Raw genomic sequence first — 144,179 nt, 5'->3', positions numbered from 1 at the left:
TTCAGCCAATTTTATGCGGCATTTGTACGCCAATTTTAAAAAATGCACACACTCAAATAAAAAATAGTTACATAAGAAGCTAATTTTTTAATCTTCGGTTCCAATTGTTTCTCCTGAATAATAAACGGCGCTCAACTGCTTCTATTATTCCTAAAGTTATTTTATAACTATTTTATACATGTTTGACAAATAGAGCCCTTGAGTAATAAAAAAATGGATTAAGGGTTAAGGAAAGTCATATTACATTGAATGAACCTGAAACAGAGCTTGAATTAGGAGAAAGCACAGAAAATACAGTTGACGATTTTAAAATGAATTATCCGCTTTCAAGAAAACGTAAGTGAATTGATGCGCCATCAACAACGACAAGTCAAATAAGACTTTCTATGCCTCATACAGCTTTAGCAGCAGTTCTAACTGGCGCTTCAAATAGAGCAGTGGCTAAAATTGCTACAGCAGTTCTCGGTGATTTCAACTTAGTTTCTCCTAAACAAAACAAAAATATATAGTCGATAAAAACAAAGAAGAAGGGAAGTCGATAAAAAGAGGAGCGAGCTAAGAAAAAGAGATTTAAGAGCAGATAAAGGAGCTGCTATAAAGAGTTTGTATTTTGACAGCCGCAAAGATGACACCCTTCAAATGACGTCTGGCCATCAAAAATTAGTATCTGAAGCTCATTTAGCACTGACAGAAGAACCAGGTAGCAAGTACATCGGTCATTTATCACTAACAGTTGGTGAAAGTGCAAAAGAAATTTCGCAAGGTATTATAGACTTTGCAAAAAAGTATAATATGAGCTTGCTTAACTTATGTGTTATTGGATGTGACGGAACAAATGTAAATACGGGATGGAAAGGTGGAGTAATTCGTTTACTTGAGACATATCTCAAAAGACCTTTACAGTGGAACATATGTCTGCTGCATACTAATGAGTTGCCACTGAGGCACCTTATTCTGGAATTAGACGGTTGCACAAAGGGACCACATTCATATTCTGGAGCTATGAGACAACTTCTTAGAGATTGAAAAAAATTCGGTGGACAAATTTGATAAAATTGACTGCAATCTTCTGGTTTTGGACATGGAAGATATGAAAAATTTAAGTACTGAACAACAATATTTGTATAGAACTGTCTTGCCGTAAAAGATGGTAGTTGTCCTTCTAGCGTGGCTGACAGTAGCCCAGGCAAACTCAGTCATTCGCGATGGCTGACAACTGCAAACCGTTTGTTACGCTTGTATATAGGCACTCCAACTCCAGCAGAAAATCTTACAATGCTTGTAAAGTATGTAATGTTAGTTTATGCTCCAATGTGGTTTGAAATAAAAATGAAACCGAACTGCCAGTATGGTGCCCAACATTTTTGGAACAGCCTACAGAGTTCACTTTCGAGAAATTTCCCTGTCACACGCAAGCTGTGGAACGCTGTGTGAAACTAATAACCGAAGCTGCAATAAAAGTTCGTGGTGAAACTGCTACGAGATGGATACATTCGTGCCAAACTTCAAACTAGGAAAGAACTTCCATCATTTGATAAAAAGGATGGATATTATTATTCCAAAAAATAATATTCATTATGCATGAGGTATTTTAAATCAAATTTGAAGATTTCTTTTTCAAAATTTTATTATCTTTATATGTAATTCTAGAAAATGTATGATACTATTGCGTGATAATAACTACTATGATTAATAGTGCTATTTAATTAATTAGTCTATGATTTAATTTTGAAAAATTATTTTCACATTGGTTTTTAAAGAAATTCAATATTTTTTCATTTTTCTCCAATTTTTGATGTCGGAAAGGAGCGGTTAAATGGTCATTAAAATCAATGAAACATTTTATGGGCTCGAACTGGCTCATTATATAAAATTTTCGGTGCATTCCAGCAAAATATTTGGAATTTAGTTTTTAAAAAAAATTTCGACAAAAATTCATTTTTCTCTTTTTTTTCGGTTTTTCAGTGTCAAATAGCGCCGGCTAGATATTTTTTAATATCCAAGAAATTTTTTGTGAGTGCTAACTAGCTCACTACGCAACTTTTGCGCGCTATCCAAAAATTGATTTCGAAAAAAAATTTTTTTCGGCTTATTTCGGCCCACCCTAATAGACATTAATAAACTTGACTAAGATTTGAAACTCAGTTGGTGATTTTACAGTTAAAGCTTACAATCTCAATATTCTAATAGCTATTTTCAAACAGTGAGGCATATTTAGCGCACCCAGATCGCGGTTAGTAAGATAAGAAGAACGTCCGCCTTATTTTACGGCACGTGATATTAGTAATAAATATTGTTGGTCTTTGCAAGTTGACCGGATGATATTGAGTAATCTAATGGCTTAAAACCAACTATGGGACGCTTTTTAGAGTCGCACAGCCTTTCTCTAATTTTACTGGAGTAAGATTTGGAGCCTGACTGACGTTGAACCATCAACAAACTGGAAGAGATGCCGCAATGAGAGTTCGTTTAAGATGTTAAAGGAAAACAGCCCACTCGAGGGGTCACCGAAGTTTTTGCTGCAATTGGAGAATGATTCCAGCTTTTAGTCTAGCGAATTGAAAACATTTTGAAGTATGCATCAAGCACAACAGACAACATCTAACAAATATTTAAACCACGTGACTTCCTTATTATTTTTCCCGTATAAACAACGAAATAAAGTCTATTTGAGTCAAGACAAACCCGTTATTTCAACTTTTCCGGGGGGGGGGGGGGGGTAAAGGGCGTGAACTCAATGAAACTTTATCAAAAACTACCAAACCACGTCCACTTATATGTAAAAACGTTAGTTTTTTAAAGTCAGGAGGGCAATTGACCCCCTTCACCCTAACCCCTTAAAGGAAGGTCCTGGTTCAAAGGGTGGTCTTATGCCGTTGATGTGATTAAAAATTTGAAGTATTGCAGGGTATTAGATATTTAGCTAGGTACTTTGTAATGTGTCACTTGTATTCAAGGAATTTTATGTAAAATTCTCAACGAATTTTTGAGAAAAAGACGCTTCTGAAGTTCCTGTGAAACCTACACGGAAAATTAGCATATTTGGAAAGAGTAGATATAAACGTATAAAATGAATTTCTTCACCAAACAGTCGAATTACAAGCTTTGAAAAATTGGAAACACTCATAGTTGAATTGACACTATAATCTGGGAGAACCAGTAAAAGTGTCAGTCCTTTCAGTTCAAGATTCCACTGCAAATTTCTGAATCCATCTGTTTTCTAAACAAAAAAAAAAAAGACAAAATTATGATCAGAGGAATCTGTTTTTTCCGGGTGTTCGATCAAAATAAGGTTAGAAGTAGGTGGAATTCGCGCCTTTACTTGGATTTTAAGTGCGTTTTTTAGTTTTCGCTTAATTTGGTAAAAGCTATTTACTTGAGATTAAAGTTATTAATAAATTAAAGAGCACAAAATTACCTGTAAGAAGGTTTTATTTTTAATTTTTATTGTTACTGCAATAGGTGCGGAGTTATTTAATTCCTAAGTTCGTAAATGTTGATCCTAAAACGAGAACTGATTTGAGGCATTTCGGAGTCCCGAAAATAAAACGGGGGGGGGGGGGGGATACCACTTTTTTTTTTTAAATTCATTTTTTCATCAGAATGGTCATTACTTTTTCTAAACTTTTTTTTCCTCGATAGTTATCCAATTTTTTTACTCAATATTTCTCGTCTTATGTCTTTGTACCCAAACTTGGAAAAGAGGAGCGTATTTATTTCAATTTATCAAGTTTATGAATAAATAAGTTGAACTAAGATAGCTATGTGGAAGTGAATGAGCACAAATAAGGCACATGTGCATAGTCGGGAAGAAGTATGACAAAAATTCAAACTATGATGCTGTTTATTTACAACGGGTAACTAAAGTTTTTTCCATACTTAAACAGCTCATATTATGTTGAAATTTTCAGAAAAGAAGTGTCCTATAAAGCTGAAGCATTAAATTTTAACTCAAGTTACCTCAAAAGATAACTATTCATTTGTCCTGTAACACAATTTATTTCTTACTGGTGAATTAATGACAGATGAGAGATAAACAAGCACTTAATGCAAATTTCGTCAAAATGTCCCAAGTTAGAGTACTGCCTCAAGTATAGGCATTTAACTGAACAATTTTATTGCAAAATAGGCGAAAGGGTTTTAACGTACCCCCATTATTAACGATAAATAAGTGAATAAATAAATAATACCTTTAGTGTGAATTCTAGTTCGTTCTAAAGTTATTGTGCATCTACATCCTTGCTTTTAATATAGCTTATCTTGAAGAGTTTTCTATAACTTATGAATTTTTCTCCTCGTTGCAACTAAATAAAATTACACTTTAAAAAAATCAGTGATAAAAGAAGTTCCGAATAGTCTGGAAGCACTAAACCTTCAGAAAAAAATCATTTCTTGTAAGAAAGTCGTGCATGAGTTTGTCACATTGCGCAGCAGAAGATTGTTATAAGAAAATAAAGTCTTAGACTATATCGCACACCTAGTACAACACTGCCACATCTGCAAAAACTACTTTTCGAGAAAAATCAATTTAAATGTAATTCGCTTTAGCTTAAATTCTTATAGTAACACACTGACACATCTCAAAAATAAGGTTACAATTTTTTTTTCGTTTGTGGCTGTATTGCATTTTAATAGAACTAAAAAAATTGCACCATGACATGTATATAACTCAAAATCGATAATTTTTGACTTGTAGCGGTGTTGTATTAGGTGTGCGATATGTTCGGTATATACATTTCGTTTAATAGTTGCTTCATCGAGTAAAGCAGAACTTAGCATTAAATGTTATAAAAATATGTTCATTTATTCTATTTTTGATAAAATGTCCATAGTTCATAGACAAAATCGGTAAAACAAATGAACATTTTTTCATATCACTGAAATTAATAATTTGACACGCATGGTCACTGTTAGTTTCTTTGAAAATATGCTCAAAGTCGACGAAAAGACTTTAAGCCTCTTCTCTTAGAAATACTGGACCGCTATCTGTCTTTTACCAATCAATTTTCCAGTTTGTTGCTCTTCTTTGACATCCGCACCACTTTGTTGTTTGAGGATTTTGTGGTCTGATGGATAGTGGATTGTCATTTATCAGATTCCTGTAAACTATACCTTATTCTATTAAGGTAACATAAGATAAACTACTTTTGATGAAAAATTTTTTCGGTTAACTGCACGTCAGTTCACAGAAATAATCTGCAATGACTATTTTCCGGAATAAAAAACGATATTTGTGAAGCGTATTTTTGCAGACCAAAACAAAAAAAAAATATGTCTACAACTAGAGGCGGATTTGAAGACATTCTCACAGGGTGTCATTTTCTACGGGACCGTTAAACTTCAAATTCTTGTATCTAATGGCAATTATAATAGCGTCAAAATATCAAAAACTGCTTATTTAAATAGGCAATAGTGTATAACATTAAATAATACAATACATTCGCGCTTCATACTAGACATATGGAGAAATGATGGGGGAAGTGCAATGGTTGTGAAGGAAAAGAATAATATAACGGTATGAATTTCTATTGGCAAAGCTAGTTCCGTGCTGTAGTCATTGACTATGCAGATAGCTTTACTAATGCTTCAAGTTTTTTTTTTTTTTTTTTCGGGCAGTAGGGTGGACCGGGGCGCGTTTACGCATGGAGCTCGTTTACGCAGTGCCCTTTTTACTTCCTTTTACAAAAAAGGAAGTATTGTATTCGCGAAAAAAAATTTCACTCAAAAATCGACTTTAATTTCCATTTTGCTCACCCCCGAATGAATGTTGAGTTTTTTTCCAACCCGACGACACGTAGATATATGCCTAGGAACGTGCATTTTGACTATCCCCGAGTGAATAACAACGAGTTTTCTCGTGACGTCTGTATGTACGTATGTATGTGCGTATGTATGTCGCATAACTCAAGAACGGAATGTCCTAGAAAGTTGAAATTTTGTACGTAGACTCCTAGTGTTGTCTATTTGTGCACCTTCCTTTTTGGTTGCATTCGGACACTCCAAAAGGGGTCTTTTCCCCTTTATGGGGGGAAATCATTGTTAATTTCGATGTAAACTCACGTGGTGTTATAATTTGGCAGACACTTGGCGATATATTGCCAGTCTTTTGGTCCCCTAGTTTTGTCGCCAACTTGGTGACAAATTTGGCGATTTTTTTAAATTTTTTTTTTTAAATCTCGTTTCAATTTGGCCACTGTAGGTGATATTTATAGAGTAAAGTATTGAATCATATTAAAACTGCCAATAATGAGAAAATGACATTAAATTGGAGTAAAAGGAAGTCATGTGATGCACACATCAGCTCGTTTGAGAATTACATTTGTATGGACAGAAAAGTTATTAAATTTTCCTGCACGTTAAAAATGAATCCAAACTTGGCGACGGGACAATTTTATGCCTTGACGTCGGAGCACCTTTACGCACGCTCTTACGGTGTCTTACTTCCAAACGTGTCTGACGCTTTTTTCGTTTCGAACTGTGTCAAACCTTTTTAGTATTTTCCGACTATTTAGTTTTGAAAATCACCATTTATTTTTCTACCTTTTTTTCCCTGCGTTTACATTTTGATGTCAGGTTTTATGATAAATAGGACAAAGCAAGCACTAAAGTAAAAAACCTATCGCTACCCGACAAAAAAACTAACACAATTTTAAAAAAAAGTAAAAAAACAGCATTGGAGAAAATCAAGATTTTACGGAGTAGGTAGTTTTTAGCGATTTAGTCTCAAATATTACTATACGCTCAAACAATACTGGTTAGTGTTTGTTGTCTAGATTAATAACGCGCGCTTAAAATTTAACTTCTAAATTATGAGGTTTTAATAATGTGTTGCTTTTGATTATATCGGTTTTATGCCACCACGCACCAGTTATGTAAGCTAACTTTGTGCAAGTTTTGTGGAAAGAAAGAGCATTAAATTTAGATTTTAAATCAATAGCTGTTACTTTTTTTTTCTCTCCAAATTTTGAGCTGCGTCACTTTTCTTGCCCGGAGGGGGGGGGGGGGGTGATATATACTACAGTCATGGAAATTAAAACGAAACTCTTTTATTCGGTTATTATATTCAAATAAATCAATTTACATGGATATTAAACACATTTTTTTTAATATTTATGTGTTTTATTTCCATTTCCAGTTCTCTTCCTCAAAATTAAATGAAAAGAAAAACATTTTTTATTAAATGGTTTCAGATCATAACTTTTTTTTATCAAATATTAATTTCATAATTTATTGAAATAAAGTTACCTTTTGAGATCATTAAAAACGTAATTATTTTTTGGTCGCTATACGCTTTGATATAAACAACAATTTTTGCTCAAGGTGTTTTAGGAATCATATACAAAAAAAAATATAATTGTTTTGTGAAGCAACGGCTAAATTAAAATTAAACAAATTTTTGTATTCAAAGTTAATTTACGATTTGATTACGAACATGTGATACATGAGGGAAGAGGACGGTCATTGAAAATATTGAAGTTCATGCTCGTTTTATTACGAAGACTAACCCATAAAATCATCAATTTTCGTGCTGAAATTCAGGTTTAAAAATAAGGCTTTAAACGAGTGATATAAACCCACAAAAGAAAAAAAAAACGGTGAAGCAAAATCAGTCTTTGTGAAAAAAAAAAGGTAAGGAAATCAAAGATGAATTTTACTGGAGGAAACTTTGAGGAAAAACAACTCCATCAAGAGTAAATCCTGATATATTGTTTTCACAGTTGTTAAGAGTGTTTCACAGTTTAAAAAAAGCCTAGAAATTTTAAGAATTGAAAGCATCGCACAGCCATTGTCATACTGTCAATGAAATCAAATTAGAAATTGAAGAACTAACAGAAAAAAACTGAAAGTGACTATAAGCAAGCAGATTTGATCACTCCAATTAAACGTTCTAACAGTTTACTCTATGCGTTATGTAATCATTTAGCAGTGGAACTAGGCACACATGGAAAATGTTATAACTCATATGTTTTAAATATGAGTTGAAATAATTTTTCAACTTTTACTCAACTAAACAACTTCAACTCAACTAAACATAAGACAGTAAACAATGAGACAGCCTTAACAATGTTTTGTACACAAAGGAGGCGACGACTAAAGTCATATCCTTAAAGTTACAGGTAAAAAATTAAGTTCTATGAAAGGCCTAAAAAGGTATGGAAACACATATCTATAGTCTTAGAATATGCTATAAAACATCTTCTGTGACTGAGCTGTTCTTTTCATTCCAACCAATTTCTCCAGACTGATCAATTTTCACCACTCCGGCTAGTTTACGTTCCGCATCTACATAGTAAATAGTTTTCAGTGCTGCCAACTTCAAATTCGGATTTATCGATTGGAACTGTTTTCTACTGTTGGATGGGGAGAAGAATTTTGTTGTTTGTCGAGCAAGAAACTCAAGAACTCGATTTGTTTTTACAACAAGAAGTTCTGTCCAGAACTAAACGAGCCTACTTTCTCATGTATCCCACCACAATCTAGTATCTTATATTCTGTAAATTAGCCAAGACAGTAAATAATGTTAAACTTTTTTAACATTTTAAGCGGATTTCTAGAAGCAAAATATGGCTCGCTAATCTGATGAAATACATTCGTAAAAAATAAAGCAACGAACACATAATGTAATAGCATAATTTAAACAAAGCAGCTGATATAATTTTTCCAATTAAAAATATATTTTAGACACTTTCAAAAACAGTAAAAAAATAATAAGCTACTTAAAATAAATGTAATATATTTTTTAAAAAAAACATCGTTTGTTAGGCTCTTTCTCTGTGTAAAAATAAAGCGCCTCGAATTTTATTTTTCACCCGTTGCCAAAAAAATACTTAAAAATAAATGAATATGAAACGTCCACTTTTAGAAATGTGTGACCTTTTGAGCATTTCTAGAGAAAATTCATCAAGAGAACTAAAGGAAAACGAAAACAGAAGTCATCAAACTTAAGTTCGAAATAATTTACTTGAATGCAATCAAAAGCATTATTTCCAAAAATTCGTTTTTAATGCACTCATTTAAATGAAATTTTACTCTGCATGATATAAACTAGTATCATACAATTTTCTTCAAAATTGTATACAACAATTTTGAAGAAAAGAAACCAAACTTTAAAAGCTTCCGGATTTTTTTTTAAATTTCCTTTATACATATACTGACCAATTATAATACAATAGCTTGGAACTTTATCTTGTACTATCATAATCTGTTTTACAAAATAACTTAGAGTTAAGCTAGTCGTAAAACGATCCTTTTTTCGTAAAGCTAGGTAGATCAGTGGATGTATGAGAGCAACTCGCGACCCACATTTTTAGCAACGCCGAATGAATCAATTCTTACGAGCTCTGAGTAGTTCACAGAAAATAACGTAGCTGTGGAATACATGTCAAAACCTAAACATTAATTGATTAATTTTAGAAAATTTTACTGAAATAAAAATTGATTAGTTCGAATACTTTTATACGTGTTTCATCTTTGATAGGACGGTATTTTGTTTATGACAAACAATTTCCCCAATTAAGGATGTTTTTGGATTTCTATAAATCCTGCAGCGTACTAAATCTTGAGATAAAAGGCCGAAGCAGTTTTCTGCAATTAGTGCTTTTTCATTTTGCTATTTCTTATTTTACTACATTGTAACTGAAAGCGGCAATGCATGTTTCTTGGAAACATTAACAGTGAAGGCAACAGCTTTAAAATCCTTTTCGTATACCCGTAAAAGAGTAAATATTTAAAAAATATATGCTATTTAAAATGTTCTTATTTGTGTACACATTAAACAAAAACGGTAAGAAGGTCTTGGTAATTACAACTTTAAATTTTATTGGGCAAAATATTTGTACAAATTCATACATTTTTGTTCCAGCTCGTTTTCAAATTAAATGATTTCAAAAATTTCTTCAGTATCCATTTTTATTAAGTTTTAACTCCAGTAACATTACAGCATAATAGTTTTAACTTGCAGGGGTGCCCACAGGGAGGGATTATGGCGTGAGTGGCGCCATTAAGATTTGGGGGGGGAGGGAGGTCCCTATTTTTTTATTTAGTTATTCAAGTTTTTTTATTGATTTATTTTCAATTTAAACTATTTATTTTATTTTACTTTTATTTATTTATTTGATTATTTTGATTGTATATGTGTATATGTTATTGGTCTAGCACAGAACTTTTCTAACAAAATTGTAATGATAATTAAAAATAAATAAATAAATAAATAAATGATGTTTTTTTAAAAAATGAATAAAATAAAAAAGAGGATAAAAATAAAAAAGGTCAAAAGGGTTGAGATTTTTTTTGGAGGGGGGATTTGTGCCGTTGAATTTGGGGGGGGGGGCACCTCTGTTAATCTGTGTACATCAGTTAAAAAGGTACAACTTTTTTCTCTTATTCTTATTTATTAATAATAATTCTCAACTATTGTTTCAAATCTTAACACTAACTCCCTTGAGCAGAATTATATTTTTTTCGAAATAAGGTTTCTTTCTCTCCTTTCAAGTTTATCTTAGGTGAACTTCTGCTGCAATCTAATGTCCTGTATTAACATTAACTAACATATTTTGCAAGGATATTTAGCTGATTGTCTTAGCGAATTTTAGCTTAGGTATTTATTCTTAAAATGTCAGCAAAATAATTATTTAATTTAAACTAATTTATAGCGAATTTTAATTAGTTCGTAGTAAAGTAAAAGTGAAACTGAGAATACATCTTAAATTTAGTTCATAGTTAGAAATGATTTCGTTACATTTTTACGCTAGCAGTGTAAGTAGTTCCCTCTACAAAATGGTTAAAAAAGCTCAGTACTTCATTTGTGAAATTGAATGCAATAATGATCTTTTTAAAAATACTTGACATCGTTAAAATGATGGCTTATTATGTTATAAAGAAGATCTAGCTCTTTCGAGCCGAACTCTAAAAAACTGTCAAGAAGACCATTAATTCTGATAATTGCTCCCTTTTTTCTATAAGAGCTCAAGACAGACTCTTTTACTTACGCCGTTTCGTCTTTATCTTAAGAAAAAAAGGCACTTTCCCACGGAGCAATTTTGCACATCATTTAGTCAAGAATTATGTGCCGTAGGGGAGTTTGGAGAAAAGTGAAATAGTTAAGACAACTTACCTTTTTCAAAATAAATAATTTGGGTAATTTCCGCTGATTAATCATATTTTTTTTCTTGATTCTTCATTCATTTGTGCATAATCAAGAATCAATAGTTTGTAAAAAAGTAATTTATGAAGGAGTTTTAAATACATTGACCAATTTTGTGAACTGAGTAAAGAAATAACCAAAAATACTGACGTAGGTGATATAATTTAAATTCAAGTAGTCAAGTTTCATGATAACTATTGATTAATTCACAAATGCATTCAAGTTAATTCTTTATTAGTCGACACGACATTTATCGTAGCTTCATGCACTACTACAACTTATCTATATAACTGACAAATTTCAGAAATTCAATGAATGATCAAGATTCGCATTAGGTGCGGTTACAGTATATAAACTAGTTCACGTGTGCAGATCTAATTTACATAAATAATTCTAACACACTGGGCCCGGCTGAACAGAATGTTCAGAACACCAAGAACCCAATAACTTTCATATTAGAGCTTCAAGATGCTCAAAATCAAATTCAAATATTATTTTTAAACAATTTCAATTGTCTTTTTTTTTTTTCAAAGAATTACTTACCAAACTTCTCAGAAATATCTCAAAATACCTTCAAAAATAACTTTAAATTAAGAAATTTTTACATTTAATTTTTTTCAAATTTTATCAGAATTTATCAAACAATTCAAATTAACGAAATTGAAAAAAGTTCAAAATTTAGTTTAAACAACAATATTAGTAAACATTTTTTTTATAGCATAAACTTGTTAGTAAGAATATCAAATATTAGTAAACTTTTAACTTTATACAACAATTAAAAACAAATGTTCACAATAATTTACAATTTTAAATACATGTAACAACTCATTCACATTCTAATTTAACCAGCAACTGAACTGGCCTTTTTAATATGCCTCTTTCCGTTTTAATTTCGCAACTGCGAATTAATCCATCTCTTCCAGTAAAAGTCTTAACAACCTTTCCTAATCTCCACATGTTACGCGGTAAAAGTTCTTCTCTTATTACTACAATATCATTCACGTTTAGTTCTGTTTTCGTTTTGTGGTTTTTCGCACCGTTTACCGATTTTAATTGCAACAAATAGTCTTTGTAGAACAACTTCCAAAATCTATTTAAAAGTCTTTCACGATATTGATACATTTTACACATAATTTTCCTATTACTAGTAGGCACAAAGTCTGTATATTTCACTGGAGGCAAATTTAATGGTTTATTTCCTAAAAGAAAATGAGCAGGTGATAATACCTGGTATTCATGTTGATCATCCTCAATGTACGTCAGAGGTCTGTGGTTTATCACCGATTCTATTTCAATCAAAACAGTTTCCAACTCGTCGGCATGCAGTGAGGAGCGACCAAGTGTTTTTCTTAGCATAGTCTTGACTAATCGTACAAGTCTCTCATAGAAGCCACCCCACCATGCTCCTTTTTCTACGATGTATCTCCACTGTATACCTTTTGCAGCATAAAAATTCTTTACGTCAGGATGACTTAATACTTGCCACATCTTTTTAAGTTCTGCATCAGCTGCCTTGAATGTTCTTGCATTATCAGAATAGATAACAGAGCATAATCCTTTTCTTGACACGAATCTACGGAAAGCTTGCAAGAAAGATTCCGTAGTCAAGTTTTTAGTTAATTCCAGATGAATACCTCTAGTCACCGCACAGGTAATCAGAAGAATATAATACTTCGTATCTTCGTTTTTAACAAACAGAGGTCCAGCATAGTCCACGCCGATTACATCGAACGGATTTGATTTTTCGATTCTGGCAGATGGCAAAGGGGCTATGTCTTGCTGCATTGGTCTGGAATTAAACCGCTGGCAGATGATACATTTTCTTATAATACGTTTCACGTTCTGCCGTCCTCTAACTATCCAATATTTTTCCCGAAGGTACCCAAGAGTACCTGTAATTCCAGAATGGAAAACTTTTTCATGTGCATCTCGCACCAAGATTTCAGTAAAATGAGTTTTTGATGGAATAATAATTGGATGTTTTTCGTAAAAACTCAAAGTCGATTTTTGTAGTCGGCCTCCTACTAACAATATCCCGTCTTCACTGAGGAATGGATTCAATTCACGAATTTTAGAATTTCTACTAATTTGATGTTCTTGTTTTAAACAAGTAATTTCGTCACTAAAATGCTCATGTTGAATTTCCTTTATCAAACTTAACTCTGCAGCGAAAAGTTCTTCAGCTCTTAAGGGACCTTTTTTCTTGTCAGCTTTACACCTTACATTATAAATAAATCTTTGTATCCATGCGGTCACCCTAACAGCTCGACTTAGTTTACTATACTTTTCAAGATTCAGAAGACTGTCAGAATTCACCGCAACAGAAGGTAGAACTGTATTTTCAGCAACACATTTTTTCTTTTCTAGCTCCACATCAGAAAGCCCAGATGTCAATGGCATTTTCTCGGGCCAATTGTTTTTTGATTCGGACAACCAATCTGGTCCGGATTTCCATAATTTTGATGACTATAAATGTTCAGCAGAACACCCACGTGACAATATATCACTCGGATTGTCGGATCCACTGCAATGTCCCCATGCATTAAATTTTGTTAAAGATTGTATTTCGGATACTCTATTCTTGACAAATAATTTCCATCGCTCAGGGGCACTTCGAATCCAATGTATTACGATCTGACTATCAGTCCACAAGTAAATGTTTTCTTCTTGAATGGAAAACAAATCTTTTAGATACTTTGCGAGTTTTGATGTCGTTAATGCAGCTAACAATTCTAGTCTTGGTAGTGTGAGTTTTTGTTTAATCGGCGCAATTTTAGATTTTGCCATAACAAATGCTACAGTACAGTCCTCAACCGATCTTAAATACGCTACTGAACCGTAAGCTTTTATTGATGCATCACCAAATATATGCAATTCTTTATTCTTATTACGATTTAGTTCGCAAGGAAAATATTCGCGGCAAATTTCGAATTTCTTTAGAGTTTCTATTTCATCGCACCACTCGGACCACATTTGTTTGCATTCAATTGGAACTTCATCGTCAAGTTCTAAACCCAACTGCCAAAGATTTTGCATTATTAATTTCGCTCTCAATACAAAAGGTGAAATAAACCCCACCGGATCAAAAATAGTAGCGGTTACTTTTAATATGTTTCTTTTTGTGATTATTCTACATTTATTTAGTGTTTCAGACAACTTATCTATATTTAAAAACAATACATCTTTACTATTACACCAGTTAAGTCCTAGTACCTTTAAAGTATCATTGTGCTCTTTTTGTGCCTCAACAATTCCATTCTTATCCCAGATTTTTTCAAGCTCTTCTGAATTTGTACTAAATTGACGCAAATTCATTCCCGCTTCTTTAAGTACGTTATAAGCTTCAGTGCTTAACTTGAAGGCATGTTCTACGGAATCTGAACCGTAAAAAATGTCATCTACATAAATAAAATTATTTAACATCTTAAAAATCTCTGGATTTTCCACTGACAATTTCTTTATGTGATGTTTTATAGTACATGCGAGAATAAAACTGCTACAAGCAACTCCAAACGGAGCACGAGTCATACGATAATGTTTTATATTTAATTCATTGTCAAAATACAAAAATCGCAATGCGTCCCTATCAGTTTCTACAATCCCAATTTGATGAAAGGCTTTTTCGATATCTGCCGAAAACGCATATTTAAACTGCCTGAAACACAATATCAAATCTAAAATTGAAGGGTTTAAATTTGGGTCAGGTATCAAACATTGGTTTAAAGATACCTCATCATTAACTTTTGATGACGCATCATACACTATACGGACTTTAGTTTTTGACGCATTTTTTCTTACGACCGGAGAATGCGGCATGTAGTACATTGTATTACCATCGTGACTTTTAACGCCACATTCTTCAATTATTTTGTTCCTTAACTGATCATTTATGATATTATCATAATTTTCCCTAAGCCACTCATCATTAATTAATTTGTTAGATAAATGCATAAGACGCAGTTTAGCATTTTCAAAGTTACTAGCCAAATGTTCATGATTTGACTTCCATAACAAACCAGCTTCATATCTCCCATTTTTGAAATTCAATTCACTTTCAAACTTTTTTATGACCAATTCATCGTTTTTATCATCTTTTTCCTCCAAACCCATATGATCTAAAGCCCAAAATTTTCTCAAACTATCATTAATTGAGCTATGATCCTCGCTTTCACATTGCGTAGCACCAATTGTAAACATAGAAGCACTAGATTGATTTTCCCCGAAAGCTCCAACTAACGACCACCCAAACAATGAAGAAACTGCAAATAACCTTTTACTAATTCGTTTCTTTTGCCCTGTTTGTACTTCCCAACACGAATCAGAACCCAGCAATAATTCTATTTCAGAGGACTCGCCATTATCGGCTAATTGTAATTTTTCCGTTTTCAACATTTCTAAAATACTTCTCGAGGGTACTTTTATAAGCGCTCCAGAAATTGTATCTGTTACAAGGGCTTCAATTGTTATACAACTATTAGGTTCATGCATACTTTTTAGTTTAACTTCGACAACATCATATTCTTTCAATTTACCCTTAATGTATCCAAAAGAATATATGTACAGTTTTTCCCTTCTTATACATTTTAATTTTAATTCCTTTGCTAATTCTGATTTAATGAACGTTTTTTGTGATCCTGAATCAAGCAAAATGCGCGTGATTCGACTTAACAAGCTATTTTTATCTGAAACATGAACAGTACAAGTTTGCAGATATATACCTTTATCAGCAGTTTCAGAAATTGTCTTTGAATTCAGCGACAAATATGCAATCGCATTTTCTTTATCTTCAGAATCTGAAACAATTTTCCTACAGAACAATTTATTGTGATTTACACTGTTACAAACTTTGCAAGGTGGAATTTTTACCCTAATTTAAACGAAACGTACCCTTTTCTAAAACATTTATAACAACGCTCTTGATTCTTTAGAATCATCCTTTTTTGTTCATTTGTTTTCTCACATTTTCTAACATCATGAGTATTTTCATTACAATAATAGCAGTATGAATTAGTCGTTGTGGTTAGCGCCGAAGTTGTGGGAACACTTCTAGAGTAATTATTTTTATTCTGCGCAAACTCACTATTTGATTTCCTTTTCTTTGAATTTATAATTACATTCGAGGCTTCCAAACTTTCTACCTCTAATCTAATGAAATCCAAAAGCTCCGTGACGTTATACTGTTTTTTCGAATTACGTTTTCTATTAAATTCTAAATTCATATCATCAGGCAACAATTTTAAAATAATTGGTCCTAATAGACTCCCATACGATTCTGAAACAATCCCCAATGAGTTCAGACTTCTTATGTTTATTTCACAAGAATCGTAAAGTGTTCTTAAAGCTTTTACATTAGACGAATACTTTACAGGATCCAAATTAAGAAGATTATTCATGTGGGAAGAAATAACTAAATCTACGCGTCCAAACCTTTCTTTAATCAAACCTATACAAGCGTCATAATTCTCATCTGAAAGTGAGAACCCAGATACTGCATTTAACGCAGCTCCTCCTAATAACGATTTCAAATAAGTAAATTTTTCAATCTTTGATAATTCAGAATTATTCCCGATAGCATTTTCAAACAAATTAAAAAATTCCAAAAAATGGCTTGGATCTCCGTAATATTTAGAAATTGAAATCTTAGGCAAACGAATGTTATTTTTTACCTCATTTTTGCATGAAACAATGTGGTCACCAGTGGATTGATTTTGATTTTCTACAGCATTTGAAATAGAATCTAATTTCTTTTTAGTTCTAAATTGACATAAACTAGTTTTTTCCTCATACTCTAACACAGAACTATATTCCTTTTCTATTTCAGCTTCCTCCCCGACAAAACAATTAAATATCTGCTCATTAAGAATTTTTAACTCTGATTCTTTAGCATTGAGCAAAAATAAATTTTCCTCAATTGCATTTCTATCAAAAGTTTCACTTTGCAGACCTGATTCTATACAATTTACAAGTTTAGTTACTGCAATCCGAATTATTTTTCTAGCAGCTTTAAATTTATTAAGTTCAGCAGCTGTCTTTACTATATTACCTTCTACTGACATTTTTAATCGCTTACCTTTATGAAAAACTCGCACACACCAGTACTATCCAGACGATAGAAAATTCTGTAGGTGTAATTTTATCGAACGGACGAAAACTGCCATGATGTCCAAATCTATTCATTCCATTTTCAAATTCAACTTAATGCGATATTTCAATCTTCATTCGATACTTCAAGACAGCGTTTTTCAACAATACGCCTGCTTCCAAATTACAACTTCTACTGCTCTGAACTTCATTTATTCCATTCGCATTCGTGCCGCACTAGTTGGGCGCCAAAAATATGATATAATTTAAATTCAAGTAGTCAAGTTTCATAACTATTGATTAATTCACAAATGCATTCAAGTTAATTCTTTATTAGTCGACACGACATTTATCGTAGCTTCATGCACTACTACAACTTATCTATATAACTGACAAATTTCAGAAATTCAATGAATGATCAAGATTCGCATTAGGTGCGGTTACAGTATATAAACTAGTTCACGTGTGCAGATCTAATTTACATAAATAATTCTAACAGTAGGTCATATAATCACTGCTTTACAGGAGAGAGGGAAAATGTTTGTCTGGCGCATCAAAAGGAGGGGACGCGCGCTCTTTTGAACACTGGTAAATGGGTGAATAAACAGTAAATGGTTTTTTGTGTTCCCAAAGAAAAAAGCCATATGTTTAGTTTAATGTTCATTATTTCATAAGTTGCCGTTATGTTTGTGTTTGTAAAGATGAAGGCCAGAAGATTTCTGAAAATTTTTCCGCTTTATAGGCACCAGGGGGAAATGTTGTCTGGAGAAGACACTATTGGCAAAGTTATCTATGTTATTCTTTTAATGTTTGTTCCTTTTCCTTTTTTATCTAATAGTTCCGCTTTTCTTTCTTTTTAATTCAGAATTTTCATCCAGATCATTTTTAATTTTTTGTTAACGTAATCTTTCAGTTTGACGCTTTTTTCCCTCTCTATCTCTCCTTGTTTTCTTTTTAATGCCCGTCATGATATATGAGTTCGAATGAGCAACTAGAACAAAAAATAAATAAAGACTTATGATCGGAACATGAACATGTATTCCTAGTGGCACAAAAAACGCCAGCGGAGTGACGCCAGAGAAGTCACAAAATCACACATAACCAGCAAAAACAGCAGCACGCATTTTTTTTTTTTTCTAGAATTTAAACGTAATCTGTGATGTCTGCACACAATAAACATTGCATTGTACAAACTTACATCTAGGATCTAGGTTACGATAAAATATAAAAACATATACTTACCGTGGGAAATACTGCAATGACTGGCGCAGGCACGCTTTGTGGCAGTTATAACAAAAATTGATGTAATATTATTTGAATTTTGATCGAAACAGTTAATTTGCTTTTAACTTTAGTCTGTATTACACGGATTATTCGCGGTTAAGGAGATCCTTCAGTAGTTTAAATGTTGAATTTCAGTCTTTCAATTTCGCCAGGTGAGGATGACACTATTCTTCGTGATCAGTGACGTAAAATTTTATTTTTTTTTCATATTAATAAATATTTTTTCGATGTGTTTTGAAAAAATATGTTTTGATGTTTATTCAGACGTATGACTATAGTAAAATACATTATACCAGGTTATTTAAAAGCAAGCGTTGAACGCGTTTGTATAAAAAGGAGAAAAAGGCAAGCTAGGGGAGTATACATTTATAACTATTTCCAGCTATTAATGCTAAAATGAAATATTTATCGAGAATTGAGTAGGTGGGCCAAATCAAAGACAATATTCATTATTAATTAAGCATACGATAACAATAATATAATTCGTTTTATCTGAAAAATTTCTATGCGCCGTTGAAATTCAAATAGCGTATATTCACCCAAATAATTGAGAAGGACTTTTTTTTTCAGACTAACGTTCACATGGCTCGATGTGTAATAGGATTCTACATACATTGCACTAATAAACGGAAAATCGCATTTTTTGGACTAACGTTAGTCTGACTCTGAAATACAGAAATAAACTTTTAGAAATCCGTTTTAATCATAAAAAATGTTACTATTACAGTGCACGTATAAAATGAAATAATGATTCTAAAATTTATTCTATTAGCTTTTGCAAAAAAAAAAAAAAAACCCTGTCTTTTTATCATTAATACAAATGTATCACAGTGAACTTATCAAATTAACTATCAGAGAAAAATAATTATAAGACTCACCCTGTTTGTTGACAGTAGAATTCAAAGTGGCTAACTAAGCATAAAAGTTGTATTGATAGGGGAATATGGGGCAAACTGAAATAAGTAAAATGACTTATTTTTTTCAAAATTAACAAATAGGAAATTTGTTCTATATATTGCAGTGTATAAAGAAGAAACAATATATTTTGTATTTAAACTTGCATAGATAAAATTATTTTTTGTTTTTGGCAGTGTACCTCCAAAAGAAGGTGGAAATTTTTCACTTTTTTTTCATGGGACAAAGTGAAAAATAGTCTTTCTTTTAAACATCTTCTATTCGATAATTAAAGATATTTTTGATCTAACGAATGAGTAAATAAAAGAATGAATTAATTAACTAAAAGAAAATGAAACAATTAACGAATTTATTTATTCATTAATGTATGAGAAAAAATAAATCGGTGAATAACATAGTGAATGGATAAGAGAATTAGTGAATGAATGAATAAATAAGGGAATTACTAAACGAAAGAACATAAATGAGATAATGAATAATAAATAAACTAATACGCGCAAGTGATTTGATAACAAATTGAAAGAGGAAATGAAATGAACTATTTCACTTTGCCCCGCATGCACTTGACTAAATGTACAAAGCATTTAAAATACAAATAAGCTAAATTTTAAACAAATAAATACTGCACTAAACATTGGTAGGTCTCAATTAATACTTTAAATGTTAAATAAAATAACTTTATCATTTAATAATAACAAAAATAATTTTTGACTTTCAACAAAATATTATAATATGCAATCGTGATTGCTGAAAAAAATATTGATCTTCAGCATTTTTGCTCTCAACGGTTTATATCTATTTGTTTAGACGAATTTTGATTTAAAGCATTTGAAGGGCTCGGGGTAAAAATGTGATATGCCACATGATTTGAATTTTCCAGTATGCCAATTCCCAACTTATAAAAAATATTTACAGACTTTTTTTAAAGGTATTATACATTCTATATTGTGCAATAAAAAAAAACAGATATGCTTTTCTCCAAATGACGTAATCTATTGTCATGTTCATTTCAATTTTAGTTATGAGAAACAAAAATTTTGATCGAACAGTCACTCCTTGTGGCTTGTCACATTTTTGCTCCGAGCCCTTTATTTTAATTCGAAACAATTACCAACACAGCAAGTTTCCTTAAAACTTGTCCTTTTTTGCTATGCTTACTCTCAGTGTAGAATTTAATTTTGAAGCGGGAAACTTATGTGCTAAAGTAAACGTTTCTTGTATTTTTGTCTAGAGTTACGTTTATGCCTAAATACTTAATTATAAAATCAAGTAATATTTAGCAGAGAAGATTCATGTGTTAAATGTTTTATTGCATTAAACGAGCAATTATGATTTCTTCATTGTTATGTTTATTACTCTGATGAATATTTAAAAAAATTTGAAAGACAAAAATATCAATAATAAGTTACATAGCTTAAATGAGCACTAACAATTTTATAACTTTTCATAAATCAACCGTGTTACATTGCAATGAGTTAAATATTCATTTCTGGAATAAAACAAGCAAAAGATTTTGTTATTACTCAAATAAAAACACCGCTACGCATAGAAAGAACGGACAACTATACAACACATACATTGATTTAATTTAACTGATCAAATTTTTAAAACAGTGAACCTTGCATCTGTGAAAAATAATATCCATTTGCGTAAAAATCGCTTCATATTATTTTCAGTTGACACGATCGATGGATTTAATCATTTATTTATACTACTGTTTAGGTCTTATTCGAAATTCATAAAAAATGAGCATTCAGGCTAACAGACAGTATTCCACAGTAGTCAAACCGTATGGATAGCACCTACAAATAGTTCAGTAATTGTTGTTTCTCTGAGCAACCCACTTTATGACGTCTTAAAAAAAGCGTTTCCAAAAAGGTTCTAGTTTAACACTGTTCTAACTAGCTAATTATATAAAGCAAAAATAGTTTTTTGCTGATTATTTTGTATTTGGATTGTGTTACAGCCATTTAAAAGGGAAAATCATATTGAAAGGAACAATTCTTCAATTTCATTGCCTGTTCTTTATCGGACGAAATTAGTGCATATTTATTCATGAACTTTAAATCTGTATTTCATACGTCGTTTGATATCACTTAAGTATTATTTACATGACATTAACGACATAGCTTTCAATGATATTTAATAACATATTGCACGTCGTGTGCGTTAAAGTTCATCAATCAATTGGAGCACGTGCTTTGTACTCCAGCCATGAAGTACGCTAATTCATTCATAGTAGTTTATCTGTATTGAAATTAACGGTTGAAAAAGCTTAGGGTTTCAATAGAAACAAAACTTGTTACCTTCTACAGCGTTTAAAACTTAAACGGTTGAAATTGAAATTTTGTTGAAAGTTTGTTGAATGTTTAGTTGATGTTTTTAGTTGAATGTTTTCTTTTGGCAACAGTACAACTGTGCGTGCACTAGTACCAGATACAAAACCAAGTCTTTCTTTTTAAACTATAATGGCCAAACCATTATAGGTTCAGAGATTTCATTTAGTTTTGTAACTTTGAACTTCATTTAAATTAGCGCAATTATCAATGAAGCAAACTGTTGGTTTTGCAAATACGAAACTTATACTACCTTAAAATTTATGAGAAAGATTTATTTCGGAAGAATTTTGTTATTACTAAGTAAAACCAGGAGGACTTTTTCGTAATGCAAAAGATTTTTTCATAGTATTTTGTCGTGAAATGATAAAGGGGTTGAAAATTTCGTAGTTACTAAAAAATATCTTATAAAGAAAGCGATAATTCTGAAAGTAGTTAATAATAGCATTTGAAAACTCATGATTGTACCATGAACTGTGTCACCACCGTATTATTCTCCATTTGATTTTTCTTCCTCTTTAATAAGATACTATAGCTAGCTTTAGATGACAAGATAATTAAAACGATACTGATGAATAGAAGTTAAAACAAATAGAAAAAAAAATGGAATAGAAAAGAAAAGAACTGAAATTAATACGGAGATTTACTCTATTCACTTTAAACATGGAAAAAAATTTTTGAAAGCTTTCACCAGATTTTTTTCAATTGTTTTTTTAAAAACCTAACTGTGTGTGTGCATTTAATAAATTCATCTAATGCGACAAAATGATACACTATTTTTATACAAACGTAACAGTTTCTCTTGTGGAAATTAAATGCTGCATACAAGGGCAAGCTATTATATTTTACGTCAAGCAAGGTTAGCAATATCTTACCTCAACGTAAATTCATCCCATATTTTACTGAACAATTTAAAAGTAAACGAATTATATTTAAACGGCTTAAGTTTATTTTTTCGAGTGTTCTTTTTGAAGACTCTTGAGTGAGTCTTTGAAATACTTTTTATCTTCAAGGTTCAGTTTTTCAGAATACAAGTCAAAAGTCAGCACATTTATAGATTGTCAATCCATCAAATTAAACTATTGTATATGTTACGGCCAAAGTCCGAAATCGGCCAGTTCGCGAACTGGCCAACATTGCTGAAGGCTTACCGGCCAAAGCCCAAAATTTTCTGCATTTCGGGCTTTGACCGGCCAATTCGCGAAGTGGCTATGGACGATCGGCCAAAGTACGAAGAGGAAAATCAAAATTACATTTGCGCTCTTCAAATGAGCGAATTATCTTCAATAAATGCGTTGTGTAAAGTGTGCAAAGGCAAATTGAATTAAGGGCGATCGCCAGTCTTTTTCTGCTTGCTCCTTAGACCTAATTTTAAAGATCCTAGATCACATTGTACCAAGAAATATCGCTTCAAAAATGTTTTAATTATTTTGCAAATCCTCAATATTAAGGGCTCATTACGAAAAATATTAAGAAAAAAGAGTTTTGTTGTTAATATTATTTAAAGGAGACATTTCTTTAATGCCGCTTTTTGTCGAAAATCCCCCACAACATGTCCTTACTAATATTTTATACATGAATGTTGTTATATTTATTTTAATTTATTTTTAACCTTGTTTTTTCCTTAATTCGAATTTTTATGAATCAATATTTCAGAAGGGAAAGGAATCTAGAAAATTTAGCATATTTTATTTACTTTTTTTTAACATTTAGGAATGGTTGTTCTTATTGCCACGGTATTTTTTTTAAATTCTTTCTTTTTTTTCCCCAAACGTTTTGACGCATGTTTTACTGCATTTAATTTAGGTTAAATTGATTGTATGCAATTTAATTGATTTACTTTTCGTCTCGCTGTATTTACAATGCGAGTTTTAATTCAAAACTTTTTCTTCTTGAGGATGGAGAGTGATCATTTATATAAATTGCGTAGCTTATTTCAGCCAAATTCTTTTTTTTTTTCTACGGGGGATGGAGGAGCGAGATTTTCCTTTTATTCTAGATACAATGTGTTTTTAATTACTATCTTTTTTTCAGCGGGGAAGGCGAGAGAGCGGGATTATCGTTTAAACGCTTTCGTAAGAAAGGTTGTGTCACTAATCGATCGGAGTTCGCTTCGCTCTCAAATCGATTGGGTTACGATAAGGGTGGTTACTTGACGAGTTTGGATGAAAAAAACTACAGAATTTTTTCCATTATTTTACATTTTAAAGCAACTGTTTATGCAATTTCATGTATTTTTCATTTATCAAAATATTTTAAATTGCAGATTTTTTTATTTATTGTTATCATTTTTTTTGAGGGGGGAGGGTTAAAGAATGTACATATTTTAGTATAAGAAAATTATTATTTTGCATCAGAGATGGGAGGGGGGAGAATTTTCATTTATTCAAGTAACTTCCTTCAAATTCTTAGAACGAGCATTGTCATGCGGGTCTAGTTCGTAATTAATAAAAATACTCTAAAAATTATCGAAATGTCTATCGCACCAAAGCAACGGTGTGAATAGCCTGTGGGTACAGACTAATCACACGGACTCGGCGCAAAACACGCTCTAATTTTCCCCTCTTCGCTATCTCGTTTTTAAATTGGCAATTTTTCACAGTTGAAAGCAGGGGGGAAAAAAAACATTTGTAGCTTCTCAAATCTCAAACCTTCTGCTTCCGACAAAATATATTTCAAGGGAAAAAATCAGACATGACTATAAAATTAATTTCTAAATAGAAACAAGTCTATATTATTCGTGCAATAAGTCACTTCCAAAACTTGCGTTGCCGACGATTAAGTTGCTGTATTTGGATTTGAATATCTACTTTACAGCTAATTTTTTAGTCATGGCTGATTTTGACTTGGAGATTTTCTCTGAGATGTGGTTTTGTGGAAATTTGGGTGGTAGAGGGGTTTTAAATAGAATTCTAGGGAGGGAAGCACGCATTAAATTCCTTACTTGTCATTAGTTTTGGCTTTGGAATGAAAATTATATTTAAAATTTGTATCACAAACACTGAAAGGTTGAAAAACACGGCCTTAGGTTTAACCTAAGCTGTGACTGGTCAAGTATTATGTAACATGAAAGGGGAGACCAAAGGGCTACTTATTTTCTCTGACAAGAGGAGAGCGGTCATAGAAATTCTTAGGTAAGCATTAAATAACGAAGCAGTTGCAGTGCAACAACAAAGAACGTGGGGAAAGAGCATCTTGTGACGTACAAAATGTTATAAAATCTTATATAAGCAAAAGGGGAAGGGGGTATAACGTATGCTTACTTTTTCTCACAAGATTGGGAGGGGGTACAAAATGACCAAAGAATACTCACACAATACTTGAATGCCCCCTTATTAGCTATCGCATATAATATCAACTAAAAATAAAGAAGAGAAAATACGAGAAATTCATACTCATAGCTCAGTTGAAGAACTAAAGCCTAGGAAAACGACGTCGAAGCTTTGAATAACTATTGGCAGGACCTTCACAGGGACGTGGTAGCACCCTCCAAGCCCGACGAGATGCCAACATGTCAGCGTAGTCGCAAACTAGGGACTCGACTCAGAATCAAAGTATAGTATAAATTTAACTGCTTTTATTGGGGAAGCAGGCTTGGTGACGAAACTGACAAGGGGCACGATTTGGCTCTCGGCAGTTCTGGCGCACCCCCTTTCTAGTTTCTACCAACTGCACGCAGCGACGTCACATTGGAAGCGACAGATGTGTTGTTATGTGTCAATCTTAAATCTAATAGTCATTTCGGGCTTTTGGCCAAGGATTCCCGGCCACTTCGCGAAATGGCCAGCCAAAGTAGAAAATACAATATTAATTGCAAGTATTTCGGGCTTTGGCCAAACCTCTTGGCCAATTCGCGAATTGGCCAGCCATTTCGCGAACTGGCCGAACTTCGGGTTTGGCCGTAACATATATAATAATGCGAAAAAATGGATGATTATGCAAAGCAGAATAGCTTGCTTGAGAAACTAAAATGTCAGAACTTTAATGTGAACGATTTTTTTTTCGAGTTCGAACAATTGTGTTTGAACAGCAGCATGAGCCAGGAGTGAGTAGTATTTGCAAAAGGAAGAACCCTTTCAGCATTTTGCTTAAAGTAATGCTGTTGTTAGGGATTCCAGCTCCAGAAAGTGCTGAGTAAAAACCGCATATGAAAATAGTGTTTGTGGGCAATAGAATTTGGTGTCTTTTTTCGATTAGTTTCAAAATACTCATTTTCATATTTAGTACATTTTATGTGCATAAACTGTTGCCAAACTATTCCATAGCTTTGAGTTTGTACTGTTACATGGTATGGGCTATGTAACAATGATTTATCTCTTTATCAGATATAGAGCAGTTCACGAAATAATAAAAGCTATCTATTATCGATGGATCTAAATCCTAGAGCTTTTATCGGAAGCATAAACATTAAACCGCAGCTTTTTTTGTGTTTTTCTTCCGCTTTACTAAAACTTGCCATTTCTATCAGATTTGTTTATAAAGAATGGAACCACTTTTTAACAGTTAATCGTGTTCCATTCAAGAAGTTTGATTCATATTTAGAGATATATTTATGGATGATTTGCTTTGCATTAAGTACCTTTTACACATGTTGCGTATTGACGTCAATTTCGTTTTAATGTTTTGATACTCAGCTTTCGTGTCCCTTTCGAAAATCATTTCAACTTATGGCCAAAAAATAAAGGAAACTGTAGATCGAAATCTTATAGCTGATCGTGAAATTATGAAATGAAACTTCATTCTACTCTAGCAAATTACGTCCACCATATCGATGACAAACACCGTTATAGGTCCCTGCATTCTGTTCCTTTTTGGGACAATGATGGGTGGCTTCTTCTGCACATTATGCGTAGATATTTTTTTTCTTCGTTTTAGCTTCGTTTCTTTTCTCCCATCAGAAAACGACATATGATATTCTCTTCATTTTCACTTCTGAACTATTCAAAAAAAAAAAAAAAAAATCAAAATCGTGATTTTTTGTTTAAAGATTTTGGAAGGTGTATTGTTGCTACATAAATTTCATCCAAAACTAGGGGGAAAAGGGATGTCATTGCCGCTTTGTACCCCCTTCCCCTATAAATCAGCCCATGCCCAACAGTTGAATTTATTTCATGAAGCGCAGACAACCTGTTTAGTTACTTAAGTCGTTCACTAAACACCATTATTATAATATTTATCTTGTACAATATTATAATGAATTTGTTATTCTTGGGGCCTTCCTTAGCTCACAGGCACAAATGGACACCTTATGGGCTCTTATAGAACGTGCCCTGACTTTATTAAACTAAATAAAATGTTAGAAAGTAATAATGATGTTAATGGATTAAATTTTTGCACCGAAAACATAACGAGAGGTCATTGTTTGAAGCTATTCAAATCGCAGGCTAACCTGGAAATAAGGAAAAACTTAGGGTTGTGGGCACTTGGAACAGCTTACCGGAAGAGGTGGTAATGAGCAGGTGGGTGGATAACTTTAAGAGGGCCATTGATCTTCATTGAGGACTAATAAATTGACTAGGACCAACCTAGTTGGGTCAAGAGCCTGTTGTTGGTCGTCACATTTGTATTTGTATATAAGTTTCATTGAAGTTAATCTGAATTTTTGCCATATATACTTCACAAATTTTAAAATTCCTTAATTTAATTATTGGTAATATCTTTGTCCTAAGAAAAACAATGTGTTTTTGTTTTGTTTTTTTTAAATGTTTTTCTGTAATCATTGTCGGATTTATAATGTTTCTGAACCGCAGCAAATACTTGAGACAGGAGCCCATACCCGTCTCCCTTCAAGTTTCCTTGTTTAGTTTTAACGAAAAAATGTACAGAAAATGTGTGTGAACTTGCCACCCAGATTTGACAGTGTGAAAACTTCTATTTTTCAAAGACAAAAATAAGTATAATTATTTTCGTAGTCATTTATATTTCCCTCACGAGATGGCACCAGAAGTCAAAAAAAGTTAATCGAAGAAAAGAGATTTGTATATCTTGTATCTCACTCACTTGGGATTAGATTTTCGAGCTCGAGCATGCACCGTTCTTCAAAATTATTATACAGGGCCGTAGCTAGGGATAGGCCAGGAGCCTGAGTAAGCGCCGCCTGCCCTGTGAAGTGTTTTGCTTCCCCTAAACCAATACTGAAAAAAAAAAAAAAAAAAAAAAAACACTTCAGATGCGTGAGGTTTTTTTTTTTTTTTAAATCTCGGTAAAAGTAATTTTTAAAAAACGGAGCATTTTGATAAGCCAAATACATTTCAGTTTAATTTTAATAAAAAGAAAGAAAGAAATGAATAGATAAATAATTATGATACCTTCATAGAGGTTACCGACATATTTGCATTTCTAGTTTTGTTAATAAAAATATCATCATGAAAACCACAGCTAAGTGAAGAAAATTACGTAAGGAGAGGTCTCCAAACCTCTCCTCATACTAACATTACCAAAGATCGTCTAAAAACTGCGCATCGAAAGCTAACTTTGAAAACTTTCCAGGGGAGTATTTTTTCCTTTCGACAACATAATTTAAGATAGTCTTAAGTTTCGTTTTAAGGGTTTAAATTTCAAAAAATATCCGAGCCCCCGAATACAGTTCTTCCTAACATCAAAGTTGGATAAAATTACGCTTTTGGAGCATCAATTACAAAAAATTGTCCCCTAATTACGTTTTTAGAGCTAGAATTTTGAAAATTTTACATTGGAAAGTTGAACTATTCTCTTCCTAACATAATCAAGACTACAAATTCGTTTTAAAAGTTTTAATCTTGAAAAAATGGGGAGCCCCACTGAGCCTTTTGTCACCCCTAAAATTACCAAAGATCGGGTAAAATGCATTCTTAAAGGCTACAAGCTACGAATTTGAAAAACTTCCAGTGGGTGAACCTCGAATCTTACTACATACTAACATCACCAAAGATCGTCTAAAACTGCGTTTTAGAGCTACAATTCCGAAAAATTCCCTCTCTCTAACATAATTGGAGTTGATAACTGTCATTTTTAAAATTAAATTTTTCAACATTGACGGAGGATCATCCAACCTCTTCTTCCTACTTTAACATAACCAAAAATCATCAAAAATGCAATTTTAAGATTGCAAATTCGAAAAATTTCCGGAGGAGAAAGAGTATTTCGGAGTGAATTCTACACCCAAGATTATATTATTTGTGATGACTCTCTCTCAGAGACCAGAAGATGGTATCTACTTTCTCTCTTCCCCCTCTTTCTCTGCATTTAAGATGACTAAAAAAGTTAAGGAAAAGTTGGCCTACCCTGAACAATCATGCTGGCTACTGCCCTGATTGGAACCTTTGCTTTTAATTTTCTTTTCACAGCAACTGAGATTTAAAAGTTCATTTCTTTGCGTTACAGTAGGGGCGATGCTAACTAATTACATTATAATTCACAGACTTTTTCACAACCCCCCCCCCCTCCCCCATAACGCATCATAAAACATTTCAAGCATTTTTGGTTTAATTCAGTGGAGAAAAATGGGCAAAAAATAAATTTATGAACTGTATTTATTTTATATCGGTCTTCAGAGTGTGTTGTTTTGTGTCTTGTTATGGTAATAATTTATAAAGATATAATAAATGTTTCATTAAATGTGTCTATACGCAGCAGTGTTACTTATTTAGTTTATACAAATGAAGCAAAGTGTATTTGTGCGCATTATCAAACTCACAGTTTACGTTGAATTTTCACCAAATTTGCAGTGGAGGATGGAGGTACTTCAACGCTTATGAAGGTTGTTAGAGTGGAGGTCGAAAGCGAAACAATTTTCAAACAATTTAAGTCAATTTTACAAAAATAAAACTGCTGTTTATTAAATATTTTGCATTATTAAATACTTTGTTGCATTAAAACCCAATGTGAATTCCTGAGTATCAAAGTTTAGTTATTTTCCCTACATACAAAGTCCTGGTGGCCTATCTGCCGAACCAACTGAACGAAAATTTTAGATGCGGTTTTTAAAACATATGCGATCAAGATGGCGAAAATTTCGAACCATTCACTCAGTGTAACCACGACAGAGAGCACTATATTGTTTAAAACCATCATAATCTCGATCTTTAAATAACCATATCCTCATACCTTCAAATAGCCATACCAATTAAAAATTTTAGTTCGATTGGTTCAGCGAATAGGCCGCTAGGGCTTCGGGTATAGGGAAAGTTGCTTGACTTTGGCGCTCAGGAATTCACATTGGGTTTTTTCAATCCAATGGGATGGGGCGAGCGGAGAACCCTCCTCCTTAGGGGCTTTTCGCCAGAAAATCCATGAAACTGAATGCTTACGTCTACTAATAACAATGACTGAAGAGTTTTGGAATTCAAAAAGAAAAATCGAAAAAAGTCTAAATTTAAATTTTGAGCCATGCATTTGCTCTTTTCAACACGTTGAAGGGGAATTTTTTTTCACCTTTTTTTTTTTTTATTTAAACCTGAGTGCTGAATATCCATGTTTAACCTGATATTGAATATTCTTCGTCTCGTAGAATCGCTTTAAACTATACGAATTAAGTAAATATTTAAAATAAAGGGATCGAAATCATTTGTTTTCAAAATGCTTTTAGCAATTTGTTTTCAAGCTGCTCTTTAAAGCTTCTTTTAGTAAATCCCTTAGATTGTACTACTGGAAATTTTATACACCTTATAAACTGTTTGCCAACTCGGCAGTCATCTGTATAATACCGTAAAAATTTTTAATTTTCATTTTCTTATGAAACCTAATGTGGGTTAAAATGTAGAGATTCCTTTTCTTAGGAACAATATTAGTTGCACAGAAAGGTCTGTATTATACCCACCGAAAGAAATGCTATTTATTTTTCAAGAAAATCGAAGTTATTCAAGCATTAACATTTGAAGTTTTTATTATTTTTTTTTTCCAAAAGAAATTTCTACTGAACTCATCGAACCCATTGTGTTGTGAAGAGCAACTGTAATGGACAAGCATTGAGCATAGAGGACCGTTTAGAAAAAAACATTTTCAATATTTACGCTTCGTAATTCAACTTGCAGCTCATTTTTTCCGGACTTATGGATTTTCTAATGTCCAGAATACCCACCAGACAACTGAATGTTCATATATGCTGCAGTCAGTCAAAAGTAAACATAGACATAATGAAGAAAATGCTGTAATGTCATGTACCATCCTCTTCCATATATCCCCCAAATTATCTCTTTACTTCATATTAGGGTAGACCGACCAGTGACTGAACACTACCCAGTGAATGAACTAACTCGCAATATTTTTAAAAAAATAAGATTCCAAAAGATTTTTTTCTAAATAAATTGTTTACTGTAGCTTTCTGTATTGATATTCTAAGCTATCTCCTAAGCTGACACCTGACTGGTTACTTTGATCGCGTATTTTTTTTCCTGAAAAAAAAAAAAAAAGAATGTTCACGATTGTGAACCACTCTTTTTCTCAGCCAAAATTATTAGACTGGTTTCGTGCATGCAACTAATTTAATTTGAAATAATTGCATTTATAAATTTTAGTTATATATATATATATATATATATATATATATATATATATATATATATATATATATATATATATATATATATATATATATATAGGTAGATAGGGATATAGACAAATAGATGGAGAGGCAGGTAGATGGATAGGTAGGTAAGGATATATACAGGTTGAGATAAAGATAAATAGATAGATAGATATATAGAAAAATAGATCAGTACATAGATAGGTAAATAGATAAATAATTAGACAGATATATGTGTAGATAGATAAATATGTGGATGTATTGATAGACCGATAGATATGGATGGATATATAGATGGTTAAATTGAGATATAAATGGGTGGATAGATATAGAAAGAGAGATAGATAACTGAGTAGAGATATAGAAAGGTAAATAGAGATATAGATAGATAGATACAATTGATAGATAGATAGTAAATAGAGATATAGATAGGTAAATAGATAGATAGCTAGTTTTCAAAGAAACATCGTTTCATTGCAGATCAAAATTTATCATGTTCATTCACTGGACCAATTTGAGTTCATTTACTGGTTCGAAGTGTTCATTCACTTAACTGGATCATTGTGCCATTTTTCCTTTAAACACCTAAAAAAGCGGTACCATTTAAGTTCCCACAATTTTTTTAGATATTTACATATATTAATTAAACTGTTTCAACTATCACGATCTGAGCAGTCTGATATTGAAAATTACGAGGATTTTTCAAAAATGAAATTGTGCTTAAATGTTCATTCACTCATCGGTCTACCCTACCTGAAAAAATGATGTTTTGTCTTGCTACTTTATACTTTGAATACTTTATATACACGTATATTTATCAGTCAATGCATAAAAAACAGTGCGGCTATGTGGGTAATTGAATTATTGTAAAAAAACTCCTTCTCAGTTAGAAATTATAAATCAAAATCCAATCAAAGCACGAGATAGCTTCAATTTTTTTAAAAGTGTTTCAATAAGGTGGGTAGGCCAAATAAATTCATGTAGACCAATGTGGTCATTCCCTATTTTTATAATATAGTGTAACAAAAATTCGGTAGATAATGACTTCATCGTCATCGGAAAACCTAACTAATGATAAAGCGTCTCTAACAAGCAGTATGTTATCACTAGGCAACAGTGCACGTATAGAAAAGTGTTTTCAAGACTACCTGATCTTACTTCACACTGAGTTTTGCTTCTTCATGGTTCACTGTAGTTTACTAGTACAGTCGAAGTCGCTTATAACTAACCCTACATCTATGGGAGCATAACTCGCTTTTAACGAGCAAACCCCTCTTAACGCGAGCAACATTTTTGTAATTCATAAAATTTCAATTGACTTTCAGCTCAGCTTATTCATTTTTGGAAAAAAATCCTTTAGCGTTCCGAAGTCAACCTAAAGTTAGTGATAAGTCATAAATTCTGAGAACAACTGAATACGACCCATTTTTTTTTTAAATTTGTGTTGTAGAGAAGCATTTGAGAACCATTAATTCACTATAGTTAACTATGTATTAACACCAATGATATCACTTCCAAGGATACTAAAACCCAAATTTAAGCAAATGCAGGTGAAAAACATAAAAAAAAAAAAAAAAAAAAAAAACGATGATAACGATGAATGTGTGAGACAAATTCGATGGTTTTAGATGCTCAGAAAAACTGTTTTCAAAGTCAGTAGTGTATATGACGATGTTTCTTGTGTTATAAACATTCCTCGAAAGACAATAACACACGAACGAGACAATAAGACAGCTCAAAGCAAATGAACCAACTTCTTCAGAACTGTCCCGAAATAAAAAGCAACCAAACCAAATATGTATGAGTTTTTATTATTTCTTTTTCGCAAACCCGTTCCTTACGAGCACTTGGTTATAACGAGCAAATATGGTGGTCCCTTCGTGCTCGTTTTAAGCGAGTTCGATTGCATAACAAAAGTTGTTTATTGTTCTTGAAGGATAAGTTACTAGTTGATGAATTCAAAAAAAAAAAAAAAACCGTGTATCATCATTTTTTTCCTACGATTGGATATCCTAGAAAAGTTGGTTATATCCCTATTAGATCATGGTTGACTTTGTTACTCATCCGGTGCACTTACTGTGCGCAAGAAGGACTAAAAACATAAAATAATGAATTATCAGAGGCCTGAATGTGACGATTGATATTTCGTCGAAGTGAATATGGAATTTTGATTTTGCTTTTCACTTTATCAAATGTGGTTTAATATGTTTTTAAATTGATAATAAAGAATTTTCCAGTTTTTTTCCTTTTTGACAGTGGCTCTTTGCCCTCTTTTTTTTTTTTGTCTTCAACCCTCCGTGAGGTAATTCTTGCCCTTAGTTGGCCTTATTAGAGACCGATGTTCCTAATAAGGTCAAATCGCCTTCCACTATTAAAACTGCTGCCAAACCTAAGTGAAATTTAAATTTTCATTTTCTTTCTTTTTTTTTTTACGAATCAGCTGATAAATATACAAAAGTTGAAGCCTATTTGAATCATGAACGAGAGGAGGACACGAACTCTAAGGTGGACTTCTTTGGTGCTCTTACCTTAATTGTCCAGTTTTTCTTACTTTCCATCTTTCCTTTGTTATTTTTTGAGCACTTTGAAAAACAAAAGTGATTTAATACGTTAATATATTTAAATATTAAATCATAAAATATCTTAATTTTATCAGATTTTAGATTTAAAAAGAAAAATAGACAAATATAAGAGAGAAATTCATGTATTGGATTTTTTCTTCTCTTTTTGAAGTTTAATATCAGAAATATTCTTACAGCATGCCTTTAGATGTAAATAAATTGTTCATAAAAGTGGTAACATATTTTAGGTACATAATAATCCACAATTCAATATTCAAGAATATAAAACGTTTTCAGAACTTTCACTTTTTCAAACAATTGAAAATATATTTTTGTTTTGGTTTCAACATTTAAAACTTCTCTACAAAATTTTAATAACATGAGTAAACTTTTCAAACCTATTGGACTCTTAACTTTTTCACAGAAACAAATATGAGAAATAATTTACTTCCGTAATTTAGAAATTAATACACTTAACATACATTCATGTTATAAAATGCGGATATAATTTTATAACAAAATTTCGCATATAAAATATGCATGTTGAATCAGCATTGTAATTACTTATTCTTGCTTGAATTGTTTCTCTTCACGTAAAACACTCAATTCTTGAAAATTGCTTCAAATCTAATGTGACTGCAAATGGGAATGTCACTTTACGTCAAATTAGATGAAATCAATTAACAAATCGCTTGCTATCGGAAATTCTGAAATATTTGCAGCTTTTGCATGCAAATATTCCCATCGCATTGCTTTTTTATTGTCTTCATTATGACCATGAAAATTTCATCACAGATACGAATTATAGTTTCTAGCGTCGGAATCGCCTTAAAACTGGTTTCTCATCCACTGGTGGAGGAGGTTCGGTTCTTAATTTTCGTCTACGTGCAATTGCAGCTTCGTTTTCTGCTTCTTTGGCTTTCTTCTCCGCTTCTTCTTTAGCTTTCTTTTCCTCTTCTTCCTTAGCTTTCCTCTCTTCTTCTTCTTTTACTTTTCTCTCCTCTTTTTCCTTTGCTTTCTTCTCTTCATCTTCTTTTGCCTTCCTTTCTTCTTCTTCTTTATTTATTTGATCTTCATCTTCTTTTTCCTCACTCGAAACTTCTTCACTTTCTTCTTCACTTTCGGTGTGACTCAAACTTTTCGGAGGAGACGGTGATACGTGTTTATCGACCTCGTCTGCGGGAATGGGACTTGCAGCAGCTGTCGAAGATGATTCCATAGAATCTTGTTCTTTTAAAAGTCGGGACTGTCGTTTCTTTTCATAATCTACTGCTGCATATTCGGCTCCGCTTTTGGGTTCTCGCTCAGATCCTGAAAAATAATTTAACATGCTGAACATACATTCAAAGCTAATATTATCATTTTGCAAACTTTTAGAAAACTTTTGCAAACACCGAGAAACGTTTTTTAATGTCCAAAGAAAAATATTGTAGCACTGTCACTGACGTACTTTGACGTCAGTCTATATAATAAATCTCAACATGGTTTTCTAAACGTAGAACTATGTCAAAAAAGGTTTTTGTTTCGACACAATTTATAATTTAATTATATATAAGGATCAAAAAAAAAAAAAAATATGTATAGTTCTGAAGTATATCTTTAATGAATTTTCTTCATCACTGCATAATTTTATAAACGCTCCCGTATTTCAGAACAGGACGCGAATGTGATTATTACCTTTATTGCTTTCCTTCTCCTCATCATGAAGTTCAACATTTTCAAGACTTGCGTTTTCATTCTCTTCAGGAACGCTTCTAAATTTTCCTTTGTTGCCTGATCCCTCATGCGAGAGTACTTCCACTTCAATAACAGCCGGTTTATCTTCTTGTCTTAAACTTCCCCCGAAAGAACGTAGCTTTTTGGGACTATTAGGATCTCCCATGTCGTTAGCGAATGAGTTATCCGTAGGCAGACTGTGGGTTTTCCAATTTTTTAACTCTATATCTTCATCTTTGACAGCTGTATCACGAGACATAAATCCCATAATAGCATTTTTGAATGGATTGCTTTTAGTCCGAGGTGGAGGCCTTGGTGGAGGTGCTGGTGGATCCTGGAAGCGACTTGGAATTTTTGGCTTTTCTGCATTTCGCCTGAAAAACAAGAAGGCGTCATTTATGTTCCTAGAAACATGCACAAAATATATTCTGAGACAACTTATTATCAATCCTTTTAAGATCTCTGCCTATATTAAGCAGCAAAAAAAAAAAAAAAAAAAAACAATATTGAAGTGTTAGTACTTCAGGTGCTTCATTTGCAATATTATATTCAAAAGTACCAACACGGCAATATTGAGAAATCAACTTTAAAACGTTGAGATAAATTAGGTATTATCTTTCTACAATGAAGCTACATACTTCGCATATTACACAATGCAATCAATTTTTTGAGCTTCCTCAATGCTACTTTCTACTTTCTCAAAACCAGTTTTGAAAACTTTCAAAAGTTACTTAAATAAAAGGGTGCCTGTTTTTCAAATCTATTGAAAAACATTGAAAAACCTGCACGGGCCGGACTCGAGTATTGTGAGAGCTGAAGACAGGCTTTAGGTTCTTTTTTACTTCTAGAATATATATGAAAAGCTGAGGCTTTCACATTTTTATATTTTTGATCGGTCAAAACACTTTCCATGAGTTAAAAAAAAAAAGATTTTTTGAAGGGTGCATCAAGCAAAAAAATCCGTTGACACTAGTTAAATGAAGTATCTTAGCTTCAATTAGGCAATAAAGTGACCACTTGCATTAAAACAGTCTCCTCGTGAATGAGAACGAAGTTTTCATTTTACTTGCATCACACGCATATAAGTAGTTTTCCAGTTGCTGTTCCTTCAGATTTAATCGAGCAGCAAAGTCTGTTTGTACTTACATAAGGCATTATTCTGTCGTGTGCAGGTAAAGAGCAGTAGCTGCAATTTTTTCATTTTCAATTTTTTTTTGCATTTTTTTCATCTATTGTAAGTTATCTTTATTGTACAAGCTAGCTTATTTGGTTACCGCTGAAAAAAAGGCGCGAAAAGGCCGTCTAATTCCGACATTTCCTATTGTTAGTATTGAATCCAACACACATTTATTTAAAAATCTCGAAAACTCATTTCTGCAGATACTGCCGTTTACCTGCACACGGCAATATTTATGAGCTTATGTATGAGCTTATGTCTGTATGTGCTTATATGAGTCACACTAATCCCAATGTTCACCCAAATGCTCAGGCTCATTTGAAATTCACCCTGCAATATGTACAGACACACAGTACCATTTTCGTCTTCACTTTCACTTATCTGTTCTTTCTTTTCTGAAGAAAAAGAAACTTGCCTCGTCTGCATTGCGTGTTTTGCTCAATATTGTGCCCAATAAAACATTGTACCCTTCGCCAACCTGATTTTTAGTTCTTATTAACATACTTAATTGAGGCAGAGAGAAAAGCAAAGGGATGTAAGTTGACATTTTAAGGTTTTGAGTAAAACGCGTTTAAAGATAAGGTCCTAGGTAGGTTTTCAAAGAAAAGTTTTTCAAAATCCTGCTGTACAGCAGCACCTACCAGGGCTACTAGTACTATATCTTGCTTCAAGGCAGAGAAGAGGTTCACCTACCATTTGTACTGGTTATCTCCAAATTTTTAATTTTGCCACTTACATCCCTTTGCTTCTCACTGCATCAATTATGCTTGAAATCTAATAAATACTGAAAAAGCATGTACTTAACACTAATGCAAAATTAAAAATAACTTATTTAGTTAGTTTTCAACGTATGCGCACGGTGCAACCTGATTACTGTAGCACTGTAAACATTTTTTGGCACTGTGAAATAAGAAAACACAACTTTTACAAATACCATCCATGTTCAGATCGCTGTTTCAATAATAAAGCATCAACTCTTAGACAACTAGTTTTGATATTCTCCCAGATGAATAAATTAAAAAAAACTCAAGAACTAAATGTTAGGAATAACTATCACAACAATGTTTTGACTTTTTACGTTAATGCTTTATTTGCATTTATTCATCATTGTAGAAAAAAAATCACCTCTTATATAACAATATTAAATAGTTTTCATCAAGTATCTCACATGAAAAAAAGAGCACTTTAAAGAGTTTTTTTTTTTTAATTGAATTCCAAACCCCCATTTTCAACTTGATCACTCCAACTGATTTCCAATACCTGGAACCGCTGGTTAGCGGTTCCAGGTTTACCTGGACATTATATTTTATATAGTGCATTATTTATAGTGCATTAAACACTTACTTAAATGATTAAACTTTGTTACTATTTTAAGCACTCCTTTTGCATTAATTGGAGGTGCAGTACAATGAAGATACAAAAAGAAGAGGATACACTGATAACCTTTAAAATCTGTTCAAGTTAAATTGACGAAAGTAACTGGTTTGCAATGTTTATATTTCATTAACATTGCTTCAATCCATATATTTTCAGCTAGAAGGTGTTGTTTCATTTCTTAGATTCAATGAAACCAGTATAAAATTATTTTTTTTTAAGTAAGCACATTGAAATTTGCTTTAAATTCATTTAAAACATAATTACCTCTTTTGAGAATACAGATATAATGCTACCAGTACAACCACTATCATCACAGCTGCAACAACCATTCCGAAAATGACAGCTGAAATAAAATTGATACTATAATTAGACTAACTACATTTGAAAGTTTATAATACGTAAAATTTTCTTTTATGCATATACAAGACAAATTTATATTAATTTTTTTTCTCAGCCACGCGGAAGACCTGCTTGAGGACCTTACGTTTAATACTACCTAAGGTTACAGGCTTAAAAGCGAAGCGATGCGAAGAAAAATAGATACATATTTCGAAATTCCATTTTGTATGTAGTTACACAATTTATATGCTTAAAAGATATAATGCATTAGTTTTTGATAAAACATTAATGCTTTAAATTTTGTGCACTTTAAAATATCATTTCAAAATATCAAAATTGTTCCGATATGTGCTTTCTTGCTCTCGATATTAACTGGAGAGAAGTAGTAATTAATGTTCATGAGTATAGAAGTATCAACAGAGTCAGTTAAAAGTGACACACCTTGTCTATATAGATTTTTCATTTGGTTTATTGAAAAATATATGAATAATTTACTACATTCCTTCAAGATCAGAGGAATAGTACTAATTATTAAAAGTGGAGCTGATTATGGCGTAAACGAATTGCGGAATTGTTTTATAAAATTTATTTCAAATTAACACAAGCGGAATTTTGAGGTTGCTAAAAGGTTTTGTATGACATGTTTATAACTTCGGAGTTTCTAAAAATATCAGCAGAATTGTCAACAGATTGAATACAAGATAAATTAAACAAAAAGTCTTTATCTACAAATATCATGCTATGCACACTATACCGACAGCTTAGTTATGCCATCCAAAGACTGCAGTTTCCTCCTTGTTTTGGACTCATCAGTCTGGAATAGACGATAACCGACTTGGAGGCAGGTGTCATCTCATTGAAGCTGAGAGCACCAACAAACTGGTCGCGAAAGTAAATTTAGCACACCAGCGAGAGTCTACAGCAATGATACGGTTCAACTCGTCAATTGCAGGCAAAGCTTGGGTATCAAGCAGTAAGTTACCGACCATGTTACCATTCCTTTCCGTTAATCCAGTAATAAATTTGAGTTTTTCCTTTTGAAAAGTATATAACATAGGCACTTATGAACTACGTTACCTCTTCGCTTGTAAATCAAATTTTCAGTGCTTAATAAACATCAGTTAATAACTATGATATCAACCTGTAGCGCCAGAGTAGCTGCGTTAGAACATGCAGGCTTTCCTTTCGCTAATTAAAATGTTGGAAAATTTTTACTTTTGTACCTAGAAAAATCACTTTTTTTGCCAAACATGTAGGTAAATTTTGACAACAACAACAAACGAAAGACAAAGAAAAAAAAAGAGAAAAAAGACTTTTTTAAAGAAGTGGACATTTTGTCTTTGAAAAGCTGAAAGTATTTCTTGTGAAACGAAGAAATAATAAAAAAATAAGATCACATATGCCCCCCCCCCTTCTCCTATTTATTTGTATGAGGTATCTGTTAGTCACGCTCTTTTACTTCAAGAATTTTTTTTCCCTTACCTTAGTTTTACTTAGTGAAAACAAAGTACCTTTGACCATTAGTGTGCATGCTCCAAACAGAAAGACTAATTAAAACATTTTGTAAATAAAAAAAATAGTTGTTTTTTCAACTGGATGAAAATGATGAGAACGTAGTTCCTACCTTTTTTTCGGAAACTTTAAATTCTAAATATTTTGAAATTTGTCCCCGTTTTTCTGTTATGTTAGAGTCAAATTTGTTTGTAAAAACAGTTAAAAACGCGTGCAAACCTAAATTGTTTGAATTGAATATAACAAAAAATTGCTTGTGCAAAATTTCTTATTATTTTAGTTTCTTATTATTTTTTAGCAGTATCTTAGTATCATGTACCTTAAAAGATATTTTTAATTTATAACTTAATTAATGCAAGGGTGCTCACTCCACTAACAGCAAGGACGCAGCGTCTAAGTATCGAAAAGACCCCCCAAACGAAGAGCCCCCAAAAGTGAGAAAAATACCCCTCAACCCCCGCTAAAAATTTCAATGGCACAGTCTGCGCCATGACCCCCCCCCCCCCCACAGGTGGGCATCCCGGATTAATGAATCCAGTAGCTCAGAAAAATAAAAAAGTATCTTCTCACCTCCCTGATTAACTATTCTTGGTTCTTCTTTAACTTCATATGATGCACCAGCAGCTATAAAAATAAAGTAAAAATGCAATTATTGGTCAAAAGTTGAAAATGTATATGGCTCATCGAAATACGAAAGCTAGCTGCACAATCAGCACGACTTGAGGGCAACAATTATTATGAGTCCTTTTAGGAAGTTAATAGAACTGCTATAAAACCACTCAGGCATTTTTAAAGGATGAACATATCACAATCCCTAGATCAAGGTTTTCTATACTCATTAAGGAATATGAGTTATAAGGATCACAGTAAAGTTAAAGAAATTAATAAAATAATTTATCTTTCAGTTTTTTGCGCTCAGGATAATGAAAATACTATAAAGTCATGTAGTAATCTGAGTTACTTCAACATAAAATTGAACGCAATAATTTTATTTTTGTTTTAACACGAGGGTTGCATAAGATGGAACACTTAAAATAAAGAACAGAGCTGTCTTTGCTCTTAAGAAAATGTATCGCTTAAAAGTAGAATATAATTGAAATTGTGTTATTTTTGCTTTCAATTTGCTTTTACTTTTGCTTGTCTCCAATATTCATGCGAAGTTTCGAATGGATACTGATGTGATACATATTTAAATCGAATGTAGTGCGCGTTTCAACTAATGTAACGTAACGTTCAGACTATTGTGACACATGATTTAATCCAACATGTCACATCCTTTGAATGAAATAATGAGACATATCGTCATAATGATAATCACCACGTGTATATGTCTTTGATGAAACAAATAGCTTAGATTTCTATATTGTCAAAAATAACGAATATCGTTACAAGTAATCATTATTGGATACTAACGTTTCTGATAATATGACTAAGTAAATTTTTACTATGGGAAAAACCGCTTTACATATATACATTATACGTGATTCATTTGCCACCAATCGATAGGTTATTGCACTGGTTTCATACGAGTAAGATGATTCCAGCAATAAACAAATAGAAATTTTGAGCCATTATCATATTATGAAGAGATACTATTGATGGCTTTTCGTTTGAATCAAACAAACATTTAGCGCCATAAAAAAACAAGCTCTTTAGCCAAAAACCCACCAATAAAATGAAATTAAGCTTTGTGCACACTAAAGTTTTCATGTCTAAAGTTAATAATTTCATCATTTTTTGTTCTGTTTAAACATTTCGTTTTTAAGTACAGGACATTTCCGTAAATGGCACAAGAAATTTCAAAGGTGATAAATTAAGACGCATGTTCAGTGATTCAGAGTTTTGCACGATAGAAAACCATGAGACGAAAAATATATATTATTGTTGGTTGAATGATATCCTGTCATCAATGCCACGCTTTAGACCAATTGATCATAACAGGTGGTTCGTGGACCCCAAAGGGGTCCACATGCAATCAACAAGGGATCCGCGAATGGTAATTACGCTTCGAGTTGTATAAAAAATGTAATTTAGGAACAAAACTGAAATTTTTAATTTGAGGGAAGCAGTGGTGTATAGGTGTTAACATCAAGAAATACCTTCAAGTTGCAGCTGTAACTCTTCTAAGTAATGATAGCTGAATTGGCTTTTATGTCACCAAGAGCTTACTTACTGTAAATAGATTTTTACATTTTTGCCTATTTTATAAAAAAAATATTTTGGACTCAAATTTAAGCACAAAAGGCCGTCCTTGGAAAAGTATAAATCGCTAAGCTCTTTCCCTACTAAGTAACAACGAGTTACAAAAGCTCTGAATGATGTTGTTATAGATTGAAGTAAAGAAATATGCTGATGGTTTTCGTTACCAAAAACAATGTTTAACGTTCTCTTAACTTACATCGCAATCCATTGAAATCAATAAACAACTATATCAGACATTTGATGATGGCGTGATTAGCGAAAAGACTTTATTTTTAGGTGCATGTTCTTCACTGGTTTTGCAAGGACATCAAAGGTAGAACCATCCAATGGTAGAACCAAACTCAAAATGATCGGTTTTAGTGTAACCATTAAATCATGAAGCCAAAACTTTTAAAATGTGACATATGCAACGCTTACGTAATATGCAGTGTGCTTCTGCTTTTGTCCAGCTACCATCTTCAGTGCACGTAATATATGGATTATCTCCTTCCCTTTTGCCTCGTTTACATCTCAGCATGGCCATGCTTCCCATACTATTTGTTTTGTTCACTAGTCTGTAAATACCTCGCTGCAATTTTCCATCCGGAATGGGGCATCTTATCGCTGAAAAGAGTTCATGCAGCAAGTTAATACTTATGATAAATAATTGGTAAGAAAACATAAAATTACAAGATTTAAATTTATTTTAAGCATTGTATCTTGATGAAAAATGTGTAACATCGCCATCGGAGGTTATTCCTTGCAAATATGTTACGTTATTCTGCTGAAAATGTAAAACTAATGCTTATCTCTTATTATAGAGTGCCACTTCTGGCGATGTACGTGAAAGTGTCCAATACACACCAGAGCAGTTAATTAACTGGAAATTCTATTAAGAGTGTGGGAGGTTTGCTCGTTTTTCTTTTAAAAAAATCTAGAACAGTTAAGAGATATAATTCTACCAATAGCTGTTTGATAATGGAGTTCTAAAAATGAAAAAAAAAAAAAAAAAAAAAAAAAACAGAAAATAGAATGAATTTAAACAGTTACTACTATATATATATTTAGCCCTTCAAGCGGCCGTGACGTAAAATTCCTTCACCCAGCGATGTATTGAAGAGCGGCAGTGTCGAAAAATTTGGCCTTGAATATTCTGCTTCGAGAACGGCTGCGGCGTAAAATTCTATAGAAGAATATTCATGGCGAAATTTTTCGACACGGCCGCTCTTCGATACATCGCTGGGTGAAGGAATTTTACGTCACGGCCGCTTGAAGGGTTAAATATGCAATCATTACTTTTCAACAAAGAAAACTCCAAGATACTCTTAAAACTTTTATTCTAAAAATAAAGAAATAAAACTCCTTAAAATATTAATTATTTTGATCAAAATTGCTAAATAATATATGAAATTCTTGTAATCGCCTCTTTTTAAGTAAAAAACAGAAAGATTTGTATTTGAAAATCAGAAAAAACCGGAAGATTTTTTAAAAATAAATCAGAAGAATTTTTTACGCAGTGATGTGCTAATAGAATGAAATTATACGCAGAATGTTCGTTTTTCAGGAACAAATTTTTTTTATATCGAGGCATTTTTAGTAACACACAGATAATATTTTTTAATGATAGTTAAAAACGGGGTTTTATAGAATATATATACGTACATTTTTCTTACTAAAATATTTTGTGGAGTAAAATTTAGTTTATATTATGTTATAATCTCAATATCAGTATAAGAAATCTGCCAATTTTTCTGCTTTATAAGATCACGATTTTATTTTCTCGATTTTTAGTTGAATTCCTGATTTCCTGGAAACAGGGTCCGATTTTTACATGAATTTTCATTTGACTCATTGTGCCTAATTTGACTAATACTTTTTTACTTCACTTTTCCAGGTATCTTAAAATTCGACAAATATTTTTGCAGGCTCAAAGACAAACGGCAGATACCCGGCACGTAACATACATTAGATAGCTGATAATTTTCTGAATTTTCAAGACATTGAACAGGAATTTTATCATGAGTTGAAGAATCTAGTTGGATTTTAGATTATCGAAGTTATAAATTCCTATCTTTCGCGCATGCGCAGTGAAAAATTAATTACTTTAAATGTCGATATTTATCAAATTTTCAACATTTTAATTTCAAATATAAGTACTGTACTTCTCTTGTATGGTTTCAGGTTTTCTGAAAATCTGGTAAGCTTTGATATGAAACTCTGCGTGTTATGAGATAAAGACCTTCCAATAAATTAGTAGTTTTGAAAGAAATGTCTATATCTTCGTGTATATCAAAGATATCCTCTCGAAAGTATGTAAAATAACTGTACATAGTAAGCTAACTAATTTCTGAAATTTACAGCTTATTCTCAACTATTTACGATGAATGATGATCAAAAAACATTTCTGTTTTCCTCAATTTTTTATTGATCCCCGAAACGCAAGGGTGATATAACTTTTAATGGAAAATGACAACTAGAGCATACCTTTTATGTGACAAAAGTTACAAAGCAATTGGTCTCTTATTTCGTGAGAAATCCTTGAAAATGTGAATTTTTGAAAGTGTCCCAATATTTTGAGTACAAGTACCAACGCTACTGTAGTAGCTACATTTTTTAGTAGTTTGTAGTGTAGCGCAATACTTTAAAAAAAAGTAGAGTATCGAGTAGTTCGCTACAAAAAAAGTAGTTTGTAGCGATTTCTAAAAACTACTTTTTAATAAAGGTTCAAAAAAAAAAAAAAAAAAAAAAATAGACAATCTGATTGCAAGCCTTGCGTCAATCCGATTAGTAAGACTGAAAAATACGAACTGACATCAGGCATATTTTGATGCCATACACTCTATCTGTTTGACGCCATTCCTTTGTTTGGCATTGAAATTTTCACATTTCCCCAATATTTGCCTTGAGTAGAGTATGGCTTAGTAAGAAAAGAATAAGCGATAACTGCCAAGTAGTAACACGTTTGCGTTTTCTGTCAGCAGAAAATGTTCCGTGGATAAACATTTTAGATGTCAATGAGATTATTGTGCCAAAATGTAAATGATATGGAAGAGGATGATATTGAACTGCTTTTTTTTTGACCGGCTACCAACAATTATTACAGTGTTATAGAAATGTATGATAACGGAATTTTTTCCGTTTCAAGCAAGCTTTGCCAGCTAAGCAAAAAGCTTTCGATACCAATGTCATCCACATATGTAGTCGAATCTCAACTTACGCGAGAAATGCGTTCCAAGCCTTCTTGCGTAGGTTGAAATTTCGAGTTTTGGAAAAGGGGAACTATGCTATTTTTTTTTTAATCAATATACAAATTATTTTAGACATTTGAAAACAACCTTCAAAATGTTTTAACCTATTTCTTAATTTCCTATTACCGAATTTAAATACAGAGAACTGAAATTTTACTGTATTAAAAAAAAAAAAAGTTGTGTTACTGAATTATACGGTTAGGATGCACAAAATCAGTGGGAGAGAATGGCATAAAATGAAACAGTACGGTACGTAAAGTGTAGCAATAATGAAATGCAGCACTACAATAATACTGTACAGTAGATACAGTAATTATATTCGACGCACTTTTTAGTGGTTTAAGCATACCGAAAATTTTTAAATTTCTTTAGTTGTCAGAAACTTTCTATTTTTCCTTTTAAAACTTTAGATAAATTAGAAAATAATATGAAAATCTCAATCCCGAAAACTAAAACAATGGCATTTAGGGGTAAAGAGCCAATTAGAAGTAAAATATTGTTATTGATAATAGAATTATTGAACAGGTGAAGCACTTCAACTACCTAGGATGTGACATCACCTTTGACCACTACAATGATGTCCAAAACAAACTACATAGGTTTCAACACTTATGTGGAACGCTTACAAGAACCCTAAAGGGAAAAACGAAAAAGCAAACACAATTGAAGTTCTATAAGGTTATGGTGGTAACAACCTTACTATACGGCTCTGAAACATGGACTTTGAACAGTCAAGAAACTAGTAGAATTCAAGCAGCAGAGATGAAGTATTTGCGATCACTGAAGAACTGCACTATCCTAGACAAAATAAGGAATGAAACTATTCATAGGGAATTACAGATATTCAGCCTCAATGAAAAAATTACGGAATATCGTAACGATTGGAAAAACCATGTTCGACGTATGGCACAAGGGAGACTTCCAAGAGCAGCCTTTTATTACAGATCAAGGAGCAAACGAGACCGTGTTAGGCCCAGGAAGCGCTGGGGCGATTAAGAAGCCGGAACAGGCTATAGCCTAATCATTGAGGAAGAAGAAGAAGAAGAAAACTTCAGATAAACAACCCGCTTATGTGATATAACGTTTCACCAACTTCTTGTTTAGAATGAAAAGATGCGCAGTGGCGATTTGTAAATTAACAAAGCGATGTTTTGACTAGTACATTGCGGGGTACTTTTGCTTTCAGTGATGCTAAAGGGAAAGTTCATTTACGAAACTGATGTTTAGTACCCAATAAAGAAGGTGATACTTAAGCCTTGAGATTCCCTTCTGAAAATTTTCGTGTTACGGGGTGAGGAATTCGCGTTAGCTCCAAAATTCATTACTCGAGAAAAGCTCGCTATTTAGCCTTTTCGCATAAGTCGAATCACGTTGTAGCCCGAATCCACGGTAGTTAAAAATTGCACATTGAAGTAAAGTAAGCATTCTTAGTTATGTTTCATATTTCGGATTCTTATAATATTTGATTATAAATACTCGTAACGTTTGGGATATTTTAAAAATTTCTTTTTCTTTCTTTCTTTTTTTTTTTTTTACAGATTGAGTGTTGATATATCAATAAAATGAAACTCAATTATTAAATATTGTAAGTTTTCGAGTTTATTCGGTAAAATTGAAAAATGCTTTTATTTCATTTTATCAGTGGCGTAAGAAAAGAGATGGTATCCAGGTCCGGACCCCTCGCTTGAAACTCAAAATCAACTAACTAGTTCTTCCAAAACATAAGTTCCTTTTAAATTAATCCTGTAATGAAAATTAAAGTTTTTCTCTTTTGTTTAAAAGATGTTTTTCACCATCTAAATCAATTTTATGTACATATTGTGTGTCTATATAAAATTGTAATCAAATTATGACTGCATCTATTTACATTTCCAAATTGCCGAGTTGCACTTCTTGAATGAAATAATCACTGTCAGGAAAGGATTAAAAACTTGAAGGTTGAATTCCTTCAACTTTTCAAATCCTTTCCTGCCGCGAGTATTCGTAAGAAATGTTTGGAATGACAAATTGGCCCAGTAAAGGAATGAAACAATAAATAATTCTTAGTAGTATTCCATGTTCAAATTAGCCAATTTATTAATCTAAACTATCTTTTTAATTTTTTCGTTCAATCCTCAAACGGTGTGTATCTGTATGCCTTTTATTTACTTATTTTTAAAAAATTAGCGAATGAACGACTGCTTTTAAAAAGTAGTTTGTAGTTGCTACATTTTTAAAAAAGTAGTTGTAGTTAACTACATTCGTAATAAAGTAATTGTACTAGTAGTTTGCTATATAAAAAAGTAGTTTTTCCAAACACTGTTTTTGGTCATATAGTGTATTTCTGTGGAATGTTTTGAGTGGAACATGAAAGTGTCATATAGGAAGTCAGGTGATAAAGGTTCAATGTATGGTGATTCTTACCTTTACACTGGGGATCGTTTCCACTCCACGATCCATCCCGTAAACATTCCCGAGTAAAGGACCCTACCAATTTAAATCCTTCTTCACATCTGTATGCGACAGTTGCTCCTTCTAATGGCGTACTTCTGTTGCCCTGAATGACTTCTACGAGACCATTTTCAGGCGCAATCAAACGATTACATATAATAGCTACAAAAATAAATAATTTACAAATAAAATGGCAATAAAAATAAATAATTAAATTCAAAAATATATATATGAACGAAAGAGTATTTTAGTGTTTTTTCGAAACAGAAAACCAATTATTTCTTTTTTCATTGTAATGTAATTTTAAATTATAACATCTAAAAATTAATCAGTTTATCAAAGCAAATACCATTTTGATTTAGAAGAGTGAAACTATAAATGAGGCAAAGGAGAAGCAAATGTATGTAAGAGCCAAAATGAAAAATTTGTTGATAACCAATGCAAGTGGAAAGAGAGCCTCTCTACTTACATCATTTGCCTCTCACTGCTTCAAATGATGCCATAAAATAAAAAAATAACAGTAAATATTTGAGAAAAGGAAAAAAATTGGGGAAAGAAGAGGAATGCGAAGTGTGAGACTACTCTCACACTTCGCGTACAAATGTTGAATAAATAAGTAAATATTGAATTAATAAGTTAGAAATAATTTACATTTATTTCTGCAACAAGGCTTTTGTTAAAGAAAATTATCAAAAATATTAAATTAATTTTCTAAAGAAGATGAAAAAAAAAGGTTGAATTCAGTTTTAATTTGCAAGCATATAAAATGTATATGGAAAGTTTCCCCATCTTTTTAAGTCTTCAGAATCACAGAGCTAACCAATATCAGTATGGAATTAATTTTTATTATCAATTCATTGAAACATTTAATGCAAGAGACTATTTAAAAAACTTCTTATCGTAATTGAAAAATGCAGTTTCAAGAAAATTGTTTGACAACACTGCTTCTCACAAACGGATTACAGAATCCTTTCATTTCTAATTTTTCAAGGGGGAGGGGCAAAGGATACGTACTCAATACAAAGTTTATTGGAAGAAAACAAAAACCACGCATACTTAAATGCAAAAACATTTACTTTTTCAAAGTGAAGAGGTAATTGACTCCCTGACTCCCCTAAATGCCGTTTCTGGACTTATGTGTTAAAGACTACTTAACTAGAATTTAAGTTCACCTGCTAAGCACACTCAGACACTGAAAGGAGTCGCAAACTAAAGCAAAGCAACGAAACTGCAGTAATCGGTTGGAAATGACTGAGCTGGCGGTGTATTTCATGTAAAACACAGGTAGTCTATATTTTTCATTTCTCTTCTCTTTGAGATATGACGTCAGTCTTCAATGCATAGAAACTAAGCTAAGAAACTGAGTCACATATATTTACGCATTGACATGATTCTATTAGTTAATTTTAAAAATATGCAGCATAAGGGACAAACTTATCTACACACCTGACATTTTCTTCATTTTTTTTCTAATGGGGCAGCGTTAGAGGCTTTAGCCTTTTTGTAGACCTTGAAGAATTCCCCGATAATGTATCCAGTCTTCCATGCGCCTTCGTTAAGGCGTGAATATTAATTATACTTGTAATTTTAACACTCAGTTTAACACCAGATGGAGGTACCTGAGATCTCTTCGATACGAAACTGCACAAAGAATTAATTTTTACCTAGTTGATTCAAAGTCAAATGAATACCCAAGGAATCTTTTACATGCCATATTATTCTTCGACATGGACGCTGACGATTTTCTTGATCTTGAAAACTCACCGACTGGCCACTTGGACCACGGGTAAAAATCCGGAACCAAGGCGTACGAGGCCAACGCCTTAACACCATGCCACCCAGTCGACACTGATATTACATTCTGCATTTAATGCATTCATTACATTTTCTCAACACACAATCACAAAATTCATAGTAAACGTTAACGCATGCAAAATGTAGTCACTTTTTTTATTTGTATTTTTGCGCAAAAGAACATAGTTAAAGCTAAAACCAGGAAATAATCCACGTTCTTTATACTCAAGATTTGCTACACAACAAATACATTAAAAATTGACAGCGTTGCATCCCAACTTCGTCAAATGAAAACAATTCAATCATACGTTCACGCGCAAAATGATGTACCATATGATTGTATCTTCGTATGAATTTACTACATTTAAACATTAAAGAGATAGATTCATACATTAATTTTATTTCGTAGTTCACACTTTCAGAAATTAACATTAATATTACATCAATACTTTTCAAAATGGAAATTTTTCTGTTTCGTAAAAACAGAAGTATTTGAATAGAAAGGGGTTAAAACATTGAAACGACATTACTCTAAATTGCTTGATTCAAGGAAATAAATTCCTATAAAAATGTCAGCATACGAGCATGCTTTGGAAAACAACTAACTGCAGTTTAGTTATCTAAACTCGGGCAAATATCTTCAAGTCGCAAGTGTATTTTATTCACGGAAATTACGCGTTATAAATAATGTACTAAAAATATTTCACTCATATCTTTTGCTGAAAATTATGAGAAGGAATGGTTACTTTTGCTTTTTATTTTCCATCTGCAGTGATGTGTAACTGTACGTAAGACATATAAAAGTTCCATATGCATTTTTTACACTAATTGACAAATGCAAAAATTATAGCTAGTTGAAGCCGGAAACGGTCTGAATGTTAGCAGAAGCTTGTATTTTGTGGCTTTACCGATAAATAGAAACAACTTGCCTTTACAGGGAGCAGCCTTCGTGTTGTCTGTGATAAACTGGCATCTAAGAACACAACAGCTACCATCCAGATATGCTCCTAAATGCGAGTAGTTAAAATGCTCCTGCTTTTGAGTCGGGTATTCTAAATCACTGCTCCAAGGAGTCGTATCCACCTCAATATTTTCCCCACCTTCCCCTACGAGAATGCAAATAAATCGGATTTCTTTTACTAAACACGTAATTTCCTCATTAATTGAGCTTGAAATCATTGGCTAAAAAATTCTCTCTCTTTTCATTTCTTATTGTGAGATTTCCAAATGGAAGTTTTAACTTAATGGTTCATAGGTTTAGTTTGTGTTAGCTCACTGGAAGATGCACAGTCGACTTCCGTTATAATAACTCCGATTGAACTGACAATATGCAATAATAGTCTGTTTATTTCATCTACTAGGGAAATATAGCAATAACAATGATCCACATGGGGTGGGGGGGAGGTGGGGGGTCTATAAGACATGCGACATACAAATTTCTAGCGGTATCTTTCCATAACTAAACTTGGTATTACACGAATTCACATAGTTGTTTGAGTAAGGTCTCCGAATTAGGTTTTTTGCTATTATTTTACTTGATTTGCAATTCAAACCAATAAGGCGCGGACATATTACTGCAGTATTCGACTGACTGAAGGCAACCCTTTAATGATATTGCAATATACACTCCACCTTTTATCATATAATTCTTTTTAGTTGCAATAAATCAGTGTTCATCCGCTTAATGTATTAAAGTGCATTGTATCAGAGGTTTTTATAACGGAAGTTTACTGTAGCAGCTTAAATTTTATCTATATTCTAAATGGATTCGATGAAAAGGAGCTCTATGGTACTTACGTCTACATACTGGTGGTTCTCCTGACCATTGGCCGGAATTTTCACACATTCGGTAATCGCTTCCAACAATTTCATAGCCTCTGATGCATCCGTATTCTACACTATCTCCACTGGAATCAAAAGTAATGGAATAAATATTGCGGCTAGGTCTTCCACAGTCATAGCCAGTATCTGAAATGAAGATACAATGACTTTTTGGGTTTGAAACTCCCGCACTCATAGTTTAATATTTTTACTATATTTGTTGGTATAAAATGGATGTAAAACTTTTAAGCTATTGTATGATTATCCAAAATGAAGTAGTGATCGTAATTTATGATCGGATTATGATGATTAATTTATGATCCGTCACATTCAAGGATTTTTCGATTAGTGCATTGAAAATAGAAGCAACAAGAGCATGAAAATAAATACAGTTCAATTTTTAACACTTAATTGGTTGTACAAAAGTTCATTATTTTCTCAGTATGAACATAAATACGAGATTTAATGTTAAAGAAATTCATTTAATTGTGACAAGTTCAGCCATATCTATGGAGAAGATGCCACCAGTTATGGGGTAAGATGCAACAGCACCATAGTAAATAAAAAATAATACAAACATAACAAAATTAAATGTTAATTATCAATAACTACGAAAACAAAACGAATTAAATTATTTCGTAATTATTTTGTAAAAAATAATAACAGCACAGGTTCGAATAGTAGCCTAAACACTTCACTCACTGCAAATGATCATCATTTCAATCTTCGTGCAATCATTTGTTTCATTCGATGCACTAAATTCAGTCACACTTGGGACCTTTTTAGCATGAAAGTACCCTTTACACCCAGCACAAAAAATGATCATTACTATCCTCATCAAAACTGTCACCACTGGTATCTAGAATAATTTCTTCACTTAAGGATGACAAGTTGGCCCGTTTCTTCTTCTGCTTTGGGAAAGTTTCTTGTTGTTTGTATTGCCTTTACCAGCCTTTTTAAACTTTTCTTGGGCCTTTTCCCGCATAATTACTCTACTCTCTAATTTTAGATCTTCTGGATTTTGCTTTTAAATCGTGGATGGTTTACGTTTTCTGACCTAAGGAATAGGGCTAATTTCATACAATAGTTTGTTCCTGTTTTCTACGATTTGGTAACACCATTTGCCACCAGCATTGCCTTGGACGTAGGGCATTTTTTTTTCTGTTCAGTAAAACTAATAGATGTACCTTGCAACGCTAAAACCCTTTTTCAATGCAAAAGATTATGGTCTGACGCTTTTCAATATTTCTGACGATCGATTTTTTTTTCTAATCTGATGGTCTGTTCTAGACGCAATGAAGGCAGCATGAGGAGATGACTGCGTAAAGGATTCAAACTTGTTGAAGGTACTAGACACAGGATGCAAGGTATCCCTCTATGTTTCTCTTACGCGCTCAAGTAAGTCGCAAAAAACTCATTGGGATCTCCTACTAAAATATTTAGATCCCGGATGTACCGTTGGTATTTGGAGGAATTTAATATTTTTAATGGCATTTTGCTTCTAATGGTGCTTTGAAGTACCGTTTTATCATAAAGGGTTAACTAATCATTGACTGTGATTCGAGCGTGCTTCTCCCGGGCCAGCTATAATTGCGTATCTTACCTTTTTCAACTTGTACTTCAACTTCACACAGTTCAAATAGTCTTTCATTTAGCTGATGATCTTCGATGTGCACTTTTCCGCCTTCGATGCCTTTGCCTTCAGCACATGACAAAACAACCGTTTGCGTACCTGAAATCAAACACCGATAAAAAAATAATAATAATAAGAGCTTTAATTTAAGAATGGAAACGCTTAACTTTGTGTGCATAACTTTCATGTAAAACGCACTAGATAACTTTATAATTCAAACAGAATTTTTCATTCTAATTTTTTAAAATCAGTTACTTCAATTGTATGGTATTTTAAAAGTCATGTTTAAAAACTAGTTAGTAGTAGAGCTTCAAAGCTATTAGGATATTATTCCAAAGATCAAAAAGATTTCAAATTGATTTTATATGGAAACGAACAGAATTCTTAACTAAGCGGATAAAAATAACTATTAAAGTTTCTGGTTATAAAAAGCAATTATGTGTAACAAATAGATCATCCCAAATTTTATAGTTAGCGTCGAGATCGTCATGTCATTGCAATGACTAAAATCTTGTTTCTAATTTTTCCGAAGAGCCTAGGTGTACGTAAATTCTTAATTGCCTGAATAAAACTCCGACTATTGTCGAGGGATAAAATACGAGCATGAACAAAACCCATTGATAAGATATTTACAGGATTTAAAAAGAAAACGAAATTGCAATAGTGTCTCCAAATTTGCCAAAGCTTCAAACAAAATTTGTGACGTATGGACATTTTTAGGAAGTCAAAAGGACCTCCCGTGACCTTTCATGGGGGCGCATTTATACATTATTTTCAGCAGCAGTAATATCAACGCTGCGTGGCAAAGAAAAAAAAATGAAAAAAAAAATACTAAGAAAATGTTTTTGGCACCATTCTTGCTGATTCATATGTAAAGTGACCCCTGAATTTAAATATGACCACCGTTTTCCCCCATCTTCCCCCACTTTTTGGGGTCGCTGCCGAATATTTTTTCAGCTTAAGACAGTTTCATAGACATTATTTTGATTTGAGAAGGAAGGGAGCGTTATGTTAACCACTAACATTCTTCTAAAAGGCTAGAGGGGTGAAACATTTAAAAACATGAACATTTGTAACAAGAATGAAGACTTAGGGGGTTTCCTCCCCCTAAAGTATTTTTTAAATCGTAAAAAGCTTTCATATTTTCCCAGGTTTACTTGTCATTTTTTTTTCTTATTTTCCGGTGTAAAACCAAAGTATCGAAATTCTTAATACAACAAGAGGACTGATAAACAATGGTTGCGGCGCATCCCTAGAAATATAAATAAACATTACTGCTACATTATAAGCATACTCAATTTCATTTTTAATCTTAATTACACCTGTGAATGTAACTTTAATAAATATGAATAATTCGGGAAGTGTCTTTACGAAATATCTGCAATGTTTTTTTTTTTTTTTTTTTTTTTTTTTTTTACAACGTGAAATTGTTTCAGATATGAGGCTCATAGGAGTAAAGTCGATACTCTGGTTTTAGACCAAAAATAAGTTTAAAAAAAAATGTGAAAAAAAAAAAAAACTCAAGGAAAAAAAGAAAGCTTTGATGACATTTTAAATATTTCAGGGGGGAATACCCCCCTTTTTTGTTCAAATTTTTGAACTTTTTACCTCTCTTGCATGCCAAAAGAATGTTTAGGATTATTGTACTCCTTATTGCTCCTAATAAAAATAATGGCTGGGAAACTGTCAAAAACTGAAAAAAATAATGGGGAGACATCCCCAAAGCGTGGCGGGTTATGGGAGAAAACGTAGGTCATACTTGGAGTCAGGGGGTCATTTTACATAAAAAGCAGCAATAATGCTATCATTAGCATTTTCATTTTTGTCCCTTATTTTTTGCCACACAGTGAAGTTGTGCATTTCTATTAAGTGTTACGAACTTCTTGCGATAAAATATTTCTCAGTTATCGATAGATTAGTTGTAATTTTATTAAATTTAAATCGAGAAAAATCCTTCAACAGCTGAAGAACATACCAAATTTTCCACTAAACGATGCACACCTGTGGTACGAGGCAGTTGTTCCTTGAATTCCAATTACGTAAACTGTAAATTTCATGTTTTTATCTAAAAAGTAAAGTTAAATGTAAAATATCAAGGGGAAATATAATAATATATAATGCAAGTAAATCAAAGGTAAAATTTGTGATAAATTTAGTCTTTTATGTGGCATGGTTTCTCAGATGAAACATGGCTCTTATGAGAGGTGAACAAATGATCGTTATATAGGATTGTTGCTGGATATTTTTAATAATAAGAATACAATTTTACATTTTATTTCTCTGTATTTTTTTTCAACTGTTTCATTTTGTACATACAGGTTTCGGCATATCAACTTCTCGGATTTGGAAAAAGCGCTGTGTGAGTGGTGGTAGAGATATGATGGGAGAAGGGGTATCGATGGATAGCAGTATACGTATCATATACAGCAGTAGCAATAGCATGGCGTGGTGATAATCGTTATATGTTCTGAAGGAGTAAATTCACAATGATGTTTTTTTTTTTTTTTTCATTTCTACTCTGCAAGAATTTCGCGTTCGGTTCAGTTTGAACGGCTTGATCCTGTTCCAGATAGGAAAAATTCTTGCTTAAGATCAAAATTTAGAGCCACAGGTTCTGCCTTAAAAATAAAATTGCTTAGCTGACCCCAGCCCGTTACAACGTTGGAAAATGCGGCGCATGTCCGAGCGTCCATCCAGCGCAGCGCCAGGACACCCGAGTGTCCAAGCCAGCGTTAACACGCAGCTGCCCAGAGATTTTCTGATAGGAATGTAAGAAAAATATTGCACAATGATTTTACAACGTGAATAGCGGTGCCAGAAGTGGTATCGGAATAATGGTGGAAGTGGTATCGATTGATGATTGTGTGTGTGTGTGAGGAAGTGGTGTAGGAATAATGGTGGATCTGGTATCGATGGATAAATGTACACGTGCCATACAAAGTAGTAGCAGTGGCATAGCGCGGGGAACATCGTCATATGTTGTGGAGGAGTAATTCACAATGGAGGTTTTTTGATTACTACTCAGTTGGTTCCAATTTGGTCGGCTTGATCCTGTTCCAGAAAATGTCTTGTTGGGTATCAAAATTTAGAGTCACAGATTTTGCCCTAGAAACGAAATCACCTGGCCAACCTCAGACCGTTAAAACGATGGAAAATATGGCTCATGTCAGAGCGTTCATCCAGGAGTCTCCAAAGCGTTTAACATTTAAATACGCAGCTGTTCAGAGATTTTCTAAGAGAAATATAAGAAAAATGTTGTACAGCGTAATTTCACAATGTAAATAGTGGTGTCGGAATAATGGTGGAAGTGACTCCGATGGATAAAAAGGTATACCTGCAATAGGTTATTGCCCTCTTTTTTGTAAACTACTCACCTAACATATTTTACGAGGTATGTTTTAGTTATAAGGTCTTCATTTTTTTTCTGTGCTGTGAGAGTAAGTAGAAAAATCCTGATGCTTGTAAATCTTCAGAAAATATTTCATTGGGCTGTCGGTATATGGTCGATTTGGAGCGGTAACTTACAGCTCACAACCTAAACTTTTAATTTAACTTTACGAGTTGAGCCACACCGTGCTTACCGACTCTCGCTAGTGTGCCAAATTAGTTTAAAATGCCAGTGTGAAGGTAATCTCAGCTTCTCAACTTCAAAGGACATGTGGTTATGTCTTTCATAGCTAAAAAAAAATGCAACAGTATTTTACCATTTATTAAATTTAAGATAAAGGGGTTTAATCGGAAACCAATTTAATTTAAAGGGTTTAATCGGAAACCAATTCAAAAAACGTATAATATTTCAAGAAAAAAGTTTGTTTTAGATGTACAAATATTTTATTGTAATTCAGATATTTAAATCCCCTCTTTTATATTTATCAATACATTATTCTTAAAGTATGTTTAAAAAAGGCTTTCACTCGGCCGAAAATCAAAGAAACCACAATTTTTCCTCCACTATGAGGATTTACAAATTTACAGTTGAGAAAATAATGCTTGTTCTTAAATGTAAACCACGGTAATACCGTACATTAATTACCTATTCGAAAAAATGCATCCCATTTTTAGTTTTTGAAACAGTAGCATGTGAATCATCTTAAAGTACCTGTAAACTTGCATAGATTCCAAATTTTCAAATGCACTTTTACTTAATGTGTAGGGACGCGACATTTAGTGCAATACATGAATCATCCTATGAATGGCAGACGCTTTGTGTCTCACTAAATTCTCTATTAATCAAATTTCTTTAATGAAGTTCCCATCTTAGAGAATGAATCATTAAATCAACAAGTTCTATGGTTACACCCAAGCAAACGTACATGCCAAACCTATTTCTGGATACGCTAAAATAAAGAACGCTCCATTCTAAAACGGGTTCATCAAAAGGTTCACTGGTGCTTGAAACAGAGACACATCAGTAAAAAGTTTAATCTCGTGCACTTCAATTTAATTGGTTGTAAATGTTTAAAAACACATACATTTGCAAAAAAAAAAAAAGAAAAAATGTATTATTATAATGAGTTTCTGAACAATCAAAATCATATGTAGTCTGAAGAATCAAGAGCTTTTCAGAGGTTTTAAGGAGAGCCTTGTTTCCCTTTTACATATCATTTTATGCGCGAAATGCTACTTAAAGTTAATTAGTATATTTTCAAAAAGTTAAAATAAATTGGATCATAATAATCTTGTTTAACATCATTCTGATCACACAGAATAAACGCTGAATATTTTCTCAATTAATTTTAGAAAGAATATTTTAATTAACTGTTTTACTTTAAACTGTCTTGAAGTTTTTAAAATAAATCTCTAAATTATCTACGAGATCATTAAAACCTTCAAATGAAATGATATGTGGCATAAATACAAAAACGACTTATTCTTTAATATACAGCGTGTCCCCGTTTAACCTAAAAAAACTCTATTTTTACAAATGTAAGTCCTAGATGCATACCTCCAGTTCCAAAAATGGTCAAAGTGAGATGCGGAACTAAGATATGAAGACTTTGAAGCGAAAACAAAATTTAGTGAAAATATACTAAATCTAACTTTTTATATGGTTTCCAAGTCCTTCACATTGCAAATAGATATCTCCATTATAAAATAATACAACACAAAAAAATGAAACATTTGTGAATAAAACTGAAAGAAAATTTCGACTTCAAAATTAGTAGGGACAGTGCAGAAGATAAGATTGGAACCTATCGCCTTTTCAGAAGAATTACTTGCTGTTGAAGTAATAAAAAGCAAAACACTTATATTTTTCATTGCTATTGAAACAAAAATACAAATGGTATGGGATATTTAAAAACACATTACAAAATCTCATACAATTTGAAAGAAAACTCTATGCACACATGTAACTTCAAACCCTTGTTAGTCGCTACATTTCCCCTCATAAAATGTATATGACTGTTAATATTTCGGTGAATATTGGTGGTACTAATGTCAAATATTTTGTGTTTGAATTGTTTTTTCATGTTTGTGATTTCCTTAAATGCAATGTAGGAGAATTAGGGAAAATGTAAAAAGTTACAATTCATATTTTTTCATTATTTCTTTTTCCGCTTCAAACTTTTAATACCTTAATTTTGTACATTATGTTGAACCTTTTTGCAATTGAAAATATGCATGTAGAACTAACAGTTATGAAAACAGAGGTTTTTGCCGAGTAAACGGAGACACGTTGTATATTGCTTAATCTTGATATCTTTCTTAGATTATATGACACTTTAAACGTGCCTGATTGATTTCTCTGACCCTCTTTTTATGTATTTTTTATTAACAATACTTTTGAAATTTATCCACCAATATTTACATACCTGGAGAAGGAACAGTAACTGCAACAGACAGCACCTTGTATTCTGCACCAAGATCTATTCTCCACCATCGAGGGTTTTTTTGCTTCAAGTAGGTGCAAGTGTTTTTGTCTCTGTCTATGGCTAATTCTGCTGAATGACCAAGCACAGCTGGAGTCGATGAAGCAAAACCAAGAGTGGTCATACTGTCATCTAAAAGTGGGGGAAAATACCACTGTCAATCCACCTGGAAGGTATCATGCCGTCTCTGATGTGTTTGTAATAATAATTAGCATGAAGAGCATGTAAGGTACAGTTTAATAGCAAGCTTTTTTATGAAATACATTAAAAATATAACTTTTAAAACTTTATAAATGTACTTTTCTGTAATTTAAATACATTTTTACAATTTTAAACAAAACATATGCTAATTTTACTTTCAAAGAGAAATAATTTATATATGCAGCAATTTATTGGAAATGTAACATCAGTCACAAAATCTTTGTATCATCAGAGACGGGTATTAAATAATTTTTATACTTTCAATTTTTAAGATTTGCCAATCAAACAAAGTGTATCATCAGGTCGAAAATCTCTATTTTAAGGGGAAGAAATCTGTTCAGATTTTTCGTTATTAGTTTGAAGAGAATTTCAAATTATATACAAGTCACTTTTCTCAATGTCTCTTCTGCGTAACATCAGTCACATTTTTTTATTCTCCTTAATTCCATACAAAAGAAAAAAAAATCCTCAAGTCTGAAAACAAGTGTGGGGCAGTGATGTACCATATCATGAAATTTTTAGATCAATTTCAGAAGATACAAAATTTAATTTAAAGACAGTGCAGAATTTATAAGTTAAAAATACAGTCACATTTTAACGGCAGTCACCGTGGAATGACCCATATAGTAGTTATGGTTAACTGCGCAGACTGACTGAAAACTGACGAAAAGTAATATTTTCTACAAACTTTTTTTTTAACGAGAATTGAAATTACTTGTACGAATTGTTCAATAAAAAGGGATGCCAAAAGACCTCAAAGCATTTTTGTTCATTGAAAATTAGGATGTATCCCAAATATCAGTTCCACTGTTGCGTTGAAAACTATAAAATAAATTAGCTAGTTTTATTTCGAGAATGTAATTGAATTACGATTAATTAAGGAGATCTAATTGTTTTTTGAGAACTTACCACAAATAGGAACTTCGTCCGTCCACGAGCCATCCTTTGTACATTTGCGAATGTGAGAGCCGAGAAGTATATATCCTACTCTACAAGAGTAACTTACAATATCACCTTCATAGTATGCAGCTTCATCTGGCTTAACATATCCATAAGCAGGCGTGCCAGGAAATCCACATATAGGATCAGATCCTGAAAAAAAAATCGTACGTAAGTTATAAAGAGTACATTTTATTAAATTTATCTACTTTTCATTTTTGTATTTGGACAGTTAACTAAAACATGTGGCAACTTAATTAATACAATACCTTACGAAGCAGAAAATTGAATCATAACACCATAGTGTATTCAGAGAAATTGACAGCAGAAGTAAACAAAGATCGTGGCTATTTGGCTTCAACATTTGCCACTTTTATGAGTTACTCATTGGATTAGTGATTCTGCTCATAAACATTTGTCTGATTGGCGTTGCTTTCAGTCATCCCAGCGCCAAGTCGGCAATGGTATTGTCAAATGTCACGTTGCATTGTTACTTCCACTATCACTTTTCGCTGAATACACTATAGATCAAATGAATCAGTTTTTATCTTCTTTGAAAAGAAAATTGTTTTCTTAATAGTATTAATCAAAAGTATTGAGTCGTGATTATGTTGCTTAAGGGAGCAATACCATAACAGATGTCTTATTTACGTGGCTTATAGCTCAACAGTCACGTTGCATGTCCGTAACTACTCCATTTAAACAAAACACTTAACATGTGGGAAAACTTCTGCCTAACCTATCGGTTCTTCGGCTGTATTTTACTTAATATACAGCTAATAAGTTCTTAGAAACATTATTAAAAGTTATAGATAAGGTATGCTCTTAATTTGCAAGATTTGTAAATTTGTTATTCAGCAATTGTCTGAAATATTTTTTCACTATTTTGTGCAACAAAGTTTGAAAGTGAAATTAACTAACACATAAGGTACTATTACATTGACTAAAAGCCGGGTCATAGGCCTCCTAGTGCACCCTCTCACCAACCATTTCCCTATGTAGGGAAGAATGGATTGATGTGGGATCAGTTCTGTAGGAATGAACCTACCCACTTTTAGGTGGGTTTATTATTGGTTTTTTAATCGCACCCTTAATAGTGACAACAAGCAGGAATTTAACTTAAGCGTTGTAAAAGTTAAATTTTCCGAGGGGAAGAATACAATAAAACAACAGTTCTTATTCTTTCATTGTAAAAGTGAAGCATTTGTGCGAAGCATAAAGATAGGCACTTAATCGTATTCCTTCGCTTTATTGACCTCCAAGATTAAAACGACAGAGGTGCCTATGAAGGGGGTTCCATGGCGATGACGCAGTTTGCATCATTGAAATTTTTAGGGAGGGGAGAAATTTGAGAGGATTTTTGCAGGGCCTTAGGATTTTCGATCGCATTTTGGGGGAGCGAAATCGCCCTTTGAGGGATGGACAGCCCTGAAATGATGCGTACTCGAAAAGATCTAACGAAGTTTCTGGCCAATTTTCAACACAAATAGTAACTACCGTACACTGTAGTTTCGATGATATTTCAGTTTAATAATTATTAAAGAAAGGCATTTCAAGACTCGATCTTATTACTAGTTAGTATGTTTAATCATGTTCTAATAAGCATTAAAAATGCTAATACCTTTTTTACTTTAGCGAAAAGCACTGACATATACCATTGAAATACTTCAACCTAATCTGCCCTGCGGCAGTGTTTATATATATATATATATATATATATATATATATATATATATATATATATATATATATATATATATATATATATATATATATATATATATATATATATATATATATATATCCCCTTCCTTTCATCAACGCTTTCGTAGACTATCTTTTTGTACAAGTTATTTTGAAATTCTGAATTTATTTTTTGTTGGCTCACTTTTCCTTTTTTGATATAAAAAGCGCTTATTTTCTAAAATACATCTCTGTTGCGGCAATGATTAGCTTAACACTTAATTTTAATTTTATTTTTTCTAAAAAACTATTTTTGATTTATCCTAGATAGACGTTTCGGTCAAAGCACAAACTTAAGCTAGTCTCCGAATTGTGTGACTATGTTGCACTTTTTTCGAGAAGTACGTTTATTGTTTAAGATCCAATGCACTTAAAATGACCATGCTACTTCGGCCGACCATTTTAAGAAGAGGTAGAAAATACTTAGCTAACAGGCGGTATACTGCTACCGCTACAAGCATAACATAATAAAAATATAATGGGATTTTTACACAGCTATTTACAAATGGATAGTGGGATTCATGGATGAAATAACAGCACATTTTTCTGAAAACAATAATTCATTCCAAAAATAATCATGGAATTAATTTAAATATATTTTTTACATGACTGTCTTGAGAAATTATTTCTAACAGTTGATATTTTTTATTCATCAAACATTAGAAATATAAAACTAACAATATGTATTTGAGATTCTAATAAATAAGTAATTTCAGTGCATGAATTTAATGAACATATTTAATGTTAATTTGGTTCAAGTTAATTAGAAGTTTCATATGGCCTATTTGTATTCGTTCTAATTTTTATATTTTTAATATTGTGATAAAATTGATTTTTTTTCCTGAAAATTTCCTTTAAAGGATATGATTTGCTTTTATTTTCTACACTCGGAATTTAACGAATAATTTTCTTTAAAAAAATCACATGTTTTTTCTCCAGTAATAAAAAGTATATTAAAGAACACTTTCAGATTCCATTTTAAAATTTTTAATAGTTTACCACTTTTGAAATGAAGTTCAATTTCAAAAAAAAAAAAAGAATAGTGGCATCATGTTACAAAAAATCTTCACGCATCTCATCCCAATGTTCAAAATTTTCAATGTTACTTTACAGAAGTTGAACAAACAGTTTTCAAAATATTTATTTCTCAAAATAAATAAACAACAAACTTAAGTATATATTTTATTTATTTACTTATTATTTATTCAAAGTATTGCACATACAGAAAAAATCCAATTACATTGGCAAAAATTATATGAAAATAGCAATTAAAACAAACTATACATTTAAAATATTGAAACATACAGACTTAAAATTGTAAAGTCACATATTAAAAATATCTAAATCACGACAATGAATGTTAAAAAGTTTGTTAAATGTAAAAAGACAAAAATTATTAACATAGTTAAGCCTGGTTAAAAAATTTCTAAAACAAGAACTATTCCTAGGAGTCCTATTTTTGACAGCAAGTTGAATCGAATTTACAATATCAGAGCAGTCGATTATATTATTTAGTACCTTATAGAATAAAAGAAGACACAAAAGTTCACGGCGTGATTTAAGATTAAGAACATTATAAATATTACAAAAATAAGAGTAAAAATAAGTCAAAAATCGTGGTTATCAGTTCTGTAACACAAGTAATAAACAAAGTAGTATGATAGCTAAGAAGTTTTTTTTTTATGTATGACTAATTTACAGTGCTGGCTTTTTTTTAAATTTCGTTCAAGAGATTTCTTAATAAAAAAAAAAAGACCTGAGCTCAGGAATTGCAATGAATTGTTGTTTAGGAACTGTCCCAGGTGACTCAACGCTGCATAAACAAAATCTGGAAAACGGCCAGTTCTTAACAGGCGTTTGAATTTGTTTTTAAAAAGCATAGAAAATGCAATACATTTTAGGAAACAGAGCGACTTGAAGTAAAAAACTGCTAACAATGGTTTAAAAAAAACTGCTTGACTATCTGAAGCTTGTTTTGTTTGTTTGTTTTTCCTCTATTTTATATGTTTTTGCACAACTAAAATAAATGATGATTTTACATGCGGGAATGTATTTTGAAATGATTACATTCACATAAAAATGGGCATCAAAACCGTTCGAAAATTCATTCTTAATCTAATAGAAAACCAGAAAAAAAAAAACTTCCATGTTCTGACGATTTTTTTTACATATTTAATTTTTTTAGATAGAAGGGATTTGAGCAACTCCAATGATTGTATTGCAAAAGAGCGAGGAATAGTCCTAACACGTAAATGAAAAAGGCAACTAAAATTAAATCCAAAATTGACTCTTCCTAAATAAATACGCAGCTAAAAATTAAGAAGCATTCAGTAAAATAAACAATCTATGCATTTTTCGGTCGATGAAATTGATTCGATAAAATCGACATGATTATTTTACAGAAACAAACCAAAAATTGACAAAAGGCTTGCCACATTGATCAATATTCTCTATTATGTGCCTCTAATAAGATGAGGCCTGCCCTTGACAATGTTTTCTTCTTGTTGGGGGTAATAACAGGGGTAATTGGAGCTGAGTTGAGCTCTACTTTCGTAGTAGTTTTACAAAAGTATTTCAACTCGAATTGGAGTCAGCAACACGTCCCTTTTTCACTGAACTCCGAAAAGAGTAAAAATATTGTCAAGGTCGTGTCTCAACTTATCAGAGTCACACTATAGAACGAAGAGAATTAAGCGAACATGAAATGAACCAGTGAAAAGGACAAAACTCTGACTGGTTTCGTAAAAAAAGAAAAAAAAATCATTAACCTTATTATAATGTTAAAAGAAAAAAATCAGTTAAAAAAGTCCTATAGAGCAATATAAAACTTATATACATATATTATTGAATTTATATATTATATAATATTAAACCGCGCTTTTTTTATGCAGCTGTATAAAAAATCCCACAGTGCATATAAAAATAAATCATGCTGTACTATTTAATGATAAATATAAAACACTTATACTGCGATTTAATGTAGTTTATTTTTTAAAAATAGTTTTAAGCGTTTAGCAGAGTTGATGTTTTATTTTCGCCGCTACTGCAAGAAAATCTAATTTGCAGTATGGCGTATAAACTTCACAAAACATACGTATGAGATGAAAATGATGCTCCCAATTTCCCTGTACGCATATTTTCTCAATGATGTGTTTTAATTTATTCATTTATTTAATATTTTTTTGTTGGTACTTCATCAAACTTCATAAGGAGTGTGTTAGAGCGCGATTGCTTCAAATGGGTCGTCTAGTTTTCCATATTTTAAAAGCAATTGTAACATTCACCATACGTAATTAAATTATTTAAAATAGAGGAAAGGAGGGCACGTGTGAACATTAGGGTGGATCGAAAAAAACGAAATTTTGAATCTTAATTTGGAATACCTGCCAAAAGCTGTGCATGTGTAAGTACAACACACATGTAAAATATTACCAAGTTTGAACAACTCTTTGAGGGTCCTACCAAGGCTTGAATTTCCTCAAAAATAGGAAAAAAAGTCAATTTTCAAAAATTTTTATGAAAATACTAGTGTTTAAAATTTTTGTTACAATACGGTTAAAATGCTTCCTTTGAACACTCTTTTCATGTTTCTTCCCAATTATTTACAGTCTTTGCACCATTAAGTTCGCACATAAGCCGTTAAGTTTCCCAAAATTAACCAAAAACTGACTTTTTTAAAGCTTTTTTGCACATTGCAATATTTCTTCTTTTAAAGTCCAGTTTTCGTTTTTACAACGCCTGAACAGAATGCAGTTTTAAACGGAAGTGAAGTTAAACTTTATTACATTAACAGCCCAGCATCCACTAAAAAGTAATGGCTGCATTTCGAGTTCCATTCTACCTTTTCCATCTGCCGAGCCACATGTATTAAGCATGAATGTATTATTCATTTTACATTAGAAGTAAACTATCAAGATGATTTAGTTGTATTAACTAAAAAAACATAGAGAGAAGTGCATTGGTTACAAAGAATGTATATTTACTCACACACATTCGCTCTGACACATAATCATCAAAATTTCATAAAATGAGGGACTTGAAAAGTATCAGTTAGTTAAAGTCACGTAAAATAGTTCGTCACATCCATTCAAGAAACCTCTTTGAAATCATTTTTTGATTCAAATGACTACTTCGAGGTTTGAATTTTGCTGAAATAAAGTCATCTCTTGCCGATTGACTAATCACAAACAAAGAAGCTTCTGTCATCATATTAGCACAGCGTTCCACCACCTGCATGCGACAGGGGAACTAAACGAACGCAAAATCGGCGTTGGTGTTTTCAATCTCTTGTTGAATATTTTAATTAGATATGCCAGCTAAAATAGGAGAGGGGTGGCAGTTATTGCACATTCTTGCCGGTTGAGAACATCATAGTAGTTTGATGCATTAAAGTTAATCTTTGAATTACAGAATTCTCTCATTTCTTAATGAACATAAGCCTTAAAAATCTTCGCAAAGTGCTGATGCTTCGCTGATGTACTTTTGTTCATCAGTGATCACTGTTAAGAGAATTTTTTCCGGGTGGCAAAAATAGGCATTTCGTTGAATGACAGGACCAATAATTTTTTCAAATTTTCACTTACGTAATGAGACGCTGTAACAATACTGTTGAGGAACAGCAAAGTTTTGTTTCAATTCCAGAAGAAGAAAAATTTGCAACGGCTATACTCCCGTCAACAGAGCCATCAACATCTTTTGGTGTTGATGTCTCTTCAAAAGTGGAACAAATAAGGCTTTCTCTGCCAACGCTATCAAGAGTGTGCTATCGTGTGTCAGTACGGTATTTCTGATAGATGTGCGATGTACTGCAGCAATTGCTTCAGAAACATTACAGGATTTCGGTACTGTGTCAAATAATTATCACACTAAAGTCGTTGATAGGAATAAAATTCGAAGACAGCGACAGAAATGCCCCAGGTATCACAGACGAAGTAAGTGCTTCTCTTCAAAATGTGCAAACTAGAAGTGAAAGGACTTGAAAAGTAAATTTTTCGATAGCCGAAAAGACAAAACTATGACAAAAAGAAATGGTTGGAGACAGATACCATAGAAGAACCATAAGCGAGGAGTCCATGGTTGAAAAATCCAATTCTCTTTGTTTGGGTCATGGTGACGCCGACTTCTGGAACGGGAAAACATGTCGCGACAGCAATGTGATTTTTGAGCTGAAAATTCGTTTAAGCCTTAAGGATCTTTTAGTTTTTGGCTGTGATGGCACGGCCGCGAATACCAGAAAAAAAGAAAGGTGCAATTGCGGCCATAGATAATAAAATTGAACATCCTGTCCCATGGTTAATCTGCGAACTGCATGCGAGCAGCCTTTGCGTCACCTGTTCACATTACTTGATTTGAAACTGCTGGTCCATGTGAATTTTCGCAGGACCAATAAGTAAATTGCTAGACAGGTGCGACAATTTACCATTGGTCCAGTTTGAAGCAATTACGCTCCTTGTCGTAGGTGCTGGGCACTTAATGTAATGAACTATAATATTATTTTTATTTAAAACTGCATTCTGCACAGTCATTGCAAAAAAAATTGGACTTTAAAAGAAAAAATATTGCAATGTGCAAAAAAGCTTGAAAAAAGTCAGTTTTTGGAAATTTCACGACATTTTACGAACTTGTGTGTGAACCTAATACTGCAAGGAATGTAAATAATTTTGAAGATACATGAAAAGCGTGTTAAAAGGAAACATTTTAATGGTATTAGAACAAAAATTTTGAACCTTATTATTTTCATAAAAATTTTGGAAAATTGACCTTTTTTCCTATTTTTGGAGACATTCAAGCCTTGGTAGGACCCTCAAGGAGTTATTCAAACTTGATAATATTTTACATGTGTATTGTTCTTACATATGCACAGCTTTTGGTAGGTATTCCAAATTAAGTTTCGAAAATTCATTTTTTTCGATCCACCCTAGTGAACATGCTATGTTTTACTAGGAAAATGTCAAGCAAACAATCTTCTCAGGTAATGGCAGTAGCCCTCCTACTTTTTGGCCAAACTTTATAAGCGATGAGTCAGTTTATGTTTCGGCGGTGACAACTTCTTTGTTTTATTAACTACTGTATGTAATTTTATCGCTGTCTTCTTCACGTGAAAACATATTTTAAAGTAGTTAATAAGCTAAACATAATTATTGCAAACCCTTATACGAATATTCAAGTACATTTATGACAATGCTTAAATTTTTTAATAAAATTAAGAATTCTTAATTTTTGAAAATTAGTCCGAAGGCAGATGACGGAGCACTTGTGAACATAACATGTAGGTTGTAAGGGCACATGTGAACAGTTTCCATATCCTCTCCGTAATATAAATATTAGTGTGGGGTTATTATAAATGTCAAGAAGGGTTTCAAGATTAATAATTAATATTTTGCTACAATCAGTTTGTAATTTTATTGTTAATTATTATTACATTATTATCACTTATTTGTTATGTTTTTTTTATTTTTAATTTTTTAATTCTTTCGTTACTAAATAGTTGGCCAACAGCTTAGTGCTATATAAAATTTACACACAAGGGAAAATATATATATATAATATTTTCCTTTAACTTAAAACGGAAGTTTAAAATAATTTTGAAATTCGTGATCATATTATATATGAAGCATAAACGCACTATGTGATAAGAATAAACTTTACATAATAAACTATTTTTTTTGTATTATTTAGTCTAATAAGTTTTTTCTCGTCGATCCAGACGTTAGAACATGCTACGAAGCTTTAAAGTTTGACAGTGAGCAGTGTTATACAGTTCGAAAAAAATTTTTTTCTAATTGACAGTTACTGTACAATTGAAACTGGCATAGTATAGATAACAAACCATTCAATATAAATGGTATACCTGTGTGTACAAAACCTCACACATAAAACCGAAATGGAAATTTAAATTCTGGGAAGAGAACTGCCCAAAATCTGCCTCTAGTAGACCCATTTCTGCTTCCACCCATGCTTATCTTGCTTGGAATAATGAAGAACTTCGTAAAAGCTGTGAACCAAAACAATTTTCCTATACCTTAACAGGGAAATTTTCAAGATATATTGAAGCTAAGGTTAAGGAGATAATTTTTAGCGGCTTTTCAAATCCGCGCAACTATGAAAAATCACTTTTTTTGAAAAAAAAATTGCTAGGGGAGAAAAAAAAGACCCAAGAAGCCTTTAAGGGGGTATTAGAAGCATTTCTAAGCAGCAGAGAAGACGAGAACTATAAACAGTTGGTCAAACAAGCCCTACGGAAGTTCTGTGACCATTGATGAATGATGTATCTCTGAAACTCTATTTTGTTCACTTCTTCCACGGTATTTTGTTTAAAAACTAAAGCTATGAGCAGTGAACCTGAGGAAAGGTTTCACCAAAATATCTTTACAATGGGACGCAAGTATCAGGGTCATTGAGTTGAGTTAATGCTCATCAAATGCTGCTGAACTATTACAAGAGATGGTCCTTCTTTGACGTACAAAAAGCAATCAAAAGTAAGGCGTTTACAGCAATAAGCCAAAAGCACATACAGCTTTCCGAAAAATAAGCAATGTATACTAAAACAGGACCTATTTAATAACATTTATTGCACATGTTTTGTTTTTTTCCTTTTTAACATTACCTTGAAATTAATGTGTGGTTGCAGTGCATCTTTCTCCAGTGAGTTTTTGTGTATCTTGAAAACGAGAGCTGATAAAAACACCACTACCATATTTGTTTTCTCGACCCAAAATTGGTAGGAATTGACTATTTAAAACCAGGATGCAGACAAAAAGTTCTTCTTTGTTGACTAGTGTAATCGGCAAATTGAGCAAGATCGATTTACTCATTTTTCGAACTAACTTCAGCATAAACTTCAAGAAGGAGCTGATAAGTGAACTCAGAGCTGAGAAAATGTTGTCTCTGAAATTTACGATTCCTCCTTTCTCGATTTTATATTATGTAAGAATGGTGCGCTGTTACACAGTGCCTACACATAACCAAAGTTTTATGCATAACAGGAGGCAAAATGAGCTTTTTAATCTTTCATCGTGAGCTGCTGTCAAATAATTTTATAGTGTTCATTGACTACTGAGTGTTAATGCACTTTGCAATCTGATTTTGTGCGTATAAGACTTTTTAGGCTCTTGCTTATTTAAAAGTCTGTCAGTGTATGTGCATTCATGCGTGTCCCAAAATGATAACAAATTAGAGCAAGACAGTGATCTTCGTAGAGGATCTCATTTTTGTTTACTAAGTGTAATTTTTTTTTTAAACCCAAGCATTTCAGCAGGAATTTCTGGTAATTAAACATTGGGAGGTGTCCAAAATAAGAGACTTGAGAGATAGGAGACATCTAAAGCTAGTTCAGCAGTCTAAGAATAGAGAATTCTTCTTTACTTTTGCTCTTTGAAGAAGTAAATCAGAAGTGCCGATTTTATTTGTATTATATAAGCAATAGTTTTAGACAAATATTTTCGTTCAAGAAAAGGGTCTTCTGTTGCTTTCTGACACTTACCTTGTGACATGTACGTTTTCCGCTTGACAGTATCTACATTCAGTAAGTTACCGCCCTATAACCAGGGCTAAGACAGAAATACGTGAAATACACCGCCAGCTCAATCAATTCCAGCCGAGGACTGCAGTTTCGTGTTCATTTTTCTAATCTATTTAGATAGTTTATGCAACTTAATTTCTTTTCTGCATTCAGCATTATTTTTTCACTCCAAAAATTCACACCTACTTGTCTTTTTTATGATCTTAATTTCAGGCGTATGGCCTGTAAGTTACTTTTTCCTCGGTTGAGTTGAAAGTAGTACAGTTACGGTTCCACAGTATAATAAAAGATGACACCACCAGTAAATAATGGTTGCAATCTTCATAGGTAAAACGTCTTATTGGAAGGTTGAATATCTGACAACTCTATAACCTTGAAATATTACCGAGTTCGTCTCAGTATCACATATTTCTCATATGCAAAAATTTCGAGTTCATGTCGAATAAGCGTCACTTTCAGGATTTTTGATTAACTTCTTTAATTTGAAGAAATCTACAAAATTTTGCAGAAACTCTTCTGAAATTCTGCTTCCCAGGCATAAACAAAAGGATTTTTTAGCATCGTTTAGTAACTAAAGGGAAAAATGGGTAGAAAATACTCAATTTAAGAATTATACCCCATTTACCGCATTCACCATGCATTAAATGCTTCCGATGATCAAATATCAATGGGAATTTTCAGTTGTAAAAACAGAAAGTTATTAATTAGTTTAATATCACACGAAAGTCAAATTACCGAGGATGCGAAATTTTTTTGTACTGATCTAAGTTTTTGGTCGTAAGATCATCGAAAAATTGCAAGCATTCTCAGCAAATTTTATTTCCTTGTCATTTGCATGAAACAAACTTCCTTTTTTCAAATTTAACGATCGCGTATCAAAGCTGAGTCTTAGGGACATTTATTTAGCCATCTGCGAAACATCAGTTATATTGCGAAAAGGAGACTTGCCCTGAAATTTAGTATCAGGGAGCATGTAATTTACGCCACAAAGAAGAAATTTAAAAGTCTGCTAGAGCCAATTGCTGTGGAGGGACATGGGTTGAATTTCAATTTCTCGTAGCTAAAATTACTTGCCGGGCTATCGGGGGAATACACTAGATCGCTAATTAGTTAAGAAAATCCCACTTCTATTTACAGCCTCTCTTGCTGTGTTCGGACTTGTGAACAGCAAGAGTGGAACACCGTTAGCGGACACATTATCTCGGTATCTGGCAGCAATAAACAAAATAAAATACTTAGCACGTGAATATCAAAAAGAAATAAAAAAAAAAGAAAAACTAATTTTTTAAAAATCAAGAAATTACCTGAGTTAAATAAATACATTTGTGCATAAAAAGTAAAAATAGAAAAAACAACGTGAAATAGCACAAATTGCAGATGACTAAGCTTACTTCTTTTGCATCGAAAAAGGAGTTCCTTAAAACGCCGAAACTCGTGTCTGCAGTTATTTTCAATTTGTGCTGTTTGACGTTGTTACTTCTCATTTTAAGTTACCTCAGTCTTTAAAATATTAAACTAACAGCCTGATTTATATGTTCATGACTTTTAGTTCCTTGAAACAAAACAAGACACGTTTGCTTTGGGAAGAAGTATCTTAAAAAGATAACATTTGAATTCACTAGATCATTTACTAATAAAGTTCAACGTATAATGTTTTACTCATCTTGTGAAACATAAATAGTACATGAAAACATTTTTGTGGTTTTTTAGAAGACCACCGACTGATATTTCATAATAACACGTAAACTATTTCATAACAAACAAAATTTCTTCGTTTACATATGAGAGAAGCAGTGAGAAGCAAAGGGATGTAAGTGGACATTTTCAAGTTTCGAGTACAACGCGTTTAAAGATAACGTCCTAGGTAGGCTTTCACTGAATTTTTTTCCAAATCATGCTATACAGCAGCACCTACCAGGGCTACTTGTAGTATCTCTTGGCCCAAGACAGAGGAGAGGTTCCCCTACTATTTGTACTGGTTATCTCCAAATTTTTAATTTTGCCACTTACATCCCTTTGCTTCTCACTGCCTCACATGACAATCTATGTAAGTTCAAAATTCATGGCTTCAAAGAAGAAAAAAATCGTAACATAGAAAAGTGGCAAAGACTGAAACGTTTAACTTAAGTATTTCGCACAGAGTTTGCTGATAACTTGTAAACTTATAATTCATTAGACCAAACATTTTAAACAACTTTTTACAACTGTACACAAAAGCATAACCATAAAAAATAAGAAAAGTTCAATCGTGCCAGATCTTTCTGAAATTTTATCAGTTCAAAGTCTATCGACAAAAAAACCCGCACAAATTGAGTTTAAGTAATTGGTGCGCGGTGGCGTACGAACGATCAATGGTGACACATGATTAAAGTTTCGTAATTAAGAAGAAACATTTTCGGATTTCAAATTATACACTAATTAGACTACAAAAACCAGTCAATAAACTTAACATCACATTTTTTGCACGCATTGTGGTATTTGAGAGTATCAATAAAAAGTACAGGGTGATCCAAACGCGTCATAAAATGTTTTACTTTCAAAATACCAGTTTTAAATACATTTGTTTTTTGGCTGGCTTGCAACATTAGCAATTTGAATTGACACGACATTCTCATTTTCTTTTTCCGTGCGCACTGACACTTTCAGTAGCTTTGAGTTTGTAGCCTGGACAAGGTGTTTTTTTTTTAATTTTATTATTTTTTTTTATTGTCAGGATCAAAGAATTTCCTAATGCAATATTTTTTCACTCATCCATTTGAAGCCTTTCTGTAAAACCTTTAAAAATATGCTTCCGCATCCAATTAAGACAACGATCTTTCTATTAATATCCAGCTTTTCGGAAACTGGAAATGTTTGAGACCGGAGAAGAAGTGGGCACTTCTCTTTACTTACTGAGCCTGCACGATACGGAGTTTCTGAAGAGCAAAATGTTTGGTTTCCCTTCAAAAAGTTCGAAATCTGCCGTCATAGGCGGATTTATTATTTGAGTTCAGCGTGCTCACATGGGCTCTCTATCACGAAGCTTAGGAAACTAATTGGAATTTCACGCTTATCGTGCTCGTGTTATTCAAGGACAGAAACCTCCTGATCAAATCAAATATTAGGTTTTGAAAATGGTCAAAATCCATTAATTCAGAACACAATAATTTGGCCTGTCGAAAAATCATACGTCTATCATAAAAAGCCTAATACTGGCAAAAAAAAAAAAAAAAACACTTATCTTGATCACACTACAAACTAAAAGCTACTGAAAGTGTCCGTACGTATCGAAAATGAAAACAGAAAAAAGGATGTCAAAAAAAAAAAAAAAATAGTTTCCAATTAGACCAAAAATTGTAATCTAACTGAATAATATTTTAAGAATAAAATGTTTTATAATGGGATGTGTGTAAATGCATGATGTTCTTCAATGCAGATTTTTTTTTTTTTTTTTTTGAGAGTAGGGGGGGGGGGGTCTCTTCTGTTGCTCGGAGGTGCAATAGGTATATGGGTATAAAGTTTCCAGAATGTGTAACTTTTGGACGAAAATATTTTTCAATTTCAAAACCTTAGGTTTTCTTTTTTCTTTCATTCTTTCATGAAAGTGTTACCTACAAGAAGTAGCCACAAACTATGACCCAGCTAAATTCCAACTATTTTGTTCATAAATAAAAAAAATACCTCGTTCACGGAAATGAAAAGAAAGAAAAAATCTTTTAGTGTTTGAAAATAGAGGCCCCTTTAATATCAAAGTACAGTAAAACCTGTAAAGTTGACCACCCTTGTAAGTTGACCACCTGTCTATGTTGACCGCTTTTGTCAGGAACGGAATTAGTCCTATCTCATATAATGCAGGAAAACCTCTGTAACTTGACCACCTCTCTATCTTGACCACCTGTCTATCTTGACCACTAATGTTAATCAAATTTGGTTTGAACTACTGTAAAAAACCCTTTGTAAGTTGACCACTTGGTTTATTTTTTTTTTTTTTTTACTTTCTTCAGCAGATTATTTTATTTTATTATTTATTTATTTATTTATTTATTTTTTCATAGCTTTCCAAGAATGTTTTTAATACTTTGATGACAGAACAGTATTTTACTAACTAAACAGCAGCATAAAGCTTAATGCTGCTCTTTATTCTCCAAACTTGTTTTTCATTTGTTGTTCTATTTGAGATTGCTTTTTGTACTCTGTTCAATGAAAATAGGTGTCAGTAGAAAAGTTCAGTCTTTCCTTTCAGTTGCAATATGTTGTGACAAAACAGGAATTGTGCTAAAAAGAGATCTTGTACATTTTGATTCCCCTGCAACAAAATATGTAGGGCCTCTCCCTAGTGACCAGCAGTGTCGATTAGTAAAGTAAATAAGTCTTAGTGCTAGTTTTTTTTCTATTTTTTTCTTCAATTTCTAGGGCCGTTAGCCCCTTTAAGGACGCGGGCCTATCGCACTGCGGGTACGCAGATCTGGGCTTGCTAATGAGTAAAGTTACATGTTTCTGGTGCAAGGGATAAGAGATAGGATATTTTGATTTTGCCTTTATGAACTGGGAGAGTCGAGCTTGTTGCTCTCTGTGCTATAAGTTTTACATAAAAAAGCTTCAAAAAGAAAGTTAGCTGAACTTAAGATTAATAAAAAGTATGAAATATTAAAATTAACTGAAAATGGAAAAAGCCAGAGAATATTAGCTGGCATATATGGAATTTCTAAAACTAAAGTGTCTAATATAGTTATGAACAAGGAAAAACTAACAAAATTATTTGAATAGTATTTTTAATTATTGTTTCACTTTCAATAATGTTAAACAATGAAAGTGAGTCGAACAGAAAGAGTAAGGGTGAATTCCTCAAAAAATGAATACATGGTGCAAGAAATGACCAAAAAAAGAAAAGTAAAATAAAATAAATTATTACCGCCCTTTATAAGTTGACCACCTGTCTAAGTTGACCGCCAAAGTACTGCACCGCGAGTGGTCAACTTACACAGGTTTCACTGTAATAATTTTGTTAGTTGGGCAAACAATGAGCTATTTTAATGATTAGTGTGAATCTAATATTAATCTCCCTTAGTTAAAATACGGCTTAAATTTTAGTTTTCCTTTTTGTTCAAATTTGTGTTAAAAATAGTATAGTATTAATATATTTCCAAATTAGTAAATTTGAGAACATACCGTAAAACCGTACAACTTTAGACCAGTGTTGCAACTTTAAACCATTGAAGGAATATGGTAGTACTAGTCGACCCCTGCGGAATTCCGCACTGTACTTCGAATCGTTTCATAAGGCATTTCGCTCTTTAAAAATTTCAAAGAAAGAATATCATGAAGAAAAACTGAAAAAAGTAAACGGAAAAAAGTAAGCGTACAATAGAAGGCATGTAATTTGAAGACATCAGTAACAAAACCTCGTTAAATACAACGTTGTGATAATTTGATCATCGCTCACCTTCTGGTTGTACGTATGTTCAATGCGAATATAAATATCATTAAAAGTGTGGCTGAGTGACACGTGAAAAATCAGTAATTTTGCTTGTGAAAAAAAAGGTTGTGGCAAATACACTCCTGCCCATGTGAGCATCTGACGGAAAAAAAAAGAAACATTAAAGAGATATTTAGTGGCACGGATTCGAACTGGCGCCATTCTGATTAACAGTACGACGCTCCAACAAACCTAGCAACTGTGCCTTCCTTTTCGAATGCTATTCATTGAAGGAATGCGTAATAAAACATAGTATAAAAGGTTTTCGCCGAAAAAAATATAATAAGATCATGCGCCTATGTTTTGTCATTAGCCAGCATGATACGATTTAAAATTATTCGTAAAACATGGAATTTGATTAAAGAATGAGGAAGATCGCACGTAGCGATTGAAACAAACATTCTAGAGAAGTAATAAATTCGGTTGAAAAAATAAGTGTTTTTATTTTTGAATATTCAACAATTTCCCATATCAGGCTTCTTTAACCTGTACGGCTGAAAAGCCCGCACTTGTTTTTCTTTTAATCGAACACTTAAAATTCAAAACCAAAACCAGTTGAACTGAGTCCGTTTTTTAAGTGTAGTTTTTCGAACGTAGACAAAATGATTCTTTTTTTTCAGCCGAAAGCAGAGGAGTAGAAAATGATTTCTTACTAATGAAGTTGATAATAATTTTAATGTTTTATATCGTATTCGAATAAATAATTAAAGATTTATTGGTTGAAACTCGTAGTTTTAATTTGGCGTAGTATTTTTTCATTTGTACAAAAGTTCGAACACTGCTATTAGAAAAATCTACATTTCAGCATACAATGAAAATGTTTTTCTGCACAAAAAGGATTCCCTTGAGGTATATCTAATACTTTTTTTATGCTTATATTATGCTCAGTGGTCTGGACGGAGTCAAAGCTTAAAAAATAAGGGAAGAACGGCCTTCGATTAGCAGTCAACTTATCTGAATGATAACTGTAGCCATAAAGGAGTCGAAACACCAAATAGCATTCCCACTGCATTTATTTTATTACGTGTGTTATCTGTTGTATGTTATGAGTACATGTAATGCGTAATATTACTGTAAATTTGCTATTATGTCGCACAGCCCGAACTGGCCCGAAGTTCAGACAGTTTATAGCCAGACGCTCTACCGAAAAAAAAAAAAACACAGGTAATTTTAAATTTTTTTTCTTGCCGAGAAGTGTTTTTATTCAAAAATTTTATTTTTTACAATTTGTTATCGCAGGCTGTTTGAACCGTTATGACTTAGATGGCAGCACGTGTTCATCATTTCACAGCACGGTTAAAATACAAAATAAATTGAACTATGCTCTTTTTTAAGCGTAGCTTTTCAAATGTAGTAAAAATGTGATACGCTATTTGTTTTTTTTTTGCAAAAAGAAGAAAAATATATACATATTACCCTTTAAATTGAGGTAGTATTTTTTTTATTTGTACAAAGAGTCAAAAACTCATTAGAAGAATTTATATTTCAACATACGATTTATTATATTTTACTGAACAAAAAACAATTCCAATGTAGTCTGAAATCTTAAACCTGATACTTATATTTTCGCTTACATTATGCTTTAATTTTCTTCCCGGAGCCAAAGCTTAAAAAAAAAAAACCTTCTAATTGAGTATCAATTTAGCTCCGTGTAGCATTAAGTTTTCATAACAGCTAGGAGCGTTTCTACCTCATGTATTCCCTCATATTTGTTATTGATTGTTCATGTAATGCGCGATATTTTTCTAATTTTTTGATGCAGATTGTCCGGACGTGAGCCCGAACACGCATTCTCCTGGTTACCAGTCGAACGCTCTGCTGATCAAGCTATTCAGCTCTGTCGGTAACAGTGCAAGTTAAAGTTATAAATTCAACCGAAAACCTCATTCTGTTTCTTTAAAACAGGTTTTTTTGCCCTAAAAATAATTTTTAGACCGTGGGTCTATTTTTCGTCAGTAGCCTGCACGATAAGCTTTAAAATAAGATGTAAATCAAAGAAATCGATCAAGAATTGGGGAAAATCTCGCGTAGAAACCAAAAACAGGCTACAGAAATAATATATAAGGATGTGCCATGTAGTGGTCGTTGGAGCAAAGCTAAAATCTTTAAAATAACTCAGTAGGTTCGCAAGTGTTGTCCATCGAAGTTCAAGTTGTTTACCCCAAGCTCCAGTGTTATCATTCTCGTGTCAACATTCATTTGTGTTGAGAGATTTTTTGAAATTTTTCCTTCAGCTCTCAAAGTCTCCTTCGAAACCTATATTTGCCGATTGAATTCTCCGAAGGTAAGTTTAATACTTAGGTATCTAAGATGATCTAGTCTTATCGGCGAATCCTGATGTTGATTTGTTTACTTGTCGTTTGGAAGTAAACAAAATACGGGAATTCGAGCTTCAACATTAGACCATCCATTTTTACTATCGTTTGACAATACTTTGTGAACAATTTTGTATTGTCTTGAGCAATTTTTTAGTTTTCGGGTTTTCTTTGGTTTTAGACATGAATCCAGAGAAAAGAAAGAAGATAGGCGGCCGTCCTTACCTCAACTATTCGCCTGAACTAATGGAAAAGGTGATCCAAGAAATAAGGAGCAACCAAATTTCAACAAGGGAGGCAAAAAAGGGTAAATTTTCGTGTTGGTCTCATCCCTCCCCCCCCCCCCCCGTGTCATTTGATACAAAAAAAAATATTGCAGCAACGAAAAAAACTACCCAATTGGGACATAATTTGTATCAAGCCCCTTTAAAAAATGATAAACAAAAATGCCCTTGTAAAAAAAATTAAATAATATCCAGGAGTAGGTACGTTTACGAGGATTTTTTTCAATGAATTTTCCAAATTTAATGTTTTAACTTAGGAAATTTTAGACATTGTGGTTTTAGGAAGCAGTTAATGGAGTCAAAATTTGTATATTAAGTTCTTGCTCAGTTTGTGTTTTTAACCGTTACAAAAATTATTTTTGAGTCTAAGTCGGTTACGTAAACCTGCCCCGAACTCGGGGCACGTTTACGCATATTTATTTTGGCACCCAACATAGTTCTGTTTGTGTTTTGAACATAATGTCTTACCATCGTTAAAATAAAGCAAATTTATTACAGACTGAATAGTGTATAAAGTAAAAGCTGAACGGGCATGAAGACATCACTACATGATTGTAACCTATAAGATACGACTTTGTAACTTAATTAAAAATTAAATGGTGTGTTTCAAAACTAAATAGCCTGAAAATGCTAAAACGTTTTGAGACAGTTCATAACGAAAAAAGCGTCAGGGCATGTTTAGAAGTAAGACAAAGTAAGAGAGTGCGTATATATAAAAGTGCTCAGACATCAACGCGTAAACTTTCCCCGTCGCCAAGTTTGGATTTATTTTTAACGTGCAAAAATATTTAATAACATTTCAGTTCATACAAATACAATTCTCAAAAAAAAAAAAGATAAAATTTTCATATTTTTATATATTTGTTCTTTTTTAACTAAGCATATTATTTATTCACAATAAGCTTCCAAACATTCAACTCAAAATTTACTCGACCTGGTAAAAAACAGATTTTTCTTTCTGCATGCTAGACCGAAGCTCGACTGACGCTCAAAAACTTGTGAGGAATTTTTGCTAGGGAATAGCATCAATATGTCATGACTGTTGGGCTCTCCAATTTTAATTCGTTTTGAAAAAAGGGCACTGCGTAAACGTGCCCCATGTGTAAACGCGCCCCGGTCTACCCTATCTACCAATTGCCTTTCATACTATCTAACGTTCATATTTATATATCTGAATAAAATATTGTATTTTTCACAGTTGATTTTATTTAAGAGGACCTGAAAGTGACTCAAAAAGTATTAAAAATTTATAATTGGAAAAATTAAGTACATTTTTACTTCCTTTTACAAAAAAGGAAGTATTGTATTCGCGAAAAAATTTTCACTCAAAAATCGCCCTTAATTTCCATTTTGCTCACCCCCAAATGAATGTTGAGTTTTTTTTTCGATTCGACCACATGCGGAAAAGTGCCTAAGAATGTATAGTCACGCGAAATATCCATTTTGACCATCACCGAGGTAATTACAACGACTTTTCTCGTGACGTCTGTATGTATGTGCGTATGTGTGTATGTGTGTATGTGCGTATGTGCGTATGTATCTCGCATAACTCAAAAATGGTATGTCCTAGAAAGTTGAAATTTGGTACATAGACTCGTAGTGGGGTCTAGTTGTGCACCTCCTATTTTGGTTGCATTCGGGTGTTTCTAAAGGGGTCTTTTGCACCTTTTTGGGGGGAAATCATTGTTAATTTCGATGCAAACTCAAGTGGTGTTATAATTTGGCGGTCACTTGGCGATATATCGCCAGTCTTTTGGTTGCCAAGTTTTGTCGCCAACTTGGCGAAAAATTTGGCGATTTTTTTTTTTTTTTAAATCTGCTTTCAATGTGGCCATTGCTAGTGATATTTAAAGAGTTAGAGAGAGAATCCCATTAAAATTGCAATAATAGGGAAATAGCATTAAATTGGTGTAAAAGGAAGTCATGTGATGCACACATCAGCTCGTTTTTTAAGTTTTTGCAGTGTATGGGATTTGAATAGAACGATGTGTGCATTGTAACTTTAGACCGGAGCGATTTAGCGGTGCATATCAAGGAAAATATGAGGTGGTCTAAAAATTTCACCACCATGTGCAAACTCTGTACCACAATACAAAAAATTCCCCCTCTCTTTGTGTGTAATTTAGAACTTTTTCGAAGCGTCATTCTACTGCTGAAATGCATGGAAGTGTAAGGTTAAACTCTCAACCTTTATTGCCAATGAATAATGAAAATATCAAGAAAAATACACATAAAGTTGTCTAAAGTTGTACGGTTTTACGGTACTAGTAATTTATAATTTTGGTAGACTGTTTAAAATTGATGTATTTTCCCTCATCATTTATTCACATTGATAAAAACTGTGCCGGAGGGGAGGAATTTTTCATTAATATAAGCACAATGGATACATTTTTCAAGGAACTTTTTTCTTTTCTTCGTTGCTACAATCCACACACATTAAGCATCTAAAAACAAATGAACTTCTTTTTTTTTTACATTAACTTACATCCCTGAAATTCAAGGTCACGGAGGTGAGAATTGCCAATAACCACACTAGGCTTTTACAACAAAATCTATCTTCTGGTTTTTCAACAAAAATCTCACAACTTCTTTATGACTGAAAATTAAACAAGGGTATCATGGTAGCTCCTTGTATCATAGGAAATAAAATAAGATGTCATTACTGCCATTTGTTAATGAGAAATGACATTTTGTGTTTGGGTAAGGGAGGTGAGAATTTGTGTGACATAATTCCGTATCCTACTAAAAGGAATAAAAAGACAATAATAAAAAAATAAAAACACTTAAAAAATTAGTATTTGAGAAACATTTAAAAGAAATAATTAAAAAAAAACATATATATATATACTTTTAATTAAACAAGTTATTAAGCAACATAAACAGTCACACCAGGTGTGTGACATGCCACGGAGCTGAAAATTAACATATTATGAACCAAAAATATATTAAAATAAAAATTATTATTAAAAAGTTATTGGCAGGTTTAATAGATTGACCGGCAGATATATTTTTGATGAAATCAAAAAACACTGTTAAATGAATTGTTCCTTAAAGAGTTTACTGTAAAAGGCGTGTGACAGATAAGTTACACTTTTTGAACAATTACCAAAAATACACTAAAGCCTGTCATGTTGGACAACTCCTGAAAATTTGAGCACAGATGATTGGATCTGGCGAAGGGTTAAGCTAACATATTCAAATTGTTTTGCAGCTTAACACGCTCTCATTTTGTTTGACACAGTCTCATTTTGTAAATTGCACTCTGAATATGCTTTATATTGACACTAGTGATACCCGCAAGGCTTTGCCCGTAATAGAGAAATCAAAAAGTATTTTGGTTCGCCTGTATATTTACAAATAATGTATGGTGAATTCTCTCGCCACTTGGCTTGTACCCATCTTACGGTTCCACGTTATGATAATTTCGTATCTCGCCAATTGGCTTGTGCCCATGTTACGGTTACACGTTTTGATAATTTCGTAATTTACTCGTCCATCTTATGATATTTTTTTTCTTAAAATTAGAATAGAAAAAGAACCACATCGAATTTTCGAAAAATCGCTTCGAGGTGCACACCCCATGCTACATACTAACTTTGTGCCAAATTTCATGAAAATCGACCGAACGGTTTAGGCGCTATGCGCGTCACAGACACCCTTCAGACATCCTACAGACATCCAGACATCCATACATCCTCCGGACAGAGAGACTTTCAGCTTTATTATTAGTAAAGAAGATTCCTACAACTATTTTATGTATCTGAAACCAAAAATCATATTTCAACTGTAAATATAAATCTTAAATGGCGTACATAACGCCACAAGTGAACTGAATCGGTGAAGTACAAATAAGAGTTACCCCACCGAAAATCATATATCCTCATATATAAGAGGATATGTGAGTCGCCAATGATCGAGTAACGCTCCTGATCAACTCTGAAACTTGCGCCACGGCATGATGATTTGATAATATGTTTTGGAAATGTTTACAATGCAGGGAAAGGCTTTACTGTGACAAGGCTGAACTGGATCCGATAACTTAACTGTTTTACTGATAAGACGGTGTCATTTCAGGGGAATGAAGAAACGAAAAAGGGGTCAACAATGAACGCTACCTACTTTAGTTTAGAGTTAATCCACTGGAGTTAGAGTTAAAATGTCAACTATCAAAATATCACCAAACAAGCAATTGCTTCCTTTAAATGTAGAAGCAATTTTCACCCGTCATATTTTGACGGACGATTTTCTAGTATTTAAAATAGAGTATATGAATCTTTGTATGCATTTATCTATCTATGTCACTCTAACTTTTTCCGAACGCTAGAGAATTGACAATCGAACCAGGTATCGATAGGTTCCTAACTTTTCGGACACAATGTTAACGCAAACTTTCGGTTTTCTACGACGTTAATTAGTATAGACATTAATTAAAATATTAATTTAAAGAGACGTTTCATTGTTTCGTCATTTCGGATTATCTATTGCTGGAACTGTGCCAGCAGTGCTCTCCGCAATAGTCACGTTATAGGAAACATGACATTGGCATATTAAATTCATTCCGCGGTCTGGCGAAAAGTGGGGATTAACCACGGTTACGGAGTCGAAGGGAAAACGAACGGCTCCGACGAAGGGAATTTTCGAGCCTTTGATTCCGACTCCGACAGCACTAACAGAATTACGGACTGACCAACTCCGACTCCTTTACCCCCAAAATCAGTAGACACTGCTATAGCGTGTTCTACCCAACTAAATATAATTTTTACAAATTATTGTATTAATTTGCAAGAGAGTTACATAACTTTAATAAAAAAAAATGTGTTTACCTATTTTTATCCTGATATTTTTGTACTTCCAATTACCCCTTATAAACCTTCAAAATGTAGATCTTTATAAAAAATAACTGTAATTCATTGTAATCAAAAAGTGTGTTTCTATTATCCAATTGCATCATGTTGAAGTTGAATTAAAAGCTTATACTCCTAGGATTACGTCTAGCTGAAGATGCATTGAACAATTGATAAAAAGCAGTCGAAAACTTTGTACTATGGAATGAGTAAAAATGACAACAACGTGCATAAAGTACAAAGAGAGTAATAAAATAGAGTTAAAAACTCAGCAAACAGCTGTTTAGGGGCTGTCATATGCAAGCCCCTTCATTAGTGCAAAAAAGAAGAACAAAAAGTTCACACAATGTAGACCGACAAATGAACAAAAAATGGAAGGAAGCAAAGTAAATAGACATGGAAACCGGAAACACATGCGTCACAGAACAGCAACGACACCTATAGTGCGGAAAAACGTCACAAACAGAAAAAAGTTTTTAAAGATAAGATTTCCAAACACTGGGGCAAGAGGGAGTACTCGACAAATCATTAACTATTGAAGCAGAATTTTTCCAAATGTAATAGGATTCCCAAAAATCTAAATCATAAATCGAGGAACACCCATGAATAACCGTGGCAGAAGAAAAATCAAAAATATGATTGAAATACCAGCAGTGTTGTGCAATCGAAGAACGTTTTAAATCTTACTTCTTGACATAATTTTCATGTTCCTTAATACGGAATTTAAGAGAACGTCGGGTCTGTTCTATGCATGTCATTTGACACTGGCAAGAAATACTATAAATGCCCCATCGGTCAAGTTCTGGAACCGGGTGTTTTAGTTGCGAAAATTTAAGTTTGTTGATAGGGGAAAATGCAACTGAAAAATTAAACTTTTTTAAAATTCTTGCAATTTGAAGACTGATTCTTGAAAAAAAAAAGGGTAAAACAACCAAATTAGAATAATTCATCTTAGACAGCGCTTGATTTTTATTAGTTGACTTGATAAGTTTCCTGTGTATAGTGTCAATGATATCAATTGTAAACCCCCGATCCAATGCAACACTTTTTAAATAATTCAATTCTGCAGCGAGTAAATTGGAATTAGAACAAATCGTTAAAGCCCGGAAAACAAAAGTTCTGAATGCCGCTAATTTTTGTTGAGGGGAATGAACAGATAATATATGTGGGGGAAGAGTGACTGCAAAGGTTTTACGGAAAACAGTAGTGATAAAATTATTGTCTGAACGAGTGATGGAAACATCCAAGAAAGAGAGATGATGGTTAGATTCCATTTCAACGGTGAATTGAATATGTGGATCAATACAGTTTAAAACCGACAAAAGACTATCTTAGTCACGGAAAGACGAGTCCAAAAGAACAAAACTATCATGAGCGTACCTGACGTAAAATAGAAACTGTAAAATTTTAAATAATTTAACCTAAAAATAGTGCATATACAAGTCGCTTAAGATAGGACTCAACGGGTTACCCATCGCGTAACCCTCGGTCATTCGGTAAAAATTGCTGTCGAAAATAGAAGTATTTTTTTCTAAGCAGGACCTAGTTAGCTTACACAATTCATCGATCTCAAAGCAAGAAATATTATGTTAAACCAATTTCATTTTAAAACCATCCAACGCCCCTTCAACCGGCACGTTAGTGAAAAGAGATTTAACGTCGAAAGAGGCCATGACATGATCTTTAAACTGAAAATTACGAGGTTTGTTGCCAAACAGAAACAATTCCGAACAGTGAAAGAGTTGCTGGGTAGAAGAGGTGAAAAAACAGAAATCAAAAATTTTGCCAGTTTGTAGGAAGCAGTACCAATATTAGAAACAATGGAACGGAGAGGAATAAGTGGTTTATGTACTTTCAGTAAAGCGTAAAATCTAGCACAACGTGCGACAGAAGGAATCAAACGTTTCTTATAGGTATCAGAAATTAATGGGGAAGACGTTTTTCCGCACTATAGGTGTCGTTGCTGTTCTGTGACGCATGTTTTTCCGGTTTCCATGTTTATTTACTTTGCTTCCTTTCATTTTTTGTTCAATTGTCGTTCGGTGTACATTGCGTGGACTTTTCGTTCTTCTTTTTTGCACTGATGAAGAGGCTTGCATATGACAGCCCCGAAACAGCTGTTTGCTGAGTTTTTAACTCTATTTTGTTACTCTATTTGTACTTTATGCACGTTGTTGTCATTTTTACTCAATTGATACATTTGAAGAAATGAGTTTATGAAAACTTTTTTTGTGTAGGGGAGACCGGGGCAAGATGACGAATGTCTTAATTTTTCCGTTTTCTACTAGGAAACAGCACCAACTGGATACTACTGGCTCTCTTATCTTCTGTTCGTTCAGCAATTGTTTAAAGACGCTGAAATTGTCATATTTGTGTTAGTTCTGAAGCTCTGATTGTTTACCGCTACTACGTTATAACTTTCATGCATGTGTAAATAAGCTCTGCTAAAGAAACAGGAGTGATAGATTGTTTCTCTTTAGTATTTATGAGTAACTTAGTTTATATACTGCCTATTACCACGAATATACGTTAATTAATCGCCTTTCTTTATGGCAATGAAGACGAATCCTTTTAAACAGGCAGTCCGGGGCAAGATGACGGGCCGAAACACGGGGCAAGATGACGGGCCGAAACACGGTGCAAGATGACAATACTTCTTCTTTACAAGTCCTGCTTGTAAAGAAGAATATTGTGACCCAACAACAGAAGAATGGTTCTAGTGCTGCAATGCCAAGAGTGGTGGCGTGAAGAATGTTCCAATTATGAAAATAGCATTTTTATTTGTGACTATTGTTAGCTGCACAATCAAACACTTCAACATTACTTTGCAATTCCTTACGATTATTTGATGCTTTGTAAGATGTAAAAACACAGTAAAAATTTGTTAAACTATGTAATATATTCAAAAAATAAATTGTGTTCAACCTTTTTCAGTGTTGTCATCTTACCCCGAGACCAAAGTCATCTTGCCCCAGTACTGGGGCAAGATGTCGATTTGTTAAGGTTATGAAAAAATAAAAATATCCTTCATTTATTTCATTTGAAAAATTAAATGGTACTATATTTCATACTACAAAGGACCACTTTAACAGCTCATGTAAAAGAAATTTTATTATCCTTAAAAATAAATTACTAAACAACAAAAATTGTTAGCATAGTCATCTTGCCCCGGTCTCCCCTATAATTACTTCAACGTTCATTGAAATTTGTTACATTATGCAAGCTGGGGAGTGAAAAATGATATAGGGGAATGTGGGGCAAAGTAAAATAGTTAATATGACAGAGCTTTTTCAAAATGAACAAATCAGAAATTTGTTTTTAAAGTTACAGTACATAAAGAAAGATTTATGTACTGTAACTTTCTATTTTATAATTAAACTTGCATTGAAACAGTATTTTTTATTCTTGGCAGTAAATTAGCGCGTTCAAAAAAAAAGTGAGAATTTTTCACTTTTTTTTCATGGAGCGGGAGGGGGCAAAGTTAAAAATAAAATATTTTTCTAATGAAATATTACTTATTTGATTATGAAAAATATTTTTGATCAAATGAATCAATAAATAAAATATTAAACGAAATGAAGAGATAATGAAAAAGAAATAAATAATTAAATTAATTAATTGATTAATTAATATATGAAGAAGAATAAATGAGTGAGTAAAAGAGTGAATGAATAAGAAAATGAGTGAATGAATGAGTAAATAAGTGACTTACTAAATGAAAGAATGTAAATGAGTTAATTAATAAATGAATACGTAAGGGATTTGTTAAATTATAGAGTGAATAAACGAAACACACTAGTGAAGCACCGTTTATATGTTTCTGAAGGGACTGTATGAAAATAGCGTACAAATGAAAAAAACGTATAGCAGAATACGTTAATATGTATTAAACTCTGCTGGGACCAAATTAAAAAACGTATGAATGATAAAAACGTATAAAAGAGAAACGTATAAACGGTGCTTCACTGCCCCATCCATTTTGCCTCGCGTTTACGTAACTAATTGTACAAAATACTTAAAATTCAAATAGCTTAATATTAACTAAATAAATATTGCATCGAATATTAGAAGGTCTCAATTAATATTTAAAATGTTAAAAACTAGAACTTTATCAATATATAATAATAAAAATGATTTTTGACTTACAACAAGAATGTGAGTACCAATTTTTGAAAATTTCCTGTATTATCATTGCATTAATCTTCGGCGGTATTTTTTTTCTGACTGGAATAGACTGCATGTGTTACTACACAGTTCAAATATTATCAGATAGGTGGCGCTAAAAGCCGAATAAATATTTCGCCATTTTACTTTGCCCCGACATTTCACTTTGTCCCACATTCCCCTAAAAAAATAAAATGTCATACTTATTTATAAAAAAAATATATTATCAAAAAATATATAGTCGAAAGCTAGACTTTCACAACACGCTAACACATCAATTTGTTTATGAAATATCCCACTTCATTCGTTATTATGGAGTTCTGTTACAAAATTTGCGGAAAGTTAAGTTACACGACGTACGCAGTAAACATAATAGAGTTAAAAAATTGAAAGCAAAACTTTTCAGTCACACATTTTACGATGAGTAGACGAATGTGCTATCTATGGACAAAAGAGCCATAATCAATGCATAGCTCATTTGTATCAACAGCTAATTTAGAATAATAGTAAATAAATTAAAAATTAGAGCACAACAACCATCGAAGAGATCCAGCGATTTAATGTAAAAAACTTTATGAAAGAGGTAATCCACGTTGAACTAAGAGAAAGAAACCTTGATTCTTCAACTTTCATCAAAAATTGGTCACAGTTAAAGGGAGATTTGTGCAGATCTATCATTTCGAGTTATTTCTACAAGAGGATTGGCAAAAGTTCACATTGTTAACGAAATTTGAGACGGTTAAAAATGAAGTCATTTCCAAACGCTAGTTCATCTGAATATGGATTTTGGTGATTTTATAGATCACTCCATGGACACCCCAAACCATTGGATATTTTATTTTTATCGAAAAATCGATAAAATCGATTCTCATTTTTGTAGCAAATTTCAAAATATGAAAAATTGACAATTTTGAGAGTTTTAGCGGTACAACAGAAGCTTCTCTTTGCGAGGCTGATGTCAATTAGAAGACATATGCCTCCTTCATGTAAGGCAACTTAATTGAATCAACTTTCGAACGGGCGGAATACTCAGGTATAAAAGTGAAGGAATCACACGGCATTTTTCACACGACAACACCAGGCACATGTGCCACTACCATTCAATCCTGATGAATCGAATCAACTTTTTAGTTGATTCAACTCATCATGACATTGCCAAAGCGTTCGCTCTACACACGAGTAAACTACATTGAGTCATCTCGTTTCAGTTTTAACAGTGTTGGCGGAGCAGCTGCTCTAATCAATTCGGTTTATTACTATAGTGCAGCTCTGGTTAGTTGAGCTGTGACTTTGACTATGTTTACCTGTTTTAGGGGAGTTTAGTGAAAAATAGACGTGTTATTGGCTCGGATTTTACTTCGAATATTTTTGAAAAACTACTAAGAAAGTTTCTCAACTCCACTTAGCCCCAATTATCCCTTCCTAGTTACCGAAACAGAAATAAACATTGTCAGAGTCGGAGCTCAAAATCTCAGAGTGGCACAATAGTGTTCGAATTAATTGGGCCAAAGATATTTTTTCAATGACTTTCAACTTGCTTCCCAGCTAGTTCTAGTGGGTTTCCTGCACAAATCTGCATGCCTTAATGTCATCTGGAAGTGAGTTTTGACTGCTTGAAACTAGTATAGATGAGAAATTGGGAATATTAAAAAATTCTTCAGTTTGTTTGTGTGAGAGGAGAAAGTAATATTTTCCATTCGTTCATTGTATTGTACGAAATAGGAATGCAACGGCTAGAGAGTTAGAGGGGAGTAACGCCAAAGATAATCGGACTCAGAGGTACAAATCCATCGGGGTAAAAAATATTTCCTGTGGTTAGTATTGGAAAACTAACTTTTGACAACTTCTCTTCTAACCAAAAGTGAGAGGTCTCCGCTGCAGTCTCGAACAATGAATATCAATTATCAATAGGCAATAAATACCTCATAAAGTATTGGCTATTTCTTCTGGGTCTAATAATGCTTTTTTGGAGCAGGAACTGATCTTATTTTGGAGTTTTTTCTTTTCTCCTTCTCATTTGCCCTTTCTTCGAGGAGGAAATGGTTCAGTTATATTGCATTTCTTCAGGCGCCCGGAGTAGCTCGATTTTCTAATGTCAGTTATAGAAGTATTATTTTTTAAAGCTATAGATACGTGACTGTTAAGTACGATTATCTTAGCAAACTGTCTAGGTGTTATATCCCTTTTTAGCGTACTAAAATGAACGAATGCAAAATACATCTTCCTCTTCTCACAGAAAGAATCTGAAGAATTGTTTAACATTCATAATTTATCATCTAAACCAGTTCTAAGCAATCAAAACTGACGTCCAGATCGCATTAAGACAGATACAACAGTTTAGTGGGACCTGCTGTAGCACTGGCAAGCAACTTGAAAATATCTTAGTGTTATTCCTGGGATTAAATGTCTTAATGTTGCTCTGAGCTACGATATATACAAATTAGTAATGGCTAAAAGTTAAAAGTTTGTTGACCAAGTGAAAGTACTTGACACGTGTGGAGTTGTTAAGCAAAAAATATTTTTCGAATTTCTTTTTAAATTGGTATTTTTTAAATGACGTTTACCTGTCACGTGTGGGACACACTTTTGGACATCTGCTTTAGAGTTCTTTATTCAAGCAATATGTCCTTCGAATCTGTTATTGCAAATCTGTTAATTATGTACTTTGCTTTCTTACAAATTAATTTTTAGTGTTAGTTTCAAAAAGAAACACATAGTATGCCATTCCCAAGAAAATCGGACATTTTGTCCCACAAGACACAACTCTGTATTTCGTGTCAAAAGTAATATTTCAAAAATGTAATACACAAATACTTTTTCTCCTAAGAAACCACACATACACGTGTGATTTCTTAGGCAAAAAACTTCAATTTAATATCGATCTCTCACGTGCGGGACAAAATGTCTGCCTTTTCGTGAAATGGCACTATAGTAGAAGAAAAGTAGATTCAACAAAGTTGCCTCGTGTGAACACAACGCAAAACGCCAGTGAACTAGTAAGCAGGTAACTTTTTCGAAAAGTTGATTCAACTAACCACCTCGTGTGCAGTGGCGGATCCAGCCGATTGTTTTGGGAGGGGCCATCGGAAATTTTTGAACAAACTCCGAACTCCCCAGAAATGTTATTAAAATGAAGTTTTAAAAACTCAATTTTCGGGGTATCGCGACATTAGGTGAAGGGGTGGATTTAGGAATCTCCCTCGAAAATGTTTCAAAATTTAAATTTCTGAGTAATTTTTTTAAATTAGGAAACTAAAAACTCATTTTGTCTATTTTTGATGATGTACGGAGAAAGGTCAGGTTTCGGGCGCCGGCCCCAAAATACTTTTTGGAAATAAAACTTAGAAACCAAAATAGTCTGTCATTATACATTGAGAAGTTAGAAGAGGAGGGGTCTTCTCTAGCTCTTCAGCTGTCCAGCCTAAAAATGCACCTTTAGGTAATGTTTGCTTACATTAAAGGAAATGTGAAGGTGCTTAGAATCCTTCCTTCCTGGAAATATTTTGCCTTTGAGGCTCTAAAAATTCGATTTTTAGCTATATCTATACATATTTTAGAAAGAGATGGAAGATTCGTTAGCTCCTCCAAAAACTTACTTTTAAAGCTATCATCACGATATAAGGGAGGGAGGGGGTCCTATCAAAAATCGTTTGTAATTGAAGTCCCAAAAAATTTCATTTAAGTTGTTTTTAAGCAAGTTAAGTGATAAGGGCTGGATAAGCTAGTTTCCGTTGACATGTTTTCCAAATAAATGCAATTTTTTGCTACATATCAAGGCATTTGTGAAAGGACATGGGAAAAGGGGGCTCTCCCCCTAGTTTCGAAATTAAAGCCATAAAAACGAAAATTTAGGCTCTCTTTGGTCTTGTGAACAATAGGTATACTCTGAGAACAGCAGCATTTAGAGATCGTCCAAGTGTCTGTAGTTTTAATCAAGAAATGATGTAAAAGATGGAGAAAATTTTTGGAAATAATAGTTTTGTTTTGAGGATAGGGATATAATTTATCTCCCAACTAAGGCCTATACTTTTTCAGTAAAACACATGTGTTAAATTTTGATATCTTCTCATAGTTTTTTTCTTTTTCTTCTTAAAAACATTCCTACATTCACAAGGCTTTGGGAGGGGCCATGGCCCCCATGGCCCCCCCTCTAGATCCGCCCCTGCTCGTGTGTAGGAGGCCTTACTTTAGATCATCTGAGTCTTTGTTGAATACCCTTAAATTTGCTTAACTCTGCTAGAAGTAACAGTAAGTGAAAGATCTACACTTAATTTATTTTAAATGTAGATGGTTTTTGATGAAGTAGTAGAATCTCGGATCTCCCTGTTAAATGTAGATTACCGTTTCTACTTAAATTTATGCCGTAAATTGCTTCAATTTTTCTTTCTATTATTCACTATAAAACGCAATTGATCTTCGAATTAGCTTAGCAATTTTCCATCCAGATCTGCTTCATTATATACATGGAAGATTCCACCAAAGTGGGAAAGTTTGTATTCAACACTAAAATATTTATTCCGTTTAATATCTTTAAAAAAACTTTCTTTTGGATATTTTGCACTCTTTTAGCACTAAAATTTCAATATTAAACTTTTTTCAAAAAACTTTTTTTCATTAAAAATAAAATTTTTGAGTCATCGGTATGGCTCTATCCTATGACTCATAGTCTCGTATTCTATTATAAAGTCTAGGAAAAATATGATTAGAGATATTTCATATCTGTATTTTTTTTTTAAGTTAAACTTATATGTCGTAAAAGCAATTATCATACAAAAAATCAAAACAATGTTATAACATCATCTCAAAACGCGAGTGTAATCATTACCCCAAAGATTGTCAGTAACTAGATTTCAAGAAATTAAACTTTTTCTTTTCCAAAGAAAATGTGTTTCAAAGAGTGGCAAGGTTACTGGAAAATAAGCATTTTAATTTACTAATTCTGATACAAGTTGCATTTCGACGTTCATCACTCCTTTTGTTTAATAGTGACAACTTTTACTTAAACTCCAGGTAAGTGTTTTTATTCCCCTTCATTAGTGTGACTTGTAGAAAACCACTAAATATGACTACATTTAAATTTATGCAGTGATAAAGTTTGCATATCTAAGTTCGTGACACAAGTTAAACCTAAAAAGCTCATAAAATACCTTTTTGGGAAAATTTTTAATACTTTTTCTCATTCGTATGCCCATTATTTTATTTCGTTTGAATGGTTTTTATTGGTGACAACTTTAATTTAAACTCCTGTTAAATTGTTTTATTTCCCTTTATTGATGTGGCTTCCAGAAAACCACCAAAATATTAATAATATTAACTTTTGATAACATACAGTGATAAACCTTGCAAGTCTAAGTTCGTGACAGAAGCTAAACATAAAAAGCTCCTAAAATACCTTTTTGGGATACATTTTAATACTTTTCTCTCATTGGTATGCACATTATCTTATTTCATTGGTATATTTTTTAATCACGTGAATGACTCAGAGACCTTAAGATTTAATTGATAGAAGTAGAGGATTATTCATAATTATTTATATTTGTAAATACCAAGATTTATAAGGATTTGAAATTGATGTATTTTTTTAATTAACATATTAAAATATGCTACTCCTTCTTTTGCCATTGACATACCTACGAAACACACAACTACAAAAATATAATAAGATACAAATTATTAAGCTCTGTTGATGTCATATTTTAATTATATAGCTTTGAAAGTATATGCTAAATTGTTGCAGTTTTTATTTATTCATTTATTTATTTATTTTTTGAAACAAATGCACCGCAAACTTTTCTGTAGAATCACCCATATGCATTGATCTTGACTCTTTTCTTCTGAGACATGCGTTTACTCACTGTGAACAATGCTAAAAGGTATTGCTTTTAATAGATTTGGAGGAATGGAAAGTAATGACGTTTTTTTTCAAACAATTTTTTAAAGCTTTTATTTTTAATCAACGATGCAATTACCCTCGTTATCAACAACCTTTTGCCATGTAGTACACAAATTTTCATCCCGGATAGATAGAAATTGATCGCTTTTTGAACAAAATATCTGAAGATAGCATTTTGAATATCAGACAAATTTTCAGTTTTGTGTCACATAATGATCGGAATAAAGAGAAATCAGATGGTGCAATGACGGGTGAGTCTGGTGGGTGGAACAGCTCATCACAGCTCATTAATGTTTTTAAAGGGTTCGGCTTGAGCAATGTGATCTAGCATTATCATGTTTCAGGTTCAGTTCCTTTTCCGCTGATAATAGGGAAAATATTCTCGGCACAAATTGCCCACCATCTGATTTCCCTTTCTTCCGATCGCTAAAACACTTTTTATGAGACGAAATCTTGAAATTTTGTCTTGTATCCAAGATGCCATCCTCACTATATATGATAGCGAATGATCGAGTAACGCTCCTGACGTTATCCACAATGAAACCCCGCTCTACGGTATGATAATTTGATAATATTTTTTGGTAATGTTTGACATGCAGGGAAATGCTTTAATTTGACAAGGTTGAACTGGATCCTGTAACTTAACTATTTTACTGGTAAAGCAGTAATTTTAGGAGAATGAAGAAACGAAAAAGTTGTCAACAGTGAACGTTATCTACTGGAGTTTAGGGTTAATCCACTGGAGTTCGGTTAAAATTTCAACAATCAAAGTATCACCAAACAGGCAATTGTTTCGTTCAAATGTAGAAACAATTTTCAGAGATGTCTTTTCTCAAAAAATCAATTGAATCAAAAATTTTCATACTAGATGGCAAACGGCTCTTGATAACGAGGGTAATTACACCGTTGATTGAATATATGAACTTAAAAAAAAAAGAAAAAAAAATGTTTGAAAAAAACGACATTACTTTCCGTAACCCCTACTATATAGACTTTTTTTTTCTCTAATACGTATATCACGTGCTGGTATCTTGAGCAAATTTATGAAACTATGAAAAATCTTAAAGGGACATGGAAAAAAAAAGGTCGACATCTATGAAAATGTCTATGCGAAAACCCTTGCGCTGTGCTGCATAGTACCAGAAAAAGTGAAAGGGGTTACAAAGACCTGTGATCAAGAATAAATCTTCCCAAGGGAATTGGTACTTTCAGTTGGTAAGTGCTTCCTCATTCACGCAGAACAGTGTCAGACGTCAGTGTAAATGTGTCGCTGAGGGCAAAAAATTTTCTAGGTGAAACATAACATGCGACAGTCACTGAGCTAGCAAAGGGGATAAATTTAGCGGTTATTTTTGCTCGCTGATGCTTTCCCACTGGACACTTGCCAACATGTTGCTACCTCTGAAGATACGAACAAATATTCGATAAACATTTTTCACACGTTTCCTTCACATGTGAATCTCTCGATGATATATATATATAAAAGGGGGAAAAGATCTGTTGAAAAAAATGTTATGCTGAAAAAGAAATTAAAAAAAAAACGACAAAAAATAGCGTCATATTTGTTTTGGCATTCCGTTAACTCGCTGCTACTGTAGCTAAAAATATTTGCAGAAAAGAATCATCATTACAGTATTTAGGGATTTGTAGATAATTAAATAGTCATCCTAGTACTTAAAATATTGATATAAAAAGTTTATTCACAGATATTAGCTCGTAACACAGATAACTTTTCACAGAGGTCACTGATATTGATCAAAACAGTTGAATGGTACAATCGATATTTTGATGTATCTCAACATAAAAAAAAGGTCGCCACTTGTTCAGTCTTTTTTTTTTTTTTTCAAATTTTTCAGTAGGGGACAAGTGGCTACAGGGAGAACAGTGAGACAACAGCAATAAATTTCCTGTTTGGATATTTCCAGCCTAGTAAAATTTTTGAAAAGACAGGTCGACATACTGTGAAGAAATAATCTAGAAAAAAGTTTGCTTTTAAGTACCATGCAAGAAAAATAATTCTGTCATCAAAATTTGAAACTCATCGAAGTAAAATTATCTGCATTGTTTGTTGCACTGTTTCTAAACTGTTAGATGAACTTTACAGACTGGTGTTATTAATTTTACATTTGCTTATTAACTAAAGTTCATTTTAGCAGTATAATGATGTTGTTAATTTTCTTTGTCTGAGAACGGCAGCCAATGGGTTTATATTTTGCAATGAAGGAACAGTGAAACTGGAACACCATTAATTCGTTGTTCACTGCTCCCATGACAGTTTCATATTAAAAATGGAGAACTTATGCATTGAATTACATAAAGTTACAACTAATATGTTGATGCAAACAATAATAAAATAAGTTTAAAAGCCCTGCATCAACAAAATAAGGATGCTTGACTGAAAATATAACTTTTATTGCAATTCAATATCCCAAAACTATTCCTATTTCGTACTTGTTCTATTTATATTACATTTATTTTATTATTTCATTACAATATGATAAATATAATAATATTTTTCCACGTTTCAAAATTTCAACATGCCTAGAAAAAATGAAGTCACATGAGCTATTTTGCAGATTTTCTGAAATATAGAAAAATAAAGCTGTTGTACTACTAATAGACAAAGACTACAGTAAAAGCATTCTATTATTTTTTAATACTACAACACAGCATGATAGTTTAGGTCATTTTACTAATCCAGAATCATCTAAATCATTCTATATCAGTCCCAAACAAATACGTGGCAAATGTCACTACTGGGTGTCAAAACGACATGAAATTTACCTTGCCGAAGGCAATAGCTCTTACCAAAACCAAACGACAAAAATCAGTCATATTTTTCCAGGAAAGTTAAGATTCTTTCAAAGTTCGGTAAATTAAAAAAATAAGTGTCTCACTGTTTCCACTTACTAGGGGAATTGCATTTCGTTTTCATTCTTTTTCTCGTTTTTGTAAATTCGTAGTTTTTTCTAGATCTACTTTTCTAATACATATTACAGTGACAGATATTGTACCATTTGAAACAATTTAATTTCTGTGATTTTTAATGATAAAAAATGGAATTGATTTTTCGTGTCTCACTGTAACCACTCTTCCCCTACTTCAAATTTCACCGTGTTTATCACGGGGTAAATTTAACCACGTTAAAGGTGTTTGTTACCTATAAAAAAACCATGGGTTCAATATTTTTGAGTGTTCTATTGATGTGCAAAGTTTTATTGCAATCGGTGATTCACACTTGAGTAGGGGTTACTTGTTAGCTATCAACACAATGATCTTATTACGACCCTTGTCGTCCAAACCAAATAGATCGCTATAACGAGAGGTCACCATAATGTAGAAGATACAGAAAATTGTTCAGCCATATTTTTAGAAATATTTCAGAAACTTTTTCCAGTTATGCTTCATTTTGAAAGAGAACCAAAAAACTAAGAAAATAATAAATGAGTGCACTTAAAACTATTTTTTAATATTTGCATTTAATACTATCTAACATTTGGGAGAATATATTAAGAGAAATGTACACTAAAATAATTGCCAGAAATTTGTTAGTTTTTAAATTATGGACCATGGTTTGCTTCTGCTTTTTTTGAGATTGTTTTCAAAATTATAGTTTATAATTTTTTAAGGTAGTGTAGCTGCATTGTTTTTGGACTTTTTCAAAAAAAAAAACTTCATACTGTTTATCGTTTGTTTGCAATCCTTATAAATTCTTTGAACCTTTCACAAACAAATAACCCCTTTCAATCGAAATATTTAATATTTAGAAACATAAAGTTGTTTATTACTAGTTTTCAAATCGATCATTTTGAGAATCACAAGGAATGAGCGAGTTCAGTTTGGACGTTCTAACGACGTTAAAATAACATTAGCTCTTTTGAATAGCGAACGCGACTTCATGCATTGTTCGTTGTAACGGAAGGGTCGCAGTAATGGGAGGTCGTTCTAAAGAGCGTTGACTACCACTCGGCAAACCGAGTCCGAGTAGCAATTGCTAGGCGATTTAAGGCAGCAAGAGAAGGCTTCCGTTTTAACGAGCACTAATTAGGTAGAAGTCCGAACTGGCTCAGCATACGATAGATGAAAGACCATCTATTTTTTTGTTTTTTTTTCAACATTTCGAAATTTGGAACCAAACCAGAAGTCGAACTACTTGTGGCCTACCCCCAGAGGTTTTGATTCACTTGGAGGACTTTATAACTACGACATATTTGACATGCCCGAGTCATCATCAGTGAACACGGAGAATCTTCAACCGGCTGGTATCAAACTGGGAACTCTCCAGCTGCAAGCACGGCACCATACCGATCAGGCCTTTTGTGTCATTTATTTAAGTCAGTATTCTTCATATAAATAAAAACAATAATTTACTAGATATTTTTCTCAATTTAAAATAGTGTACCATTCATAATCACCAGTAACTCATTCAATCCCACAGCTAAGAAAAAATGGGACAAATGGGTTTCTTAAGTTTTTTTATTGTTGCTCACTACAGCTCAGTTGTTTTCTTTCTTTCTGTTTTTTTTTTTTTTTTGAATTTAACAATTTGTATTTTTTTATTGATCCTGAACATGCATAGAAAACAAGTGTGCCATTCATTACACTACCTATTTAATAAAAACTCCTATATGTGGCTAATCAACCAAACCAAAGGTCACCGGACTCGCATACGACCATTTCCTGGAAAACTTTACTAATAATAAAACTGAAAGTCTCTCGTCACAGAGTCTGGATCTCTGTGACGCTCATAGCGCCTAGACCGTTCCGCCAATTTTCATGAAATTCTGCAAAAAATTAGTTTGTAGCGTGGGGGTGTGCACATCAAAGTGATTTTTTGAATTTTTTTTTATATTTTTCTATGATTATTATTTTCATCACCATTGGTGGATTTACCGATCTGTACCGAGCGAATTACCATGACATGGACGAGTAAATTACTGTAACACGGACGAGCAAACTACCCTAACATGGACGAGCAAATTCACATAGATGGACGAGCAAAGTAACATAGTAGCATTTTGGCGAGAAATTCATCATCCATCATTTGTAAATATACAGGCGAACCAAATGACCTTGTAATTTTCTACTACGGACAAAGCGGTGCGGGTACCGCTAGTAAAGTATAACGTGAATCACACATCCACTGCTTTTTACTCATAAACAATATACGGTAGTGAATGCACCGAAATATGTACGTTAGCAACGATAAAAATACTTATAGATCACTAATTGCGCGTTCGCACGTGCGAGACGCCAGAAGTTAGTTCTCTGAATACACGCATTGCATTCATTCCAACCAGACCTAAGAAATCAAAAACAAACTGGATTCTGTTAGGGAGCTACTGTTTATGTTTTGGAAAGTTTTTTTTTTTCTTTGAAAGATGAAAATACGCTCCTCTGCAAAGGGAATACTCCCACGAATTGTAAGTGAGAATTTCAGACATTTTCTTGGTAACACATCAGATTTGTTTCTGAAGCAGGAGAATATGGGGCAAGTGAAATAGTTAAGATTACTTAGTTTTTGTCAAAAGGAACGAATAAGAAGTTTGTTTTGAAAATTATAGTGTATAAAGAAAAAAATCATGTGTTTTGTAGCAAAATTTGAACTGAAATTTCATTTTTGCAGTTAGTTTGTACCTTTAAAAGCAAATAGAAATTTATCAAATTGCCCCATGTATGAAATGAAGTAAAATCAAAGTGAAAAACAAAATATTTTTCAAAGGAAATATTTTCTATTTGATCATTAAAAGTATTTTTATACCAATATATTTTAACGAATAAATGAATAAATAAATGAATACATTTATGACTGAATAAAATAGAGAATGAATGAGAAAATAAAATAATGCATAAATTAGTGAAGGAATGCCTAGTTCAATAAATTAATAAATGAATGCGTAACTGTTTCAATAACTGAATGAATAAGTAAACGAAATCAACTATTTCACACATACACCCCATTACTAATTTTTTTTCCAGAGTTATGAAAAATATACTTTTCAGAAATATTCAGGGTCAAATAACGTTCTTCGTGACCTTGCAGTATTAATATCACGGAGCCTTATCAAGTGATATATTGTGTGAAAACCTATTCAAAGGTATTTAAAATGGCACCTAGTAAAACATTCTAGCTCTAATAGCAGATGAGAAAAATGAATTTGTCAAAACCGAAACTTCAATTTTTTCCATTTTTTAAGTACTTTAGGTGGCCTCACACAAAAAACAAATAGTCCGAAAAATCTACAAAACCCCCATGCTAGAAAATAAGATGTTACTATAGATACTCATCGAACAAGAATATCGAGTTATTGTTTATTAAAAGGTTACTTCCTATTTTTGTTTACGAACCCTACAATTTTTAACTTTAATGGCATTATTTTAAAAAATTGCAATTTTTTAAGTGATTGCAATTTTTTTTACAACATTATCTCAGAACCGATACAGGCTATACCTCTTAAATATTTACCACGTTCTCTTTCAGTGCGTGCATGGTTTTATTTATTCTTTCATTTGGAATTTTTAAATGTTTAAATAATGTTTTAATGCTTCATTTGAAAAAAAAAGTGGTGAGCCAAAAAGATCATAAAATTGTAATCGCGGCAAATTTATGTAAGTTCATTTTTCAAAGCATATAAAGATATCTAGCAAAGAAGAATTGGAGATTCAAAATAATTCGTTCATTGGTTTGTCTCCTTTTTTAGAGAAATGGTCATCCATACGAATAATATAACATTGGAAAGCAACAAGTATCTGAAATCCCTTACGCTGCAGGTCCATCAGCTAAACACTTTCTCATTGATATGGTTAGTCGTATAACAAGATAGTTGCGCATTCTGTTACAACCTCTGAGTGAAAATGAATAAAAACCACAATTTACTTTGAAATCAGGAGGAAACTGCGTTGCACACGGGTCACGTGATAAACAAGCAAATCTCTTGCTCCTTGGCGCCCTAAATTTATTGGTGAGCGTTTGCAAGAGGTAGATTAACAATTTTGATCTTTTCGCTTCTGGAAAACTTATTAAGATCACTTGTAACGTATAAATACAGTCTGCTACAGGCATAACCCATGAACAGCAAATGGGAAAATAAACTTTCCAGTTGATCCAAATTAGTTTCTAAAAGTTCAAGAAAAAAAAAGAGAAAGAAATTGCAATGTATGCATATGAATTTATCGGAAAGAATTCATAATGCCTTATGGAAATAATACAATAGAATATTGAGAGATTATTTCATTTTAAAAAAAGGAACACACACAAACACTTTTCAAGTTTTTATATCTCAAAACGAACGGTAATTACATTTGAATACGCAGGGGCTTGCACAAACATTTTGGGGTCGTCACAAATGACTTTAATGGGGCCCCTCCATATTCTTACCCTTACGTTTCTACATATATTGAACCCCTCATTTAAAAAAAAAATGGGGCCCTTCCGACACGGACCCGGGCCAGCAAATGTCCTCTCCCCCCCGTAAAGTGTGCACGCCCCTGTGAATAGGTGCTGCAGGTGCTGTTTTAATCGGAGTGAAACGAATTTACATGATCGGTTTATTTCATTTAATAAGAATGAAAAATTTCTTGAAAGAAAGCAATCTTTTTGCAATTAAAATTAGTAAATTACTACATTTTCTAGACCACCAAAGATAACTTTAAACATTTGAAAAATCTTAAGGTCCCCTCAAAGTCACCAAATATAGTGTTAAAATAGCGTTTTCAAGTCTTCAACTTTGAAAGTTTTAAGCGATATTTAACAGCAACATTTAAAAAAACGCTGCAACAGCTCATTGCTGTATGGAAGTCGTTGAAATATCGGAAATCCCCCTCCCCTCCCTCTACACTAGGCTTGGAGTAATCACCGATTGTGTAATCGTAATCTGAGTAATCGATTACATTTTTGTGTAATCATAATCGTAATCTGTCGACGGAATACTGCCATAATCATAATCGAAATCATAATCAGACTTTTCATGCGTAATCGTAACTGTAATCTTAGTAAAAAATTTGTAATCTAGCACAGTAATCGTGCAATCTTGACTTTTTGAAAATGAAAAAAATTAAGCCGTCCTTTTACTATTATATTGAAAGATAACGTAGTTCAATAGTAACATAGAAAACCACTTCAAGCTATTCAGTGCTCATCGCTACTTGCAAATAAGAATCATAAATCGACACCTATCTTAAGTGCTAAGTACGAGTACCCTGTGGGCGCCTTTGACGGGAACGTCTCAGGGCCTCTTTTGAACGTCTTCCCAAATTCTTACAGTTGGTCATTCATCAATTTCCCTTTTCATCTGTCAATGTTAGGTAAACAAGTGAAGCACATTACCACCTCAAAATCGTATTTTAGCAGAAAAAGTACAATGATATGAAAAGTACAACTAAGTTTCGCGCTACAAAAAGCTTTTTTTTTTAATATTTTCATAAGAAAGTGGTGAATGACTGAAAATATTTTGTCAAAAGAAAACCGAATTTGCATTTGTATTACAGCGATTCTTTAAACACTCTAATGTATGTACTGCCTTTTTTTTACTACGTGACATCTAATCTAAACCCTGGTAAATACGATTTTTTTGTATGTTTTCAAAATAATTTCTTATTTTGTTTCATCTACATAGTTTCATCTTAAATGTATGTTCTATATGTTTACAACTGACACTATCTCTACTTAATAAATCTAGTTAATAAGTAAGTTTGCATTGATAGATTTTATTATTGTTTACGTTTTATAGTATCAATGAAGTATTTTGACACAAATTTTAAAACTTAACTATTGTTTTGTGCTACTTTTTTAAAGTAAGAATAATTGCATTTCCCTGCTGCATTGAAACTGTGATGTATAAATATCATTATAAAATGCTCATTTATGCAAAAAAAAAACTTTATGACTAAAAAGTGGAAATTATAGCAAAACGTGTTATGCCCTATCTTATTTTTTATGAGTGTTAATTTGAAACTTTTCAGCAGTTGTAAATGTGCAATTTCTTTAGTAAGTGACTGACTCAAGCATGAAATCAAAGCATATGCAAATAGCTTATCAAATGATCATAAAATTGATCCTTTAGAGTTGTAGGGCTCTGACTCTAACACTCATTTGTACCCTTCGTTTAAAAATAATACTACCGAAGTATTTTTCAATGTCTGCGTCATCTGCTGCAGTTCAACGATTATGTAGAATTGCAGGAACTGTTTTCACTTCTCAAAGAATGAGAAAGAAGACAACCATGTTTGAAGTATTAGTTACACTTAAATGCATTTAATTCCTTTTTTTTATTTAGTTACATACCTTTTAATTACACTTTCTGCATATTTTGTAACACTAGTTTTTCTGCATAAAGCACCATACGAGGTTCTTTTTTTTTTTTTTAATAGCAGCGTATTAAATTAACTGATGTTATACGAAATAGTTGAGAATACAATGCTGAAATACCACACAATTTTCAGAAATTATAAGCTCGAAAATGTTGAGCAGTATAAGTTATCGCCCTTAAGCCAGGTCTAAGGCAGAACTACTGCAATGGCAAAATAATAATGAACAGCTGAGTCAAAAACAATACAATATGCCGTGTGTATACATTTGAATAAGAGTGTGCCTATACCTGTATACAATATACAGTCATTGTAGCATTGTGTAATGTACTATCACATTGTTGATGCAAATGAGTGATATATAAACATTATATTATGAGTCTGTAACCGTAATCAAAATCATAATCGGCATACTATAATCGTAATAGATTATATTTTCTACATAATCAAATCGTTGCTTCAATCGTAATTACGTTTTGTCAGAGGATTGTAATCGTAATTGTAATCCCCCTTTTTTCGTGCTCGTAATCGATTAAATTCCCTTGTAATTTACTCCAAGCCTGCTTTACACACACCGTTAAAAATCCTAACAGATTTTTAACGGTGATTTACAAGTGATAGCCAACTTAGTGATAGAATTTCTACCCAGTGATAGAATTTCTACCCAGACCAGAGAATCTCTGCCAGATAGAACTTTTACCAGTGATAGCCAAAGGGGAACAGCATTAACTGTTTTATTTTTTAAATAAACTTTAGAAATGGTAGCTTAATCGCATATACATTAAATGTTCAAGTCAGGGGCGGGTTGGGTGCACAAAAGCGTACCAATCTTGACTCCCAAGGGGAGCACAAGTGCAAGGGCACCAAAAAAAAAAAAAAAATCCAAGACACCCTACTTTGAAGACGCAAAAAAAAAAAAAAAAAGTCGCATAGATGCGAGGGCGTAAGAAAAAAAAACATTTTAAATTATTTTCAAGGCTGCATGGGAACCCTGTGCAATATATATGTAACCCTGTGCAATATATATGTTAATAACTTGAATTCTGACATTTTGAATTCAAATTATATTTTTCGCAATCACGAATTACGACACGACTTATTCATTGGGGGCTATTGCTTCTAGAAACGACTCCTGTCCTCCCAAGCTCGCCCTTCTTCCTTGGCGGTTACGTATGTGTTTGCGTGTGTAGCCGTGTGTGTATGTAGGACATGGACGCCACCTCCCAGGATGAGGGGATTCCGATGGACAGTGCTGCTAGTGGAGGTCAGGACCAGAGGAGCAACTCCTGCATGAGCCGGTGGAATGGACCGGAGTGGTCTATTCTGAAAACGGAACCGGACCTCAAAGACGGTCACATGAAAACAATAAGCAATCGTGATTGCTCAAAATAAATAAATAAATAAATAAATACACAACCGAAGGCGCATTGTTTCGAGAGCGCAGGAAAAAACCATAAGGCGCACATGGTTAAGGACGCAAGAAAAAAAAAAAGAAGACACACCAGTTTGAGTTAGCAAAAAAAAAAAAAAACCGCACTGGTGCAATTACGTAAAAGAACACTAAAGCGCATCGGTTCAAGGGCACATTGGGGAGGGGGGCAGTCCGCCTCCGCTTCAAATCCTCAAAAATTATTTTAAGCATACATTAATTTGTTGAGCTTCCCTGGAAGCAATATGGAAAAAAAATGAATTTTATTCCCCTACTTGTAGCATTCAACCGACGATATGACATTAGAATGAAGGTTAATTCCTGAAAGAAAGAAATCAAAACTTGAATTAGTTTCATGGAAAAGAATTTACTGAGGATAGAGGTTTGCACTATTATTAAAGATATGAATTTCTATGCTAAGCATTTTATGATATTAAAAATAACAACTCAAAAGCTCAGTTAAAATTGTTAATTTTGATAACATGAAATGTTTTACGCCAAAAAAGGGATAAATGGCTTTCTAACTCTATTTTTAGCGAGAAAACCAATAAATTTGAAAACAACTGAGAAATCATCAAAGATTAGGGGAAAAGGGAGTACATGTGAACATTTTTTTTTTCATTTCTTAATTTGTCAGAAAATATTTTCATTTTCTCACAGATAAAGGGTTTCCATGATTGAATATATTTGGGCCATGGAATTTTTTTAAATTTTTTAAAAAATTATTTCTGTTCTTTATGGATTTTTTTTTAAATGTCTTCAATTGTTCACATGTGTCCCTATAGGGAGCAGATGTGAACAAGGCTGGGGGCACATGTAAACACGATAGAAAAATGCAGGACGAGCATCATATTTCAACGAAACACTAATTAAAATGAAGCATCAACGTATATACGTAGCAATTACAGTCAAGGGTTTGTAACCTATACTATGTCAGCTTGAATTGTACATAACTGCGATTAAGAAAATATATTTTCTGAATTATAGAAACCTGTTCACTGTCAAGTTTTAAAGTGTCAAAGCATGTTCTAATCAATGGATCGACAAGAAAAAATCTTATAGGACTAAGCAATAAAAATAATATTTTATTATGTAAAGTATATTCTTGTTATATAAAGCGTTTCAGCTTCATAAAGAATATGATGATGCATTTTAAAAATTTTCTAAACTTCAGTTTTTAGTTAAAGAAAAATATTTTGTCTTTATTTTCTTTGTAAATATTATATATCACTATTTAGCCAACTATTTAGTAATTAACGAATTAAAAAAATAAAAAAATGATAAAATAAATAACTAGCAATTATGTAATAATAAACAACAATAAATTTATAAACTGAGTGCAACAAAATAATAATTATAAATCTCTACATCTCTTTTAACAGCTATAATAAGCCTACACTAATATTTATACTTGCGGAGAGGATATGGGGGCTGTTTGCATGTGCCCCTACACGTTGCGTTCACAAGTGCCCCGGCATTTACCTTAGAACTAATTTTCAAAAATAAAGAACTTTTAATTTAATTACAAAATTTAAACATTGGCATAAAGTTATGTGAATGTTCATATAATGGTTTGCAATAATTAAATTTATCTTATTAATTAGTTTAAAATATGTTTTTACACGAAGAAAACAGTGATAAAAGTACATAAGCATCTGCTAAAACAAAGAAACTGTCACCAGAGGAACATAAACTAGCTCCTTGCTCTGAAAATTTGTTTAAAAAGTAGGGCTGGTATTGCTATTACTTGAGAATTTTGAAAGATTTTTTGCTTGACGTTATCGTAGTAAAACATACCATGTTCACATGTGCCCCCTTTTCCCCTATATACTTTCTGGTGGAATGATTTTGGGCCTCATTTGACCGATTTCTCCTTACATCCAAATGCAGAGCAATAAGAAACAATTTTATCTGAAAACAACAGTTCTCACTCGTAGAATACATGTTATGCTCCTCCGCGGTGCTTGCTCGTCACGTGGTTAAAACCAGTTTCGTGATGGCGTAAGAAAGGGTTACCACAAACTTACTCTACCCATCTTAACTCTATTAACTAGTTTCAACTGAAGAACCACTATGAACTGTGGTAGCACATTTTTTCAACCCCCCTTTTAGCTTACGCTCCCGTAAACGTTGGGGGGGGGGGAGTGGAAATACTTTTTCTAACATACAAATATTGCTACGAAAAAGCGAACAAGAACAAATTCATTTGAATAAATATTGAAACATTTAAAATTCGAAAGAAGGAATTAGGCTACGGGAAACGTCTTTCAGTACGGTCTCTCCTAAACCATCGAAGGAATTGTCCAATTTGAAGTAACATTTCAAAGTTTAGATGATCTAGGCAAGGGCACCTCTTTTCAATATTTTTTCATTGTGCGGTTTGAACTATCTTTCAATCGATTTTGAATAATTAAAAGCCTTAAAATTTGCGCCAACGGAAAAAATTTTAGACATGAAATCTTTATTTGCAAAAAAACTTTATTTAAAAAAGTTTTGTAAAAAAGAATTTTCTATTCGGTCATTTCAAGGTAATTTTTTGAAGAATTCACAAATTTTAAACATTAGCGCCTAAGGAAGAAATTCAAACTTCTTCATCTAAGGAACCCATAAGAATTTAAAAAAAAAATGTCTAACTTAAATAAATTCACAACGCTGTTTTTTTTTTTTTTTTGCGTGTAAATGGTTATTAAAGTGATTTTTTTAATTACAAAGTTTAAATATTATTCATTTATCTTTGATTACGGGATGAAAAAGGGAAATTTGAGGCGTAAGCGTTATATATTTTTTTTTCTTATCGCAAAAAAGGAGCTGTAAACGACTTTACTCTTTTTTAATATATTAAAACGAACTATATTTTACCATCTTTTTTAGCTTATTTATTTATTTATTTTTCTAAAGATTAAAGACATCGTTTCAAAGAAGAGCTGCTAATTAGGGACCTTTGTACTTGATAAAAAAAAAAAATCTTAATTTGCTTATTTTCTTATTTTGATTTTACTAAAATTCAAATCTTTGTAATGGCAAAAGTTCTACAATGTGTTCTTTTTACCCGTTCACGCTTAAATAGAATACAAAATTGCTGAATTCAAAAAGTTTCTATTATAAAATTCACTTTCAGTTGAAATGTACTGAAACTTAATGCAAAACAAGGAGAATTTTTTTTCTTTTTTATACTTTTTTTTAAAAATAAATGTGCAATTTTTTAGAACACATTTCGTCAGTACATTTCCCAATTGCAAATAATATTTATGATTTTGCTTTAACTTTTTAATTAGAAACAAATTTACTAGCGACTATTTTTTCAGGTGTGTCATTGGTTTTTAAAAACATAACTACGATTTTTTTGAAGGGTAAACTCAGAAAGAACAGATTATCTATAGCTGATGAAAGATTGAATCTGAAGTTGGGTCTCTTGAAGCCTGTACTATGCAAAACTTTAAAATTGTACAAAACTTTTATAATTAGGATACTTGGAACACCTTTTGTAAAAATTTATGAAGCTTTTAACTTTCAAAACTTTTTGGAAAACTCACGTATCAGTTACTAAGTGATAACCCGGGCTTGAGAAATGCCGAGCACCCGATCGCGCAGATGAAAAAATAGAAAAACTTGGCGACTAGTTCTTTCGAAATAATCCTTCATTAGCCATGTCACACTGAATTTTGATATAAACTCTGAGAGATAACTTTCCTGGAGCATAAAATGTTTTCCTGGATCCTAAGATTTTACAATTTTTGTCGGTCCCTAGTCATAACCAATTGACTTTCTATTGTTTAATACTTATGCATTGATCATCTACTCTATTTCGAATGGGAAAAATTCTACAATAACATTTAGTATATGCGTTTAGTTCGTAGTAATGGCATTGACGTTTAAAATGACAAATACCTAAATGAATAAGAGTCCTTCTAAAATTATTACTCTTTGCTCTCTGCCAGTATTCAAAGAATTTGATCAGTTCAAGGTCTAATCTCAGAAACAAAGTCATTAAAGATTGGACTTAATTCAAATTTTAGCGATGCATAGTAGAGAGGAAAGCAAAAAAAAAAAAAAAAAACATTATGTAACTTCTAGGGAACCCTTTGAGTTAACTAGTTTCTTGAAGAAACCTCTTGATGAAAGAACGAGAAAAATAGGAAATCAAAACTTTATCCTACTTAAGTTTACAAAATTGTTACTGCATCTTTACTTAATCACAATTCAAATATATTAATAAGACAATAGATAAGGTGTCAAATGTTTATTTATTTATTTATTTATTTTCGTTTTTAGAAAATGTACTGTGAAGCGACAATATTTTAAATTGTAACAAAATTAATCAAATACACTTTTAACTACTTGGCTGTGATTTTTTTATTGCAAAGTATTTTTATGTCTGGATTAGTTTTATTGTCTCCACAAAATATTTATCTGTATACAAGCAAACCCCCTTTAAGAGCTTAAACGTTAATAAAAATTAAAACTTTATTACAATTTTAGCGCTTTGATCAGATAAATAATGATTACTTGCGTAACCCTCGTCAAAGTTCCAGAAGAACCCTAGGGTTCCGCGGAGACCAGGTTGAAGACCTCTGTAATAGAGGATTGCACAAACGACCTCAGCTTGATGTAAACTGTAAGAAAGTTTAGGAATTCTTTGACGAACTTAATGCCAAAGTGGTTCAACTTCCAAAATGATCCAAGCTTAGCATTAAATTTTGATTTTAGATTTAAACTTCGGTAAGGGAGACCGGGGCAAGGTGACTATGCTAACAATTTTTGTTGTTTATTAATTTATTTTTAAGGATAATAAAATTTCCTTTACATGAGCTGTTAGAGTGGTCTTTTGTAGTATTAAATATAGTTCCATTTAATTTTTCAAATGAAATAAATGAAAGATATTTTTATTTTTTCATAACCTTAATAAATCGTCATCTTGCCACTGCATTCTGAAGCTTACTGCATTCGATAATCATGACTTTTGTGGCAAAAACCCTTTGCGTTTACTAAATTACAAATGATTCTTGAGTTAAAAACAAAAAATAAGTGTAATAAATGCTTACGATTCTTTAATTAAATATCAGTAAAGGCACTTAAACTCTGACTAAGAACTAGGGAAGAAAACCAATATCAACTCATTTTACTCGGAGATCACATCTGCTTTCACATCATAGATTACGGAAATACAAAATTTGCTCAAGTTTCACAAAACAAAGCACATCTCGTACTCATGCAATTTGTCTTACACTGGTGCTACAGTAACCCCTTGTTACATCTCGCCTCGTTATATCGCTCATTCGGTGGATCCTGCTTCTGCTCAAAAATTATATGTGGCAGTGCGAAGCAAAGAGATGTAAGTGGCAAAATTAAAAATTTGGAGGTAACCAGTGCAGATGGTAGGTGAACCTCTCCTCTGTTTTGGGGCAATAGTACCCCTGGTAGGTTCTGTTATACAGCCTGATTTAGAAAAACTTTTCAATGAAAGCCTACCTAGGACCTTATCTTTAAACGTGTGTCCACTTAAATCCCTTTGCTTTTCACTGCCTCCTATTAAAAATATATGTTGCTTCACATTAGACATCATATAAAAGAAATGTTATATTCCTCAGAAAAAGTGATTTCTTCAATTTTCAATCGGTGAACAAAACTAGCACATTTTCCATACATTTAATTGTTGCAGCTCAAAAACTTTGGATTCGTATTCCATCATAAAATAATAAACAATATTTGTTTTTTTCTTTCGTTTAAAAGAAAAATTGGTAGACTAATTTTCTTCTGTTTTTATTAAGAAAATATTCCTAACATGATCATAATTTAATATTTTTGCAGAAGTACGTGTCATTAGTTTTTACGTTTATTGAATTCTTATATTTTTTGACCTTGTTTAAATCGCGTTTTCATATATATAGCTTGTTTTTGTTGCATCACGATCAAAGCGATTTTACGAGGAGTTACTGTATTTTTTAACAGAATCTTTTAAAACAGCATACGTCTTTCCTTACGTTTTGTCCAACATTGAAAAACAGTAGAGTCCTGAAAACTCGGTCAAATGTGGACACTGCAATGTGCCAATTAGTCTACGTTTTAACGCTTCAAATGATCTCGTTGAAAAGTACGTTAAATTAATTTTATTTACAGTAGGGGAACATGGGGCAAAGTGAAATGGTGAAATTTTTACTCTGCTTTTAGCTCCACCTATCTGATATCATTTTAACTATGTAGTATCATATGTAGTCTACTCCAGTCAGGAAAAAAATACCGCCGAAGATTAAAGCATTTGGTAATACAAGCAATTTTAACAAATTGATACTCATACTGTAATATTTTGTTGTAAGTCAAAAATTGTTTTTGTTACTATAAAATGATAAAGTTCTTGTTATTATCATTGGAAATACTAATTCAGACTTCCTAATGCTCAATGCAGCAAAAATATAGTTAATATTGAGCTTATTTGTATTTTAAATAAAGTGTGCAATTAATCAAGTACATACGGGGCAAAGTGAAATAGTTTGTTTCATTTACACACTCAATCATTTGATCTAAATCACTTATGTTTTCATTTATTAATTCATTTACATTCCTTCATTTAGTAATTCACTTATTTATTTAGTCATTCACTTATTTTCTTATTCATTCATTCTTTTACTCGCTCTTTTATTTTTCGTCACATATCAATTGATTTATTCATTTAATTATTCGTTTTTTTTTTCATTATCTTTTCATTTATTCAACCTTTTATTTAATGATTCTTTTGATCAAAAATGTGTTTTATAACCAAATAGAAAATATTTTATTAGAAAAATATTTTATTTTTCTCATTGTTCCATGGAAAACAAATGAAAATTTTCCACTATTTTTTGAAGACTCAAATTTACTGCCAAACGTAAACAATTATGTTTCGACGCAAGTTTTATTATAAAATACTATGTTCTTTCTTTATGTACTGTAATTTTTAAAACAAATTTCCGATTTGTTCATTTTGAAAACACGCAATCACCTTAACCATTTCACTTTGCCCTACATGTATTTCATCTCTTCGGTTTTCGGACTACTGGACGTTCGGATTACGGGGGTTCGTGTAAAAAAAGGTTCTACTATATTTGAGTTTAAAATAAATACAGTGAAATCCCGTTACAACGAAATTCGGAACAACGAATGAACCACACATTTTTTCGCATGGGAATTTCATTCTAATGGAATTCAAGCAATGTAACAGCAATTGCATTCGAACTAAAAATTATTTCGTTGAAACTGAAATTTCGTTGTATTGGTATTCGTTGTAACGGGGTTTCACTGTACAATTTAGTTTGTTGAACATATAAATTAAACTGTTACCAATCCACAGTTACCAATTAATATGCGTATCCCAGTCATAGTTAATATTGGAACACATATATCCGCTCTCCCCCTCCATGTACTACAAACAAACATTAGAAAATAATTTTAAAACATTTTAATGCAATCTTGGAGACTAAAGGTGGAACATGAATAAAGGGTTTGGTTAAGCGGCTGGAACATATATGCTATTCTTAGTCAATAGGTCAGATTTTCCTTAATTGCATGCGGAAATCGACAAATTAATTTTACGCCTACACTGTTATAACCAGGGGTTCCAGACGAGTGAAAATATTCCCTCTAAGGTGAAAGCATAGTGCCTGAAGGTGCAATGCAAGCTAGAAAATAGAGCAGAGGAGCCGAAATAGCATGCAATCACAAAAAAGACTCATTGCGCATGCACTTTTGCCTTAGACATACATTCAACCACCTCAATATGGCGGACAAATGATAATTGCGTTTGTGTGTCTTTCACATTGAATGAAGTACACTATTGGATTTAAACACAATATTTCTTGGATTAATTATCCGAAATTACAAGTAAGTACAGCTTTTGATTACTTTGTAGCTTTTAGGGTTTTCAAACATAGTTAAGTGGTTAAAAGTGCATTTATTGCTTTTCAGTTACTGTTACTGTCTTTTAGTTTCCGTTAACCGTTACTATCGTGAAATTTCCATCATTCAAAACGCTACTAAAAATATCTGTCATTATTTTCTTGAGTACTCGATAAGCAGCTTTTATTAATCACAAAAAAAAGCTATAAGATATCAATAATCAACTAGTGACAATCTTAATAAAAATGATTCTTGTGCTACGTAGATTACAACAGAAAGCTAGCGAAAAAAAAATCTCTCTCAGTCTAGATTTTTTTTTTTTTTTTTTTTTTTTGGCTTTTTCATTCAAGTGTTAGAATCATTTCCTGTTAGCGGTTAATGTCTGGATAGCGTTATAAATTTCTTTTGGTTTTTTAACTATCGAAAAACTTCATGTGCATTTTATTTTGTTACTCTTGATTAACGTTTATGAAACGATTTTGTTTTTCCGTAACTGTAATATCCCTGAATATTTTTGGCTCTTCATGTAAATAATCCATAAGTACAGCTATGCTTCATTTTCGGAATGCGTCAAGGTTTTAGTAAATGTATAATTTCTCACATTATTTAAATAATTACTCGTCTTTAAATTATAACGATTTGTGACAGATCTTTGATACCAAGTAAAGGGGTAGATATTTATTGTTTTATTAATTCTTAACATTACTTTTTGTAAAAAAAAAAAACTAATCAGAACTCTGAATTTTTCACATGTTTTTAACGGCCCCAGAGTTATTATTAATATTATTTATTTTATAAATTTTTAAGAAAACGATAAAGATTTCACTGGTTCGCAAAGTTTTTCATTTGCTTTTACCGCGCCCGTGCGTCAAAAGAGGTTGAGAAACACTGAGTTAGAGCAATTTGCACTTTTTAACTATGTTGAAAACTCTGAAATATGATCAAATGCTGTAATTACATGTTTTAATCATTTCCAGTATCGAGTTCAATGTGAAAAATGTCCAAAACGAAGAATATCATAAATCAAAACAAAACTTTAAAAAAAAAAAAAAAACCACAACTGTATTCAAAAACGCACACAATACGGGGGAGGGGGGAGGAGGATCTATAGTACAGGTGCCATTTCTCTCTCCAAAGGTTCCTTTTTTTCACTCCGGCTGTCTATTTTTTAAAAGGTGCCTGTTTTTCACCCTATTTAGAGGTGCGATTTCGGCTCCGTATTGGGTGTCGCTGGTGAACAAGCGTTTCTCCACTGAAAGGTGCCGAATGCATGCTGTAGTTTAAACAGTGTAGCTTCTGTGTTCTTGTAAATGTTATTCTAAAATTTCATGGAAACTAAAAAGACGAAAACATTCAGGATCAGCAAAAAATTGCGATTTTTTTTTTTTTTTGGATAATGGGATTTTTTTTTTTTTAGATGAAAAAAATTGAAGTTTCGTCAGCAGACGTTGCTGGTATATATATTTTTGAGCTTTTCAAGAGTATGTTCATCAAATTAAAAACTTTTTTACGTAAAAGTTTTCGCAGAAGCTATTTATGATAAAGTTTCTCCGAAAACAAAATCCTCCAGTTAGATGGAACATTAGTGCAGTTTCAACGGATTCAATTGCGCCCTTAGAGCGTTTTTCAATAAATTTTTGCCCTGCTCAAAATCTAACAAAAACATTCAAATCCAAAAAATAATAAATAGGGTTTGTGAAGAACTTTCAAACAAAACGGTTTTCTTTGAATCGGATAGTTTGATCAACAACAATACTTTCTAGAATTGCATTTACTTCAATCATTTCATTTTAAATTATCCTTTTTTCTTCGGTGCAGTATGCAGAAAACCGTTGTTGGATTTAACGTGTTGCTAAAATATCAGAGTTAAATCTTAAAACTCAAAGTTTCGTATCGCGGAAAGAAAACCAACAGTATTTATATATATATATACAGGGTCTTCCGTTTTAACCTGCAAGACCTTTATTTTCGCAACCGTTAGTCCTAGATGTATACTTCCAATTGCAAAACTGTTCAAAATCGGATGCAGAGTTAAAATATCGAAAGTTTGAAGCAAAAATAAAAATGAGCCAAAAAATACGAAAGTTGACTTTTTATACTGGCCGTAGGTCCCCTAGATAATGTTTAGAGAAATAATCTCCATTGAAAACTATTACTAACATTTGAACTAACGAAAGCATTTTCCGGTTCTTGAAGAATGAAAATAATTTGGAAAATGATTGTTACAAAAGAAACAGCGGTCCAGGGCGGTCATTCCAAGCTGGTCAGCTAGCGAGATCGAGTTTTTCGCTCACGTGATCGGTTGTGACGTAGAAATGTCGAAAAGTAGAATTTTACTGGAACCTAGCTTGCGACTAGGTTCGAGTAGATTAGAAAACTACTTTGCGACATTTCTACGTCACAACCGATCACGTGAGCGAAAATCTCGATCTCGCAAGCTAACGAGCTTGGAATGACCGCCCTGTTCTTAAATAATAACAAACTATTAAACTACAATACAAGACGACAACACTATAAAAAATGTGTAAGGTTATCATTGCTAATGGGAAAAGTTAGGCAACTTTTGTATACCGTGCCGGTTTTAAGAAAACTTCAATTGTTCGAGGAAACTTCTCGTATAATGATCCACTAAGCATCAAAAAGCTAAGGTAGAGTTCACAGCGCATGCGTAAAATTCAACATCGACGCAGAGCTCATTAACTATTACAAACGAAATCAACACGGGCCTCCACGGCCGAGCGGCGAAAGGTTCTTGCTTTACGAATTGTCTGTGAGCAGTAAGACCGACGCACAGTGGGGCATTTGAGCCAAAAAGTTGGCCATAAATCAAATTTTCCAAATATAATGATTATTCTGCTAGGTTTTCACTAAAAAATGGTTGCTAATAGTAAACTCGGGCAAGTTATATGTATACTCTTAATTTTGCTTGCTCAAACGCAACCCATAAAAGTTATACCGATTATTAACTGGCTTAGATATGTAAAAGGAAACCAAACAATTTAACAATGTTGAAGTACATATTTACTAACTGTTAAAAAGACATTCGACACAGTGAAATGTACAAAAAATTAAAGCAGAGCAAATTAATTATAGTTTTGCTGTTTTACACGTACATGGAATGATGGTGATGAAAGTCTACAAACTTTTGTCATCAGTATCACTATCTTCAAAACAAAAAGATTTTAAAATTTTTATGGGTTCCTTCGATATCGTTTGCCTTTTTCTCTTCATGTTAGATGATCTAACGCTACTCAAATATGGATCAGAAGTTAACAAGAGTCTATTTAAAACGTCTTCGTTACAATCCTTTCTGGAAATTTTTTTGGTGAATTTTTCTCTGTACTGCCGAAAATGCTTGTTTCTGGCTTCTGCGGCCTCTTCGGACAACTGACCGATTGGTAACAAGGCATGCGATATAATACTCGGAGCATGAACTAGTATCTTGTGGACTGTTGGTGACATAGGTTGCCAGGCATACAAATTTACATAATACTTTGCAGTATCCATGGTATACATGCCAAAATGCTCCACATTTATGTCGAAACCCGAAGATATCACCTCCAATATTATTTTAAATCGGAGAATTAGTTCTAAATCTATCCCTGTAATGGCAGCTGCTTCATTCACGTCACCAAAAAATCTACGAGACGTGTTTCCATCATTCGTGTTTCCATAGCCAACTTTAGGTACGTCAACCAGCAATCCCATTTTATTCTTGAATTCTTTTTGAATTATCACTTTAGCTGCCTTAATTTGATCTTTTTCATTTTGCTTTGTAATACGACCTTTGAATACTCCTGCTTTTATCTTATATGATAAATGTAATAAAAATTCGAAAAACCGAATCCTAGCGTGCAGAATAGATAGCCCGAATTTAAAAGTCTCTGGATCTTCTGTGCTTTTTGCTGATAAGTCATTAAACGTTTTTGACGTGCTACCGCATATATAGCAGCGCATAATAGGTGCAGTGTCAGTGACCGCATTACATACTTTGCCGTCCACCATTGTAGGCAGTAACAAATGTTTTATTTTAATTGTTTCACTAACATTTGTTGGAACTAAGTTTTTTGCTTGATTTTCTATATACCAAATCTCTTCGTTTGTGATGTCTTTGTTCTCTTTAATAAACCTTATTCTAATAGGTCTGCAAAATCTAGGTGACGATGGACAAGGATTCTGCCAGATAACATTTTTGCCAGACATTAATCTAAGAGGCACAAGAGAATTGAGGAAAATGTGAGCATTAGTGCCATCCTCATTTTCAAATTTTTGTTTGTACTGGCTTTGCTTTGATCCGTCACAACCCCACTTAAAAATCAACACAAAATCTGCAGCTTCTTCATGACTGTATGCTTGGAACACTGGCTCTAAATACATGCACAATCTTATGACTGTGTGATCTACTAAATCTTGCAACTGTAACGTTTTCGGATAACATTCTCGCTTTGCTTTTTGTACATATTTATAACAAGGATAAAAATCTTTGTTAGCCTGCTGTATGACTTCATACTGACTCCTAGACAAATTAGCTTCAACAAATATTGCTAAAGCCTCTTCCGGCGAGTGTTTTTTGATAGTAATGCAACCAGCAGTGACTGCTTTTCGAAACTTTGTTGCTCTGATTGGAGACTTATTTATGTCTTGGATAACTTTTGCCACGTCTGCGTTGCCTATGGCACGATGACTCATTTGAGCAGCATACGTTAATTCATCAACAGCAACATTTTTTCTTAGTTCCGATGTTTTTCGGCGCTTCGTTCTTTCACTCGATTCTCCGAAATCCTTACTGGGTCTTCCTAATTGTAAAAGACCCGGAACTGAGTAGGTAGGTAACATAACCCCTTCTTTTAACCAATTTTGGTTGTTTTCTAGAAATCGGCTTTCCATTCTATTACATGCCATCCATTTTCGCATGTAAACAATTTTAAAACTGTTAATGGTGTTTTTAACTTCCGACAATTTTTCGCAAGGGTAGTTAGTAATTTTAGCTAGATTTTTAATTAGTTCTTTAAACTTTCCATCAAAGGACCTTTCTGTACTGCCAATTAACATCTTATGCAGTTGTATTCGACTCATAGATGTAACAGAAGCCTGTGAACCTAAAAACAACCGAAAAAAGAGAAATAAATAAAAATCACAACTACTCTATTGATCGCGTTATTATTTTTTCGGGCAAATTCGGGCAAACTTTTAGTTCAGATTATCAAAATAGAGATTCTGAAGTATCACGGGGTACAATTTTTAATGAGTACAAATGAGTACAACATGTTTAAAAACCTTCACTTTTTTAGGAATTCCAAAAAAAAAAAAGATTAAATTTTTGTGAAGTTTGACGAACCGTACTAATGTAAAAATAGTAGTTTAAAATAAATAAAAACTGATGAATAATAGCGCACGAACCTTGCTCAACCTCGAGAATAGTAAATTACTTCACTAGAGTTACTTTTGACGTGAAAATAGTACAATGAAGTAACTTCGAGAAACTGTAATGACTCAAACGAAGACAGCCGTATTTCGAAAGCGCTAAGTTCTGACTGCTGGTAAATTCGACTGGTTAGTCTCAGTGCAGAGGGAACACTTCCACGTGATGCCAAATTTATCTACCTTTTCTGAAATTTAAGGTCAATGCTGCTCATTGAAGTTTGCATTTTCGACTTTTGGCCAGCTTTTTGGCTCAAATGCCCCTCTGTGCGACGTTAAGGGTTCGATTCCCTCAGGGTGTTATTACCTCTCTCTCTCTCTCTGTTGTAAAAATTAAAGATGTCTTGGCTGTAATTGAAATGAATTTCAACTTGGACTAAAGTTAAGGGGTACATTGCTTGTAAGAAAAGATGAACCTGATAGATATTGAAGGGAGAAAAAGCTGTAAAGAAGACAAGAAAAAAAAAAGAGATTTTTTCTTCTGTTATTTTAGTACACTAGTAGACTATTTTTTCTTCTGTTCCAGCAAAATATCAACGATTATGGCATAACTTAATAGCATTATATACATGTATGATATGTAAGAAGTTGCGGGCATAAGGTTGATAGTTTCAAGTATTGTAAACTACTAATTTATTTTTAATCGACTTCAAAAAAGGAGGCTAAGCATTCGTCTGCGGCTTTTTATGTATGTTCTCCAATTTCTCAAAGAGGCCTGGACGGATTTGAAAATTCATTTTTTTTTTTGTTTCAAAGGGTATACTTCCCAGGTGGTCCCAAGGTAATTTGGTCTGCGTCTGCTAAGGGGTCGTGGAGAAATCCAACAGACTTCAAATTTCCTAGGTTGTGGCTACATAAATGAATCACGTCAGCGGGCGGAGTTTAACGATAAAGAGGTCACATAGTTTTGCCGTGAACGATGCATTTTCAAGACAGAGGTTTTGTCTTAAACTTGAACAGTTTGATTCTCACCACATTGTGTTTATTTTCAAGGTGTTAGTTTTAATAACTAAATATAACTTGCAAAGCAGTAAATTAAATGTATTTTACTACTATAATAGTCGAACTATTTAATTTAATGTTTCTTTTCCGAATAAATTACTTTAATTTACCCTAGCGTCAATGACCAAACTTTTCCCTTTCTCTCAATAACCGGGTACCAGGGTACCCATTTTGAATTTTGAAGATTTAGAGCAGGATATGTTTTTTTTTTTTTTTTTTTTCTGACACTTTTTCTGTTTAATTGGATTTTTTTCTCCCACCCTCATGTTAGGAAATGTGTGTATTCTGTTTTTATCAAAAAACGAAATGGTTTATTTTTTCAGCGTTTTATGTTTACTTTTCACGCTAAATGGTCTGTTAGAAAAAAATACGTTTCTCCAGTTTTTCTTGTAATACTAGTTGCATTAGGTTTTACGCTTTGGTATTTCAGAGCGAATTCGTAGTATTTTATTTATTTATACCAGTGATGTTCAACTTACGGCCCGCGGACCACATGTGGCCCGTTGCATCGAAAAATATTATCTGTCATTTTTATCCCCACTATTATTTGCTCATGGCACCTTTGCGGTCATGGACATTCGTAGATATACTCACAAAAAAAAAAAAAAAAAAAAAAAGACAGGTCATATATTCCAACTGAAAAATATTGTCTACATCTCGAGAGACACGGAAGTTCCTAATTCGGTGTTACTGACGACGTAACAATGTGTTCGTACATCAACAAAAAGAAAAAAAGCCCTAATATTGTTTTCAACTTCACATCATCACAAAAGCAACTCTGGAGCAAGCAAGTCACAACTATTTTGTTTTATAACAAAGCAAAATCTGGTGTTGACACGATTGATGAAATGCTTCGACAATTTCGAAGCATTTGATCGAAGGGTGATAAACAATGAGTGTGGTACCCTCTGCAATATAAAAATACATTAATCCATATTACGAGTATAATTAATTTCATTTAAAATCTTAATTATATCTGTAAATGCAATTTCAATAAATGTAAATAATACGGAAAGTTTCTTTGCGTCTAAGATCTGCAGTGTGACTCGTATGTAATATGCAATGTTTTCAAGTGTTTATTAATTTTTATTTTTTTTACAGCGTGAAAATGTTTTCGGGGATGGGAAGTTAGTTCAATACTTTGGTTTTACACCAAGAAAATAAGTTAAAAAATTGTAAAACAAACCTTTATCAAAAAAAAAAAAAATCGTAACAAGGATTTTTTAGATATTTTGGGGGGGGGGGGGAATGGGGGTTGGAGTACTCGCTTGAATGCCTCATCTTGCTACAAATGTTCATGCTTTTGAACTATACACTTCTCTAACCCGACAGAAGAATATTAATGAAGAATACAATGCTGTTTCCTCTATCAAATGTAAAAAAAATGCTTGTAACTGCAGAAAACTAAATAAAATTAGGGGGTGCGATATCAAAGGGGGGGGGGGTGATGGGGGAAAACTGTGCTCATATTTTGATTCAATGGGTAATTTTACATGAGAGTCATCAGAAATGGTGTCAGAAACATTTTGAAGGGGTATTTTTTGATGTGCAGTGTAATGGGTACCCGGTTATTGAATACAGGTATAAAAATTTTAAATGCTAAAAAACTACCCAAAAAATTTTTTGCTGAAAACATGGTTACAGCTTTCTTTAGTTCAGATTCATGTAAATAACAAGAATTAAAAGCAATTTTACCGAGACTTCGTTAGAAAGGGTAAAAATTATGATACATTCGCAAAATGGTACTCGGGGTACCCGGTCATTGACGCTAGGGTTTAGTCATTTAATTGTTAGTTTTTTTTTTTTTTTTTTTTGATATATCAGTTTTTAAACATACTTTGTGTTAACACAAAGGGGAATTGAAGACGGAACCCCCCCCCCCCAATTTAGTATATATTTCTTAATAAATATATTGTAACTGGTGTCTTTGCTTTTGAAGTTTGATCAGTATTCTAGAGTTACTATTTCTTAATGCCGTCAGTTTAATTAAATTACGGTAATACTAAATAACAGACTTCAAAACAGGGGAAGTTCTGAATTCGTAGGATTTTCTTTTATGTATAATTTCCCCTGATTACTCGAAGAAGCCAGGACCGATTTGGAAAATTATTATTTATTTATTTTTTAATTTTTTCGAAAGAGTATACTTCCCCGGTGGTGTTATGGTCATTAGGCCTGAGTCTTTCACACTCACACTTAAAGCAATTTGTTGTTTGTCAATTCATAGCGTCTCACTTAATGAACCGATTTTTATGATTTTTTAAAAAATGGATAGGAGGTGGTCTATATATATAACTCAAATCCTACACTCTTAATTCAAAAGAGCGAAAAAATAACTCTTAAAAAGAGTGAAATCTATTGCGGGTGCATTCATTCTTTCTGAGTGCTAGCTTTATTAAACAAAGACGCTTTACGAAAAAACCAAGACTTAAACTTTTCTTTATTCGCGTGAAATTCGGAAACACTCTGTTTGGTGAGCGAAATATAAAAACATTCTTTAGAAGAAGGACTCAAAAACATTTTCATTGGTTCGATTCTGTCACGTGATTTTGTTTGGGGAGAATCTTCTATACCTCCACGTTAGGCTTACCCAACGTTGGTCGCGAGTACCAAGTGGATGTCGCTATCTAAATGTCTTCATTTAATGAATTTAAACAATATTTGTTGCCGAATGAGGTTTCTGAAGGAAGTGCACAAAAACTGCATGGTAAGTGCGAAGAATTTTCTTTTTCATTAAAACTTGTAACTGTTAATATTTCTTGAACTGCTCGTATATCATTACAAATCATCCACGTGCAATGTTACGGCGAACTTTTTGTAACTTTTTCTTCCAAACGAATGAAACTTTCATCAACAATTTTGTTTCGGTCATCGAATTAAAAATAGGACATTTGAAACAGTCGTTACCATCTTTGGTGTGTGTGTACTGTATATATATTTTAGGCAGGTGTTACAGACCCGACCATGCGCAAATCTATAGGACGGATACCGAATCCGCTCCCGATGGTCGGAGCTCCAACCACTGCGTATATTTTAAATTAATCAAATATTGTTTGTGTGTATAATAAACTTTAAAGAGTATCATAAACTTTGTACAATACACTCATTCATATGTGTAACATCCAATTCATTAAATAAGTGTCCTGACGGGGAGGGGGTGGAAAATTCTCTACATACCCTTGCTTGGAGGGGGGGGGGGGGTTAGATCCATTCTTACTAATATTTTCCAAGTCGATATTTTATATTAGAAATCCGCGGTCAAGTGGTTTGGCAAATATTATATTTCATTTGCTTCAGGAAGGTAAAAGTATGTATTATAGGATGAGCTGTTTTGTGTTTCAAAGAATGAAACGTGTAAAATATAATAAAAGAATCGCTCTGTGTTTTGCATGTCTTATTTTTAATTAGTATCGCATCATATACAAAAATTATTTGTCGAAAAAACATTCGGTCTAGATTCCTTACAGTAAACATTTCTTTACTCAAAAAGGTTTTAAAAAATAATAATGATAGTTAATTTAAGAACGATCCCAGTGATGTAATATTTGTTATTTTATTATTGTGAAGAAAAAAAAGAATCTTACGTAAGATGGGGGGGGGGGAGGAGGGAATCTTACATACCCTTACATAGGGGGAAGGGAAGGTCAAAAATATTGCCAAAATTGTCCTTACGTAATTAATGAATGGCCCCGAAGAAACAAAATTGAATTCAAACGTATCTTGTCATAATTTACGAGTGACTTTTTAAATTAATTTGAACTGAGGTAACTTTTAAAACATTATTAATGTTAAAAGGCATACCGAGAATATCAATATAGAGTTTCAAAATTTTAAATCTATTTATTTGGAACTGTGTGGGTTTGTTTAATTTTATTTTAATCTTTAAATTCGGAAATGTACGTAATATTGCACGTGGGTGATTTGTAACGATATACGAGTAGTTCAAGAAATATTACCAGTTAAAGTTTTAATAAATTAGAAAAGTCTTCGTACTTACCATACAGTTTTTGTGCAACTTCTTCGGAAACACTAAAAACAGTTTTTTTTTTTTCACACTTGTTTAACCTAATTTTGTTTTTTCAAATGAAATAACAATTTTAAAAACAGTTTTAAATTCAAATACACAGCATAAGCACATGTAAACACATTTAAAAAACAATTTCATTAAATGAGAGTGAAATGATTTTATCTATTTTATTCTAAAAAAGAGTGAAATAGCGGCTTTCCAAAACGGAAAGCAGTCACTCATTTAGGATATTAATTTAGTCTTAAAAAAGAGTGGAAAACACTTATCAAAAGGGAGTGAAATTAGCTTATCCAAATGGAGTGAAAATAACCGCTCCGCAAAAGGAATGAAATTCACTCCTATAAGGAAAGTGCGTTTTCGAAACTGTAAAGGAGTGAAAATTTACTCAGTCTAAGTTAAAATCGCTGGAATTTTTTAAGAGAGTATACCTTTGCTTGACCGCATTTGCTGCTTAAAAAAATATGGGTAAAAAACTGTAAATTTCATGTACTTTCCCTATTAAACGATTAAACATAAAACCCATTGTTAAAGAGAATGCCGTAAAACGAAGGTATTTTTTCACTTAGTGTTAAAAAAAGTACCATTAAATTTTAGTTTTCATAGCAATAATAAAGAAAATTTTGAGTCTTCTCTGGCTTTCTTAAAAGTCTTCTCTGAAATAAACAGGAAATTCATTCGCTATCATTGTGTGTGGTCTCTAGTAGTTATATTTTTATCTTCAACTGTAACCGAGTCAAATAAAAAGTCACGCGACTTTTATCACGAGTTATGTGACACGTATTAGTGTGAAATATAAATTAGTTTGGGAAACCACTTAAATTTAAATAATTCAAATTAAACTAACACAAGGGTCATTCTTCAAAAAGTGTAACTTTTCTGTCACACATCTTTTGCAGTAAAAACTTTAAGGAATTATATTTTTGATGAAATTAAAAAGCATTGCAAAATGAATATCTATATTTAAATCTGCCAACATTTTTTTAATAAGAATTTTTATTTAAGTATATTTTTGGTTCACAACATGTGAATTCTCACCTTCGTGGCATGTCACACAACTTGTGCGACTGTTTATGTTGCTTAATAACTTGTTTAATTAAAAGTGTATACTTATTTATTTATTATTCCTTTCACAAGTGTCTCAAATACTAATTGTTTAAGTATATTTAATTTTTTAATATTGTGTTTTAGTTCGTTTTAGTAGGATAAGGTGAGAATTGTCATACAAATTCTCACCTCCGATACCTAAACACAAAATGCCTTCCTCATTAACACGTGGCAGTAATGAAATCAAATTTTATTTTCCATGAAACAAAGGAGCCCCCTTGTTTGTTTTCAGCCATAAAGAAGTTGTGAGATTTTTGTTGAAAAACAAGAAGATAGATTTTGTTTTAAAAACTACGTGTGGTTATTGCGACTTCTCACCTCCGTGAACTTAAATTTCAGGGATGTAAATTAATGTAAAAAAAGAAGTGAACATGTTTTCATATGCTTAACATGTGCAGATTGTAGCAACGAAGAAAAAAAAAAATTTCCCTGAAAAATGTATCCATTAGGCATATATTAATGGAAAATTCCTCACGTCCGTGGCAGACCTTATCAATGTCATTATTTCTGAGGTGGAAATAAATGATGGAGGGGAAATAGGGGAGGGTGGCCCAAAGCGGGTAGGTTTTCGAAGAACGCTCGAAAATAAAAGTTTTTGGATTTTTATCGCAATAATTTCATTTTTATTTCCTATCAGGGTTCTCTTGAACTTCAAAATAAAAAGTGATTTTTGTATTATTTCAAACCCAATATTTATTTATTATCAAACTTTACAAACATTTGAAAAACTCGCTTTCCCCTACCAGGAATACCAAAGCGGGTAAGCTTAACTAATTGTGATTTGGTACATTTGCAAATCAAATACGAAGTTATAAATGATTAAAATAATTCACTAGCGTAATGCCATTATAAAAAATGTGTATGAAAAAGTTGTAATTATCCAATTTAAAGTCAGCACATTTGTTTATAAACATAAAGAAATAACTAATTAAATTAATAGAAAAATTAATTGCCATCCAAAAATAGCTTTTAAAGTTGTACTTATCCTATTGAAATAGAAAATCTAAGTCAGCACACGAGTCAAGAATTTTTTTAATAAATATAAGATTAAATCCAACACCCGCTTTGCCTGAAGGGATGTTTTTTATTTTAATGATTATAACTTTAAATTTAAAAATGAAACAAACGAAATGACTATCGTAATTTGTAGGTGGATGGTGTCAGAATAACGTAACGTTATTGACAGTCAAAAAAAGAAAAAAAAAAGGTGGTCTTCGACTAATCACAAGATACAAAACTTCATTTTTTAAAAAGAAATGTATCTTTTTTTTTTTAATTTTAAGCCTGGTTGCACCATGCCGCTTCACTGCTGCTTCGCTGGGACTGATTAAAACTCGGGGGTGTTCATATAAACACGACATACGTATAAATCGCCGCTTACACACCATGGGGGGGGGGATGCATACAAAGGCCTACCCGCTTTGGGCGATCTTTCCACTTTGGACCACCCTCCCCTATATTTTAGATGAACTTTGATAATGTGTGGTCGCAGAAGAGTTTCGGGAGGGCTCTCATGTTCATTTTTCGAAATTGAAACGCAAGTGTTATCAAACGCAAGTTTTATCAACATTTGCGTTTAGACAAACTTTGAAGATGTTGGGGAGGGGGAGGGGGAGGTTCAAGGGACTACCCCAGGTCCGTCATCCTAATGACCATTTCTTTTTTTGCCTCGAATTACCCAATCTAAAAATGCACAAGTCATAATATGACGGGTGCGAATTTCTTCTCAATTTCCATTAGAGTCCATTTGTAGAAACGATAAACTTGAGGAGTAGGATAATATCGCAATTCGTGACTGCGAAAAACATAAATTTGAATTCAAGACTTCAAAATTCAAATGAATATCTTTTTTATTATTTTTTTTTATTCTTGTGCTGATGGCGTGATGAACTTTTTAACTCTTGCTAGAATAAGTTTAATTTAAAATATATTGAGATTTCAGCATTTATATTTTTCAGAAAACTCCTAAATACACTTTGTCTGTCACACTCTAAACAGTTGTCAATCGAAATAAGCGGGCTCCCCCCCCCCCCGTAGTGATGCTACTGCTCTTGATGGATAACATATAATTTAAAATATATCAGGATTTCAGTATTTATAATTTTCAGAAACTCTGAAATTCATTTTGGGTATCAACCCCCTCCCCCCCCCCCTCCAGAAGGATCTCAGCTGGCGCAAATGTCATCCCTTCCCCGTCGTGATGCTACTCTGTTTCAGAGATTAAAGATAATTTAATATTTTGAGGAAAATTTTTAGAACTAAAGTATCTATATTTTTCATTAACAATTAAATTCAATTTGTTATCACCATCCAGGGCGACTTCCCGTGCAAATGCTCTCCTCCCCACCCCCCTTCCCTGAGTATGCAACTGCGTAGAGTAAACATTTTTAAATATTGCGGGAAATTTTCTGGATAATTTGCAATTCCACTTTGGGTGACAATCGAACGGGCCGCCCCTACACCCCCCCCCCCATAGCAAAGTGGACTAAATTATCCAAATTATTGAGGATTTGTAATGCACTTTGAAAATTTATTCTAAAACACACACATCTAATACCACAATAAACAGGCCCAATCCAATGAGAGATTTGCAATCTAAGAGATATGTAAGTATAGATAAATAAAAATAGTTAACAATAAATAATGAATTAAACATGCCTAATAATGTAGGAGAAAAATTCGCAGTAAGTATATAAAAAATTTAAAGAAAATAACGCGTCAGAAATCTGTAATAAATGCTATATTTTAAGCAACAAATGCAAATATTCAAGTTACGCTAAAGATCATATTTACTATTTCATTTTTTTAACTGCAAGAATAAATGAAAAAGCGGCTTTGAAGGAAATAAGAAAATATATCAAAGTTTTCAGTTTGTAGTTGTTGTCATGGATGTGTTTTAAGAAACGTCTTAAATATAATAATTCAGATTATTTATATATTTATGTATTGTAAATTCCTACCATTGAGATATAAATAAATGTCCCAGCGTTCCATTTTAATGTTAAAGTGTTTGTGGTCTTTGATAAAAATTAAAAATACATAGATATATTCTTACCTTTGGTACCGTAGCCTTGAATTAGAACAAAAAGCATTAATCCAACTTTCCAACCCTTCATTTTTACGAAATGTTGATGACAAATAAGTTTTTTCTGGATTATTTTTCAAAAACTGAATCTGATTTCAAGACTGAACACTAGCATTCTTCCTAAACTAGAAGCTCATAGTACACATAATTCATACACAACATCTCATTTTTCGAACAAATGAAGCAACATTTTTCTTCAACAAATGTCAGTCACAAAAGGGAAGGATATAATCCATTGCTTCCAAAATCCAAAAAAGAAGAAAATATTATTTTTTAAGCTCAAATCATGTTAGAAAATGCATTGCGAGACTTTATCCTTAGTAAAAATCCTCTACCGAGAAAATTTGGATACCTGCTGCTGGCATGTCGCCGGGAATAATGGAATGAGAGCGTTTGGCAGCAGTGCAATAAGTCTCATGTTCTTTCACCTGCTTGCACTCTACTGGATGTGGAGTGGTACTTTTGAAACATCACTTTAAATTGAATGCTACTAAGTTTAAACTGGTAACTACTACAGTCAAATTCGCTTATAACAAACTCAAAGGGACCGTGATATTTGCTCGGTATAACCGAGTGTTCGTGAAAAACGAGTTTCTGAAGAAAATCATAAAAATTCATCATAGTTCCTTTTTTTCTTTATAACCACTGTACAGTACCAAAAAAGTTGGTTACTTTGCTTAGAACTGTCTGAATGTCTTGGGTCATTACTTTTGATAAACACACATATACACACAACATAAATATTTTTAAATGCTTTACTCCACAAATTAAAAAAAGTGCTGTCATCTCTTTTGTTCTCAGGATTTATGATTTGCCACTAACTTTGGTTGAATTTTTTTTTAAGAAAAAGGAGGAAGGGGGGTAAGCTGAGCTAGAAATCAACTGAAATTTTGTAAACCACAAAAATTTGCTCGCTTTAAGCGGGAGTTTGCTCGTTAAATGCGAGTTATGCTCCCATAGACTTAACACTACCAAGAAGTATTTCTGATTTCCTCCCTAAATCCGGGTTCGCGTTAAATCAGGACTCCTTTATAAGCGAGTTCGACTGTAGTTTCTACTAATTGATTTGTTTAAGCTTAGCTGGAGAAAAATTAGATTTTATTTATTAATTAGTTTAAACTTAACTGGCAAAAAGCAGGGTTGCCAACTGCTCCGCGTTTGGCAGAGTTGCTCCGCAAAAATGGCGAAACTTCGCGGCTCCGCAAAGAAGTTGTTTTGCTCCGCATTTCTCGGCTCAACGCTTTCAAGCTTATATTTTGATATTATCATGTCAAACATGCAAATATGGAAAATTAAAGACGCTTATGCTCAAAGATTGAAATAGTGTTTGAGGCTGTTTTATTAATTTTCAAAGTAATTATATTTTATACTAGTGCTTAAATGATTATTAACAATTTTAGATTCGTGGTTTTAGTTATTTTTATTAATTTTTACACAAAATACCGAACTGCTCCACAAATTTTCAAACTGCTCCTCAAAATCACCACAGATGCACCTCAAATTGTTCCTCAAGGTTGGCAATCCTGAAAAAGCAATACCTCTACGAGTTTTTATTTATTGATCAGTTTAAGCTCAACTTGCAAAAAGCAATGCAGTGAAGCATATCGTCGCCTCAGAGCAACAGTAAGATATCCAATCCCAGGAATAACAGTGAGATATCTTACTGTTGCTCTGAGGTAAAAATGTGCAATGAAAAATACAATGTCAAAGACAAAAGTTTCAGGTTAAACTTTTTGTAATATACATGGAGAGAAAAAGGAAAATAAATAAATGGTAAGTTATTTGTAAGATGCTACTGAATCAAGGTTGAAATTCTAAAACTAAAGTTACAGTATATTTTAACAAAACGATAAACTTAAGTTATTTTACATTTAATATCACATTTACCTGCGAAAAAAAAAAAAAAAACAATAAGCACTTAGGAATTGGGCTTCTGAATGCCGTTGCAATTAATGTGGTTAAACTGATAACTATAGCTGAACTAAATCTTTAACTTGATCGTTTATTAACTAATAATCATTACAGAAAAAAATAAATGAAGAGTTGCGACAGAGAAAAGGAGTTAAGTGACAAAAATAAAATTTTACAGGAGTAGGAAAAAACGATGACGGATCATTAAAGTAATTGCTAAAACCATTCTAATTAATCGCGTTTTGTTCAATACAACTATTTATAGGCTGCAAAAGATTTATTCGTGCATTTTGGAAGTTATTTTAATACATCCATGTCAGTTTTTTCCTTTTATGTAAAATATGTTATTGTCATTTAACTCTTTTTCAATGTCAACTAACTTATATGACAAAGCAAAGATCCTCAACCACTAGTTCGGGCACGAAAAAATTTGATCACAATGATTTTTATCAAGGAGAAAAAAAAATCATGAAAGCTGGTTATTAAGAAAAGATACTGCAGCTTTTGCAATTAATATTTTTTTTCTTTTCCACATGTAAAAATGATTACTTTTATTTCCTTCTTTTCTTTCTCCTCCCCCCCCCCTTTTTGGATTGGATATTCTTTATCAGTGTAATTATTTAAGTATATTTTATGCTACAGTGAATTAACTTCGAGCGCTTAAATACAGTAATTATGAATGATTATCCTTCATATCCCATTTAAGTTATTAAACTAAGAATTTCTCTGATCGCAAAGATTTTAAAACAAATTCATTTTGGATGTGTTCTACACTTTCATTTTGCCTAACTTAACTTTGTCCTTTTTCTTTCTGCGTTACAGTTTAACAGTTCGACTGTATCTTGTATTTTATATTACAATTGTGCACACATTTTACTGTACAATTTATTTCTTTATGCTTGCTATATTCTGGTATAACTTTTAACATATATAACGTTTTATTAATGTTATTTTTGTATGATATTGAATGTAAACAAAATAAACTGAAAACATAGATTGAAGTTAAAATAATAGCATATTAATATACAATTTAGAAGCATAGGAGGTTCCCAAACAGGGTGCCGTATAAAGAGGCGATGGATGCCGCGAAGTGTCTTTGGTATCAATACATTTGTGAGATGTGTGTGCCAAATAAGATCATGTAGATCAATAAGGTCGGTCATTCCTCCCCTTGTTTGATGTAACATACCGAAAATTCGCTAGATCTTCACTATATCCTCATCAGAAAGCCTAACTGATCATAAAACATTATCAACAAGCAGTTTTTAATTACGATGCAACAATGTAGCAAAAGTTTAAAAACTACCTGAACTTATTTTACTATACTACATGGTTCATTATACAGTAACCCCTCCTTATATCACGCTTTCGGGGGACTAAGAAAAAGCGCGATATAACCTAGGTCAGAGGCGTAACTTGGCCATGTGAAGTGGGGGGGGAGGACTTTTTTTTTCAAAGGAAATTTATTTGGTTCATATTCTGCCATCCAACTAAAATCCTGAAAAATTTAGTTTTTCAAAAAATAATGAATAAATTTAAGAAATCATAATAATTTTTAACACAATAAATGTTATTCAGTTTAAACAGAACAGAGCTACAGAGAGTAAGGCCGGAACCGCCGATATAATTACATGGACTAATTAGAAAGTTTAAGGAATTCTAAGTACTTTGGAAATGATTTTTCTTTCTTCCGAAGCTGTTTTCCAGGATCCCAGGAATAAAAACTCTGTACAGTGTACACACAGCCTATTATTAGTGACCTATGCCATGAACCAAAGTGATATTCTATTTCAGTGACGAAACCAGAAAAAAATTTAGGGGGGGGGGCACATCGTGAAAGAAAAGAAAAAATTTTACCTGATAGGAAAGGTGGGTCTGGGGGCTCTCCCCCGGAAAAGTTTTGGAACTTTTAGCTTTAAAAACGCAATTTTAGACTTTCTTCGTTGATGTTAGGGGACAAAAGGTACAGGGGTCTCAGCGGAATTTCTAGAAATTGACACTTTAAAAACACGATTATAGGCCACATTTATCGACGTCATGGTAACAGATAGAGCTCAAGGACAGTCCCCAATTGATTTTTTTATAGGTCGAAATCAATTCCTCCTCCCCCTGCTTTCGACATTTAAGTTTCAAAAACGCAATTTTAGACAAACGTTGAAGATATTACGGGAAAGAGGTTCTGAAGCTGTTCCCTAGTAAACTTTTCAAAATTATGATGCAAAAAACTAAAGCAATGTTTTATATTCAGGGGCTATTCCACTTAAATTTTTGTAAGTAGTTTAAAAAATCAAGTTGCAAATTGTATTGGAGGATGGCTGCATACGGACCATAGCCCGAATATTTTCTGAAATTCAAGTCTTAAAAACGCGATTGTAAGGCCACATTTTGTTTTATTAGGGCCAGTAATTTTTCGAAATTAAAGCTCCAAAACGCAATTTTAAGCGATTTTCGATGTTGTTCACTAACTGGGGGCTTTCCCCTGGAAAATTCGTGAAATTGAAGACCTAAAATAAAATTTCAGATGCTCTATAATGCTTCCAGTGTGTGAGGGGGCCCTTCGGAGGAGCAGCATTTTGATCACTTTCTTATTTTGAGACGAACTAGAAAAAAAAAAGATAAAGATAGGACGGAGAGGGGAGGGAGGGGATTAGCTGATCAATAAGATTTTAAATTTCAATATTTTTTATTAAAAGATTTGTTTTTAAAAGAAATTCAGATTTTCGCCTAACGTTACTAGTTAATTTCTAAAAATGACTTTGCTTTCCAAAGACGTGTTCTTTTCTTCGTATCTTCTATACATATAATAAAATAAGATGTTTGTGTGTGTGTGTGTGTGGCGCGCATCCCGGGAAAACGGTAAGGCCTAGAAAGATGAAATTTGGTATACAGGTGTAGTTTTTGCTGAAGTTGTGCACCTCGGGCTTCGATTTTTGATATTTTAATTAGAAAACAAGTTATTTAATGTTTTATGTGATTTTTAGCACTTTTTAGTACTTTTAACCTCACAGACAGGGGCGGACTGGCCCTAGAATTTCTATGTGGAAAAATATTCTTTCCGGCCCTACCCCAAACATTTTGGCTGTCTTTTTCCCAACCCCCAAAATTTTTAGTGATTTTCTTTATATAAAAAAAGAAAAAGAAAAGAACAAGTTTTTTCAAAGACTACACATGTCTTTAAAAGAAAAAAAAATCCCAGTTTTGTAATCTGGAAAACTTTTCTGTTGATGACGAAAGAAGCCATCTTTAGTTTAATTTTTTTTTTATTATTATTTTTTTTTTTTTTTTCAATGTTTTGGCTGCTGTCCGTTTTTGAATTCAGCTTAAAACGGAGAACGATATCAAGATAGTGATGAATGTTTCTCCCTGTAAGTGGGGTATGGAATATCCCCAATTTAGGGGGTCCGGGGGTTTCTCCCCTGGAGAAAATTTTGAAAAATAGGTATAAAAATCTGCATTTTGAAGCCTCATAAGGAGTGATTGGAACAAAGAAATATCAGGAAAAAAAATAGGCGAACAAAACTTTTTTTTGAGTTTCATTTTTCAAATTAAGATAATAAACTTTTTTGTGTCGATAAATCAATGACAGCAGTTGACAGACAGAAAAAGTGAGGAAGGAGAAAATATAATGCATTGTTGTTTTGTCACATCGGCTTTCGGTACGATTAATTTTTGATCACCACAACAAATACAACACTGAATTAAATATAAAATGATCAATAGTAAAAAATGCTTTAAAAGAAATGATGCACAGATTTCGAGAATGGGGAACGGGAGAGTAACATATTACCTATTTTTACTATTTATAATGGAACTTACTTACGGTTTGGCCATCATCTCTCTGTCTGCGGGTATTTTGACCAACTGCACAGTGTTAGTAATGATAAAAAAACTCGTTTTATTTAAGGATTACTGAACTTCATATGCATCATGAACATGCTTAGGGCTTATACAGACTCTTAACTGCATGAAAAACTCCGAGAAAAGGGAAAAGTAAAACGAGAATTCGAGTTTTCACCATGTTTCTGATGAGGAACCAAAGAGGCTTAAACCCATGAAATTACGATAATAAAGAGTATTTCATATTAAATGAATTGTTCATCATTCTGTTACATAGTTTCTTTGTAAAAAACTTAAAAATACCTCTCATTTTTAAATAGAAAGAAGAATTTATAAGCCGCATAAATGCAAGTGTTATTATACGCTGTAGTGACGGATTTTCGTTTGCTACAGTTCCCACAATGCACTGCAGTGCCGGTTTTGACCTGCAGTGACGTCAGATGAATACTGTCCATTAATACGATTGAAAAGAAATAAAATGAAGCACACTTTGCTTAGGAGTTTCAAAGACTAATCTAGTTATTTTCAAAGACTCTGGATTTGAAATTTAATAAACGAAAACAAATTAATTTAAAGTAATCGTTATTTTAAATTCATATTATTTTGTTTAAAGTGTTGAAAACAACAAAATTTTAGCAAACACATGACTAAAAATATTAAACTTACCGCGAAAAAGTTCTTGTCATTGTTAGTTCAATACAGATGTTATTCCACAGTGTATAACAAATGACTCGTTATTTTTCTGAGACCAAATTGCGAAGAGAGGGATTACCTAATTGGTTGAAAAAGACATGGCTCCGTCTATTATACAGAAAGTGGCGGGAAACTTAACAGTAAACACGAAGGGAAGAGAAAGAGAGAGAGAGAAAAAAAAAGCTTTCTTAGCAGGCGTTTTGCATGTTACCAGAACTGGTATACATCCTATTCTTTGGATGGAGTCTTTTTCATATGAAGGAAAGGGATTAATGTAATCTTTCCCAGGCAGCTTTAGATGATCATAAAAAATATCCTCACCCCCAATATATCGCTCCTCATCACAGAATTCCAGGAAACATCAATTTCCAACATAGATAGCAAGAGACACCACCTGCTCTTAACCAGGGCCCACCCTTAAGGCTTCACTTAGGGCGAAGGTCCACCCCACGAAACCATTGCGTTCTCACTTCGTAACAAGATACAATACGGCAATAGTTCGACAAGAAAAGAGTGACCACTAGAAGTGGAAAACCATCTAATCATCATCCTCTCCAAACCTCTCCCCCCAATTGCAGTTATCTCAATGTCTAAGTTTAAGACAACTGACTGTGACTCTAAATACATAAGAACGGCCGACCTAGCTAAAATCTTTTTTTTTTTTTTTTTGCAAAATAAAATTAACATTGAAAAAAAGAAAACGGCCCGAGTTAGGTGCGGCCCATGTGGAATTTTCCACATCTTCCACATGGCCAGTCCGCCCCTGCTCACAGACCCCGAACCAATTGCGCCAGACAAATATTTTTGGTACTATAGCGTCGGAAATTTAATTTTAAATATGATGAACAAAAAAATTTTGAAGATAGAGCAATTTTTGTATTTTTTATGAATTTTTGAAAAAACCTTTAATTTGCATGTTTTCCTGGGTTTTATTTTTTTCTAATATCATCCTGCGAGAAGTATCAAAGCCTCATTTCTGAAATTTAAGTTGGTAATAGTAAAAACATTTCGCCCTCTTCAAAAGAAAAAAGTTCTTAAAAATACGCAATAGTTTTTTTTTACAATTTTTTTAATGCTGAACACATCATGTCCTTTCACGCATCAGTCGAAAAAAGCGTTCTTCAATCTTTTATGCCTGTGACGTCACTACTTGGGTTTCGATTCGATATTTACGATGGAATCTTAATCGCAAGCAATGTTAATCTTTTTTTTTTACTATATAGCTTACTTCATTTTCTGACGTGATGATCGCGTGTTTTTTCGGAAGCGCTTGCTTTTTTTCTTTCTTTTTTTTTTTGTTTTATTTAGGGATTGCATTTATTTCTTTTTCCATCCCCCCCCCCTCAAGCTGGACCTTTCGCTGTATCTATATTACGTTACATTTCATAGTTGTGCGCATTAATTCAATAAAAACAGCGAGATTTTTTTTATGTTTGTCAAACGCTACTTTTTGCACACTACGGGGAATTTGAGCTTTTTTTTTGCTCTACTTAAATGAAAAAAAGCGATTTTTTGAGTGTTCTTTGTTTTTATTAGGAAATGGGTGAGGAGGTCAAAAAAATAGAGATGGATAAGAAAATGTAGAGATAGATTGTAAAGGTAGATAGCCGCCGAAGGCGGCAATTTTGGTGTTAAAATGTGAATGACATAAAAAAAAAAAAAAGATAGAGATGAATTGATTAATACTGCTGCCAAATTTATTTAAACAACCGCCAAAGGCGGCAAACGTGAAGTGAAAAGGTAAATGACAAGTTAGCCAAACAGCCGCCGTAGGTGGCTGCTTGCACATTGGGTGTCAATGCCCCCTTCCCTCCCCCACATACACCATGACTTTGAAAAAACAATGCTTTCACATAAAAGTGGAAGTGCTTTTTCTTATTTTTCGACAAAACTTGCATGAAGAGTACGTCGTTTGTGTCTCCCCTCCCCCTCCTTTAAAAATATTCCAAACGACGAAACTGGAGACAGATCTAGAAAATATTTTATTCAAATTATTAATGATATAGATAGATATAGATTGATTGACACCGCCACGAAATTTATTTAAGCAGCCGCCGATGGCGGCAACATTGGCGTAAAAAAACGAATGATAATACTGATTTATAGAGAAAAACATTGATTAATGTCGTCGCTAAATTGTTTAAGCAGCCGCCGAAGGCGGCACCCCTGGCGTAAAAAGGCGGACCAGCAGGTCGCCGCAGGCGGCTAGTCTATAATAAAGAATAGTTTTGAAAAACATTCAACTCAGCATTCTGGGGGGGGGTCGGCGGGCTGTGAGCCCCCTTTCTGGTTGTGCCACTGTTTTATTTTGACCTGTCTATGATATGGTTAGTCGTTCATTTATTTGAGCGCCAGTTAAAGGATTAAAAGTAAATTTCGCTTTAAGAAAAACTTTGGTATCTCAGCAACATTTCCGCCCTTTCCCGAAAACACTCATTTTTTTAGGCATGTAATATACTAGTTTACTACCTAACTTTGGTAAACTAGGATTACATGCCTGTACATATTGTGGTTGGGGGGGAGAAGTTCATCATCACTTTGGTATCAGGCGATCAGGTACACGGTCCTCTTCTGGGCTTCAGATTGCGCCGCTGTGGTGCAGTTTAAAAACAGATTAACTATAGGCTGAAATTACTAATTGGTGGTTGAAGACAGGGATATATCTTTTGCACATAATTCATTAAAATTGCATTGGTAATAAGCGAATTACATTCTATTATCGTTTGAAAATAAGGTATAGATCATTTGACAAACAATTAAAAAAAATCCTTTGCTTAAAAAACTAGGGGGCAAGATAATAACTCTGCCCATGGCTCAAAAAAAGTAGGGGGGCACTTGCCCCCCTACGTCTTCCCTAGTTTACGCCAATGCGTAGTGGCTATAGACGTTCCACTCTTTACCCTGCAGTTCGCGGGTACAAAACCGAACACTTAGTAGGTCGTTTTTCATCATGCAGAAAATGGTTAGCGTCTTTGTCGTATGATTACGTTGCATATGTAAGCGATCCATTTCGTTTCACGCAATGTCGCATCGTAAGAACCAATGTGCCTCCATCTGTTGAGAAACTGGGCATCTAAATTCTCAAGGGGCAAAGTGAGATGGTAAAATGTTCTCAGTTTGCATCGATAAAAGTCTAAAAATTATTTAACTAAATTCTTAATAGTTAATTCCAATCCAGAAATAAATAGCTGTAAATATCAAGGAAAGCAATAATACAGTCAAGTCCCGACTTATACGAGGGATGCGTTCCAAGACCCATTGCGTAAGTCAAAATTCGCTTTGTGGAAAAAGGTATGAGTACAAATTTTTATAAACATACGCAATAGATTTAGACACCACCTCAAACTGTTTTGAACCATTCCCGTTTCATACAATAAAAAAAAAAAAAAAAATGAATTTAATTGTATTTGAAAAAAAAAAAAAAAAAAAACTGTTTAATTCAACATAAAATACTGCTACGATACACAAAATCAATGATCAATAAGAAAGAGACATAAAATAAAATAGTAAAGTATGTAGTAATAATAAAATAATGCACCTAGATCCAGTAATAATATTGTAACTTTAAAAAATGAAGATGATGATTTATGCTGGGTGATCAAACCGTCAATTTAATCTATTTTTAAATACAGTTGCTTCGCTAGTTCTATTATAACGTTTCCATTTACGGTAACAGCCCTCTTCCTGGTCTCTTTAATGCACAATACAAGAGCAGCTTCCATTTTCAAAGTTTGTGCATTCTCCTTGGAGACACTACTGGGCGAACTATTACGGATTTTCCTTTCCTTGACTTTTAATTGAGCATATGGAAGATTCACTCATACCTAAGCTACTTTTGACGCATTTTATAGTTGTTCAAGCACATAATATTTTCTTTAATTGTAAGAGCCTTTCTCTTTTTCTTTCTATCTTCACAAACTTGACATGAAACAGCGTTCTTAGGTGTCATTATATTTTATCAAATTTTGCAATTAGAATGAAAAAAATAATAATGAAAAATGAGGAGTTGGTAATTGTATGCACTAATAAAGTGATGTTCAGACTTGTACGGTGTGGGAACTTCTGCTGTCAGTGATGATGAAGGAATGAAGGTCCATTCATGAAGAAAAGTATTCTTTAGTAGCCAGCCATAAAGCCGTGATTCCCTTCCAAAAATTTTGGTGTTGAGGGCGAGGTATTCGTGTTAGGGCTAAAATTCCTTATTTGTAAAAAAATTCGCGTTATAGCCATTTTGAGTAAGTCGAATCGCCTTGTAGCGCGACTCGACGGTATGTCATTTTCAAAATTTTATGCACAAATTGCAATGATTTGTAGTTTATCGAAAATCCTATTTGTTATGATAAAGTCATACAGCTTTTGTAATAACCATTTATAGTATTAATTGATATCAATTGATGTTCAGTACAGAATTCTTATTAGTGGCCGCAAAAACTACATTTTTTTTAGCGAACTACAACTACTTTTTTTAAATGTAGTGACTACAAACTACTTTTGAAATGTAGTCTCTACTTAACAACAGTTACAAAAAAATAAATAATTAAAAAGTATACAAATACACACAGTCTGAAGAAGATTGAACAAAAAAAAAAAAAAAAAAACGAAAAATGGTTTAGATTAATAAATTAACTCATTTTAAAGTGGAACATCATTAAGAAATATACGGTGGTGGTCAGAATTATAAGGACAGCAGAAAAATTGCACATAAAAAATCTTCTTTAAATAATTCAGTGAATGAATAAAATAACACAAAAGTAAAATAAAATAAAAGAAATAATTTAAATAAAAAATAAAGCAACAAATAAATTTAAGTAAATATTAACAAAATCTACCCCCCCCCCCCATCTTGATGATGGTTCAACTTGCGCCGTAATCCCCTACTGTTGGCACCTATGTACTTACTCGGGAAGTGTGAAGGTTTTTCAGTAATCAATTGAATCTCGAGCTGGAAGACAAATTAAACTAAAAATATTTGAATTCAATGTTCTTGTAAAAAACTAACGAGCCGACTTCGTTTAGGCAGCCTCTACTACTAGAGGAAGGAATCAATTCTTCCTTAGATTAATCTAGATTACGTGCATTTAGAATGAAATGTAAATCATGCTATAAAAATTCCCTCTAAATAATACACTTCAAAATGGTACTTGAATAAACGTGTGTTGTTTTCTTTTTTAAAGATTGACAATGCATTTCAAATTATATTTATTATTGTAAAAAAATATTATTGTTTTATTTTGTTTTTTCTATCACCAATCTAGAATCAGTGACTTTGAAGGTGACTAAAACCACTCGGTGCCATCTTTAAGGAATGATAATAAATAAAATGGTTGAAACTCTGAAAATCGAAAAATATGCCTCATAAATAATTTTTTTATTTTTTAATTATTTCAATTTATGTTCAAGAATCAAGTAAGTTTCGTAATATAAATGAAAAAAATTAAAAATTAATTTCTGATACCTTTATTTATATGATGAAGTTAAGCTTTCTTGCTTTTTGTTTAACAAATTTTTCCATGATATTTTCCTCGTTGATGACTACATCTTGGTGAATATTGAGAAGAGCCAAAGCAGTGAGCCTATCTTCACACATATAATTCTCAACCAGGTCTTCAGCCTTCACAACGTCGAAAATGAACGCTCAGCAGTGGCTACGCTTGAGGGAAGCGTTACCAATATCTGTAATAATTTTCTGATTAGAGGACATTTGTCTTTGTCACAGTATCTTATTAGAGCTTCAAGGCTGGTTTTGGGTAAAGGGGTCGTTCCTCTTTCTTCTTCTCTCTTTCCCATTTTTGTTGCCAAGCTTCGTATTGCTTTTTCACTAGAAAAGATTCTGTTCCGCTTAAGGTATTGAGGAACTCTTAATATTTTATTGTCACAGATTCTGCGATTTGAAAATCTTCCTTAACATCATTCATGCAACTGGGAATAAATACTGATAGTCCAAACGATTCCAGTCTTTTTGGTAATCGTTGTTCCAACTCAAAAATTATATGCTCCAGAAGTGGGACATAAATTGTGAGCAAAACATACTGTTCTGTGGTGTTTGCTGGCACATTGATGCGATGAGTTTGTCTTTGAGTTGTGCGTGGAATGGTAATTTTAATGTCTTGCTCTTCAGCAATAGATTCAGCTTCTGCGATAAAGTCCTTGCAATACTCCGACCTTTTTTCTCGGCGTGATTTTAAACTTGTTGTGGCATCTGAAAAAGCTTCATTAGCACGATCAAAATCCAAGGATTCAGATTGCAGTAGAATGCTGAGTTGTCTTGTTATGCCTAAAATATCACAGAGGGCGATAACAGGGACGTAACTAGGTCATTTTCGAACAGGGGCAAGACCTCGTTTTGGCGCCCCCCTCCTCCCCCATACGAGACAAACAAAGCAAAAAAAAAAAAAAAAACCGAGAAACATTATAACGTCAACACCAGGACTCCTCACGTACATTACAGAGAAAATACACTCTCTCTCTCTCTCTCTATGTATATATATATATATATATATATATATATATATATATATATATATATATATATATACCAGTGAAGAATATTGAAAAAACCAAACCAAAAGCTCATAGATGCGCAACGCAGCAAAACAAAAAGCCTAGTAAATATATAAAATATACAAGCCAAGGAGCAAGTTTTAAACAATTTTTAAGAATAATAATGATGAGAAAAAGAAAAATACAAGCAACAATTAATATAAAAAAAAGAAAGGTTGAATCAAGAGCTCATCGGCCGTGAAGGATTCAATAAGTATGGTCAAAAGACCAAAAAACTAAACTGCAAATTAAAAAGAGGGTGTTTAAGCTCCAGTATATGCACGACAGAATATCATATTGGGCTAAACGCACCACATGGTAAACTATATACAATAAACAAGAACTTGAACCCAAAATTAAGATCTTAAATAAATCTTAAATTTAATTCTAACTATCAAATTTCAATGCAAATGGAGCAGAATCACGGAGGAGACTATTGCATTTGAGGCAGTGAGAAGCAAAGAGATGCAAGTGGCAAAATTAAAAATTTGGAGATAACCATTACATACAGTAGGCGAACCCTTCCTCTGTCTTGGGGCAAGAGATATAGTACAGTAAAAATAGGGGTCAGACCCAAACATCCAAAAAAAAAAAAAAGCTAAACCTGGTGCAAATTGTTTATTACCCTCCCAATAAGAACAGGTAAAAAGTCCCACCCCATAGTGCGTCGGGTTTTGGAATGGGGGGCATCTAAAAATTGATGTTTAGGGTATTTTTCCAGAATTTTTAGAGCAAATTTAAAGTGAGAATATTATGTTATACTAAATTTAAAAGCATGAAATTAAAGGTGTTTGACCCCCATGAGGGATGACATAACCCACCAATGCTACAGAGCCCCCCCTATCCCCGTAAAACGAAGCAGTACCCCCGAACCCCTCCCCATACATTTCATATGGAAACATTATTTTATGCTAAGAAAATTGTTAGAAATCAAGTGTGTCCATCCTCCAAGAGCGATAGTGCACCTCCTCTCAAAGCTACAGCAACCCTCCTGCCAAATAAAATAAATCCTCACCCCCCCCCCCCCACCTTTTATTTCAAGTAGAAGTATTATTTCATGCAAATCTAAAAGGCATTAAATCAGGACTGTCCAACCCATAAGAACAGTAGCTCACGTCCCAAAACGAAATTATATACTAAAATATTATCCTCCCCCCCACCCCCTCTGATGGTGCACATTTGATTAAATGGCCAGAAAAATAACGCTGAACTGTTTTTTACTTTCAAATGATTCCTCCTAATCTTATAACAAAAAGTCTTCGTTATCAAGATGTTTTTTGGAATTTAGATCCTCAGCAAAATCGTTATTGTTGCAGCTATGTCTAACACAGTTTGTGCATATAATTGAGCACTTCAGTCCACTTTCAGACTTTTCAAACATTCACTATATCCAATGAATCCCTCAGAGCAAGCACAAGATTGAGACGCAGAAAGTCTTCTAGAGCAAAACGCTTGACTGTTGTAATAGGACGCAGATTATATTTCTGTGGTGCTTTCTTTGCACCCATCAAAAATGACACTAGCTTTCCCATACTTACAAGTGATCTATACACTGCATTGCTGGCATATTTCCATGATGCTTACATATCATTACCAAAAATATGATCAAGCAGGTACCTTCCATCTATTACATATGAGGCAGTGAGAAGCAAAGGGTGGTGGCAAAAATTAAAAATTTGGAGATAACCAGTACAAATGATCGGTGAACCTCTCCTCTATCTTGGGGCAAGAAATGGTACTAGTAGACCTGGTAGTTGCTTCTATACAACATGATTTAGAAAAGAAAATCAATGAAAGCCTACCTAGGATCTTATCTTCAAAACTTGAAAATGTCCACTTACACCCTTTGCTTCTCGCTGCCTCATATATGACACCAGCTGTTCGTTCTGTGATGTTGGATGAACCTTTTGCTTCAGATAATAGTACTATAACGATATAGGATTTCTTTCTTTCTGAAACCAAATTCATCGAATACTGATGGAGGATCAGTGCATAACTCGTACCAGAAGTTTTTAGCAATTTGCTATTCCATCTTTACTGTTCATACCATTCGGTGTAAAAGATGGTTTGGGCTTACACATCTTTACAGATAGTAACTACTCTCGTGACAGAAGCTAAAGACATAACTGCTTACCTCCTTTACAAAGAAATGCCACAAAATTGTTTGCCTTCAATATCTTTTGATGTTACTACCCGAACGTTAAATGTCTCATCGCAGCTCACCTTATCATCAACGAGCAATACCACTACCAACTTGAGAGAAGAGCTTCTGGGGGCTTTATAGAAACGGATTGTGATTTCCAAACTGGGAGACACAAAGGTGTAAATATTTAGCATTCTATTGTTGTATTGCTCATTGCTCTCATCAAGATTTGTTCTATCGTTGAATCACTACAGGTTCTAGACCACCTGAATTTGTCATTACGTTAGATCGTTGGATAGCTGATGTTTAGCTGATGTTTGATGTGATCAATTTTTTTTTTTTATCGCATAATGTACTCAAAAGTTTCAGATAGTGTTGCAAGTATATGTCCGCATATTTAGCATAATTCACATAACGAACTTCGTAAAAGAGAGGTAGCTTGGTGTTTGCAAATGAGAACCCCCACCGACTTAGAGGGTGCAGAATTGCAGCATTGCCCGTCTCACTATTGGCAATTCCGGTTTGTCCCCCCTTACGGTGATGGCAAAAGATTGTAGAAAAACTGAAGTAAGTTAATCAAGAAGAAGTAGGGAAACTTTGGTCAATTTGGACTTTTTTTATGCTGCACAGGAATTTTGTTTTCCAGCGCTCTAAACAGTTTAATAACTCCAGTCACAAATAATTTGGTTACTGAGCTTGCTTAGATCTTTTAGAATTACCATTCTGACATTTCCATATCATTGTGAGGCATTTTGTACTTCGGAAAAGTTTAAGCCAGGGAAATTTTTTCGTGAACTTCACTGCAATAGTTGATTTTAGAATGTAAATTCATGTCCCCCCCCCCCCTTAAAGCGATGGCGCACCCCTCAAGTGTGACGGAGTACCCATTTCGAATAAAAGTCATCAATAAAGAAAGAAATACCCCTTGAAAAAACTGCCTTAAAAATTCCAATGACGCAAAGCTGCTCCATGGACCCCCCCCCCCCCCATTTCCCCCCCGGCCTGTGCACCCCTGTTAATTACTATTACAGAGTGGTTTCTGCGAGGTTTGAGAATTTTTTTTAAGTAATAGAAATTATTTTTATTTAAATAGAGGATTATTTCGTCCCCCCCCCCTTCCCCCCAAAACCCGACGCGCAAAATGCTGGGACTTTTTACCCCTTCTTGCTGGAAGGGTAAGAAGTAATTTGCAACAGGTTTCATCTTTTTTTTTTTTGGATGTTTGGGTTTGGCCATTTTTTGACCTAATTTTACTGTACTAATAGTACTAGTAACCCTGGTAGGTGCTGCTGTACAGCATGATTTAGAAAAAAAATTAATGAAAGCCTAACTAGGTTATACGCTTTTTACTCAAAACTTGAAAATGTCCACTTACATCCCTTTGCTTCTCACTGCCTCATATGAGCCAAGGACGAATTTTACACAAAATGCATTTGCAATTTATACATGTCTTGTAATGTAACTTTCCGTTACACCGTGATTACTCTTTAACCAGTAGAACAAATAGATAACATTCCATTTGGTATCATTTTCGAACCGTTTCACCACTGGAAGCCATATTTGAACTAGGCAGTGATAAAGGAGTCCGCTGCCTATAATGCCATAAGCCTTGTAAATGAGACTTTTACGTAATTATAAGTTTTTATATAGTTTTTTCACTGTATTGCTTTTTTAAAAATAGCGATAAGGGGTAAAAATCATTAAGTATTTTATTTATTCTTTTACATACGAAGTTATTCAAGAAAAATTTTTTTGACTTTTCCACAAGAGAGTAATTCACAACTTGTTGCAATATTGCTTTAAAAAAATAATTCAAAAATTATAACTTCAATAAAACAAAGATTTTCAATTAATTATTTTTCAGTATTTTAATATACTACTATGAAGAAATACGCAAGAAAAATAACAATATTCAACTACAAAAGAGCAACATATCGCAATAATGCGTGAAATAATTTTAAATCCGATAAAAAAAAATTAGTAGGTTATTTGTTTTTGTTTCTTACTTGAAATTAATTGAATATTACTATACTTGGCTTATCCTGACTTTAAGCTGACATCTTACTGTAGTTCAAAAGGACTGATTATCTTATTTAAACTCTACCTTAAGAATTTTATGTGCAACACATTTTAAATTTTCGCAATCTGTACAGTTAAATATTAATTATTACAAGAGCTAATTTTTATAAAGGACGCACGTCCCCCAACTTTGGTATATAGTATACATCTGAGAAACAGTTATTAGAAAAACAGAAACCTAATGTGCTTGAGATCAAAACTGTTTCTGTTAACCTTAAAAAAAAAAAAAAAAAAAAAAACACATATCTTAAAAATGTTAAATATTATATGTTTTCAGTGCGCTTCCGTTCAGGTTATTTTCATTTACAGTACAACTTCATTTTTCCGAACTAGTGGGATCTTTTATAACAGCAAAAAACGCTGTAACAAAATTACATAGGATTGTTGCTCGCAAACACTTAATCATTTATAGTTCAGCTGCTGTGATGTAAGAGTGACACTCCAAATATGCCAT

At 32.9% G+C, this 144,179-nt stretch overlaps 1 protein-coding gene across 1 annotated transcript; it reads right to left on the bottom strand.

Annotated features, from left to right (window-relative positions):
- Positions 1-33,937: 33,937 nt before the first annotated feature.
- On the bottom strand, positions 33,938-126,913 carry LOC129231352 (E-selectin-like). Its single transcript, XM_054865644.1, has 12 exons — positions 126,493-126,913; positions 60,031-60,213; positions 58,864-59,052; positions 55,026-55,115; positions 53,021-53,149; positions 51,394-51,564; positions 47,776-47,964; positions 42,563-42,748; positions 40,514-40,567; positions 38,357-38,435; positions 35,500-35,912; positions 33,938-35,133 (listed from the first exon to the last, which is right to left on the bottom strand). The coding sequence occupies exons 1-12, from the start codon at positions 126,551-126,553 to the stop codon at positions 34,634-34,636; spliced, it is 2,244 nt and encodes a 747-aa protein (XP_054721619.1). The 5' UTR covers positions 126,554-126,913; the 3' UTR covers positions 33,938-34,633.
- Between the last annotated feature and the right edge of the window lie 17,266 nt (positions 126,914-144,179).

Source organism: Uloborus diversus, chromosome 10 (assembly GCF_026930045.1).
Source record: "Uloborus diversus isolate 005 chromosome 10, Udiv.v.3.1, whole genome shotgun sequence".
In the NCBI taxonomy this organism is placed as follows: domain Eukaryota; kingdom Metazoa; phylum Arthropoda; class Arachnida; order Araneae; family Uloboridae; genus Uloborus; species Uloborus diversus.
This window is presented reverse-complemented; position numbering and strand designations above follow the sequence as displayed.

What these genes read in the sequence shown, in the direction of transcription:
- LOC129231352 (XM_054865644.1), bottom strand. Translation starts at nt 126,553, where the DNA reads ATGAAGGGTTGGAAAGTTGGATTAATGCTTTTTGTTCTAATTCAAGGC. An exon ending in AGAACCACCAGTATGTAGAC is followed by an intron (nt 47,965 to 51,393) that starts GTAAGTACCATA and finishes TTATTTTTGTAG; the next exon opens with CTATTATATGTAATCGTTTG. An exon ending in TATCTGTATTCTCAAAAGAG is followed by an intron (nt 35,913 to 38,356) that starts GTAATTATGTTT and finishes CTTGTTTTTCAG; the next exon opens with GCGAAATGCAGAAAAGCCAA.